General features: G+C 37.2%; 4 long non-coding RNA genes across 5 annotated transcripts; 3 read left to right on the forward strand and 1 right to left on the reverse strand.

The window, feature by feature from the left end:
• The first annotated feature begins 15,476 nt into the window (after positions 1-15,476).
• LOC126817148 (uncharacterized) lies at positions 15,477-106,252 on the forward strand. The gene is made up of 4 exons (XR_007678821.2): positions 15,477-15,843; positions 61,691-61,742; positions 104,733-104,763; positions 105,726-106,252. It is a non-coding gene; the product is annotated as an uncharacterized LOC126817148 (long non-coding RNA).
• LOC126817183 (uncharacterized) lies at positions 51,774-59,106 on the forward strand. The gene is made up of 4 exons (XR_007678837.2): positions 51,774-53,242; positions 55,975-56,107; positions 56,807-56,882; positions 57,683-59,106. It is a non-coding gene; the product is annotated as an uncharacterized LOC126817183 (long non-coding RNA).
• On the reverse strand, positions 72,039-78,061 carry LOC126817195 (uncharacterized). Of its 2 annotated transcripts, none has more exons than XR_008787820.1 (3): positions 77,877-78,061; positions 77,449-77,505; positions 72,039-72,295 (listed from the first exon to the last, which is right to left on the reverse strand). It is a non-coding gene; the product is annotated as an uncharacterized LOC126817195 (long non-coding RNA). The 2 variants fall into 2 exon arrangements; XR_007678857.2 differs by lacking the exon at positions 72,039-72,295 and adding an exon at positions 76,130-76,384 and having other exon boundaries at positions 77,877-78,040.
• On the forward strand, positions 72,362-76,118 carry LOC126817173 (uncharacterized). The gene is made up of 3 exons (XR_007678827.2): positions 72,362-72,463; positions 72,985-73,106; positions 73,747-76,118. It is a non-coding gene; the product is annotated as an uncharacterized LOC126817173 (long non-coding RNA).
• Positions 106,253-144,179: the final 37,927 nt, after the last annotated feature.

Consider the following 144,179-nt stretch of genomic DNA (forward strand, 5'->3'; position numbering starts at 1 on the left):
TGGGGTTAAGTGACGTGGTTAGTTTGTTTAAAGTTATGTTTTGGTCGCAAAGCTCCCAATCTAAAGGAGAGATAGTCTTGGTCAAAACCGTCTTAATAACTTTCAATGAAGCATCATCCTCATCAATAGAGTTTTCTTTAGAATTACAGTTCTGAATAAAACTTTGAACATTCGTAGACTGTTGCTCCAGTGTCTAAATAGGATGTGCCGTCTTCATCAATTATTTCTCTTATGCGGTTCTGGTTTTGTCTCTGTTTCTCAAGGTTTAAGAAATAACTTGCGCTCCTGCCGCTCCCTGTTGCGTGTTTCGTTTTGGATCTCAATATAGCACCTGTGCATTTCATGTTCTAATATTTCTAAATCGTGTTCTAATTTTAGAACAGTATCAATACTCACATTGGATGTGAAGGCCAAACGGGAATATTCTCTTTCAAATTTATTTATTTCTTCTTCTCTTTTTTTTACTTTGATAGAAACATCTGGGCAAAGGATTTCATTTTGTATTTCAAATTATCCCAGAACTGTAGAATTTCAGTGACGTACAGATTCTGGTCAATTTCAATAGTAATTAAAGATTTGGTATCATTACAAAAGTCAACAATGTCAAGATGTGTATTATTAAAAATATACAGACAAATCGAATGATAAGCACACTAGACTATGATCTGATATTTTAGTGTGCACAAACCAAGTATGGAGAATATGAGGAATGCTGTTGCGTGTTATCAAAACATTGTCGATACAGCTCATACGGTATTTACCGTTAACTATTTGTCTGCGCGTAAACTTGGTTTTATCGGGATATTTATGGCCAATTTCAATAGTAATTAAAGATTTGGTATCATTACAAAAGTCAACAATGTCAAGATGTGTATTATTTAAAATATACAGACAAATCGAATGATAAACACACTAGACTATGATCTGATATTTTAGTGTGCACAAACCAAGTATGGAGAATATGAGGAATGCTGTTGCGTGTTATCAAAACATTGTCGATACAGCTCATACGGTATTTACCGTTAACTATTTGTCTGCGCGTAAACTTGGTTTTATCGGGATATTTATGGCGATATATATCAAGATACTAAGTCGAGCGCTCGAGATAATATAACCGAAAACGTCTCAACCAATGTTTTAAGCTGTATAATTTGGTCCATAATTTGATGATAAACTAGCAGAATAAAGATATTCATTTGTTCGTTTCTACAGCCCATCCAAAGTTTCTACAGCGGATACCCCCACCCCACACACACACACTCCACCCCATGCTCATCACCACCACTAAATAATTCCCGTTATATACTCTTAAAAAAGTAGGGGATATTCAGAAACAATACAAAACTGCGGAAATGCACCGCTGTTTTTATTAGAGGTAACCAGTGTATGTTAATAATAGGCCAATTGCCTACACATGAACTTAAACAACAGTTCATATGGGCGGCTTATCTGATGGCCCCAATTCACTCGCAACAGTGGACTTTTTAGTTTTTTGTCTTAATAATGGGTAATTGCTCCACCAATCCTCAGACATTCAGCAATTCATCGTGGCATGCGCCTAATCAACCGTCCAATCACGATTTGGGGCAATCTGACCCACTCCCCTTGCAGTGCCACAGTCAATTCTTGCAGTGTTGTCGGTTGACGTTGACGTCGACGATCATGTTCCAGACATGCTCTATAGGGGAACGGTCAGGACTCATGGCTGGCCAAGGCATATGGACAATATGGTGACGCTGGGGGTAGTCATTCACGACACGAGCGCGGTGGGCACGGGCATTATCATCTTGAAAGATGAAACGTAATCCTGCTGGTTGAGCAAAGGGCAGAACTATCGGTGCCAGGATGTGGTCACGGTAGTACACACCAGTGACCCTTCCTTGAACAATATGCAAGTCCGTTCTGCCAGTCATGGTGATTCCTCTCCACACCATAACAGACCCACGTCCGAACCTGTCATGCTGTCTGACGTTAACGTTAGCATGGCGCTCATTTACATGCCTCGAAACGCAAGCACTCCTATCGGTCAGCTGAGAACACTACACGCGCCCATCGACGATTACCCATACCCATATACACAATTGACGCCTGATTACCATGTGCTGGTGAGTTAATGGAGGCACAACATTCGGTCGTCGCGCATGCAAATGGGCTGCATATAGCCGACTTCTAATCGTTTCCTGTGTATCTCGAATTCCTGTAACTTGTTACAAGTTTACAGAAAGCTGATTGGTCGTTTGTCCTCGATTTCGCAGGACCTGTGTACGAATGTATCGATCCTGGGCTTGTCTAGTGGCTCTAGGACAACCTGAACGAGGTCTATCGTCAGCATTGTCTGTGTATTGGTACCGGTTCCATAGTCTGCTGATCACAGTCTGTGACACATTAAGCATGTTGGCTACTGCTCGCTGTGTAGAACCCATTTGAAGCATGCCAATAGCACGTCCATCATGTTGAAGACGTCTCATTGCAAATTAAACGTAACACACTAAAGCTAAGATACGCTAAACAGTAAATCTTATGCGAGAACCGATAGGAAATCAAATATGTATCGGATAAACCAGCACTCTGCAGTTTTCATCAACCCTCCCTTAAAGAGTCAAATTTGACAATGAACCCCTCCAACGAGTATAGCGCTATTGCGTGTCGCAAGTGCAGTTCAGTGGTTCTGTTGGTCCGGTAAATTCTTCATCTGTGAACATACTCTCAAAGCATGTCAAGTGTCCATGACTATTCATCATATCACAACCTGCATATGTATATTAGCATTTCAATATCCCCTACTGTTTTTTAAAGAGTATACTACTATTTTGAAATTGCTGCTCAAGTAAATCAATAGTTTGTCCACGGACACCCGATTTATTAAAACGTGACATTATCGAAGCATCTCATCTAAGGTGACTCTCTCTCTATGTCACATTTGGCCCCGGGGCCATCTTCTACGTTTAAGCCTTTGATCAAGTAAACTATTACGAGGCTTATTTTAATAGAACACCAGGTACCACTATTCGAACACCAATGCCACCATGCTTATTCAATTTGACTTAAATTGAATGGATTGTATTTAGGATGGATAATGGACTTCAATAACGCACTGCAATCCATGATTGTTTCTTCTGAATGGAAAACATATTCTACTGGGGACTAAGGTGTAATGCTGGTAAATGGTTTGAGCTTGTTTGTTTTTTTTGTTGTTTTTTTTTAGTTCAAAGTACAAGTGCAAATGATCGATATGATTCACGAGACAGGAAAAAATGGCTTGAAATGTACCCATGGACCCCCAATATAACGGTAAGATTTTGTGAACTTAACTAGACTTTTTACATCGAGAAATGAAATGAAATGGGGTTGAACGTCCCACTTTTTTGTGCCAACTGGGCTAATGAAGTCGGAGGGGGTGGGGCAATGCCATACGTGGTGCTATTGACCGGACAGTGACATATTGCCTGCATTATTATCTATAATAAAAGCCACACACAAAGTAAGTGGCACAGTTGATTAAACCCAACATCCCCTGCCCTTTGATTGATTCCGAGGGCAATGTCGAAAAGGAATGTGTATGGTATGTGTGGTGGGTGTGGTTGTGTGTGGAGGTCGAGTTGAACATTAAAATATACTCTTCAAAAAAAAGTAGGGGATATTGAAATTCAAATACCTATGCCGGTGCAGAACTTATCACCCCAACAGAACCACTGAGCTGCACATGTGACACGCAATAGCGCCACACACGTGGGTGGGGTTCATTGTCAAATTTAACACTTCAAGGAAGGGTTGATGAAAACTGCCGCGTGCTGGTTTATCTATCCATGTTTGCTTTCCTATCGGTTCTTGCATAAGATTTACTGTTTAGTGTATCTTTGCATTAGTGTGTTACGTTTAATTTGATCGGGAAACGTGTTCGTCGACGTCAACGTGCTGAATGTATGAGGATTCGTGGAGCAATTACTCATTATTAAGACAAAAATCAAAAACGTCCATTTTCACTTTTGACGGTGTATCTCTGTGCGGGTGAAATGGGGCCGTCAGATAAGCCGCCCAGGTGAACTGTTTATGTTCATTTGTAGCCAATTGTCCTGAGATTAACATACACTGGTTACCTCTAATAAAAACAGAAGTGCATTTTTGCAGTTTTGTATTGTTTCTGAATATCCCCTCCTTTTTTAAGAGTATAGTTATCGTAACATGCAGTCGCCTGTTGATTGGTTCAATCCATTCCCGGATATAAAACGTTTTTGGGACAAACTAAAGGACAGGGAGTGTTCTCTAGAGTTGTCTGTTTAAATAACTTAATTTAACATCCGCTTCCACCGAAGTGATATCGCAGACTTGTGTACAGGCTCTACTGCTCAACGTATATGAATGGCTATTTCTTTGTGTGTTAATAACATCAATCGGATCCTTTTCTAGATGGTATAAATAAGTGCATTCCCTAAGCCTTAAAATGCATGTTTAAACACCAAGATTGAGAGCCTAACTTATCAGTAGCTCAGATATAATTATAACAATTTGGTCCGTCTTCATTAGTAAAGTTGGAGCAGAACAGTTGGACGTTAAACCCCATTTCATTTCATTTCATTTATACCAATTTGGTTTTTATATTAACCTTTATTTTTTTCTTATTTGTGGTAATAGAAACAATGTGATCTGTTTCTAGATTGTATAATTGTATTCCTAATTGGTAGATATAGGTTTTTGCAAAGTAGTTATCTAGAAGATTCAAGATAGCCGCCTAAATATATTTTTTTGGAATAACTGCCAATGAAAAATGGTAAGCTAAAGCATCGGGAGGCATCCGAAAAAGGGGTGCTTGTGTCCGGAGGATTAACATCAACTTGCTAAGCTACCTAACTTTTTCCATACGAATTTCAATAATGAGATATACAATATAAAATAACGAAAAAGAAAATTAACACAAATCTATTTCTAGTTGAACATAATAATTGAACGTAATTAATTATTAAATTTTAAAATACGTAGATTCGACAATATTATTATTATTATTATTATTATTATTATTACAGCATATTTATAGTGCACCCTTTCATATAACATGTTCAGGGGCACTTTACAAAGTGACAATGTAAATCACACATAAACAACAAGATTATGAGCATGTTAACGATTGTATACAGAGTCAGTTAAAAGCCTGATTAAATAAATGTGTTTTAAGTTGTTTTTTAAAAGAATATAGAGATGTACAACATCTTACACTAAATGGTAGATTATTCCATAAAACAGGTGCTTGATAACTAAAAGAGCGCTGACCATAAGACACTAGTTGAACAGTTTTGGGCTTTAAAAGTAGTTTATCTGACGTACGTAATGTTCGGCCAGGTGTATAAAGTTCTAAAAGATCTGAGAGGTAAACAGGAGTTAAATTATTTAAACATTTAAAAGTAAGTAATAAAATCTTAAAATCAATTCGATATTTAACAGGTAACCAGTGTAAATTATATAAAACAGGAGTTATGTGGTCACATTTCTTAGTTAAAGTAACAAGTCTAGCCGCAGTATTCTGTACGTTTTGTAATTTATCTATAAGGTAAACCAACTAAAAGTGAATTAAAGTTATCTAATCGAGAAGTGACCAGAAAATTAACAAGTGACTTAGTGGCCTCTACAGTTACACATTTACGTATTTTACCTATATTTCTAATATTAAAATAGCACAATTTACAAATATTATTTACTTGAGCTCCCATAAGCATAACACTATCAAAGATAGCGCCAATATTACGAGCAGAATAAGATGAAAATATATCACAATTACCAATTACAACAGGGGGGTTATCTTGTGCAGATTTACTTAATTGATGCCTTGAGCCTAATAACACATATTCGGTTTTATCATCATTCAATTTTAGAAAGTTCTTTGACATCCATTTTCTAATTTCACTAATACAGTTCTCAAGTTGCAATTTTGATAAATTGAAAGAAGATGGACAATAAGGTGTAAATGAAATATATAATTGAGTATCATCGGCATACAAATGAAAGCTGAGACCATATTTTCTGACAATATCTCCTAATGGTGACGTATAGAGGGCAAATAAAATCGGACCAAGAACAGAACCTTGGGGGACCCCAGATGACAAAACAGATTCAGACGACGATTTGCAATTAACTAAAATACACTGTTTTCTACCCACAAGATAGTTCTCTAAAGGATTTAATGCAGAGCCACAAATACCGAATTTAAATTGAAGTCTACGTAGAAGAATGGAAGGGTCCACCGTGTCGAAAGCAGCAGATAAATCTAATAAAATTAAAAATGTAAATTTTCTATTATCAATTTCCATTAAAATATCATTTGAAACCCGGGTTAAAGCTGTTTCGGTACTGTGAAATTGTTTATAAGCACTTTGAAATGGTTCATACAAACAGTTATCATCTAGATGGGCCTTTATCTGAGAAGCAATACATTTCTCCAATATTTTAGAAATAAAACTTAAGTTAGAGACTGGCCTGTAATTTTTAAAAACATTAGGATCCAGTGTAGACTTTTTAATTAAAGGGGTAACATAAGCTCGTTTGAAAACGTTGGGAATAGTAGCGGATGATATACAAGAATTAATAATATTGGTAAAAACTGGAATAACTTCGTCTAGACAGTCCTTAAGAACAGAAGTCGGAACAGGATCTAATGAACAAGATTTAGGAGCAGACGATTTAATTAGCTTTAAAACAAAAGATTCACTAACCAAGTTAAAATTTTCTAAATAAACAGAATTTTCTAACTTATCAAAATCATGAGCGTTAAAGTCAATAGTTTTATTTAAATCATCAAGTTCAGTTCGTATTTTCTGTATTTTTATTTGAAAGAAATCAGAGAATAAATTTGCAAGTTCAGTGTCATTATCATTGTCCGGGAGGATAGTACGCTCAGCATTATGGTCCAAAAGGGAATTCTCAACTTTATACATGTCTTTTTGTCTGTTTTCGCCATTTTCTATTTTATCAGAGTAAAATTTAATTTTAGCATCTTCAATTAATTTATTCACATTGTTTTTTAAAGATTTATAATTCTGTTTATGGACATGTAGATTTGTTTTCCGCCACAGATGTTCAGCCTTATTACGGTCCCTTTTGGCTTCTAAAATAGAATCATTAAACCACTGCGTATTGGGACGAATAGTAAATGTTTTCGTTTGAAGAGGAACAAACGAGTCCAAAATTTCAGCAAGCTTTGAGTGATATTGGGTTGCCTTCTCTTGTATATCTTGAATACGTTGAATGCCATTGAAATTCGAGTTCACTATTTCCGCTTTAAATTTATTTATGTCAAATGATTTAAACCTTCGATATGTTAAAGTCTTTCTTGTTGGTTGTGGTTTCTGGATCATAAGATTAAAAGTTGCCGGGAAATGATCAGATATTAATTTGTCCGAGACAGAGAGATTATCCAGTTTAATATCACGTGGATTAGTTATCACCAGATCGAGAATATGTCCACCGTTATGAGTAGAAGAAGAAACATGTTGTGTGAGAGATCTATTATTCAGCATATCACAAAAATCAACCGCGGTAGAGTCGTTGGAATCATCAACATGAAAATTAAAATCTCCCCAAATAATAGTGCAAAACTTAGTCATCATCAACTGGTCCAGAAATAATCCAAATTCTTCCATAAACTTTTGACACAATTTGCTATTGGGCGGGCGGTAAATTGTAATAATCCTAGTTTCCTTGAAAGAAAACTGTAGAGAACAATCCAAAATTTCAAAAGAATCAAAACGGTCATGACGGATTTTCTTACACTTAATAGATGACTTAAATATAAGTGCTACACCTCCTCCACGTGAACCGCGAGGGCAATGTTGTATAGAATATCCATCAGGTACTAAAGCTGCGATTGTCGATGAGTCCGAACAGTCATTATTCAGCCACGTTTCAGTTATTCCACAAATATCAATAGAATTTTCAAAAATATAATCAGATAAAATTGTTGTTTTATTTCTTACGGATCTGGCATTAATTAATCCAAACGAAGTTGTTAAAACTGACGCTTCATTTTCAACCGCCTTTCTAATTTGTGTAAGATTGTTGTTTATCTTCTGTTTTGTTCTAAAGTTTTTGATCTGTTTGTGATTTTTGATAGAGTTTGAGGTGAGCTGGATGAGATTGCTATGATTAATGTTAATATTCAGTGGATTAGTGTTTAGAGGTTCATATGGTCTTGTTGGTGGTGATAACTTTTAAATGTCTTTGATTTCTCCCAATTACTTCATTGTTGTCGTATATATAATCATTCAAAGCGACTGTTTTATTTTCGACGGGCCATGCATTAAGATACAATTGTGATTGATAGTAGGTAAGTTGATTCAGATAGCTCACTAGCCACAACAGATACAAATTATTATGAAACATTTTGATAAAATACTGCATTCAGAGTTACTATTTTAAACAAAAACACACGCAGGACAAATACACAGCTGCCTCCTAGGCGCTTACATAATGTTTTCAATCTAGGCTTCCTAAAATTAGGCCTAAATTTTAATGAAAAGGCGATAAATAAATGTTTCTTCGCAATAGTTACATTTAAACAGCAAACACTACTTCGCATAAAAATGTTCCACATGCACGACAATAGAACTGAAATCTGTCGCAAATTTATCAACAAATTATAACTTATCAAAAACTGTTATACAATTATTTGAAAGTAACGGCTTTACCACGCCTGGGCATTAATAATATATATTTGTATGTCCAAATCCACATTAATCCACAATAAATCACAGGCACGAAAAACACAGAGCACAACAAGGCACAGTCAACCACTATGGCATTTACAATAAAAGTTGCAGAGATCAAACTATTTGGCAATAAAGGTTGCTAACGGCAGGCCCATCGGGGCGGCCATTTTGAATTTTTGACAGTTGACAGCTGATCGACACAATGTAAACATTCTCCATGACAGATAGGTCAAAATACAAAAGCAATACATATATTTCACATCAAAATGGTCCTGGTGATCACGCACAAACATTAAATCAAAAAATCTATCACATCCATTATTGATAAATATATAATTATCGAAAAACACTCACAGTACCGTTTGAAGGTACCAGCGAACCCGCGCATGCGCATATATATATGAAAAACTATGGGGAGACCACAACTTTACTTATACATATGAACTTTTATAACCATATAGGCGGCAAATCACCATTATATTTCGCCATCTCTGTACCCACGATTTGCATGGCCATTGTTTTAAAAACAATTGTCTAGAATGGAAGAATAGGGTCTGAATTAAACATTTTAGGTAGGTTTTAGTAAATATCCATGATTTAGAGTCGGAAGGATAGTTAAGAGCTTGGTTGCGGTGATAAATACGGCGGATAGTTAAATGTCTTTAATATACTACTTCAAGTTTGTGTATCATTGATCAACTTCATACAAAATCTGCAGCAAAGGCATGGTCATTTGTTGCTGTGTGTATTGAAAAACGTTTAGTCCAACGGCAATTTGGAGAAAAGATGCAACTGGGCGAAGGGACCTGAACTAACATTGGGGTCAGTAGGGGAAATTAATGGTGACCTGCCTCCTACATCAAATGAGCAGATATTAGCCATACGGAGGCAGACCATCATTAAATTTCACCATCTCGGAACCCACAAATTGTAGTTCGTCTATTTATAACAATTCTCTCTGTGTCTCTTTTCTCCCCTTCTGCATGCCCATTTTGTTGAATTTTTGGTCCAGAATGGACGAAGAGGGTTGGAATTAAATTTTCTGGCAGGTTTTGGTAAATATTCATGATTTTGAGGCGGAAGGATAACGAGGTTATCAGGTTGGCAACTAGTTACATGTTTTAGTAAGCTTCTCCAAGTGTGTGTATCTCAAAATTTTGGTGGTCAACCTCATAAAAATTTTAGTGCAAAGACACGAAAATTTGGAGAAAAGTTGGAAGTGGGCAAAGAGGCCAGAATTAACATTGAAGTCAATGGGGAAATTAATGGTGGTCTGCCCCCATACACTTTACATGGGTTAAGTCCCTAATAACGATGGCGAAGCACGTTCGCAAACGGGTCTGTGGATGAACTCACCGCCTGCTATTTAGAGACCATTTAGAGCCATGAAAGTGTCAAAACCTTATAGAGCAGTCAAAAAAGAGCATATGGTAGTTCTGAGTTGATGGGTGGTACAGTTGTAAAAATATGGACTATTAAAGTTACCCTACTCACCCTGATTTGCATTATGGACGCAGTATTAAGTTTTGGCCTTTGTGCACTGGGGTATCTGCAATCAGCAAACCTCAAATTGACACATAGACCATCAGTCAGTGGTGAACTGGGTCACTTGCCATCAGAGGTTGACTATGACACAATATACCATCAGTAGTGGAATAAACCATCAGTAGACCATCAGTTGTGTACTGGCGCACACATAGACCATTAGTGGTGGACTGGGACACACAGGCCATCAGTAGTGGGCATGGAATACAGATCATCAGTGTTGGACTGGAACACACAGACCATCAGTAATTGACTATGACATAATAGACAATCAAAGGTGGACTGGTCCACACAGACCACCAGTGGCCCATTTGGCCACAAAGACTGGGTCACAGACAATCAGGGGCGGGCTGGGACTATGACATAATAGACAATCAAAGGTGGACTGGTCCACACAGACCACCAGTGGCCCATTTGGCCACAAAAACTGGGTCACAGACAATCAGGGGCGGACTGGGACTATGACATAATAGACAATCAAAGGTGGACTGGTCCACACAGACCACCAGTGGCCCATTTGGCCACAAAGACTGGGTCACAGACAATCAGGGGCGGGCTGGGACACACAGACCTTCAGTTGTGGACGTTGCCACAAAACATCAGTGATGAAATGGGCCACAGATGACCAGTGGCGGACTGGGACACACAGACTGGACCACAGACTATCATTGGTGGACTAGACCACAGGCCATCAGTTGTGGGCTGGAATGAAAAGACCATAAGTGGTTGACTGGGACACACAGGCCATCATTAGTGGACTATGACATAATAAACAATCAAAGGTGAACAGACGACCAGTGGCGGACTGGGACACAGACCAGCATGTCGTGGACTGGAACACAGACCATCAGTTGTGGACTGTAATGAAATGACCATCAGTGGTTGACTGGGACACATAGACCATCAGTAGTGGACAATGACATAATAAACAATCAAAGGTGAACTGGTCCTCACAGATCATCAGTGGCGGATTGGGACGCACAGGCCACCAGTGGTGGAATGGGCCACATACCATCAGTTGTTTACTAGTGCACACTTGCCATCAGCGGTGGATGGGGACACATACCATCGGTAGAGGACCACAGACCATCATTGGTGAACTGGGCTACAGATCATCATTGGTGAACTGGGCCACCTACCATCATTGGTGGATTTGGACACAAAGACCACCAATTGTGGACTGGGCAACACATACCATCATTGGTGGACTGGTACACAATAGACAATTCGTTGTTGGCTGTGGCACAATAAGCAATCCACCCCTTGTCCACACAGGCCATCATTGGTGGACTGGTCCCGACAGGCCATCCGTTGTGGATTGGACCACATACACTCAGTGGTGGGTTGAGCCACATACCATCAGTGGAATAGGCCACAGTTTGTGGTGGACTGGGTCATATACCATCAGTAGTTGACTGGGTCATTATACCATCAGTAGCTGGGCCACAAACCATCAGTGGTAGACTGGGACACGCATACCTTCAGTATTGGACTTGGTCACATACCTTCAGTAGTAGACTGGGCCACAGACCATAAGCGGTGGACTGGTCCACACAATACACCATCAGTAGTGGACCGTCATTGGTGGACAGGGCCACACACAGACCATCAGTTGTGGACTGGGACACGCAGACCATCATTGGTGGACTAGGCTACACTCCAGCAGTGGTGGAGTGGGACACACATAACATCTCCGGTGGACTGAGACACTCATAACATCTGTGGTGGACTGGGACCGCCTGTTGTGCACTGGGACACACATACCATCAGTGGTGGACTATCACACAATAGATATTCATTGGTGGACTAGTGATGGACTGATAGACACTGGTCCACACAGAACATCAGTGGCGGACCACGACACACGGACCTTTACTGGTGGACCATCGGTGGTGGACTATGGAACAAAAGGCCATCAGTGAAGAATTCCTCGCTTCCAGGCAAATTCAGAAAATTTGAGGTATAAGCTGATTGCATAAAATCCAGTGCACAAAGGCCAATTCAAATCAAACCAACGTTTGCATGTATTACATGGAATGCAGTGATCCCTTGTACAGTTTGTTCTGCGTGTAGGGCATGGTCTTTTACTAGGATGAGACTGAAACTTATTTGATGAACTTTTAGGTTGCTCCGACTTTCCTCTCCTTTGTTTTGTTACTTTCAAGCGTGGCATATCGACGGTCAGTTGAATACTTATAACCTGCATTGATATGTTTTATAACTACCCATGGCCCACCTAGAATTCCCCAATTTTTTATACTTGGCCTATCCTGGCCCATGACCCACCTACAGTGTTCCACAAGTATTATGCGGCACCTATTGTGATCCATGGCCAACCTAGAGTGTCCCAGTATGTTTATATATGGCCTAGCGTGACCCATTACCCACCTAGACCCATTGTCCACCATTTTCATACTTTACCTAGATCGAGTCCCCACAATTTTTTATACCTGGCTTAACCTGACCTGGTCTAGGTTTTTTTCGGGAATTAATGTTGGGGTTTTTTTTTTCGGTATTTATGGATTTTTTGGTATTGAGGGTTTTTCGGATTTTTCGGTAATTTGTCTCAAAAACGGTTTTTCTTCATTTTTCGGATTTTTTCTTAATTTTTCGAATCTTTTTGGATTTTTTCGTTATTCTTGAATTTTTTCGGATTTTTTCTTAATTTTTCGAATGTTTTAGAATTTTTTCGGTATATAGTACAGTCGAATCATAACGCCTCTGCTATTGAGGTAAGTGGGCAATTTTGGTGTCTACACCTAGTTTTTAGGGGCCAATCAATCCATTTCAACCGACCAGTAGATGGAAAACGCATGACGTCGTCATGACTGTACAGCGCAATGGACGCTTACGACTAGCCCCAGATCCATTAACTTAATCTGTTGTTTCAGGAGTGTATTGTGTCCTGTCCGTAGGTTTGTCTTGTGTAATTGTTTGTATGTGGTTTGGTCCCCCTGTATTAATAACCGACAATAGGGCTATACTATATACCGGAAAACACCGAAAAACACAGGAAACACCGGAAAACAACCGGAAAACACCATGTTATACTGAGTACCGGAAAACACCGGAAAAACACTAAATACCGGAAAACAGGTTTAAGAATTTGGGGGAGAGGTTAAGTCTCCGCATAAGCACTGACCTAGGATGATGAAAAATTAGTTCGTGATATTTCCTAGCTTTATTAAAAATACATACAATACATTAGATTTGTATACATAAGCGATTTCACTGTTTTTTTGGTGTTGGTGGCACTGGTGGTCTTCCTTGGATGGTGCTTCTGGTATTCTGGTATTTTTGTTTCTGAAGAAAAAAGAATAAATTTAAGGCTCTCGGGTGAGAGTCACATTAGTGTGTTTCTTACTACGGATTAGACTTTCTAAAAAATCGTGTTTGTTCCACATCACTGGGTTAGGGCTAGGGATTCTTTTATCTAGTTGATTTTATTTACTAACGGTTAGGGATAGAACTTAATATATGGTTTGCTTTGGGTTAGGGTGGTGACTGGTCTTATTTAATCTAATTTACTGTGCAATAGGATGTCGTTCAGATTTTTATTTTTAGAATATGCAATTATAAGTTTCTGTGTGAAGATTTTCGGATGATTTTCTTGGAGACCAGTACAGTGTTTTCTGATGATTTTGGATGCACTTGCTGTTGTTGCGTTAAATGGAACTACTAAAGAGTATTCAGTATAACATGGTCTTTTCTGGTAATATTCCGATGTTTTCCGGTAGTTTTCCGGTTGTTTTCAGGTGTTTTTCAGTGTTTTCCGGTATATAGTATAGCCCTTAATAACTAGGAACATGTTGAAAGTTACCAGGCCATCTATCGACTGCAGATATAATTGGTACAATTGTCTTATTCCTTTCATTTGTGCTTTCATTTGTGGTCAGCGTCCAGTTATAGGAAACATCCCAGCCAGACAAATCCCAATAGAATGACATAATTATTCTCGTAAATATGTAAGGTGGGAGTTTAGGTTAGTAAAGCAGTTCATGTCAATTTTATTTCATAAATTACGAAACTTACCTGACATATGAACATTAGGATTTCTATCTCGTTAATAATTATCTCGCCCGGAAGTAAAAATCATGCGCAAACCGGTCATCCTACTACATCCGGTTGGGCGCCATGATTCCACAGTTTTCTTTCTCGGCGACTAGAAAGAAGTCGTGGTTTTTTTTACGCTCGGGGCTTCTAGTGTAATTTTTGTTTATTATGGAAGAAGCAGGCTGCAGTACGCGGAGTACAGAAGGTGATGTTATATCACAGGGAGAAGATTTTTTAGACGAATCGGCACGAGAAAGTCGGGGTAGGTCTGATGAAAAAGGTAAACATTCTAGTAGTAGAAAAGGAAAGTCTAGATACGACTTGTTGGATGAGAAGTGGAACACAAAGTTCGCTTCTTTAGATGATAAATTTGATAGCCTTTTTGAGCTTATCAGAAATCAGGGTAGTACTGCAAATGGTGACAATAACTCTGATGTAATTAGACAGTCACAAAGACATGTCGATATCGGTAATCCAAGTCATTCTTCAGAAGAGGAAAATGACGAGGATTTGATATCTTTAGCGCCAGGCCAGGACGAAGTGTTGGGCTCTGGGTCAGATTTAGAAGACACAAAGTCTGATGAAGACAAGTTGCAAGACAAGACAAGGAAATGTCTATTTGATATTTTTGGCGAAGATGCCATTGCTAAGAAAACTGAAAAAAAGAAAGGGATTGAAATTGACAGTTCTCAGAAAGAGGTTTTGTTAGGTCATTGGCGTTGTGACAAACCAAACTCTATCACAGCTTTTGCTGAGGAAACAAAAGAAATGTTTCCTGTGGATGAAGATACAGAAAAGTTTCTTCAAGTTCCGTCACTAGACGATTTAATAGGAATATGTTTGATTAAAAAACATGGCAATAAAGCATCTTTTTCTAAAACAGGAAAAAGTTTATTTTCTCAACCTTATAAAATGTTGGAGAAAATTGCCTATAGAGGACAACAAGCGTCTTACATGGGAATCATCATTAATATGTACATGCAACAGAGTCTAGGTAGCTTGATAGAACTTTTTAATGACGATAAACCAAATATTGACAATGCTAAGAAGCATATTAGGGACATTTTTGCCATGTCCACAAAAAGTCTGGACCAAATTGGTCGAGCGGGAGCTTTTCACCACATTTTGAGAAGACAGTTATCTATGACAGATACCTCTCTTTTTCAGTTAGAAGATTCCAGAGACATTTCTGATTTACCGCTATCAGCGGAAGGGGTCTTGGGTGATAAGTTAGAAACTACACTAAAGTCAAGGAAAGAAAAAAATAAGACTTTAGAAGATTTATTACCTGATTTCCAAAAGTTTGATAAAAAGCGGAAATCAAATTTTAGTACAAACACAAATGCCAAAAGGAGCTGTTTGGAAAAAGATAAAGGATCCTCAAATAAGGATGATTTTCGGATCTCTAGAATTGCAAATAATAAAGGATTCAAGAAAAATTTTGACAAGACACAGACGCCAGAGAGTGAAAGGCAGTCAAAAACAGAAGGTTTCTATAAGAAGTCGCCATTTCCTGCTAGAGGAGGAAAGGCATTTAATAAAAGATGACAAGGTAAGAAATTTGGTTGTGTTTCCGGAGTTACCGGTAGGCGGCCGCCTGTCTCATTTTTTACCATAATGGAAGAAAATTACCATGGACAAATGGGTTTTATCAATAATAAAGAACGGGTACAGACTAGAATTTGTGAAAATACCACCCTTTTCAGGGATAAAAAAGACACATGTCAGTGTCAAACACACAGAGTTATTAGAAACCGAAATAAAAGTGCTTTTAGAAAAGGATGCAATAGAAATTGTACCCCAGAATCAAATACAAAACGTTTTTTTCAGTACGCTTTTTCTGGTGAAAAAGAAAAATGGGAAAATGAGACCAGTCATAAATTTAAAGCCGCTAAACCGATATCTCCGAAAACAACACTTCAAAATGGATACAATGTCAAAAGTTTTAAATCTTGTGAAACAAGGAGATTGGGCTTTTTCCCTGGATTTACAGGACGCGTATCTACACATACCAATTTTGCAAAGCCACAGAAAGTTTCTGAGGTTTGCTTTGGGGGAAACAGTTTATCAGTTCAAAGTTCTATGCTTTGGCCCAACAAGCTCACCACGAGTTTTCACAAAAATTGTGTCAGTGGTAGCAGAGTTTTTGAGAAAACAAAGCATAAGAATGTCAGTATACTTGGACGATTGGCTGTCAGTCAATCAGAGCAGATCAAAACTCCTGGAAGATCAAGAAAAAATTACCAATCTTCTTGTTCGACTAGGTTTCTTAATAAATTTAGAAAAGTCAAATCTAGTACCATCACAAAACATAACATTCTAGCGCCGTGAGAAAACTGTGGAATCATGGCGCCCAACCGGATGTAGTAGGATGACCGGTTTGCGCATGATTTTTACTTCCGGGCGAGATAATTATTAACGAGATAGAAATCCTAATGTTCATATGTCAGGTAAGTATAATTTATTCATAAAATTTGAACTTGTGTCCAAATTTTGAAATTTGAAGTGTTAATGACGTTGATCAGAGAAGTTATATTCACTTCTGTAATTATTAGATATATGGCATTCGATTGATTCCTATTGAATGGAAAACCACCCAAAAGGCGGTACTATAAACGTGATAAATGAAAGAAGATTTCAGACGCATCTCTCATTTCATAGAGATGATGTTAGTAACAGACTTGAAACATTAGACCAAAATGCATTTGTTAACGATTGTTTTTAGACGTTAAAGGAGCTAAATCTCTATTCTTTGGGACCTAACAAGGGTTTAACGTCCACTCGACACAAACTAGGTCATTTCGGGACTAATATATGGTTCAATTTTATTTCAATAATTCGCTTGCGTGTAGGGGTCTATAGCAGTGGAAGGAAACCGGAGGACCCTGAGAAAGCCAACGAGCTTGGAGCTTGTCATAAAACAACTACTTGACGTCTGTGACTTCTACAAAACAGTAGTTACCTCCCATTAATAGTAAATAGATTTCGGAATCTACATACCCGGCCCCTTTTAAATGTGGAACATTATGAGGAACATTTAAAATCTAGTAACAACATATTAAACATATAAATAAGTAATTCAATAAACTTTGATTAAATTTAAACTTGAAATGATTATTAAAATATTAATTTATCGTCACTTAAGAAAACACTGTCATCATTATGACAGTCATGATAGTCTATTAGTGTCTATGCTTAATTCACTTCAAATTAGATCAATGTCTTTACTTCACTGATTCCAACAACACACATTTAGTAATTGGTCTTGTAAATGTAGAAGATTTGGTCTTGACTTTTACTGATCGAATTAAACCATCTTTACCAGGCATCACTCCTATTATTCTCGCCAAAGGCCAGTGTGATCTTGGGGCTGATTCGTCGACTAACAAAATAATATCTCCGGCTTTAATGTTATCATCTGGATTCAGACATTTCTGGCTCTTTTGAAGTAGTGTCAAATATTCAGTTCCATCCCTTCCAGAAAACGTCAGCCATATATTGTACCTGTCGTCATCTTTTACGTACATACAGATCTTTCTGGACAAATATACCAGGTGGTAAGCCTGATCTTAAGAGTAGGATATGATTCGGTGAAAGTGCTTCTAAATCAGTAATGTCTTCGGACGTTGGCGCAATTGGTCTTCCATTGACAATACTTTCCACTTCACACATTAACGTAGAGAGTCCTTCGTCATCTAAAGTTTGTTGTGACATTAGTGCAGACAAAACCTTTCTTATGGGCCTTATACATCTTTCCCACACGCCTCCATGATGCGATGCTAATGGGGTGTTGAATATCCAGGTAACCTCGTGTTGTAGTAAAATATTGTGTATCTTAGTTTGGTTCCACTCGTTAATAGCTGATTTCAGCTCTTTAGATCCACCAACAAAGTTTGATCCATTGTCAGTCCTGATTTTTTTCTGGGGGTCCTCTTGTAGCTATAAAGCGCCTTAGGGCGTTGATAAATGAATCGGTATCCATGCTGTAAGTAATTTCAATATGGATAGCTCTTACTGTTAGACACGTAAAAATGCAACCATACCGCTTTAGTTGACTTTTTCCTCCCTTTACCATAATAAATGGGCCAAAATAGTCAATACCGACAAAGCTGAACCGTGGCTTACTTGCAGTTATTCTGTTTTGTGGTAAATCAGCTAATTTCTGTTGCATAGGTTGGGCTTGTCTTCGTCTGCAGTCGAAACATTTTGATGGTATACTTGGTACAGCTGAACTGGCTTTAACGATCCAGTAGCTTTCTCTAATCTTCGACAGGACATATAATCTACCAGAGTGACCGGACAGTTGATGGTAATGACGGATGATGAGGTCACTCACATGGTGATTTTTCGGCAGGATAATTGGATGTTTGATGTCCAATGCTAGTGTCTAATTTCTCAATCGTCCACCAACTCTTATTAACATATCATCTAATAGGACTGGATCTAATTTAACAAGACTACTAGACTTCTTTAATCTTTCTTCATAACGTAAACATTCTAACTCTTCTTTAAAACTTGATTGCTGTACTATACTTAGGATTTCTCTCTCAGCTTCTCGAATTTCATCTAATAACAGTGGTTGAACACAAGTCTTGGTCTTATTGTTACCGGGTCTTGGGTTATTTCTGTTAGTATATCTTAATAGATTCTTCTTGTAACGTAGAATATAGGCAATACATCTTCTTAATTTAACCCATGATGAGAATCTATTAAACATTTCATTGGCAGCATCCTGACTTCTCTCTATAACTTTACTTCAGGGTCCTTTCATCCAGACCATTTTTTAAATCGGGTTGTTCAGGCCATTGATCTTCGGGTAAGTGTAGGAAACCCGGCCCCGGTATCTATCGTTGGTCCTTTATGAATTCATTGGTCGTCAAGCCACGTGATCCATCATCAGCTGGATTTTACTTGAGTCAACATAGTACCAATCCGTAGGATCTGAGCCGTCCCTGATAGCAGCGATCCTATTCGCCACAAACGTGTGAAATCTCTTGGTTTCGTTGTTAACGTACTTTATCACAGCCGTACTATAGGTCCAGAAAACAGACTTCTCTATTGGTACATCAAGTTCTTGTCTCATCATCTTGTCCAACTTAATGGATACTGCAGCAGCTGTGAGTTCTAATCGGGGGATGGTTACCTTCTTTAATAGAGTCAAACATGGATCTTCTTTGAGTCGTTGATCATTCTTAGATAAGTAACAGAGCTATATCCGTTTTCTGAGGCATCAGACATGTGAAGGAGTTGATAGGAACTGACTTCACCGTAATCAGCAGGGGGCGAAACATCTTTTAATCTTAAACTTGGATAACATGGGCAGATCAACTAACCATTTGTTCCATCTTAGTTGAAATTCATCGGGAATCGGTGTATTCCAGTCATAGTTCAGTCTACACAGATCTTGTAAAATGCCTTTCGCTGGTAATATACAGGGTGCTACGAATCCTAATGGGTCGAACACTGAGCTAATTATGAACAGTATTCCTCTTCTTGTTGGTAGTTTTAGCTTAATGGATATATTGAAACCAAAGGAATCTGTATTGACATTCCAGCGTATTTCTAGAGTGCGCTCTACTTGGTTATTAGAATTGACGTCATCTTCAAAGACGTGATCCTCCATTAGCTAATGCTTGTCTTAAATCTTTGTTTATCACCTTGGCTTCTTCTATGGTCTTGGTTGAACGAAAAATTCGTCTACATAGAAATTACGTCTTATACATTCTTGAATATCTTGACTTGGGTTATCATCATTAGCGATTGAAGCAATGCAAAGTTACAGCAACTTGGCGAAGAAATGGCGCCAAATAAATGGACAGTCATTCGGTAGAAGTCAGGTTCAGATATTAAATCGTTGTTTGGCCACCATAGAAATCTCAATGCGTTGCGTTGATCTTCGGGTACTTTAACCTAGTGAAACATGGCTTGGATGTCTGCTACCAGGGCAATGTGATCTTGACGAAATCTTGACAATACTCCAAACAGGGTGTTGGTAAGATTGGGACCTTGAAGTAGACGGTTGTTGAGTGAGGTATCATGGTATTTGCTCGAACAGTCGAATACAATTCTAGTTTTGTTGATTTTCTGTTTGTTAAATACAGGATGGTGTGGTAAATACTAATTTGGAACAGCTGATCTTGGCATCTTATCTTCATCCACTTTCTCGGCATAACCATTCCGAAGCAGATCATCAATAAACTCCCCATATTTCTGAAATAAGTTTGGATCAGTTAATAATCTTCTCTTTAATAAACAAAATCGATGGTCTGCTAATGGCTTGTTGTTAGGTAAGTATGGGGGGAAATCTCTCCAGGGTAAGGCAATTTCGTTATGGTTATTTTGTTTCTTCACTGTCTGTTCCATAGTATTTAAGGTTTTCTTATCTTCCTGTGACATCTCCTTCTTAATATCTATTATGGATTCATTGAATTCTTTATAACAGAAATTTTTACATTGTTGACATAAGTCATTATCACACCTAATAAAGTTAGAGGTCACTCTTTGTTGTACAGCATATCTTCCAAGGGGTCCATTTATTGTCCACCCTAATTTAGTTCTAACAGCATACGGTCCTCCGTCCTCGCTTTCCCTGATTTCAGTAGGCTGCAAGGCTTCAATATTGTCATATCCAATGATTAATTCAACATCGGCATCAGTATCAAACAGATGAATACCATGAAGCTGTGGCCATCTATATCTTCTCTTGAGACCGGTATGTTAGGTCTGGTTAAGACATTGGGAAGTTCAATCATATACTATTCAAAAAAAGTAGGGGATATTTGATTTTTAAGTGTTATTAAAGTCACCTAATGAAACTGACGAAGAAACAAATGACAAAATGAAATGAAGTTCACATTCATCGATTTATTCCAAATGATCGTTAGACTAAGTAAGGCACAGACTGACCATTATAAGGGTAAAATGATACCCGGGGTCAAACAGCAAAGTTACCACAGCACCACAACCAAGTCAGTAACGGGTAAATCCTCCTCTGTTTGCCAAACAAGCATTGTTCCGACGTGGCATATTCCTAATGAGACGTCTAAGGTCATTTTGGTCCAGATTGTCCCATTCCTGTTGCAACGCAGCAGCAAGTTCTTGGACATTGGCAGGACGTTGTTGACGTTGACGTAACCTCTGTCCAAGCATGTCCCAGACATGCTCGATGGGGGAGAGGTCGGGACTCAGTGCTGGCCAAGGTAATGTGGTGATGTTCTGTTGTTGGAGGTAACCTGTAACGATCCTGGCCCTGTGACATCTTGCGTTGTCATCCTGGAAAATGAAACGGCGGCCATGACGTCGTGCGAACGGCACAACATGGACTGCCAAGATGTTGTCCCGGTAGTACTGGGCTGTAACACGCCCTGCAACAACATGTAAAGCCGTTCTTCCAGCAACAGTGATGCCTCCCCACACCATAACAGAACCACCCCCAAATCGATCATGTCTGATGACGTTAACGTCTTGGAAGCGCTCGTTTCGACGACGCCACACCCTCCTACGTCTGTCCAAAAAATCAACAGTGAACCTTGACTCATCTGAAAACATCACATTGCTCCAGCGTCGATTATCCCAGTGTTGACGATCCCTGCACCAACGACGTCTTGCCTGAATGTGATGATCTCTCAAACAAGGGATCACGCGAGGACGTCGGGCGCGAAGGTGACTCCTATGCAGTCGATTCCGAATCGTCTGGCCACTCACTCTCACACCAGTGTCTGTTTGAAGACGAGCGCTGATCTGATTTGCTGTGATGACACGATTTCTCAAGGCCAAGGTACGGATAAATCGATCCTGGGCTTGAGTTGTCGCCCTTGGTCGACCTGAGCGTGGTCTGTCCTGTACAGATTGTGTATCACGGTATCTGGACCATAGCCTGCTTATGACAAACTGAGAAACATTCATCGTCCGCGCCACAACCGCCTGTGTTGTGCCGATCTGTAGCATGCCAAGGGCACGTAACCTTTCATTTTGGGTAAGCCGACGCATATCAAAATTTGTTTTCTGGTCACTAAAACAATTAAACTGATGTTTCCACCCTGGAATTCAATGCCACAATGACTGTAACATTCAAAGTCAGAGTCGTGCAAATCTTGGGTTGGACCCCCATGATGATCCCAAGCATCACCTGCATTCTATGCGGTAGCTATTGGTGCGTTTGGGCGTCACATGTAACTGGAAATGTTTCTTCTGTTAGGTTCTATAGTGACTTTTTTCGTAGTCATTTGCATATTTTAGTATTATGCCCCCAAAATCAAATATCCCCTACTTTTTTTGAATAGTATATTCATACCATCTAGATCATATATCTCTAGGCTAGTTCTATAACTGTGTACTATATTGTCTTCTTTATCTATTGTTGTTAAAGATATAGTTGTCAAATCCCCTTCTTTATCTAATTTTCTCAATAATCTATTGGTACAGAAAGTTGTATTAGAACCATTATCCAATAGAGCAGTTGCTTTAATAAATTCTTCTTTTAATCCATTAGTCTTGATTTTAATTGGAACTATAGGAAGTCCAATTAATGATGTTCTATCCGGAGTTTGGGAGCAATAAGCAGATTTAACTCTGTTCATAATAGGCATTTTAATTTCTGTAAATTCTGTTTTTCTTGGGTCAGTGCCTCAATTCCTATTTTCAATTGGCGGTTTATGGAGCAAAGTATTATGTCTACCATTACAGTCACCACATCTATTCAGTGTTGTACAGTCTTTAGCTTGATGACCATGTTCGAGACAGTTAAAGCAGATTCCTTTACTCATAGCTATATTTCTTCTTTCTTCGGGGATAAGATTCTTAAAACTTGTACATGAGATTAGACTGTGTAGTTTAGAATTACAATAAATACAGATTGTAGATGGTTGTAGTGGTGGGCTTCGTTGATAATGAGGTTGCTGAGGGGGGTTATTGAAATTGGAATAAAATCTGGACCTTGCTGGTTTTCTGGTTGAATCTTGAAATTTCGGTTGATTCCTTGTTGTATCTTCTTGTTTTAAATTACGAAAGACTAGGTGTGTCGCTACTCTAGCTTCTCTTTCTACAAATTCTTCAATATCTTTTATTCGGATTTCTCTGTCTAGTTCTTCAGTAATTTTGTCGTGAACTGCTCTCCATCGTCTTCTAATCTCATAAAGGAGTCTCCAAATAATCTTCAAATAAACAATGTATCCGGATTTTCAACTTTGCTCATATACCCAATTTCTTGAAGGGTATTCATGCAAGAAGACAGATCTTGTGCAAACTTGTTTAAAGCTGGTCCATCTTCTGATCTTATGGTGGTCCTTGCGTTATTTTATTTACATGTATATTCCTAGATACCAGAGTTTAGATGGCATCATTTGTTCCTACACACTCTCCGAGTGTAGCTGATGTATAGAGTGTCTTACAGAATCTTCGAAAATATAACATGGTCCGACGAGACGGATGAGTGAGAGAAGTATAGTGTCGAGTGTATATTATCCAAGCCCCGCTTCGTATGTAAGGCGTCCGCATAAACTAACAATGTTACCTATTTTGAGTCTAAACATAATCTGAGCCGCTGCTACGGCAAAACAGCAATATATAGGTTAAATCCCGCTGGTAGCACGGGACTCCGTGGATAGGTGGAAGTAGTCCCGGTTATCCTGACGGACATCTGTATTATACAGGGCAAAATCACAACACACCTCCCCGTCTTAATTTGAGAGGATTGGTTCCTGGTTCTGAAAAAATATCCTACTCTTCACATTCACACTTTCAATCACACTAGTAACGGTATACAGGTACACCGTATCATTCACGCATCAATCAAGAACAAATCGGTTATAAATTCACCGAAAAAATCTACATCCACAGCTATTTAACGGTTTACAGCAAAGTCAACGTAGGCATCGACAGGTAAATATTCAACATCGTAATGTTGAAGGCATTTTTACTTTAAATTTGTTCCTTTATTTCGAAGGAAAGATTGAATCTTATTTCCTAAACTCGAAAAATAGCATTTTATTCTGGCCAGATATTCTCGTATTCGTAACAAAGGCCCTCTACAAATAGTATAATACATGCAGTTCATGTTGACCACAGTTGAACTCACACGTGGAATATTGAGACATTCAATATTATGTAACGGTAAACTGACTATGACATTCAGTCCCATGTTTAACGCAACATTTCCATAACTTATATTTTACTTTTTATTCGACCGTAACGGATCGAGATAAATAGATTCAACCATTTTACAGGAGGACCGATATGCTTTTAATAGGGTGACCCGAGCCGAAAAAAATCTCGAAAACTATTTACAGTTATGGCACTATATTTATATAAATAACAACCCTAGATGATCCTTTATTATAAACTGCCAAGAAACTGTACCTGCGTGCTATATTTCACAAGATATATCCATTCGACTGCATTGTAAAATACACTGCTTTTGTGCACCATCCGCGGACATATTTATTTTGGGTTTTCAATGTTGACGGAGTTATGTTCTCTTGGTTATTTCAAATTATTGATTTATTTTCCGATAAGAATGAACCATCACTATCATTCGGGACTATTCGTTTAATTCGTAATTTGCTATCTGATGAAATTGGCCCCATGCTTCGATTGAATTTAAGATTTTCGAGCATGCGCAACGCAGCTCAGTTTTGGATCGGCCATTCCCGTGTGCTTAATTTTGATGTGTGCAGTCCAATTTAAATTTAAGTTTTTGTAGATATATTAGACCAATCTATTTATATTTTCTGTATACCCATAGAAACATAGGTCTGTTTATATTGGTATTTATATGTGAATGTGCCTTTGTAAATTAATATTTGATATCCCATTTAAGAAATAATGTTCGGAAAGTATGTATATTGACGAAAAGTTTCATGGAGTAATTAGAGTATTAAATAAATAATGACAGACTATTTTAATCAATCTAAATGAAAAATATGCAATAGCTGATCAAGTTATGTACAGATGTGAGATGTACATTGACATTTTGTAGTTGGGTTTGAATAAGTGAATACAAACTAGAAGATACATAATTAAGAACAAATTCAAATTCGGGAGGACGTTCCTTCTTGTATGATAGCTTTTACACAAGAATAAATATGCTGATTATTTTAATATGTATTTCCTATAACTTTATAGGGACTGAAAGCGATCGATAACATTAACAAAAACACATCTCATCGTGACCAACGCCCTCTGAATCAACATGCCTGTATGTTAGATCAGGTGTACTCACTTTATCAAACAAAGCGTAACTCAAATCTTATCCAAAAACACGATCTGTTACGACATTTCACAAATCAATTTATAATAAATAATATATAGTCATTATTTACCAAACACAGATATGTAATTTAGAACTAATCTGTAATAAACATATATTCCAAATTGTTCCCCTTGGGACAAAATAAAAAGTTAAGTTTTACTTAGAGGATCTCAAGGGCAACTTTTCAAGCACGATATCAAAGCAGATGTACAGTAGTAGGCGTATTTTGTAACATAAATTGCTATCTGAAAATCAACCGATTGGTTTAAAGAAAACAGTTATTAAATAATGAATTGTTAAAATACTGTGAGAAGTGTCGGAATGTCGGTCTGCTGGGACGTCTGGATTGACAAATAAAATGGTTTTAGAAACGAAGAATGAAGAAATTGTATTTTTTTATAACCGCTAAAAAGGGGCATTGAAAGTTTCTTCCGGTTAGGTAGGATCAGCCAGGTCAATTAACTTTTGTAAATTTTCTTTTAAAACTGAAATCGAGTGTTCCTTACCGGCGACAGAAAAATAAAATATAGACTTATTGGAAACTTGCTGATTTAAAACATTCCTACGAAACCGGAGCTGTGCCTTCAGTGCCTCTTTTATTTGCCTATCTGTAAGTTGTAAAAGCCCATTTTCCATACCCTCTTTACTTTTCCAAAGACCCACCCCGATAATTTCTGTTGTTAGGCGCTCTTTTTTCCTAATCTCACGTTTCCCCTTTTGTACTAATTCATTCTTTTTTGCCAAAAGAACCGCTAGCTTTTTTTTTCGATTTCTTCCCGTCTTTGCCTAAATTTAAAAAGTTGATTTTTAGTTATCGTTTGAGCATCCATTAAGACCAAATTACGTTTATCAGGTGAAAGATTTTTTAGCCATTCATCAGATTTATTCATTTTACATAAAATGGACGCTTCGTTGCCAAAAATATTAGACGAGGGCGCGATTAATCTATCGAGATGACTGAACACGGTTTCCGGTAATTTGTTGTGAGGCATGGCAGAACTCGAACACGAAGGATTAAAGTCATCTCGATACTCAAGTAAAATTTTTGCAATGTACTTTCTAAACTCAGCAAAGAGTACTTCCAAAATATGGATCAGGGTTGAATTAAAAGTTAAATCAGAATCAAATTTCGTCAGGTTAGCAAGGACCGAATCATTTTCAATTTTAATTAGAGATTCAAATGGGTGTGATTTACCTTCAACAAAGTTTTCAATATTAGGGTTTTCCAAAAAATCATGTAATTCCTGATAAATAGTTTTCATGTCAAGTGCATTAAGGCCGCTTTCTAGTATGCGCCACAGTGGAGCTGTAATTAATTTATCTATCAAGCCCAAAGCCTGGCACTCAATATGAAATAACGGAATTTTAATATCCAAAAATATGCTTTGGGTCAATCTATTTTCTGTTCCAAAATCACCAAGAAAATTTGTTATATGCTTGGCCATATAATTTACAATTGCGACAATGTGGAAAATAATATTAAACCGGTTATCATGAAATGGCGTTAGCGGTAATTTTGAAATCCCAAGGGACTTACGATACAACTTAAAAGGCAAATAACAACCCGACTTTTCGTCCCCACCCTTTGTAAAGGCTTTACAGATGGTCCGAACCAATCGAACACACCCAGGTTCGTTTGGCAAAAATGAAGAAGCGGTTTTAAACGTTTGGGCCGAATACATTTTAAAATACATTTCCTCAAATTTCTTCAATTCAGACGCACTTTTATCGGCCAAACCATTTAATAGATGAAGACCGCAAAAGAAATGATTTATATTTAGGTGAATATTTCGCTCTGAATCTGATAAATCAGACCAGTTTTCTACTAATTTAGAACAAATATTGCCTCTGTACTGTGTAAATAAATTGTTAAAAAGCTTTTCGGTGCTGGCTCTGTCTGACATCGTATTTCTAATTTCGAAAATTACGGATTTACTAATGGGCCCAGCTATATCATCAAGATCTGCCAAAATTTCATTTAAAGTTGCAAGAGTAGTTTGCGCAGATTTATCAGCCATATTCCGAAGACCAATAATAATTGGCGTATGAGTCGAGTCAGCGGTTAGTGCATATGTACCGAATTAGGAGCCAAATTTTGTAGTGTCGTCCCTATATAAAGTGGTGTTTTTTGCTGACTTTAAGGTTTCCGAAACATGCTTTAAAGATACACCACGCGCGCACATGATATTCTTTAAACTCTAGTTCTTTTTGGGGCATGATTAGATTTCAGTCCCGCGACAGCCAAACATGCGGTTATAACCGCGTTGACGTTCCTTTCGGAAACGTTGAGGTTTTTTAGTTGCATGACCAAATTATGGCATTCTGGAGTGTATCTTTGATTTTTGACATACAAAATTACTTCTTCGCCACGAGGTTGGGACTTACAACCAGTTTTTTTATTTGCCAAAACTTTATTATTATTAGCCTTCGCGCGAATCAATTCTTTTGAGGTCTTCCTTAGTCGATTTTTTAAACGGAATTTTTTTTTTGTACGTATTGACCCTTCTTAATAAATTCTTATTTTTCCTATTTAATTTGGTCAAAGTCGCAGCATCGACAGATGTCTGTGTCTCTCTATTTATTAAATGTACCGTGCTGGTATCTGCCGATGGTGTCTTGTCCACTAACCCGGGGAAAAAAGGACTGTCGAGATAATCGTCATATAATTTTAAAGCGTTATTAGAATTATTTTTATTTTTACCCAGCTTTCTAGTCTTTGTCTTCAGTCTGGCCAGCCTACTTTAAATACCTTTGTTATCAAACGTCACGCAGTCGTCATGTAAAGCAGTAATTATAGACCGGTGCTCCGTATTGGTCGGAAATTTATTAATAATGCCTAGTACTAGCCTATTTGTAATTCTTGCGAAGGGAAGATTAGTTATTGTACTGAGATCTTAGTCATCGCCCAAACCAATGCTTGATAGTAATTCATCGTTGGACGTCATGCTTGCTAATTGAATGGGTTGACAACAAATTAAAACAAGTCAGTCGGTCAATTCCTAAACAAATTAAAAAGATTTGTTTCCCTTTAACCCTAAAAGCCAATAGTCTCGAACAGTAAATATAGTCAACCGAGACTATTGTGCGTTTCGATTAATTCCCGGTAGCAAATTTAAGATACGAAACAATTTGTTTATTTTCTAACTTGACACCAGTCGTCTTAGCGATTCCACGAAGATTTTAGGAACCTTTAAAAAATTAAAAGATAACTACGGCTTTTTTTCTTATCCCGTCTAAAACAAGTTCTACGGAGATGTGAAATCGCCGAAACTAAATGACAACACTCTGTAGATAAATAGCGAATTGAAAAATAAAAACGACAATAATTTTTAGAATTTTGAACGTAGTTTGCGATCAAATAATTTCTCAAGACAAACGCGTGATGAAATAAATTTTAACTTGTCTTTATCTACCATCTGATGTTGTGACAATACCACGTGCATGGCCATATATAGTGGATATTTGCTGCGATGAATTACTCGCACGTGCTCCCAGCGGACCCGGCGGTGTTTTGTCATCATTCAGAAATTCGTCGTTGGACAGTCAACAACTCTCCAGGTAAGACCGAATTTCTTAGCGGATAATTATTGTTGCATGGGTCACCCTACTTTTAATGCAAACTTGATTACATCGATGAGAGAAATCTCAATCACGGCATGTGATCGGGCAGACCGCTCAAACAATTGGTCGGAAATATTTAAATATCCAGACGTAAACTCAGTTAAATGATTGTGAGACAGTTAACGGTGAGACTAATATCTGCTTCAGGACAGCTAAATGACTATTTGTAACTTCTGATTCGTAACACGCATCAAAGACAGCGTCGATAATGCGCGAATTATCAATAAATAAATCTGTGTTCACTGTATTTACAGGAACACCGTGAAGGGTCAATAATAATTCATCTTTGATGAAATTGATACACAGTTTAATTAGTTCTACTATGAACAAATTCATTTCTTGAAATAACCGCGTATCCAAATTTACGGGTCCAGCCAAATCATACACAGGAACGTCGAACCATTTATCTATGGTAGATCTATTTAACTCCACACACACCCTAAATAGGTAACCCGTAGCCTGGTCCTCTGTGTGCGATTTTGGACCAAGTGAGCGCCGATGAAGGAAGGTCAAGGTCATTAAGATGTTCGTTTTACAAATAGCCCCCCCCCCCCCCAAAAAAAAAAAAATCCGATTTTTTTTCTCCAAAATTTTGTTGATGCCTATTATGTTTTGAATGTTTTAAAAGACGCAATCAGTCTACCTCCATCATTGACCATATTTAGGGTTTCACACTGCGTAGCTTGTGTGAAACACTATTGTTTTTGTTAAGATTATTAGGGTTTCACACTGCGTAGCTTGTGTGAAACACTATTGTTTTTGTTAAAATTATTCTTATTAGGGTTTCACACTGCGTAGCTTGTGTGAAACACTATTGTTTTTGTTAAGATTATTCTGATTATTATTTTTTTTTTTCCACTTGAGCATTCAGAAACTACTTGTCGGATCAATTCGATGTCTTCGGTTTTACTGGGAAAGTGGGTGTGACTTAGAGATTAAAGCTATTTCGAACGTTCTGCGACCATGCGAAATGTCCAAATCGCCAAAGTTGTCGTTTTTTTAAATATTGCAGTAATATTAACAATAATCGTCGGATTTTAACATTGGATACATTTTGACAGGGCACATAGCTACGTTAGTTTAGATTTTTGATTTTCGACGAATCTTCGGAGATATTAGGCGCCAAATTTTGAAAATTTAAATTTTGACAATTATTAATGAATAATTTTTTATTGCATTTTACCCAGGGTTAAGAGGTCGTCTGATTTGATCAAAAATGTGAACATTTTTTGTTTTGATAATTTTTCTTGGCTGCTATTGGCTAATTCAGTTTATCGGTTCTAGGTTAATTATTTATTGCCCGATTTTTATAAAACAAAGTTCATATGCTCCATGGTGCAAATTCTCAATTTTTTTATTACCGGTAAAGTTTTCTATCGGCACCGGATGTGACTCAATTTTGCTAAAAACTCCAATTTTGTCGAGTCGGAACGTCTTTTCACTAGCAAATGTTAATTTTTGCAAGTCTGATAGATCAAGATAAATGCCCCTACAAAAGGCGCATAAAATCTCGGACTCACTTGTATTTGCGCCATTTCGATTTAAAGGTGAAAAAAGGTGTAAAAATGAGCTATTTACAACCCATTCAGGCTTTTCATATTTCAAAATATTTCTTCACAACTTTCATAAACTTGTAGCATTAATCCATACGAAGAGAATCTATGTCAAAATTAGTTTGTAATATAAGTATTTGCCGAGAAATGGTCAATTTTGCATGGGTCACTTTTTACGCTATTTTTCCTGTAAAAGAGCCAATTATTATTGGATTTTCATAAAAATGACACCATTTGATGCGTAATGTCAATTTTGACTAGTTCAAACCAATTTAACATTTTCAATGTCACCAGAAATGGCGCCATTTGGATAAAAAATGTATTTATAGCCTTCAAAACAGATATTTTATTCAAATGAGTCTGATTTGTAATGTTTTCAAAATTATGATATTTGATTCCAATCAACTAATACAATCAACCCATACGATCACATAGATATCACAAAATGTTTTCTAACTTGTTCAGTTGCGGAGAAATAGGCGATTTTCAGCAAGTCACTTTTCAAGGTTTTTGGTCTATAAAAGTGTCAATTATTATTCGATTTTCATAAAAAATTCACTGTGTGATACCTAATGCCATTTACGACTTCATACAAGTAATTTAGTATTTTCATTATCACCGGAAGTACCGTCACTTTTAGCCTCTAAAACAAGTAATTGTTTGAAGTAAGCGATATTCATTATTGATGTAAAATTATGATATTTGATTCCTATGGACAAATAGTATCAATCAATACGATCATATTGATATCACAAAATTGTTTCTAACATCTTCCCTTGCCGAGAAATAACCAATTTTGTCAGGATCACTTTTTAAGATTTTTTGCATTTTAATTTCAGTGTATGGGTTCTGGGTTAATTATTTATTGCCTGATTTGTGTAAAAGAAAAGCCACCTGGTGCAAATTCTCAACTTACTTCTACATATAAAAGTTTCAGTCGGCACCGGAAGAGACGTAATTTTGCCCAAAACTTCAATTTTGACGTGTCGAAAGGTCTTTTAAAAAGCAAATATTAATGTTTACAAATCTAAGGGATCAAGATGAATGCTCATACTAAAGACGCCAAATATTTCTTTCTTTGTTTTTTTATTTTTTTTTTATTTCGGTTTTGCATTTGCATCATTTTGATTTATAGCTGAAAAAAGGTGTAAAAATGAGCTATTTAAAATGCATTCAGATTTTTCATATTTTAAAATATTTCTTGACAACTTTCCCGAACCTGTAGCATTAATCCATACGATGACAATTTATGTCAAAATTAGTTTGTAATATTAGCAGTTGCCGAGAAATAGGCAATTTTGCATGAGTCACTTTTCACGTCTTTTTGCCTGTAAAAGAGTTAATTGTAATCCGATTTTCTTTTTTTTCACCATATGATGCCTTATGCCATTTGTGACTGGGCGGATCCAATTTTACATTTTCAGTGTCACCAGAAATGGCGTCATATGGGCAAAAACTGTATTTATAGCCTTCAAAACAGATATTTTATTCAAATGAGTCTGATTTGTAATGTTTTTAAATTAATGACATTTGATTGCAATCAACATATAGAATGAACTATACTATTCAAAAAAAGTAGGGGATATTTGATTTTGGGGGCATAATACTAAAATATGCAAATGACTACGAAAAAAGTCACTATAGAACGTAACAGAAGAAACATTTCCAGTTACATGTGACGCCCAAACGCACCAATAGCTACCGCATGGAATGCAGGTGATGCTTGGGATCATCATGGGGGTCCAACCCAAGATTTGCACGACTCTGACTTTGAATGTTACAGTCATTGTGGCATTGAATTCCAGGGTGGAAACATCAGTTTAATTGTTTTAGTGACCAGAAAACAAATTTTGATATGCGTCGGCTTACCCAAAATGAAAGGTTACGTGCCCTTTGCATGCTACAGATCGGCACAACACAGGCGGTTGTGGCGCGGACGATGGATGTTTCTCAGTCTGTCATAAGCAGGCTATGGTCCAGATACCGTGATACACAATCTGTACAGGACAGACCACGCTCAGGTCGACCAAGGGCGACAACTCAAGCCCAAGATCGATTTATCCGTACCTTGGCCTTGAGAAATCGTGTCATCACAGCAAATCAGATCAGCGCTCGTCTTCAAACAGACACTGGTGTGAGAGTGAGTGGCCAGACGATTCGGAATCGACTGCATAGGGGTCACCTTCGCGCCCGACGTCCTCGCGTGATCCCTTGTTTGAGAGATCATCACATTCAGGCAAGACGTCGTTGGTGTAGGGATCGTCAACACTGGGATAATCGACGCTGGAGCAATGTGATGTTTTCAGATGAGTCAAGGTTCACTGTTGATTTTTTGGACAGACGTAGGAGTGTGTGGCGTCGTCGAAACGAGCGCTTCCAAGACGTTAACGTCATCAGACATGATCGATTTGGGGGTGGTTCTGTTATGGTGTGGGGAGGTATCACTGTTGCTGTAAGAACGGCTTTACATGTTGTTGCAGGGCGTGTTACAGGCCAGTACTACCGGGACAACATCTTGGCAGTCCATGTTGTGCCGTTCGCACGACGTCATGGCCGCCGTTTCATCTTCCAGGATGACAACGCAAGATGTCACAGCGCCAGGATCGTTACAGGTTACCTCCAACAACAGAACATCACCACATTACCTTGGCCAGCACTGAGTCCCGACCTCTCCCCCATCGAGCATGTCTGGGACATGCTTGGACAGAGGTTACGTCAACGTCAACAACGTCCTGCCAATGTCCAAGAACTTGCTGCTGCGTTGCAACAGGAATGGGACAATCTGGACCAAAATGACCTTAGACGTCTCATTAGGAGTATGCCACGTCGGATCAATGCTTGTTTGGCAAACAGAGGAGGATTTACCCGTTACTGACTTGGTTGTGATGCTGTGCTAACTTTGCTGTTTGACCCCGGGTATCATTTTACCCTTATAATGGTCAGTCTGTGCCTTACTTAGTCTAACGATTATTTGGAATAAATCGATGAATGTGAACTTCATTTCATTTTGTCATTTGTTTCTTCGTCAGTTTCATTAGGTGACTTTAATAACACTTAAAAATCAAATATCCCCTACTTTTTTTGAATAGTATAATACGATCATACAGATACCACAAAATGGTTCCTAACTTTTATAGTTGCAGAGAAATAGACGATTTTCTACAAGTCACTTTTCAAGGTTTTTGGTCTATAAAAGTGTCAAGTATTATTTGATTTTCATAAAATTTTCACGATGTGATGCCTGGTGCCATTTATTATTTCATGGAACTAATTTAACATTTTCATTATCACCGGAAGTAATGTCGTTTTGGCAAAAACTGTATTTTTATGTTTATTATTCGTTTAACATTATGATATTTGATTCCAATGGAGATATAGATTGGATCAATACGATCATATAGATGTCGAGAAATAACCAATTTTCTCAGGATCAATTTTTAAGACTTTCTTTTCACATTTTAAGTTCCCATTAGATGGTCAGCTAACTTAGTGGTAAGTTAGTAATAAATTTTGTCAGGATCACATTTTTGACATATCTAACGCATGGTATGTTTAAATGGAATTGATATTGCTGGATTTGGTTGATTCGGCGTCCATTTCATAACACGTGTGCAATGCTTACGTGGAAATCTGTTTAACGGTTTCATTGGTACCGAATGTGACATAAGTTCAAGGGTAACGAGGCACCGGAAGTGTCATAAGTTCAAGGGTAGCGTGGCACCAGTGAAACCCGTCATTACTGCATCGCAGTTCTAGTGATGATTGTTTTTACCAAAAAATCAATCATCCAACACGTTGGCCGTTTTATTTTCCACTTGAGTATATCTCAGAAAGTACTTGTCGGATCAATCCGATATCTTTGGTTTTGCAGGAAAGATGGCATGACTTAGCGATTAAATCTATTTCGAACATTCTGCGACAATGCGAAATGTGCGAAATCACCGAAGTTGTTTTTTTCTAAATATAGCCGTAATATTAACAATAATTGCCGGATTTTAACATTTGATACATTTTGACATAGCCAGAGACTAGGCACATAGCTACGGGTCTTTAGATTGTTGATTTTCGATGAATCTTCGAAGATATTAAGCGCCAAATTTTGAAAATTTAAATTTTTACAAAATCTTTTTTTATTAATGAATATTTCTTTAGGATAATTTATCCAGGGCTAAATGGTCATCTGATTTGAGCAAAAATGTGAACAATTTTTGTCTCAGTAATTTGCGTTAGCCGTCATTGGCTAATTCAGTTTTTCGGTCCTAGATTGATTATTTATTGTTCGATTTGTTTAAAACAAAGTTCATATCCTTCTTTTTCCAAAATATCATTTTTTTTGTTACGGATAGAGTTACCTGTCGGCATCGAAAGTGACATAATTTTAACAAAAACTATAATTTTGACAGTTCGGTACAACTTTTTGAAAGCAAATATTATTTTTTCAAAATTAGATATTAGCAAAAGGATGCGCCACGCAAATGTGCACAAAACATCGGACTCAGTTTTCTTAATTTCGATTTCGTTTTCGGGCTTTTTCGATTAAAAGGTGAAAAACGGTGTAAAATTAAGCTATTTACAACCCATTCAGCGTCTTCATATTATAAAATATTTCTTCGTAACTTTCATAAACTCGTAGCAATAATCCATACAAAGAGAATGTATGTGAAAATGAGTTTGTAATATGAGCGGTTGCCGAGAAATAGGCAATTTTTGCATGCGTCATGTTTTAAATTATTTTGCCTGTAAAAGAGTCAAGTATCATTCGATTTTCAATTTGTTTTTACCATTTGATGCCTTATGCCAATTTAGACTAGGTCATGCCAATTCAAATCAGTCTTCAAATCAGATATTTTATTCAAATGAGTCTGATCTGTAATGTTTTTAAAATTATGATATTTGATTCCAATCAACAAATAGAATGAACCCATACGATCATACAGATACCATAAAAACGTTTCTAACTTGTACGGTTGCAGAGAAATAGACGATTTTCTTTAAGTCACTTTTCAAGGTTTTTGGTCTATGAAAGTGTAAATTATTATTTAATTTTCATACAATTTTCACCATGTGATGCCTCATGCCATGATTTCATAGAACTTATTTAACATTTTTATTATCACCGGAAGTAATGTCATTTGGACAAAAACTGTATTTTGAGCTTTCAAAACAAATATTTTTTTGAAGTGAGTTATATTTATTATTGGTTTAGCATTATGATATTTGATTCCAATGGACATATAGATTGGATCAATATGATCATATAGATGTCCAAAAATGGCTTCTAGCATCTTCCCTTGTTGAAAAATAACCAATTTTGTCAGGATGAATTTTACAGATTTTTTTCCCATTTTAATTTCCCATTATAAAGTTAGCTAACTTATCGGTAATTAGTAACAAATTTTGTCAGGATCACTTTTTTGACATATGTAACACATGGTAACAAATGTATAGATGCAATTGATATTGCTAGATTTGATTGAATCTGCATCTATTTGTGCAATACTTATGTGGAAATCTGTTTAACGGTTTCATTGATACTGGAAGTGACATAAGTTCAAGGATAACGTGGCACCGGGAGTGACATAAGTTCAAGGGTAACGTGGCACCGGTGAAACCCGTCATTACTGCTTCGCAGTTCTAGTTATTAGGGTTTCACACTGCGTAGCTTGTGTGAAACACTATTGTTTTTGTTAAAATTATTCTTATTATTATTCTTATTATTATAAATTTTTTTCCAATTTGATTGTATCTCAGAAACTACTTGTCGGATTGATTCGATGTCTTCGGTTTTACTGGAAAAGTGGGTGTGACTTAGAGATTAAAGCTATTTCGAACGTTCTGCGACGATGCGAAATGTCCGAAATCGTCGAATTTGTCGATTTTTGAAATATTGCCGTAATATTAACAATAATCGTCGCATTTTAATATTGGATACATTTTGACATAGCCAGAGACAAGGCACGTAGCCATGGTTCTTTAGATTTTTGATTTTCCACAAATCGTCGGAGATATTAGGCGCCAAATTTTGAAAATTTAAATTTTTACAAAAAACTTTTTTATATATGAATATTTTAATGTGGTATTTTACCCAGGGTTAAAGAGTCATCTGATTTGACCAAAAATGGCACCACTTTTTGTCATCGTAATTTTCCTTGGCCGCCATTGGCTAATTCAGTTTTTTAGTCCTGGATTAATTATTTATTGCTCGATTTGTATAAAACAAAGTTCATATGCTCCGTGATCCAAAATGTCATTTTTTTTGTTACCGGTAAAGTTACCTTTCGGCAACGGAAGTGACGTAAATTTAGCAAAAACTACAATTTTGACAGTTCGGTACCACTTTTTGAAAGCAAATATTAATTTTTTCAAATCTGGTATGACTGAAAGTGTGTGCCCTGTAAAGGCGCAGAAAACATCGGGCTCAGTTTTTTTAATTTTGATTTCGTTTTCGGGTCATTTTGATTTAAAGGTGAAAAAAGGTGAAAAAATGAGCTATTTACAACCCATTCAGGCTTTTCATATTTTAAAATATTTCTTCGCAACTTTCATAAACTTGTAGCATTAATCCATACGAAGAGAATCTATCTCAAAATTTATTTGTAATATGAGCAGTTGCCGAGAAATGGTCAATTTTGCATGAGTCACTCTTTACGCTATTGTGTCTGTAAAAGAGTCAATTATTATTGGATTTTCATAAAAGTGACACCGTTTGATGCGTAATGTCAATTGTGACTAGTTTCACTCAATTCAACATATTCCATGTCACCGGAAATTACGAAATTTGAGCAAAAACTGTATCTATAGCCTTAGAAACAAATAATTTATTGAAATGAGTCGTATTTGTTGTTTGTTTAAAATTTTGATATTTGATTCTAATCAAGTAATAGAATGAACCCATACGATCATACAGATATCACAAAATGGTTTCTAACTTGTTCAATCTCGTGGGTTTTCTCCGGGTCCTCCGGTTTCCTCCCACTGCTAAAGACCCCTACGCGCAAGCGAATTATGTAAATAAAAGTAAACCATATGTTAGTCCCGAAATGACATAGTTTGTGTCGAGTGGACGTTAAACCCCATTTCTCTCTCTCTCTCTCTAACTTGTTCAGTTGCGGAGAAATAGGCAATTTTCAACGGTCACTTTTCAAGGTTTTTTGTCCACAAAAGTGTCGATTTTCATGAAATTTTCACTATGTGATACCTAATTCCATTTACGATTTCATACAAGTAATTTAAGATTTTCATTATCACCGGAAGTAACGTCATTTTGGCAAAAACTGTATTTTTAGCCTTCAAAACAGATATTTTATTCAAATGAGTCTGAGTTGTTATGTTTTTAAAATTATGATATTTGATTCCAATCCACAAATAGAATGAACCCATACGATCATACAGATACCGGAAAATGGTTTCTAACTTGTACGGTTGCAGAGAAATAGACGGTTTTCTACAAGTCACTTTTTAAGGTTTTCGATCTATAAAAGTGGCAATTATTATTCGATTTACATAAAAATTTTCACCATGTGATGCCTTATGCCATTTCTGATTTCATAAAACTAATTGAACATTTTCATTATCACCGGAAGTACTGTACACTTACATGTAACAAATGTATAAAATGAATTGATATTGTTGGATTTGGTTGATTCGGCGTCCATTTTATTTGATGTGTGCAATGATTAGGTGGAAACCTGTTTAATGATGTCATTGGTACCGGAAGTGAAATATGTTTAGGGTAACGTGGCACCGGTGAAACCCGTCATTACTGCATCGCAGTTCTAGTTCTTATTATTATTCTTATTATTATTATTTTTCATTTTCCAATTTGATTGTATCTCAGAAACTACTTGTCGGATTGATTCGATGTCTTCGGTTTGACTGGGAAAGTGGGTGTGACTTAGAGATTAGAGCTATTTCGAACGTTCTGCGACAATGCGAAATGTCCGAAATCGTCGAAGTTATTGTTTTTTGAAATATTGCCGTAATATTAACAATAATCGTTGGATTTTAACATTGGATACATTTTGACATAGCCAGTGACAAGGCACATAGATATGGTTCTTTAGATTTTTTTTATTTTCGACGAATCTTCGGAGATATTAGGCGCCACATTTTGAAAATTTAAATTTTTTACGAAAAACTTTTTTTATTAATGAATATTTTTATGTGGTATTTTACCCAGGGTTCAAGAGTCATCTGATTTGACCAAAAATGGCAACATTTTTTGTCACCGTATTTTTCCTTGGCCCCCATTGGCTAATTTAGTTTTTCAGTCCTGGATTAATTATTTATTGTTCGATTTGTATAAAACAACGTTCATATGCTCCGTGGTCCAAAATGTCATTTTTTTGTTACCGGTACATTTTCCTTTCGGCAACGGAAGTGACGTAAATTTAGCAAAAACTACAATTTTGACAGTTCGGTACCACTTTTTGAAAGCAAATATTATTTTTTTTCAAATCTGGTATGACTGAAAGTGTGTGCCCTGTAAAGGCGCAGAAAACATCGGGCTCAGTTTTTTAAATTTCGATTTTGTTTTTGGGTCATTTCGATTTAAATTTGAAAAAAGGTGAAAAATGAGCTATTCACAACCCATTCAGGCTTTTCATGTTTTAATATATTTCTTCGCAATTTTCATAAACTTGTAGCAATAATCCATACGAAGAGAATGTATGTGAAAATTATTTTGTAATATGAGCAGTTGCCGAGAAATGGGCGATTTTGCATGAGTCACTATTTACGCTAGTTTGCCTGTAAAAGAGTCAATCATTATTGGATTTTCATAACAGTGACACCATTTGATGCGTAATGTCAATTTTAACTAGGTCAAACCAATTTAACATTTTCAATATCACCGGAAATGACGTAATTTGGGCAAAAACTGTATTTATAGCCTTCGAAACAAATAATTTATTCAAATGAGTCGTATTTGTTATTTGTTTAAAATTTTGATATTTGATTCAAATCAACTAATAGAATGAACCCATACGATCATATAGATATGTCAAAATGGTTTCTACCTTTTTCAGTTGCGGAGGAATAGACGATTTTCAATAGGCAACTTTTCAAGGTTTTTGGTCCATAAAAGTGTCAATTATTATTCGATTTTCATAAAATTTTCACCATGTGATACCTAATGCCATTTACGATTTCATTCAAATAATTTAAGATTTTCATTATCACCGGAAGTAACGTCATTTTGGCAAAAACTGTATTTTTAGCCTTTAAAACGGATATTTTATTCAAATGATTTGTAATGTTATTAAAATTATGATATTTGATTCCAATGAACAAATAGATTGAACCCATACGATCATACAGATACCAAAAAATGGTTTCTAACTTGTACGGTTGCAGAGAAATAGACGATATTCTATAAGTCACTGTTCAAGGTTTTTGGTCTATGAAAGTGGAAATTATTATTCGATTTACATAAAATTTTCACCATGTGATGCCTTATGCCATTTCTGATTTCATAACATTTTCATTATCACCGGAAGTAATGTAATTTCGTCAGGATCACTTACACGTAACAAATGTATACAATGAATTGATATTGCTGGATTTTGTTGATTCTGTGTACATTTTATTTGATGTGTGCAATGCTTATATGGAAACCTGTTTAATGGTTTCATCGGTACCGGAAGTGACATATGTTCAAGGGTAACGGGGCACCGGTGAAACCCGTCATTACTGCGTCGCAGTTCTAGTTTATTTTGCATTTTAATTTTAGTTTTCAGTAAACTTCAGTAGATTTCAGTGTTTCGGTATTTCAGTAGATTAAACACTGCCCTCGGAGGGCCCCATTATATGCCGGTTGCGCCGGTCTCCTGATTCTTACCAGTAACGCTGGCATCAGGGTGGTACGAATTAGTGGAAGGCACGACTAGGCCAACTCCTCCCTAGGTAACAACAAATCGCATAAAGCAGCAAGTATCATCAAAAGCGAGTTAATAAATCTCTGAATAGTTCGAGTTAAAGTTCCAGGTTTAACCGCTATGTGTCCTATTCACCAAACGAAATGGATGCCACGCAATTCTCGGACAGGCTGTAATCTGAAAAGTGTCTATCCTTTCCAAGAGCTATCCATCTCGTTAGAAGGGCTAAAAATCTACTTGTTTCTGAGCTTACTTTCATTCCAGGGTCAAATATAATCACTTGAACCATAATAATATTCAACATATTCCATCATATTCCGAGGGCCGCACACAGAATTTTTTTCTGGATTACTTTTCGAGCTTTTTTCCCCAACTTGTTGACCAGTTTTCCTTGAGAAAACCCCAACTTTCGCCCAATTGTCCATGAGAAAACTACATATTCTATCTTACTACATTGACGGGAAGTGGTAAGCTGGACGTCTGTGAAAAGGGTTGATCCATAAATTTTCAAGGAAGCAATTGTTGTTTTTGTTTGTGAAATAGAGGACTCTAGCCGATGAGGCTACTTTCCCCCCGAGAACCTCAGGCAACCAATTTGTTTTATGTACTACTATCGTAATAAAACATTACTATATTAACCACTTCCTGGTGGCTGAAGACTTACACCGAATGCGTAATCGGAAAAAAATGTCCCCGAGAAAATGTTTTTTCCGACAATCGATATTCGAGATGTCTTCTGTTGCACAAATTATGCTACACTGTGTAAGAACTTTCATCCTTTAATCTGAAGATTGTAGATGGAAAAGTATCATTTCCACTATTTCAAAGTAAACCTGCATTTTCGTATATCATCCCGTAATTTGTGATTAATGACAATGACTTTGGAAATAATATGGGTTGAGGAATGGAAGATCTATGTTCGTCACGTGACTGGACAATTCCACCCCCCCGTCCCACCCTGACGATGATCCCTCCCGGAGCGGCGCGGCGCGCTCTCTAAAAAAAATCTCGGGCACAGAGGGATCATCGTCAGGGTGGGACGGGGATGGATTTGTCCAGTCACGTGACGAACATAGATCTTCCGTTCCGCAACTCATATTATTTCCACAGTCATTGTCATTAATCACAAATTACGGGATGATATACGAAAATGCAGGTTTACTTTGAAAAAGTGAAAATGATACTTTTCCATCTACAATCTTCAGATCAAAGGATGCAAGTTCTTACACAGTGCAGCATAATTTGTGCAACAGAAGACATCTCGAATATCGATTGTCGGAAAAAACATTTTCTCGGGGACATTTTTTTTCCGAATACGCATTCGGTGTAAGTCTTCAGCCACCAGGAAGTGGTTAACATAGTAATGTTTTATTACGATAGTAGTACATAAAATAAATTGGTTACCTGAGGTTCTCGGGGGGGGAAGTAGCCTCATCGGCTAGAGTCCTCTATTTCACAAACAAAAACAACAATTGCTTCCTTGAAAATTTATCGATCAACCCTTTTCACAGACGCCCAGCTTACCACTTCCCGTCAATGCAGTAAGATAGAATATGTAGTTTTCTCATGGACAATTGGGCGAAAGTTGGGGTTTTCTCAAGGAAAACTGGTCAACGAGTTGGGGAAAAAAGCTCGAAAAGTAATCAAGAAAAAAATTCTGTGTGCGGCCCTCGGAATATGATGGAATATGTTGAATATTATTATGGTTCAAGTGATTATATTTGACCCTGGAATGAAAGTAAGCTCAGAAACAAGTAGATTTTTAGCCCTTCCAACGAGATGGATAGCTCTTGGAAAGGATAGACACTTTTCAGATTACAGCCTGTCCGAGAATTGCGTGGCATCCATTTCGTTTGGTGATTAGGACACATAGCGGTTAAACCTGGAACTTCAACTCGAACTATTCAGAGATTTATTAACTCGCTTTTGATGAAACTTGCTGTTTTATGATGCGATTTTTTGTTACCTAGGGAGGATTTTGCCTAATCGTGCCTTCCGCTAATTCGTACAACCCTGATGCCAGCGTTACTAGTAAGAATCAGGAGACCGGCGCAACCGGCATAAAACGGGGCCCTCAGAGGGCTGTTTAATCTACTGAAATACTGAAACACTGAAATCTACTGAAATTTACTGAAAACTAAAATTAAAATACAAAATAAAATATGGTCAATGATGGAGGTAGACTGATTGCGTCTTTTAAATCATTCAAAACATAATAGGCATCAACAAAATTTTGGAGAAAAAAAATTGGAAATTTTTTTTTTTTTTTTTTGGGGGGGGGGGCTATTTGTAAAACGAAATTCGTAATGACCTTGACCTTCCTTCATCGGCGCTCACTTGGTCCAAAACCGCACACAGAGGACCAGGCTCCGGGTTACCTATTTAGGGTGTTTTCCGGTATATAGGATGTTTTCCGGTATTTAGTGTTTTTCCGGTGTTTTCCGGTATTCAGTATAAAATGGTGTTTTCCAGTTGTTTTCCGGTATTTTCCGGTTGTTTTCCGGTTGTTTTCCGGTATTTTCCGGTATATAGTATGGCCCTCTTTCTTCCGGTATTTGATACTTGTTGACTTTGAGCTTTAAAATTAAACTGACTTATAGAATCTGAACGATCACTGTGGATAGACGCCGATGTAAATCCGCAAGTTACGTCAATTTTCGCGGAATCGATTGAGTCGATTCTTGGAATGACACCGGTTGCAACGGTATCCAGGAACTTTTGATCACCCCCGGGGTGGTGATATTTGTCACATCACCGTATAAATCGGTGTTAGTGAAACCGTTCGATGCCTTGGCGGTTTCAAAACTGGCGATCATCCCGCGTCTATCCGACCCGTTGGTAGTCAAAGTGTTATCCTCGGACATCTCGACAGCTGAATCACTGGACAAACTTGGGACACAAGGCTTGTCTGCTTGATCGAATTCAAGTTTTAATTCGTCCATTGCAGAACATTCATGGACAAGGTCACATGTTAAATTCTTCGGAATAAACTTGAAGACTGGAGTTTCCGCATTAGGCAATTATTGCACCTGACCGATGAGTTCTTTCTGAGGAATTACAAATATCGGTTAACTGATTCAACTGATCATTTAATTTATCAATTTTATTGATGATGTCGGTACAAGTTTGCTCCATCCTGTCCTAGCGCTGCTCTATTTTGGACGAAGTAATTTTCTGTGATTTCTGTGATTATCATTACGCCTACAACTAATTCTTTGGACCGATGATTGATTGTCAAATGGGTTTGCGGCCCGAGACATTTCTGCACGACTGAAACATTTCTCAAGTTTTGTCATGAGTTCAAAGCATGTCAAATTACCATTCCGTGAAAGGACTATTCTATGAACATCGACCGCATATCCTTTTAAACAAAAGAACAACTGTTCCCTACACTCCTGGTCGGACCATGCCTGTGCTATGGCAAACCTGATCAATTTATTGGCAAAACTAGGCCAGTTGGAATAGCCATCAAAGAACAATGACTCTGGAATATTATAACACCGTTGGGATCGGTTGAATGGACTATTACCCGTATAAAACTGACGGGATATGGAATTGCCACCCGTGGACGACGGTGGAATATGTCACCCATCTAGCCATGATGATTTCATGTTTTTATCACCATCTCCTTACAAATAAGGGGAAACATCAAACATGGCGAGGTAATCGTAAACAAAGTGTCACTTCAATAAACATGTGTTGCATAAGAGCTGCACGTGCAACTCGCAGTCAATAAAGTTTCAATCTATCTAATGTAATCTATTCTATTAGTAGATGTATACAGATGAAAAGCAATATAATATTTTATCCTTCTCCCCTTGTTAAATATAAGTTGTTTTTACCATACTACCATTTGTAGTGTCGAGTGTATATTATCCAAGCCCCGCTTGGCATGTAAGGCGTCCGCATAAACTAACAATGTTACCTATTTTGAGTCTAAACATAATCTGAGCCGCTGCTACGTGGATCGGTGGAAGTAGTCCCGGTTATCTTGACGGACATCTGTATTATACAGGGCAAAATCACAACAGAAGTAATTAGTGTACCATTAATTTTTTTAGCGATATCAGTTCCAAAATGGCGTCCAAGGACAGAGAGAGAGAGAGAGAGAAATGGGGTTTAACGTCCACTCGACACAAACTAGGTCATTTCGGGAAGAACACATGGTTTAATTTCATTTCAATAATTCGCTTGCGCGTAGGGGTCTTTAGCAGTGAGAGGAAACCGGAGGCCCTGGAGAAAACCAAAACCTACGAGGTTGGACAGGCGACCCTACTCATTGCCACGTACAACCGGGGAGTCGAAACTGGCGATCATCCCGCGTCTATCCGACCCGTTGGTAGTCAAAGTGTTATCCTCGGACATCTCGACAGCTGAATCACTGGACAAACTTGGGACACAAGGCTTGTCTGCTTGATCGAATTCAAGTTTTAATTCGTCCATTGCAGAACATTCATGGACAAGGTCACATGTTAAATTCTTCGGAATAAACTTGAAGACTGGAGTTTCCGCATTAGGCAATTATTGCACCTGACCGATGAGTTCTTTCTGAGGAATTACAAATATCGGTTAACTGATTCAACTGATCATTTAATTTATCAATTTTATTGATGATGTCGGTACAAGTTTGCTCCATCCTGTCCTAGCGCTGCTCTATTTTGGACGAAGTAATTTTCTGTGATTTCTGTGATTATCATTACGCCTACAACTAATTCTTTGGACCGATGATTGATTGTCAAATGGGTTTGCGGCCCGAGACATTTCTGCACGACTGAAACATTTCTCAAGTTTTGTCATGAGTTCAAAGCATGTCAAATTACCATTCCGTGAAAGGACTATTCTATGAACATCGACCGCATATCCTTTTAAACAAAAGAACAACTGTTCCCTACACTCTTGGTCGGACCATGCCTGTGCTATGGCAAACCTGATAAATTTATTGGCAAAACTAGGCCAGTTGGAATAGCCATCAAAGAACAATGACTCTGGAATATTATAACACCGTTGGGATCGGTTGAATGGACTATTACCCGTATAAAACTGACGGGATATGGAATTGCCACCCGTGGACGACGGTGGAATATGTCACCCATCTAGCCATGATGATTTCATGTTTTTATCACCATCTCCTTACAAATAAGGGGAAACATCAAACATGGCGAGGTAATCGTAAACAAAGTGTCACTTCAATAAACATGTGTTGCATAAGAGCTGCACGTGCAACTCGCAGTCAATAAAGTTTCAATCTATCTAGTGTAATCTATTCTATTAGTAGATGTATACAGATGAAAAGCAATATAATATTTTATCCTTCTCCCCTTGTTAAATATAAGTTGTTTTTACCATACTACCATTTGTAGTGTCGAGTGTATATTATCCAAGCCCCGCTTGGCATGTAAGGCGTCCGCATAAACTAACAATGTTACCTATTTTGAGTCTAAACATAATCTGAGCCGCTGCTACGTGGATCGGTGGAAGTAGTCCCGGTTATCTTGACGGACATCTGTATTATACAGGGCAAAATCACAACAGAAGTAATTAGTGTACCATTAATTTTTTAGCGATATCAGTTCCAAAATGGCGTCCAAGGACAGAGAGAGAGAGAGAAATGGGGTTTAACGTCCACTCGACACAAACTAGGTCATTTCGGGAAGAACACATGGTTTAATTTCATTTCAATAATTCGCTTGCGCGTAGGGGTCTTTAGCAGTGAGAGGAAACCGGAGGCCCTGGAGAAAACCAAAACCTACGAGGTTGGACAGGCGACCCTACTCATTGCCACGTACAACCGGGGAGTCGAAACCACGCCAGTTGACTCAATGACAGACTTTATGGTACAGCGCGCACGCGCTAACCATTCAGCCACCCAACCCCCCGTCCAAGGACAGAGATGATCAAGAAGTGTAGTTTTCAGAGAGGTGGGCATAGAGCTTACTTACGAAAATGCACACAAACTGTGAAAGAAATTATTTCATGTGTTCGCCGTGGAGATTCCACAGAAATACACCGTTTAGGGGGCTACAAGCAAGTTTTAAAAGAAAAGAAAACTAAATTGGCAAGTTTGGATGCAGTTATCTTGGATGGATTAGAGATCGAGGAAGAGATTGTCAACGAAATCTGTTAAACAAGTGAATTTCAAGAGTTAATCGCCAGTAATATAGTAGATATAGATTTGGTCCTGGGAAATTTGAAAATCTCCAATGTCTTACCCCATGGATCCGATGGTTATGCCCCAACCAACGCTCGTCAAAATGGTGTTGCCTCCCATTCGTCAACAGATTCACACGACCTTGACTTGTCAAATCAAAGTAATAACGGTGATCGCGACAATACAGGACAGGTACACAGAGCAAAACTACCCAAACTAATCCTAGGCCAGTTTAATGGAGATCCTAAATCGTGGCAGTCTTTCTGGGAAAGTTTTAAGACAGCTGTTCATGAAAATACAGAAATTTCTAAAGTTGACAAGTTTAATTATTTACGAAGCCTGTTGAGTGGAACAGCCTTGAACTGTGTAGCCGGTAAGGCACTAACCGGTGATAATTATGATGAAGCTGTAAATATTTTGTCCGATCGTTTTGCCAATAAGCAGATAATAATTTCTAGTCATATAGATGCCCTCTTGAGTTTACCTACAGCCGCGAATAGTCATGATTTAAGAAAACTTAGAACTTTATATGATTCTATAGAAGTACACATTAGAAGCTTGAAGTCCTTGGGTATTAGTTCAGAAAGTTATGGCACAGTATTGATTCCTATAATTTTGAACAAGATTCCGGAAGATTTAAGATTAATTATTAGTAGAAAATCCAGTCAAGAAAAGTGGGGTATTGATGATTTATTGTCAACTTTTAAGAGTGAGTTAGAGGCCCGCAAGAGAATAGACTTAATGACAACCAAACCTGCTCCTGTCGTTGGTTCCAGTTTTAATAGTTTTAACAAGAAGTTTGAATTTAGGCCTAAATCAAAACCCAGTACCGCTTCAACCTTGTACTCCAGTAATTTACGAGATATTGTTCAATTGGCAGTAACTTGTAATGATGGCATGGAAGTTTATGTAAAAGCTTATTGTGTTCCTAATATTTGTAGTTCCGTTAGTGATCAATGTATTCCAATTGCAATAGATAAATATCCTCATTTACAGGGTCTAACACTTGCCAATCCATCCAGAACTCCTAATTTTCATGTAGATATACTTATAGGTGCAGATTATTATTGGAATTTCTTTAATGGAGACCTTAGGCGGGGGGAGCCTCCAAGTCCCGTTGCCCTTAATTCTAGATTAGGTTGGATAATATCAAGCCCATTGAATAATTGTAATTTCAATAATGGTTGTACTGTTAATCTATCATCCACACATGTATTGCATATTTCAGCTGAAAGCCATAGTACTAGTGATATTAATTTAGTTAAGAACGAATTATCAAAGTTTTGGGATTTTGAAACAATAGGTATAAGAAAAGATTAGTCCAGTGTTCTTTCAGATTTTATTGAAGATGTTCACTTTAATGAGTCATTTAAAAGGTATGAAGTAAAGCTTCCATTTAAGGATTATTCTCCTATTTTATCTGATGGTTATTTTGAATCTTCAAAGCGTTTAAGTTCCTTATTGTATAGATTAAAAAAGAAGCCCGATGTTTTACGAGAATACAATAGAATTATTAATGAGCAATTGAGTACAGGCATTATTAGCAATGTTCCTAACTGTCAAATATCTAATCCAGGTAATGTTCATTATTTAGCTCACAGAGAGGTCTTACGTCCTGATAAAGATACAACTAAGCTTAGAGTGGTATACGACGCCTCCGCCAAACCTTCTGGTGGTTTAAGTTTAAATGACTGTTTATTTTCAGGTCATTCATTGAATCCCCTTATTTTTGATATATTGTTAAGATTTCGATTGAATTCTATTGCAGTATTAGCTGATATAGAGAAAGCATTTCTGAATATTCTTATAGCCCCAGAGCATAGAGATTTCCTAAGATTTTTATGGGTAGATGATCCCTTTAAAGACGAACCTTTAGTTCAGATTTTTAGATTTAATCCTTTTATTTTGAATGCAACTATTAGACACCCCCTTAACCTTCATTTTCCTTATGATTTAGACTTTGTACATAGAACTCTGAGATCATTGTATGTAGTTGATTTTGCATCCGGTTTCTCTGATGTTCAGTCAGCTTTCGAAATGTGCAAACAAGTAAAGTTAGGTTTGCAGAGTGGGGGTTTTAATTTACGAAAATGGGTCAGTAATTCACCCGCTCTTTTGAAATTGTTATGTGAAAGTGATGTATTTCCTGAAATATAGTAATAGTGTTCACAACAATGTCCGTTGTATAAAAGAAGATCGTAGTTATAGTCTGTTTCTTCAAAATGCTAACTATGACAGTCTTAGTGTGTTAGGTCAAAAGTGGAACTGTCGTGCAGACACCTTTCAATTTGAATTTGAGAAAATCTTAAGTAGTGTAGAATCTAGTGTCAAAGATGATAGAGTTACGAAACGTGCTGTACTTAGTGTTACATCCCACTTCTGCCCGTTGCCACTGGCAACCTTTGATAAAACTGTCCTGTTTATTTTCAATACATGCTTAAAAGTATCCGTGTATCAGAAATATACAGAAAGAGTACTGTTCATTTCTGATACACCGATACTTTTATACTGTTTTAGATACCTATCAAGCAATAAGTAGCGGACGTTTAGTCCGATCCAGATCGCAACTGATAACGATGGTTCTATACAATGCACAAGGATAATGTACATGCAACAACTAGTCAAAATCATAGTAACAAAACAAACCGGGGGGAACTACATGGCAGTTCAAAAACATATACAATGACATTAAATTAACATAACAACATATTACAAAAATCAATTATTATACATATCAATTGGCATCTATTTCATAATTTGGTTTGATTTATATTAATATGCAAAATATATAAATTAGAATATCGAATAATTATTTTAATTAATTGTGATGATAGAAGGCGCAGTTCTCTTGCTGGACACTTCACAGGCATTGAAAATAAGCAGGGTGAACAAAAATGCCTAGAAAGTCATAAACTTTATTACAAATAAATTTCAACGGAAGAACCATCCGCCGATGCATACTTTCAACAGGAATGACCCACGGTTCGCATTTCCTTTACACTACATTTAATAATATCGCAGCCCTCTACGCCATAGACAAGTTGTTTTGACGATGTGGTCTAAACAAACACGTGATTGTTTTACGCTCAGAGTATCATAGCAAGACGCACGTGTAAATACTACTCAGGTCGTCTCTCCACTGCGAAATCATTCTACCATGAAATGTAACGTGAGGCTCAGAAAGGGATAAATGAAAGAGCAGAAAGTATTTGTCACTTTTCGGTTGAAACGACTCGATAATAAATACTATTTTTCACATTTTGCTTCACAATACTCGATAGAAATGTGATGTAAGTAACTTATTAGCACCTTTCCTCGGTGTATCGGTGAATATCAGGACAGTTTTGGTCGGGAGCCGCCTCGGCTGGGCCCCTCGACCAAAACTGTCCTGATATTCACCGATACACCTCGGAAAGTGTGCTAATAACTATTACTTACTGCGAAATTTTACGATCCTGTAGGTCTTATTGCTCCTATTGTATTATTATTTAAATTATGTTTCCAGACATTGTGTAAACAACATTTAGAATGGGATAACCCATTGGATGATTTATTTACTAATTATTGGTTAGAACTAGTACGTAGTTTAGGTGATGTTAATTCTGTTATTATTAAGCGCTGTATTTGTTCTGATTTATTCAGTGATGCTATTATAGAATTACATGTATTTAGCGATTCATCCGAACGAGCATACGGTTGTTGTGCGTATATCCGCTGTATTCATTCATCTGGTAAGATTCATTGTAACCTGATCGCGTCGAAATCCCGAGTAGTACTTACAATGAAAATGACAATACCACGTCTCGAACTGCTTGCCTGTTTAGTCTCCGTCAGATTAGCTAGTAGTATTCGTGAAGCTAGTAGTATTCGTGAAGCTTTAAGTGACAAGATAGACTTTAAAACTTTCTATTTGTCTGATTCTATAGTAGCTTTAAGTTGGATTAAGAATGTTTCCAAAGAATTCAAGCAATTCGTTCACAATCGAGTCACAGAATACGAAGTTTATCATCTACTGATGATTGGAGTTATATACCTTCATCGAACAATCCTAGTGATATTGTATCTCGCGGTTGTAAAGCTGTAGATCTAATAAACAATAAATTATGGTGGCACGGCCCAGCTTTCCTCACAGCTTTCTCATAGCCTTCAGTCGGGTCCATGTTTAGACATCATCTTAGATGATCTTGTAAATTGGAATTGGTATATTGCAATAAATAGTGTAATCTTGTGGAATCATCCTGTGTTTTCTTCTCAATTATGTTCTCGAAAGACCTAATGAAAGTGATATAGGTAAGTGGGTCGCCGTCGTAAACAGGTACCACTGTACTAGGTAAAGTTAAAGCCATGGCATTCTTCTGTTGATGATCTACAATTTCTTTCATAAATTTTGCTTGGGACTCCATCATCATTTTCATTGTTGATCTTTCATCTAAATTGAGGATATCTTCATTTCTTTTATTTGGTTCATCTTTATTTCTTTGTGATGGAGTGCCTTGTTCTTGATTGTTGATTTCAATTATCTCATCATTGTTTGAAGATTTTTCATGTTTTCTCTCCACACTTATCTCTTCCCCTTCTTGTAGTTTAGCTAATTCTTCTTCTAACTTTAATCTCTTTATCTTTAATTCTAATGATTTTATTCTTTTATCTTTGACAGTTGTGCTTGGCTCTTGTTGTCTCTTGTCTTCCATTGGAATCCCGATCGAGTAGCTCGATATTCGACATTCGCCAATATCAAAAAAACCAAGGAGAAGGTGTAGTTTTTATGTGAATCCAATGCACAGACATCCCCATTAATACATGTAATATCTTTAGTTCGTTTTAGAAACCTAAATTAATGTGTTTTGGAAACATACATTCATCTGTAGATATACATTCATCAAATCTGCTTTTCTGAGAACCAAGTTTGAATATCGAAAAACGAGTAGCTCGTTTTTTGACATTTGTCAATATCGAAGATCGAGCTACTTGTTTCTCGTTATTCACCAATATTGATAAGCCAGATACACTGAAAAAACACTTGTGTTGGATCTCAACACAAGTACTTGTGTTAAAACTAATCTACACAAGTTATGTGTTGTTTTGCATTGCATTAACACAAACTTGTGTCGATTTATAAAATCTTGTGTGTTTTTTCATATCATTAACACAAGTAATGTGTACCTTCCACGATTTGTTTTCTTTTTAAGAAAAAAACTCCATACAAAGTCTGAATTCGGGAGTCGTCAAGTTTTAAGAAAAGTAATAAAGGGCTTAATTTACATCTCGAAAATCACTGGAAGGGAGTGAGTACCAATTAATCAGACAATTGCCAGACAGACTTGAATGTTAATTGGTGTTAAGTTGTCTGTATAGTTAAAATGTCTGTCTTTTTTTATTGACCCAATAAACTGATAGACCAAATGAATATATAGTGTACATGTGATTTTCAGCACCCTGGTGTTTTCGAAAATTGATTCAATGTGCAATGAACAAAAAAAATGAGTAAAACTCTTAATAATGTAATTGGTTGATGTAATCGAAATTGGACAGTATTGGTTAACTGAAAAGTAACCAATCAAATTTAATTGATCATCCACGTGTATCTCATAATCGACTTATTGATATAATGGTTCTCCAAGTTATCTATACTTTTTGTCTGCGATATCACTTCGGTGGAAGCGGGCGTAAAATACAACTAACTAAGAAGAAGTATCTATACTTTAGTCATTGCGACAAATTCTTTCTTTGATATTATATCAGCGACATTCAGTTAGATGTAGTGACGTTAGCATCAACAGAGTGCTTTAGCCGTGATATTTTTAAAAAAAAAATTATAATGGTCACATAGAATACCAGACCGCAGGTTTGTAAATTTTTACAAAAAATAAAACCGTGTATTTAATTTAGCATGTATATATTGCTTCTATGTATATAATAATTCGTTTCGTTTAAAACAGTCAGATTTAGAACCACTGCCACTGACTGCACCGAAATTCTATTTATATAATGGCGCCACAAAGAAATTTTTTTTGATGTGTTCTAAAAGTGTTCCGCTAATTCAGCAATCTAATGAATCTGTCTTAATTTTTCTGAAATCGTGCTTAATTATTATTAGCTAATCGGCGCTACACCGTTGTTCAAATACTTATAATTGCAAGAAACCCCCGACTAGGACCAGCAGGTAAGAATCTGTCTTGATTTTATAGTAATGCCCGGTTGCAATTATTGGCCGCCATCTTTGATTTTTATAGACGTTCGGGCCAAAAAAAAAGGAGAAATGTATATCCAGACATGGACTATAGCTAGATACTAACTTTTGTGTTAGTTGTTTATTTGAAATGTAATCTTAATATTTCTGTAAAAGAAAAAAACAACAACAAACAAATCAGCCTTTTTTTTATATCAATGTCATCAATGTGTAGGCCTAATAATTAGACTTTCAATGATTCAGAAGTTTCTCTACAGTTTCGTTATTTTTTTTCCAGTCATTGATGTTAGCATATGTACTACACAAAGAAAAACAGGTAACAGAATTTCATTTCCTTTTAATATATTTTTTAAATAATGGCCAATAATTGTTATTGTATGTAACAGGAAAAGTATTTATCTCTGTAGAGAGAGGGCGAGTAAATGGGGTTTAAAATTCACTAAATTCACTTGACACAAACTATGCCATTCATTTCCTTGTATTAAATTGGTCGAATCAATGATGGGTTAGTTGTATTTTACGTCCGCTTCCACCGAGGTGATATCGCAGACAAGGTCGAATCAAGTAGGCCCATGCTTTATGTCCTAGAATCAAGTAGGACGGGTAGTCTTCTTCCGTTTCCGCCCTTTTCCTGAACACTGTCTCATTCTATTGCCATCTGTGTATGTTGTGTTATATTAATTCTGCATAAACCTAGAGTTGTTGTTAGTGTTTGTCGGATAGATCCTTTATACTTACTGGCGCTAGGTAATTTTGAGGCTAATATTGTTCAATTTTATTTGAATGATTTGCTTGCGCGTACCGTAGGAGTGTATTAGAAACAGTGTTCGCGCAGGTTCGAGAACGGCTGAAGAACATGAAAACACTTTCATGAGTCTCGAACATGAGAGAACGGTATCCATGGTAACAAGATGAATTAAATTTATACAATCTGTTACGATAACTTGTTTGGTATTGACTTCGCTATTAGGCATACTTATGATAAATTATGACTCCATTTTACTCCTTTTCAATTCTTTGGATGACGATTACATCACCTTTTGATACGACCACATGGAAATGTGGTCGCATATTGTCATCGCCCTCGTCCGTAGGTTGTCCGTCGTCTACAGACCTGATTATTTTGAAATTGATATGTTGTTTATTTTAATGAGATGAATCCTATTTAATTTCAATAATTTCCGTTAGTTTCTTCTGGAGTTATGGCCCTTGTTTCACTTTGTGAAATTCATTTGCATCTATTAAATTAGTAAAACGAAGACGTCTATTAAATTTCTGCGATTTCCGTGAATTATGTCTAGAGTTGTGGCCCTTGTTTCACTTTTTGGAACCTTGTGAACGCGCGGACAACAAAATTATCATCCGATTTGTATGCATTATTTAAATTAGTAAAACACAAAACAAAAAAATCTGTCAAATTTCAACAATTAAGGCCCTTGTTTCAGTTTGTAGAACCTTTGTAAACCCACAAACGACAAAAATTATAATCTTTTCTTGTAAATGCCCACATTACCTACAAAAGAATGAATATGCGACAATCCCTGTTGACTGAGCAAACGATTAAACTGCTGTGGGCATATGTTTCGTTGCCTGGCAACCTAACTTATTTGATGTTATACTGGCCACATACTACATCCAATTTTCGAACGGTATTAAACTTTTAAATTAATAAATGCACCCATGATGCTGTTTTCTCAGCAGTTATCGATGCGTCGACCATGTTTGTTCTCCCTCACACCAGCTATGAGGTAGTGTGGGATTTGAGAACGGGAACGTGTTCGTGAACGCATTCCAGACTGCTCAAGTCCGACAAGAACCCATTCTCCGTCCGTTCTCTGCACCGGAACACTGTTTCGAATACACCCTAGGGGTATTTAGCAAAGGGAGGAAACCGGAGGACCCGGAGAAAACCCACAAGGCTGGACAGGCGACCTTATTCCTAGTCACATTCAAGTGGGGAATCACATAATAATGGCCTATTTCAAATAAGATATTTGCATATAAAGAAAGTAGGCCTACAGCCTCTTTCAAATGTTATATTTGCATATAAAGAAAGTACAAACTTAAATCGTCAGTACTGGATAAACTAGCCAAAGGATTCGGCTGAATCAATTGGCGCTAAACTTCACCTAGTTTATCCACTGACATACGCCCGAATCAAACATGTTTAATATATTTGGTCGAATTGTATTTGAGTGGTGTGTCCTGCTGTCCGCTTCGCCGAAGCATTCGTCTGATTTTAGAATTCATTAGCCAATCACCACTCATTTATATCGAGTGGGTATCACAAACTAGCAGTCGAACTGTGACACGGGTGCTACAGCCAACAAATTCCAACTACCATACTATCGGCTTAAATGCACGCCAATTGGACCTCAGGTTTTGTGTTCCATTGAAACTACTAGAAATGAAATGGGGTTTAACGTCCTACTATTTTGCTCCGAACTGGGCTAATGAAGACAGGCATACACCACACAGTGTGCTATGAGGGAAATTTTGCCCGGACAGCGGCACTGCGGTGTATCGAATTCCAACTGTCAAGGGATCTTTTACGTGGACGCCAACGTGTACACGGGACCTCGTTTTTTCGTATCATCCGAATGACTAGACAACTGTCCTTGTCAGGCCCTCCATCCTGCATCACTGACAAGGGGGAACCACGCCGGAAAATCTGGGTGAACTTTCTCGGCCAATGCAGGGATCGAACACCCTACCTCCAGGCTAGCGAGCCAGCGTCTTACCCACTTAGCCACCATGACGACTAGACAGGGAATCCATGCTAAAAAATCCAAATGAGCTTTCTCGGTCAACACTGGGAGCAAACCTACAAACTCTCGGGTAGCAAGCCAGTGCCTTACACACTAAGCCACATGGCTCTCTTCTAATTACTGTGACAGTCCAGTCACATGACAAACAAGGGTTATTAAAACAGATTTTCACGGCTTCGGTAAGATCTTCGGGATTCAAATGGTTTTAGATATCACACAGTTTGTATATGGTAAGGTATCTTAAACAGTTAATTACATGTCACATATTTATATTTTTCAGTTTCCATATTAGATGCCATAGCAAATCAAAGATCATATAATAAAATAAGTCAAAAAACCCAAATATGGGAAAAAAAAGAGCTGAAGAAATGGTGATTTGAGCACCTATGATTTCTCATAGTTGTTTTTTGAGGGTGAGTGTTCAATTCTAATAGAAAAGATTGTTGTTGTGGTATTTTAGAATCTCACCATAATGTGTTTGGCACAATATAGCCCGGTTGGAGCTGATGTGACATAAACCTTAATTTCATTTTATTATTTGGAATTTAAAATTCAGTTTAGTATAGTAAAACTGTGAAGTACATGTATGTGCACAGACAGAATCTTACTTATGTCCAGATACATGTAGATATGACTATCTCATCTGTGGGGACCTACGGTGACCAAGTGGGTTAGACACTGGTTCGCATATTTTAAGGTCGCGGGTTTGCAGTAAGACAATGCAGAACGGAGGGCCTTACAAGGACAGCTGTCTAGTCGTTCAGATTGAACAAAAAAACGTGGTCCTGTGTACACATTGGCGTGCATGTAAAATAGCCCCTGGCAGTTAGAATTTGATACAAGAGTAGGCCTTAGGGTCACGGTACCCGGCAAAATTTCTCTCATAGCACACTGTATGGCATATGCCCAACCTCATTAGCCCAGTCGGAGCTGAACAGTAGGACGCCGAACCCCATTCCATTTCATTTTTTTCATTTTGTCTCATCTGTGACAAAGCAAACCAACACATTACAATACAATGTAATTAAATTAAAACTTTCATCTTTTAACTGTCGAGTCGATTTAAGTCAACTAATACATAGTATGTTTTTTTTCTCCGTTAACTACATCAGAAAGATCAAGACAGTTGAAAATGGCTATTCATATTATGGAAACTTTTTCTCACAGAGCTTGATAATCAGGTAAAATGTAAGTAACATACATATTTGTATTTTTAATCATCAACTAGTTCTATACACTTGCTTGGTAATCTAGTTATTCTTCTTGGGGCAATGCCTAGGACTCAGCTATTTCAAGTACTTGGCATGCTTGATTTTTGCCAATCACATCCATTACAGTAAATAGCAGTAAAAAAATGATGGACAATATTTTACTTTTCAAATAGATTTCAATAGATTTTAAAGGGTAATATCCAATTTGTTGTCAATGGAAATAAAATAAGAATGGGTCCAAAAATAATTAGACATTGCCAAGTAAATAGGTGCTGCCAATGATGTAGTAGGGAATCTGGATTTGCAGACAATACATGTATGAACCGGGTGAATAGTTGACCTATTATGAGACTTCAGTCCCAAATCTCAAGACTTTTTTCTGACTTGGCCTGACAATGACAGCTGTCTAGTCCTTCCGATGAGACGAATATTGGAATGCACGTAAAAGATCCCCTGGCAGTTGGAATTCGATATAAGAATAGATGATAGTGCCGCTGCCCGGGCAAAAATTCCCTCATAGTACACTGTGTGGCATATGCCCGTCATTATTAGCCCAGTATAGGAGCAGAACAGTAGGACGTTAAACCCCATTTCATTTCATTTTTCTGACTTTTAACCCATTTGATTTGAGCATAATAATCTGCCTGGGTCTTTAAGTGGACAAGACACAATAAGTGTTACGCAAAGTTGAAACCAAATAGAGACTCAGTCTCGATGTGGCAAAATAAATTGTTTATTTAAACATTGTATTCTTATTGCCTACTTTTTATTTTTTAGGCTGGAACACCCTTGAAAGAGTATTTGGTGTATGATAACAACAAGAGAACCCAAGCATCAATTTATTTTATACTTCTGGGAAAGAATGCATTTGACCCAATTTTTAAATATTTATTTTTTGTTATTAATGTTAAATTTTCTTCCAAAACACAATTAGGTTTTAATTCTCTTCAAATATGTATGTATAATATAGCAAGTAAACTGACATATAAATCACTTAGAATTTGGTCGGAAATCATAAAGTATTTAATAGGCATTACTAGAAACCAAATGTAGATCAAATACACCCAGAATTACAAAAAACCTTGACCTACATTAAGGTGACTTTCCCTTGCTTATGAAATGAAATACGTTTTAATATCCTGCTTTTCTGTGTTTTTAGAGTGATTCTACCCTACCCTTATATCAAATATTTCAACTGTCAAGGGTTCTTTAAAGGGTACCCAGGGGGGCCGAATGGTTAACACGCACACATTTGATCAGAAGGTCTGTCATTGATTCAAATAATTCAATTTTCAAGGGTTCTTCAAAGTGTACGCAGTTGGGTTGGTTTCAATTCTGGGGGGTGGGGGTGGATGGCCGATTGGTTAGCACGTGCATGCTGTATCATACGGCCTCCTGTCATTGAGTCAACTGGCATGGTTTCGAATCCCCGGTTGTAGACAAGGAGTAGGGTCGCCTGTCCAATCTTGTGGGTTTTCTCCGGGACCTCCGGTTTCCTCCCACTGCTAAAGACCCCTACGCGCTAGCGAATTATTGAAATAAAATTAAACCATATGTTAATCCCAAAATGATCTAGTTTGTGTCGAGTAGATGTTAAACCCCATTTCTCTCTGTCTCTCTCTCTTTTGATTCTGGGCTTGTACCCAATTATCCCTTGCCATATCCAACACTGAAAAGTGGGAACTATGCCGGAAAATCCAGTTGAAATTTCGCGGCCAACGCCTTATGCTCACTGAACCACTGTGGCTTATGACTTGTGATTGTATATAAATCTTTTGTACATATGATATTTTTTTATTTCAATCCTGTAATCTTGATGCTTTGCTTCTTTTATTTATAAAATATTCATTTTGTTTGGGTTTTTTTTAATGAGGAAAAGGCTCTACATCATTTTATTACTCCTGCAAAATAGAGCAATTTTCTTTTGTTAGTTTTCTGTGTATGCTAGTTATTTCTAGATGCCTCACAAATCACTTGTAGTGTGATTTTGTAGCATTTTTCAGTTTTTGAAATTGTTTCAATTTAGTGCATAATTAATCTTATTAGTGCTTAGTTTGGATGTTATTAAATTTAGATATATTTGAATTATATATTTTGGGGTATGGGGTAGGGATACTGTGTACATATCTTTATATTCTCAGTTCTTGTTTTGGGGTAAAGAACAATTTAAATAGCTATTTTATATTTTGTGATGGGTAAAGTGGGGGGGGGGGGGGGAGGGGTCATTATATATAACACAACATAATTTGTATTAGAATTGAAGTCTCTGTTTTTCTGTTAACATTTCAAATATCTATTTAGTTTTGATGTATTAATTTACTTTTTCCTATGATTTTATGAATAAATAATAATCTTACAAAAATTTTTTTTGTTTCCTTCTTTTATCAAACTTTACAGGTCTAACAGAGCAAAGAGAGGGGTCCTGCATAGAAAGGTTGCTATGCTGGATATAAATTGGGGAAAAATACAACACAAGTTTTTGATGATGGTTATACACAAGTTTGTATGAAACCACACAAGTTTCAGAAATTTCAACACAAGTTTCAGAAATTTCAACACAAGTTTCAGAAATTTCAACACAAGTTTCAACACAAGTATTGTGTAGATTTCACACAAGTTTCAACACAAGTTTTGTGTTGTTTGATACATTTTAACACAAGTTTTGTGTTGTTTGATACATTTTAACACAAGTTTTGTGTTGTTTCAACATTTAACACAAGTTTTGTGTTGTTTTAACACAAGTTTGTGTTGTTAAATAGAGACACCTAACTTGTGTTGAATTTAACACAAGTTTGTGTTCTTTCAACACAAGTTTTTTTTCAGTGTAAGAAAACGCTAAAAAGGTAAAAGTTTAGAAACAAACTGTCGCGTCTCGTGTTCTAATGATTCAAGCATGGTTAAATGGACAATAAACCCCCTCTAAATACGAATCAGGAAGTGTTTATCTCCTAAGTGAGTTCTTATATTGCGCACAAAGTTAAAGCTCTCCACAAGACGAAAAAATAATTTATGTTAGCAAGCAGTCGGAAAAAGATGAGACATTAAATCTGCTGCAATGAATTAGACATACGCTTAAACGGTTAAAATGAACAGTTTAGGAACAAATAGGTATTATTCAATTATATCCCTGCACAAAATATATATATTCAGGTTTATATTTGAAAGAAATGTTAAACTTGGTACGCTAACGAAATGGAAGTTTCGAAATTTCGTTTGAAAAAACGTATTTGTGTTCCACCCTTAGCAATGCATTCAAAATGAAGATATATTATTCCAGAAAGAAATAGTTCGTTATCGTTGCATATTGTTAAAAACTGCAATGCCTATGAATAGAATACATTATATAGAGTAACATCTGGTATATTACTATTTTGTGATGGGTATTTTGCAACTTTAATGCCATATTTGTCGGTTTTGTCGAAAATATCGACATTAAATTTATTGCTATATATTTACTCTTCAAAAAAAGTAGGGGATATTCAGAAACAATACAAAACTGCGGAAATGCACTGCTGTTTTCATTAGAGGTAACCAGTGTATGTTAATAACAGGCCAATTGCCTACACATGAACATAAACAGTTCGTATGGGCGGCTTATCTGGTGGCCCTATTTCACTCGCAAAGATATACAATGTCAAACGTGAAAATGGACGTTTTTGATTTTTGTCTTAATAATGAGTAATTCACCACTCCTCAGACATTCAACAATTCGTCACGGCATGCTCCTAATTAACCGTTCAATCACGATTTGAGGAAATCTGTGCAACTCCTGTTGCAGTGCCGCGACCAATTCTTGCAGTGTTCTCGATTGACGTTGACGTCGACGAACACGTCTCTCGATCATGTCCCAGACATGCTCAATAGAGGTAGCCATTTACGACACGAGCGCGGTGGGCACGGGCATTATCATCTTGAAAGATGAAACGTCGACCTGCACGTTGAGCAAAGGGCAGACCTATCGTTGCCAGGGTGTGGTCACGGTAGTATACACCAGTGACCCTTCCTTGAACCATATGCAAGTCCGTTCTGCCAGTCATGGTGATTCCTCCCCACACCATAACAAACCCACGCCCGAATCTGTCATGCTGTCTGACGTTAACGTTAGCATGACGCTCATTTACACGCCTCCAAACGCGAGCACGTCTATCGGTGGAATCCAGAGTAAATCTGGACTCATCTACGCTGCCTATACCATTGACGCCTGTTTGCCATGTACTTGCTAGTTAATGGAGGCACAACACGCGGTCGTCGCGCATTGTAGCCGATTTCTAATCGTTTGGGGTGTAACTCGAATTCCTGATTGGCCGTTTGTCCTCGTTTTCGCAAGACCTATGTACGAATGTATCGATCCTGGGCTTGGTGTAGTGACTCTAGGTTTATCATCAGCATTCTGTGTTTGTTGGTACCGGTTCCACAGTCTATTGATCACAGACCGTGACACATTGTTTAAAAAACTGGTTTTATAAACATAAAGTGGTTACGATATGAATTATCTTGTTACAGATTGTTTCCGTTGACCGTATTCCTACCCCCTGTACTGAAATAGTGTTTTAATCAAAATGTTTTTAAAAAGATAGAATCCAACAATTTAAAAATTGTTGGATTCTATCTTTTTGAAAACTTTTTGATGTATAATTATTTACATTTATCATTCCCAGGGTTATTGAATGCAAGGAGAAGTTATAAAAAACAGCAATGAAAATAGACTGTTGAAAACTAACTTTTTGTAATGGCCCGAGTAGCATTGTTATACATGATACAATACTTTATTCCAATTTATTACAGAAAGCACATTACAGTCGTATTAATACTGCAAGAAGTTTGGAAGATAGATGTGGTAAGTTCAGTTTATTTTTGTTTGACTTACGGCTAGCCCCCGGATCCATTCGCTTTATTTGAATTGTGCGTTTGTTTGTGATTTCTGCGTAATATACTCTTAAAAAAAGTAGGGGATATTAAAATGCAAATACATAAGCAGGTTTTCAGATGATAATTAGTCATGTACACTTGACATACTTTGAGTGTATGTTCACAGATAAAGAACGTATCGCCCCATCAGAACCACTGAGCTGCACATGCGACACGCAATAGCGCCAGACACCTGTTCATTGTCAAATTTGACACTTCAAGGAAGGGTTGATGAAAACTGCCGCTTGCTGGTTTATCCTATCAATGTTTGCTTTCCTATCGGTTTAGCGTATCTATGCTTTAGTGTGTTACGTTTAATTTGATCGGGAGACGTGTTCGTCAACGTCAACGTCAACCGACAACACTGTAAGAATTGGCCGCGGCACTGCAAGAGGAATTCCTCAGATTGCCCCAAATCGTGATTGGACGGTTAATTAGGAGCATGCCACGACGAATTGTTGAATGTCTGAAGATTGGTGAAATACTCATTATTAAGACAAAAATTAAAAACGTCAATTTTCACTTTTGACAGTATCTCTTTGCGAGTGAAATGGCGCCGTCAGATAAGCCGCCCATATGAACTGTTTATGTTCTTGTGTGGGCAATTGGCCTGTTATTAACATACACTGGTTACCTCTAAAAAAACAGCAATGCATTTCGGCATTTGTGTATTGTTTCTGAATACCCCCCTACTTCTTTTGAAGAGTATTCGTTTTGTCCGTATCTCTGATTTTGTGTGAATTATGTGTAGTACAGTCTCCCTGCACTTCCTAATATATAAATAGGAACGCTAAGCATACATCCTGATCAGAACATTGTGTATTGCCTTTCGTTCGTACACTATACAAAAAATGAAAGATCGGGTTTCCCGGAATATGTTTTCAAATTTTTCGTTGCTGGACGTCTTAAAACATTTATTAAGTTTTATCTGAGTCAAGACAAAATCTTGGAGTGGGTGGGGGTGGTCTACAAACTTCGTACATATTTCACTTTCTGTATAAAAAAAAACTGGGACTGTGAATCTAGAATAGAAGGTCAGGCCCCGAGTTCACAAAGCATTCTCAGATTTAAGTTAAGAATTTACTCAACTTTCAATCACTGTTTATGAGAAATATTTGTGATTCAGAAACGCAAAACTTTGCACATAGTTTCTAATTGGTGTATTTGATACATTTAAACAACAAAAGTTTTATAAAGGGCTATATTTTATAAGACAAACAATTTTGAGTAAATTCTTAACTTAAGTCTGAGAATGTTTTGAGAACTTAGGGCCTGGTGCATACAAAAATCGAACTCATCCAAGCAGGTCCACAAACTTAGTACATATTTGTGTGAAATAGCCTTATTTAACGTCCGCTTCCACCGGGGTGATATCGCAGACAATGACTTTGTACATATTTCACATTTCTCTTAAAAGGCAATGGGTATGCTCGATGCGCAGCAAAATTTAACTTATCCAAGATCCTTTGATACTTAACATTCATCTAAATCGGACAAATATTGTGACCTCAAAAGGGTTCCACATGGTATTACATGCTTTTACAATATTTGCGTGGCGATTGTGACGGGAAATTTCGGTCCGAATTTCATGAATCTAGGAAGTTACGGTCCGATATCCACCAATATTGGCAGGAATCGAGATTTTTGGGTTATAAACATATATATTAAGTTTCATCAAAATCAGATAAAAAAACCGTGACCTCTAGAAAATTCACAACCTTGGTAATTACATGCTTTTTACACTATTTGCGTAAAGGGGGCTGACATTTTGATGAAAAGTATCTATCCGATTTTCACGAAATTGTAACTGAACCGTAATTATTGTGTAACGGTAATATATTTAAAAGGGTTTTTTTACAATCTATTTAGGAACGCGATTTTTCCTACAATCAGGGGCCATAATCAAGGAAGTTACTGACCGATATGCGCCAATATCGACAGGAACCGAGATCGTTGGGATATAAATAGGTGTTTTAGGTTTCATCAAAATCGGATAAAAAATTTGATCTCAAGATGGTCCATGTAGTGAAAACTTGATTTGTCGAAAAATCAAGGGCAATAATCCATGAAGTTTCGGTCCGATACCAATATCGAAAGGAACCGAGATCTTCGGGATATAAACATACATTTAAAGATTGGTTAAAATCTGGGCGAAGTCATAACACGTCCACATGAATATATGGGCGTATAAAAGTTAGTATATACCATTATGAAGTTTAATAATTCGCATGAGCGTAGGGGTCTATAGCAGTGAGAGGAAGCCGGAGGATGATAGATTTGATACACACTGCTTATCATAAATTCTATATAAAGCTGCTTTATTTTTTTATGTATCAACAGTTCTTGAAAACACAACGACAGACAATGAAAATAAATTGATACGAAGTGATTATCGTTAATTCTATTTATAAACCTGTTAACTCATGAAAGCCGTGCTATAAATATAACATAATGTACTATCATAAATCATAATATTTATTATTTTTAACGCCAATTACATCAACATCGATTTCAATAGGCGGTACAACATAAAGTGAAAACAATAAAATATCACAGAGCATTGTGAAAAAAAAGAAAAGATGTAGGTATATAAAGAACATTTACGTTAAAAAAAAGTATATCCACAATTAAAATAATTAACTCAGAAAAGAGTCTAAGAACAAAAACAAAAATTTAGAATTGCTTAAATGACTCAAATATAATAATTAAAACTGATAATATGCTATACTAAAAAGATGAGTTTTTAGTAGGGATTTAAAAGATTCAAGTGATGGTGCATTACGGATGTTTAAAGGTGTGGCATTCCAAAGACGAGGAACGGCAATAGAAAATGCTCGCTTGCCATAAATAAAACTCCTGCTCGAATCTTGGCTCGAAAAGTTGTATTCCTGATGAGGATCTGGTGGTTCTAGTTGACTGGCGATAGGAGATAAGATCACATAAATACATAGGTGCTTGATTATGTAGAATTTTAAAAACGGTGACAAGTACTTTAAAATGGATTCGTTGTGCGATGGGTAACCAGTGTAGTGAGAAAAGAATGGGGGTGATGTGTGAAGATTCCTTAATGCAACAGACAAGGCGGGCAGCGGAGTTTTGAAAACATTGGGTACGCTTGATTAGATAGTCAGGTGCATTAAGAAGTAAGCTGTTACAATAGTCTAAACGAGAAGTTTATCAGTATTGGTGCGGTCTAAAATATTTCTAATTCGGCATATTCGATACAAAGCAAAACTTGCAGATTCACATACAGAAATAATATGTCATGATAATGAGCATACATTGTCAAGATTAAAACCAAGATTTCTAACACTATTTACAGTACAAATTCACTACCAATACGAACATTGTTTAAAATAGACTGATTACGAAATTTTGAATAAAAATGTATAACCTCTGTCATTCCGTCGTTAAGTCTGCCTGCTGCCATCCATGTCCTGATTTCATCTACACATTTTTCTATTGAATTAGTACACAGATCACCGGATTTACATGAAAAATAGACCTGAGCGTCATCAGCGTAAACCATGAAGTCAAGATCATGCTAATTTATAATGTGCTCAAGTGGTGTGCAGCACAGACTGAACAAATCCGGACCTAACACACTTCCTTGTGGGACGCCATATTTTAATATTGACGTTTCTGATGATGCAGGGGCTACTTTACAGCTGAATCCGTCTATTCAAACGTTGTAATAGAATGGAATGGTCGACCGTATCGAAAGCTACGGAAAGGTCAAGCATAACCAGAACGACTTCGTGATGATTGTCCAATGAGATTAAAATGTCATTAAAAACTTTTACCAGCGCAGTCTCAGTGGAATGGAATTTCCGCTATGCCGATTGGAACTTGCAGTACATGGAGTTATCGGATAGATAATTATCGACTTGATTAAAAACAACCCTTTCTACAGTATAAGTTCGCCAAGGAACGAAATATTTGACACATGTCTGTAATTTTTTAGTTCATTTGGAATAAATCCTGATTTCTTTAAGAGTGGTCTGAAAATCGCACACTTTTCCATCTATGGCAAGGTTTGGGGGAATTTGTGTGGAACTTTTCACCACAAGAGTTCCACAAGATATTGGGTTTCTGAAAATAAATACAGTCCACAAAACTTTCGACTTAAAATAATATTCATAGAGTGTTTTGGGTCTGTGGTGTTTTTCACCACAAGAGTTCCACAAGATATTGGACTTAGAAAAAATATTATTCTCAGGCCTCCCTATATGCCTGTGTGGTACCACATTCCACAAGATTTTCGATTTAGAAAAATTTTGATAGAGTGTTTGTGGTCTGTGGTGTTTTTCACCACAAGAGTTCCACAAGATATTGGTTTAGAAAAAAAATCATTTTCTTTTTATTTCGCTGGAACAATAATAGTTTATCCTATCATCTTGTAAGATGTGGGGGAAATATATTCTACAAAATATTAAACTTAAAAAAAAAATAATCTTAATTTCAAAATATTCTTCTCTAACCTCCCTATGTGCCCGTGTGGTACCACATTCCACAAGATTTTCGACTTAGTTTATTTCGAATTTATATTTTTAGATTGTTATTTCATTTCTTTCGCCCTGTCTCTAGCTCTAGCTCTATGTGGGATATCAGATTTAATCGCACCCCATTATCTTTAAGACGATGTCATACTGCAGTGTAATACGGAAACGGATATAAACTATTTTGAGATGAATATTTAATATACCTTTCTTTGATTTTGCTGGTCTGAATCTATGGCGCAAGTTTTTATATTTATCCTGTCTTGGCTGTAATTAACAGACCGAAATATTCCAAAAGTAATGTGGGGTGGGTTGTTTTTACCCTATCACAATATGTGCAATTTAAACAAATTGAGAGCAGCGAACTGCAAATTGCCGCTCCCAAAACCATTTGATAAGGTACGGAAAACAATTAATAAAATAATAGACTGCTTACATATTACAAACCTTAAAAACCCGGAATGTCAGACGGTGCTACACCCAGATAGATTTAACGAAATGTACCCAGACTTAACAAATAAAAATACTATGGCAGCAGAACAAACTTTCTCGGGGTTAAGTAGATTTAAAAAGATAGTGTGCGCGATGACAAAAACTCACCACTTGTTTTATTTACACAGACTGGTAAAACGCCGAAATAATTATGTAACCCAGTGTTACCGAAAAGGAAGATGTCCCTTATTACCCAAGAGACGTCACTGTCAATAGTGTCATTCTACTTAAATTGTCATTTTAAATCTAAATAATGTATATATGATATGTTTTGTTTTTAAATATTAGTTTACTAAGCGCATAACTTGAATTGTTGGATTCAAGTTGATTCTCACCAAAAAAAAGCACGCCCATATTATAAGCAATAAATTCCTTGATAAATGCATATTCCTTGTAACCAAATGCTGTGCAGATTCAATCTCGGTTCTAACTGTATGTGAATAGTTGAAACTGCTCTTAGTATTAATTTAATAACAAGTTCTAAGTCTAACTGCCATTCCAAAGAAAAAAAGACTCAAAACATATTTGGAATTTTTTTTTAACAATGCTATGGTAAATAAAACAAATTGTACCTAACCGATTGTTGCATCATTCAATCTCCTGTAATCTATACAGAACCCTAAACTATTGTCCCTTTTCCGTACAACCGGTGAGCACCATGGGCCATCTTCAGGTTCGACGACTCCTTTATCAGCCATACTTTGAATCTCTTGCTCAACTTCTTTTACATTGGACAATGGTATTCTTCTGGGATGTTGTCGAATTGGGTTGGAACACCCAGTGTTAATTTTATGCTCTGTTAGACTAGTTAGGTCCATGTCATTGGAATCTTTAAAAAAGCATTTTTATACTTAATTAATAATTCTCTGAATGCTGCACACTCTTGATTATTAAGATCAGAACGTGATTCACTGTACATAGTCTTTAGATGGTCTGGTGTATGAATGTTTTCGTAGCAAGCATCCACATATTTCTGTTTGTTTGTGCTGCTTAAGATTTCACTTAGGTGAGTAGATTACTACTAGTTTCATTTGAAAGTTTCAGATATTAGCCTTAAAATTTAACTAGATAAAGTCCTTATGACTCTGGCGAAGTACACCGCCTGCTATTTGGAGAGCAGTCAAAACAGACATACATGACCGTTTTTTCGTTGATAAGAGGCTCAGTTGTGGAAATATGGACTTTTAAGGTTACCCTACTCTCCCTACTCTGAATTAACAACGCAATATTCAGCCGTATTCATCAACATTCAAAATCAGCTTTGGCCTTAAATTATACGCACCTCGACTTTCATCCCTTGCCATACCCTCTGTTCTACACCATTGACATCCTGGTGAACTTTCTCGGCAATTGCAGCCCACCACTGAAGGCCTGTTTTCCCAGTGAACCACTGATGATCTATGTGTGCCAGTCGACCACTGATGGTCTGTGGTCCATTCCACCACTGTGGGTATGTGGGCCAGTCCACCACTGATGGTCTGTGTGACCCAATCCGCCACTAGTGGTCTGTGTAGACCAGTCCACCTTTGTTTGTCTATTATGTCAAATTTCACCACTGATGGTCTGTGTGTCACAGTCCACCACTGATGGTCTGTGTGTCACAGTCCACCACTGATGGTATGTGTTTCACAGTCCACCACTGATGATCTGTGTGGTCAAGTCCACCACTGATGATCCGGTGTGTCATATTCCACCAGTGATGGTCTTTGGCCCAGTCCTCTACCCAAGGTCTGTGCTTTCCAGTCTACCACTGGTGGTGTGTGTCCCAGTCCACTACGGGTGGTATGTGACCCAGTCCATCACTGATGGAATGTGGCCCAATCCACCATTGCTGATCTGTGTTTCACTGTCCAACATTGATGATATGTGGCCCAGTCTACCACTGATCGCCTGTGTGGACCAGTCTTTTGATGATTGCTTATTATGTCACAGTCTACCATTGATTCCCTATTGTGTCTCAGTCCACCATTGATGCTCTATGTCGCCCAATCCACAAATGATGGTCTCTGTGTCGGGTTCACCAATCATGGTCTGTGTGTTACAGACCACCATTGATGATCTGTGTGATCCGGTGTGTCATATTCCGCCACTGATGGTCTGAGGGACAGTCCACTACCGAAGGTCTGTGCTTTCCAGTCTACCACTAATGGGTTGTGTCCTAGTCCACTACTGATGGTGTGTGACCCAGTCCACCACTGATGGAATGTGGCCCAATCCACCATTGCTGATCTCTGTGTCACTGTCCACCAATGATGGTATGTGACCCAGTCCACCACCGATCGCCAGTGTGGACCAGTCTTCCGATGATTGCTTTTTATGTCACCATTGATTCGCTATTGTGTCCCAGTCCACTAATGATCCCTTAAACAGTTTTTCTGCATATAGGGCATGGTCTTTTACCAAGAGGAGACTGAAACTTATTTGCTGAATGAATAAGCTGCTCCGACGTTCCTCTCATTTTCTTTCTTACTTTAAAACGTGGCATATCGACGGTCGGTTGAAGACTGAACACCAAAACTAAAAGAAATTAAACGAAGACTGCTTGCAACCTGCATTGGGATGTTTTATAACCAATTCTTAAAGAAAATGCAGTGCTGAATGGTGTAAATGGGAGAAATTTTCGTCTAAATAAAACCTAGAGTGGCCCACAATTTTTATAAGTGTCCTAGCCTGTCACATATCCACCTACAGTGCCCCACAAGTCTTAGCGGGACCTATTGTGATCCATGGCCAACCTAGTATTACACTATATTCATGTATGTCCTAGTGTAACCCTTTACCTGTAATGCTATATGATCTATATATTGTAGAGGTTGCCTAAGTTCTGTAAAAGATGCTCTGGTTAGCTAGTACCAGTGACAGCGAAAACAAGGATATGTCTGGTAGATTAAAATCAGACAATGACATCATAGTCTGCTAATCCAAATATGGCAACCCCGTGACTTAGAAACGTGGTTAGCCGCCCTCCTGGGTGCCCATATAAGTACACCTATGTTGAAATCCAGGGTAGCGTCTGTGCAGCTGACCAATCCGGTAAAGGAAGTACCTGGTCAATTTCCTGGGGCTCAATACATGACTCATAATTTAACGACACCGTAGTGTGACAGCAAACCTTTTTCGTGAAGTGACCAGGATATCGACCCTGATAATATGTAGCAAAGAATAGAGTATGCGTCACACGTTGGATGGCGGGGGCGGGGGGGGGGGGTTGTCGGGGTGCCTTTCCACATTTAACCAGCGACTCATAGTACTGCATAGTGCTACATATTTGTTTTGGAGCCGTAACACAGATTCTAAAACTTGTGGAAGAAATTTAGAAGAAAACAGCAATCAAAAGAAATCTATCTGGTGGACAGATTTGGTGGAAATCTTCATCAAATGGGTAAACTCATTTTTTTCTGAAAATTCAACATGTAAGTTTGTTTTAACAGACCATATTAATGTTGGTAGATAATACAAGATTAAAATTAAATAAGATAGATGTTTAAAATTCAACTGAATAATAATAAAATATATGCATTAATAAGTTTTGATGTACAGGTTTATAAACGAGGTAATATGACTAGCTAGGTATGTTGAAATTGTTAAACTGGATTTAAAGTGGGTCTAAGGGGAAGGTTGTGTCATGTAGTACATAATTATTTTCTCTATGATCATAATAAATAATCAGTTCATTGTTGTTACTAAAGTCGTGTCGTGATTCGTCTGCTAGCATTGTTACAGAATTTAGAGATTTGTTAATCAAGACGAGCGCGCGCTCGTACCCACGTGATTCTGGGGTTTCGGCAGAGGTATGGCACCAGCGGCATGGTAACATTTTGTTCCGAAGTTTCGTGCGTTAATTCTTTCATTTCATAGTTATATAGAAGTTCTTGCATTACTGTATACCTTGTGAATGTTCGGTAAGGCGTCCTACATTATCGTAGGTCATTTGTATCAGGAATATAGTAAGTAATTCGCGATAGAGTAGAAGATTCCAGTATCATTGCAGTTTCCTGTATCATTGCAGTTTCCAGAATAGTTTGACCCACGTGACATCGAAATGTGTGTTAAAGGAACATTTGTGTTATGAACTGATTCTTTAATATATAATTAATAATACTGTCTAATATTTAATTACAAGTACGTTATGTATGTTTTTGTATGATTCTCTTGCATTACCACGTTTGTGATTGTTGTACGCTGTTACACTGTAATAAATCATATTATTAATTGTTCATTGACGTTTTTTTTTTATAATTTCTGCTGATTGGGCGTATTTCATAAATAGGTTATTTCTGGCCTTGTTTTAAGTGACGTAACAGAAATTGGGGGCTTCAGTCCGGGATAATCCGTATATATTTATTATATTAGTTAAATTTCTTAAGTAAACGAAATTTATAATACACAAAGGGTTTGAATTTCAACATCAGTTAAAATAACTAGAACTAGATCTGCTACTGTCCCATGCAGATATGAAAGCTTTCATATTCATCGTCACGTGACATGGATTATATCAAGTATCTTAAACGAAAGAAGAACTAGAAAAAATAATTATCAAAATCGGTGAAGGCTAAACATAGTGAGAAACATTGCACCCGGGCAAAAAAATAATCTGAAAACTAAAGGGAAATAACTGAGACTTGGATTGCTGTAATCGGAATGACTTCCCGTTCCAGAAGTTTCAGAAAAAGTGACCAAACCGTTTAAAAACGAGACGGATGAGAAAATGAAATGAAAATGGCGGGAAAGAACTAAAACAAAGGGCAGGAAAATATCGAAAAAATAAATGAGATAACTTTGAACGGAACTAATATTTTTTGAATCAGATTGACCTCAGCTTTTCGAATATTAAGGTTAAATTGTCCTGCAAACAACATTGTTGGCACGTAAAAGGTCAAAGGCGAAATTCGAAATTTTGAAATTTTCAAACACCAAAAATTCGACTTTGATCCCGAGTTATCCTGAAATGTATTAATTTCAGAAATAAGAGACGCATTGAACATATTACGGCCTATTGTGTTTATTTTCACGTCCGTTCAAGTGGATTTTTCACTGTTCTTCATATTCAATTCCAAATGGAGACCATCAGTTGACGAAATCAAAATTCAGAAAATGTAACTCACATGTCTGTAAGTATAATATCGCGAAAGCCTCGGGGATTTTTCACGTTTCAAGATGGTGGCACTTCATATTTTGTTTACGCATCAGTAATTTCTTATCTAGTATGGAAAAAAATTTCCAGGGCAATCGGACCTATATTTTGTCGATTTTATTGAAAAATTTGATCCTTATTTTCTCAAAGGGGAGATAACTCAGAAAATGTCTAATGACTTCGTTGAAGTTGGACCAACCATAGAACTAGAATACTACCGGGAACGCCCACCGTGTGACGTCACTACCTTATGTGACGGCGGGCCTCTGACGCTGATATCGGGCACAGCTTACTTCCGGTTTCTGCTCGCACTAACAAAATGCCTGGCGCGAATTGTGTTTTGTTCGGATGTTCCGCCTGCAATAAAAGAAACCGGGGTTGATCATTCTATCGCTTACCCAAAAACAACATAGAGTGGAGAGAGAATCATTACGTATCATACAGTCTACCACATCAGACCCGATAAATGACAAGACCTTGACAATATGTTCAAGACACGTTGAGCCGGATTATTTCGTTGAAAAAGTAAGTGAAAACTCAAAAGAAATTAATTATGTAGATTCTAGTTGGCAGTCCACCCTGACAACCTACAATGAAGTTAAGTTAAACCCATACTAGCTGAATGTCTGTATTTTCATGTTTGCCCGTTAGATTTTACCCTTTCTCTCATCAAAGTTGTATGCATATAGGTTTGTTTACATTAGTCTACTTGCAATTTGTTATGAAATTGACGAATACTACACCCGATGAGTGTGTGACAGCATGACGATTCTCTCTCAACAATCTTCTTTTACTTTAATTTTATGAATTACTAATTATTATTTTTTTTTAAAGGTCAAAGTTTTAACTGAGCAGCTCCATAAAAAATAAAATTGTATATTTATTTATGACTGACCTTGACCTGTCAAATCCTTTTACTTTTAAATTCCGAAATAATCTTGTTCCCGGTATGAATAATCAACAAGCATGGAAAAAAAATTAATTATATCTGAACCTTTTGTTTTGTATGTAGGAACCTTTTTATTTTGATTTTATGAATATTTCAGATGTTTACAAAAATTCTGGGTCCACATATCGAAGATTAAAAGAAGGGTTAGGGAGACTATCAACCTTAATTCTTCTACAGAAAAGCGTAACAACAAAGAAATTGAATCCAAGGAAGTCACCGGTAACTTAAATTTCTGTTAACTTAATTATGAATATGAACATTCGATGTTTCCTTAGAAAAGATCAGTATATGAACATTTAATTCATCAATATTAAACAGACATTATGCAAGAGCTACATCTGTCAATTGCAGGTCTTTCTTTAGGCCTGGAATGTTATCTAAATTATTAATTAGACATTAATTAACTTATCCAGACCATAATCAACGCTCGATGGCATCGCTAGATTGTGATATATACTGAATTAGAGCCCAGTCTGCTACTTCTGATTAAATCAAAAAATGGTTAATCGAGACCATGTTTTTTTTTTTATCGTACCGACTATAGTAATGATGATCGAGGCTAGGCCCAAAATTTAATCATTAAATACTTGGTTCAGGGTGGATGAATTTAACTGAAATTTTCAGCAAATTCCCTTTACATTATCTATTTTTTAACTATTATAATGAGAACTGCTAGCTCTTTCTGTAATCTCCCATAATTTTATTTATAAATACTTGTATGAATATCCGATTCTTCTTTATATTTACTTTTGTAATTTTTTCGATTTTATTCAGAAACCGAGAAAATTATGAATACATGTATGAGAATCCAATTCTTCTTGTTTTAATTGAATTTTATGAATTTGTCTATTTTATTCAGAGTCCAAGGAAAACCGAGGAAACTCAATGTTTACATATGAACGAAGTAACCTTTCAGATGTTGCAGAAATCATTTTTATGTCAAATGTCTGCTTTGTGGCTATGTCAGTCTTCAAGTGATTATATCTATCTGTTTAAAACTGAAGATAAAAGTGTAACATACCATTTAACCATTGACAAGGACTTGAATTGTGAAGTACAATATAATAATTTTTGTTTCCTGTTCAAATTAAAGTTACATCTATAGATTTACTTATAAGAACTGTTGAGAATATGAAGATATGTGGGGGCATAACATCAAAACATTTACAGTCTTATTCTCAATGTCAGCCTACAACTGTAAGATATATCAGACAGATTGATCTTTTCATGAACACAAATAAGTCAACATATAAATTACGAAAGCTGTGTACTTGCTTCTGTATGTAATAGTTTTGTTGAGGACACTCAAAAAGAAATTTGTTTAAGTTGTCGACAGATTAACAGAGATTTACAGAGAAAGTAAATAGCAATAATAATAGTTTATTTCACATATATGGCTACATAGCACATTGCATATTCAGATTTTGATTGACAATATATAATTCAAAGAATCAATATTTACATACTTGTAAATGTAATTTACAATTCAAAAATAGCTTAGCAATAATATATAGTTGCCATATAAACGAGCAAAAAGTGATAGAATATAATCATGTGGTACGAATTTGATTAAAATGTAGATTTCACTCCATTTTGATTTATTTCTTCCAACTGACTCGACTCCACATAGATTTGAGGTCAAATGAGAAGTTATAGAGTTAAACTGTGATCAGTGATGTCAGGTATTTTATTTACAGCACTTTGCTGCAAGCATTTCACACAATGAAAGTAACAAAAACACAGATTATACAGATAATTTCATACAACAAAATAGAAAGTGTATAATTAAACTAAACATTTCCTGGCTCTATTGGAATTAATATCAATATTGGAAGTATAAAAATATAAATGTGATTGAATCTAGGATTAAATCTACAACTTAATCAGCAGTGTTCTACAGATTTTTTATTTCTTGTTATTACTGTATTGTAGTTAATAAGTAATGAAAAGAAAACAAGGCCCCAAGTTCACAAAGCATTCTCAGTCTTAAGTTAAGGTTTTACTCAAAATTGTTGTCTTATTTTAACTCAAATATAGCACTTTACTAACTATTGTTGTTTTAATGTAAATATATCAATAAGAAACTATGTGCACAGTTTTGTGTTTCTGGATCAAAGATATTTCTGAGAAACAGTGATTGAAAGTTGAGCAAATTCTTAAGTCTGGGAATGCTTTGTGAACTTGGGGCCAGGTTGATAATAGTAAACAAAATATATCGAGACGCAATGAAATAGCACCTCTGAGATGACGTGGCATAACTTTGCACCTTCCACAGTTGCACAAAACCTAGCTTTTTAAAAGCTGCATTATATACCCCACGTGTGTACCAGAAAAATCAACATACTGATTCTGTTGGGTTTAATTTTTTGGATTAAGAATTGTTCGGGGTGCGTTTACGCAATCTTCAAAACATTCTCACATGTTATCATCGTAATATGATGTTGTTACATCCTTAATTGCAAGATTAAAGCAAATCTTTAAAACAAAATTGAGCTGAAAAGTACTAAGTAGGGCGTTAAACCTGGATTCATTTCAAACAAGATTTACATTCATCCATTTATAAAAGTGATGTATTATTTTTATTGCATCTCAGTATAAAATATTAACAATGATAACAAAATTTATACAAATTTTATACAGGTGCACAACTTGTAATGTGTGAGCTTTATAAATGTATTAAATTATTCTTAAATATACATTATGTAAGATTTTGATAAAGAGCTAGCCATTCTTGCTATAATAGTTCGAAGATAAAAAATGTAAAATGACTAATTTGAAAATTTCATTCAAATTACTCTATTGCGAGCGAAGATATTAGCCTTTGAAGGCCTTTGAAGGTTTGACAAGACATGTGCAATAATTTCAACCATCGTACTGGTTGTTCGAAATAGTCTCACTCCTCCATTTTTAGCTTAAATCAAAATATGGCTGAACTGTTCTAATCTATTTAATATTGGAGAAATCTGATGCCATCGAGAGTTGATTAGGGCCTGGATAAGTTAATTAGTGTCTAATTAATAATTTAGAAAACATTTCAGGCCTAAAGAAAACCTGCAATAGGCAGATTTAGCTCTTGCATAATGTATGTTTAATCATTATTATCATAAGCTTATGGATTTTTTTGTGCATTTCTATTTGCCTTTAGTGTTTATCAATGGTCATTATCTGTTAAATTCACAAGTTTTATTTAACAAGCATCACTGTCATGTGAATAAAATATCTTTGAACAGAGCCTTGGATCATTCCAACCACATATTGTTGTTCTTGTTTTTTAAATTAGTTATCTTGAATAGTAATTTAACCATTTGTTCCAAATGATGATAAACTTATACTAGAAAATGCACAGGCAGATGAACAGTTTTGATGTATAATATTCCTTGTTGGGGTTAAACTCGATTGAGGTTCGGCAAACCCTTGAGATCATGTGAACATCAGATCATTTTTCATATAACCACTACTTGAACTTTCCCATTAAATTTAACTGGATTAGTTTGAATCTTAAAAAGAAAATAAATAACAATGAAAACCACGTAAATAAAAACCAAACAAAATCAATAGCTATGAATTAAAATTACCAGTGTAAATCTGTACACAACCAAAGACAGGGTTGGAGGTTATAATTTCCCTCACAATTTTATCTAATAACGAGCTTGATACCAAATTAATACAGTTCTTTAAAGGCTCAATACCACTCTTGTTGTAACTGAATAATATGTCCCAATCTTTATTCTGGTCAACAAATTTAACTATTTTAGAATATTTCAATTAATTGATGATACAAATTTCATCTTAACACACCTTATTTAAAAAATTCAACATAATGGTTTGAAACGTCTAACGTAAACCTTTTCAAATGAAACTTCGATTTAAAAATATTTTCGAACCCTCTGGACAAGTAAAATAGGATGTAATGGATAATTTACACAACAGGTGGGACACTTAAACATCTAGTACTTAGATAGAGATATTATTTATTTTCTGGAGCTTTCAAGCCAGCAAGAGTGTTATTGTCCCTTTAAAGTAAATATTATACAAAATAAAAGAAACTGTTCCAAAGCAATTTGGGATCACGTGGCTAAGTGGGTAAGACGCTAGCCTGGAGGTCGGGTGTTCGATCCCTGCATTGGCCGAGAAAGTTCATCCAGATTTTCCGGCGTGGTTCCCCCTTGTCAGTGATGCAGTACGGAGGGCCTGACAAGGACAGCTGTCTAATCCTTCGGATGATACGAAAACCCGAGGTCACCTGTATACATTGGAATGCACGTAAAAGATCCCTTGGCAGTTGGAATTCGATATAAGAATAGGTGATAGTGCCGCTGCCCGGGCAAAATTTCCCTTAAATCACACCTTATGGCGTATGCCCGTCTTCATTAGCCCAGCATAGGAGCAGAACAGTAGGACGTTAAACCCCATTTCATTTCATTTCCAAAGCAATTTGATCGTTTGAGAAGAAAAAAAATATATAGACATGGTTGAGACTGTAATGAGTTTCATAACTTGCCCATTTGCTACGAACACAATGTGACTATATGTATGTATGTTGTATATGTAGAAAACTTACGGATGCTACTGGAACGACAGGTTGAGATGTCTCAAACAAATCTTTAGCAAAGAAAAGCTGTAGTAAAGAATACACATTTTTTTTTTTATAAACAATATTTTTATTCAGGATGTCTGAATGGGATTGGGGAACAGGCTTAGCCTATGTAAAACCCCTTGTTATAAACAAGAAAAGGGCACTGGGAAACCAGCCAAAACTGGCACGGACGTGCCAAAGGCTAACAACAATATACACAAAACAATAAATAAAAAAAATAAAATGTGAATGTCATCATAATTTATTAATAATAATTTTATAATATGTAGTAGAAAATGATACACAAACGTGTGTTCGGATAATTTAATGTCCGAAAATAAATGGTTTATACTCCCGATGGTATGTTATATAACTAATTTAAAAAAAACTCATTAAAATTATGAATAACTTACATCTATTACACCGTCAAGTTCTTGAAATTCCAGGACGTCGTACGCTTCTGCCATGTTGACATACGGCCGGAAGTTACTTGTGCCTTATTGACTTCGCGCATGCGATGTACAACATAATTATGTCATCACCGTTATACGTCACCGAGTGGGCGTTCCCGTTAGTATTCTAGTTCTATGGACCAACCAGTTCTACTTACATTCTTAATTTTATGAAAATCGTACTAATATTCAAGAAGTTATCATGTTGATTTCACTTCCGGGATGAGTTGTCAATGACGTAATATTCGAATTTCGAAAATCGGAAATAGCAGATTTAAAGTAAATGTTTTAAGGTACTCAAAGAAAAAAGAATTAGTAAAATAGATCACAAAGTTACAGCTGTGTAAGTCAATTTCATCAGTAAATGCGTAAAACGTTTTGAAAATATATTGATTCCAAGGCCACCACCCATTCTTGGAAGGAGGCTAACCAGAAATGTATTAATTTCGGAAATAGGAAACGAATTCATTCATGAAACGCCGGCCGATTTCGATTATTTTCAAGCAGCTAATGTACATTTTTCACTCCTAAACAACTCCCATGTCTGTAAGTATAATATCGCACTTGCGGTTGTATCGATAGACTTCACATTTTGTGTACGCATCAGGAATTCCTCATCTAGTACAGACAAAAAAATTCAAGGCAATCTGACCTATATTTAGTCGATTTTATTTTAAAATTTGATCCTTAATTTCTCCAAGGGGAGATAAGTTAGGACATATCTAATGGTATCGTTGAGGTTGGGTCAATGAGATCTACATACATTCCAAATTTCATGAAAATCGTACTTCCGGGACGAAATGTCATTGACGTAATTTTCGAAATTCGAAAATCGAAAATAGCAAATTGAAGTAAATATTTCAAGGTACTCAAAGAAAAAAATTAGTAACATAGGTCACATAGCCACCGACTTATGGGTATGTAGGTCAATTTCTTCGTTCGTAAAATTCGATGATTTCGGATTCCTTAAACGTTTTGAAAATATATTTAATCGACAGCCGCACCCCTTTAATTTTTTTAGAAGGGGGGGGGGGTAGGTCAAAGTTTCAGGAAGATCCTATGGTTAGAGTCTGAGAAATCCGATTGGCAGAAAACACACAAAAAAAAAAAAATAATAATAATAACTAGATCTGCTACTGTCCCATGCAGATATGAAAGCTTTCATATTCATCGTCACTTGACATGGATTATATTAAGTATCTTAAAAGAGAAAAGAACAAGAAAAAATAATTATCAAAATCGGTGAAAAACTCGCAAAGTTACAAGTCTAAACATAATGAGAAACACTGCACCCGGGCAACTAAAGGGAAATAACTGAGACTTGGATTGCTGTAATCGGCGGGAGAGAACTAAGAAAAAAGGGCAGGAAAATATGGAAAAAATAAATGAGATAACTTTGAACGGAACAAATATTTTTTGAATCAGATTGAAATCAGCTGTTGGAATATTTAGGTTAAATTTGTAAATTTTGAAAATTAAAGACAGGTCTACTTACATTCATAATTTTATGAAAATCGTACTAATATTCAAGAAGTTATCATGTTGGATTTACTTCCGGGATGAGCTGTCAATGATTAATATTCGAATTTCGAAAATCGGAAATAGCAGATTTAAAGTAAATGTTTTAGGGTACTCAAAGAAAAAATAATTAGTAAAATAGATCACAAAGTTACAGCTGTGTAAGGCAATTTTTTCAATAGTAAATTTCGGTGATTTCGGATTCGTAAAACGTTTTGAAAATATATTAATTCCAGTGCCACCACCTATTCTTGGAAGGAAGCTAACCAGAAATGTATTAATTTCGGAAATAGGAGACGAATTCGCGAAACGTCGACCGATTCGATTATTTTCAAGCCGTTAATGGGAATTTTTCACTCCTAAACAACTTTCCTGAAATGTATTAATTTCAGAAATAGGAGACGCATTGAACATACTACGGCCTAATAATAATCTTAACAGAAACAATAAGCTTTCACAGAAACAATAAACTTTCATATGAATTGTGAACGCTTAATAATAATCTTAACAGAAACAATAAGCTACGGCCTAATAATAATCTTAACAGAAACAATAAGCTTTCATAGAAACAATAAACTTTCATATGAATTGTGAACGCTTAATAATAATCTTAACAGAAACAATAAGCTTTCATATTTCATATGAAAGCTTATTGTTTCTGTTAAGATTATTTCATATGAAAGTTTATTATTAAGCGTTCACAATTCATATGAAAGCTTATTGTTTCTGTGAAAGCTTATTGTTTCTGTTAAGATTATTTTTAAGCGTTCATAATTCATATGAAAGCTTATTGTTTCTGTTAAGATTATTAAGCTTTCATATTTCATATGAAAGCTTATTGTTTCTGTTATTATTATTATTTTTTTTTTTTTTTGTGTGTGTTTTCTGCAAATCGGATTTATCAGAATCTAACCATAGGATGTTTCTGAAATTTTGACCTACCCCCACAAAAATGGGTGGTAAGTATTGTTTAAATATATTTTCGAAACGTTTTAAGAATTCGAAATTACCGAATTTTACGAACGAAAAAACGAACAATGCATAGTCGTAACATTGTTATTTATTGACCTATTTTACTAATTATTTTTTCTTTGAGTAACAAAGGCAAGAAGTACATATTAGAGAATTAGAAATTCAAAATTAAATTAAGATAAAAGAAATTGAATTGGCAAATCAGTCACACTCCACACAGCAGGCATTCTTAAATCATTTTGATGCAGCAAAACATATCAGATTAGTCCCTAAATTTCAAGAAAAGGAAATGGATCAGTATTTTTTACGTTTTGAAAAGATAGCTGCTAGTTTAAAATGGCCAAAAGAAAATTGGACACTATTATTACAAAGTGTATTATTGGGTAAAGCTAGAGAAATATTTTCAGCTATGTCCCTTGAACAATTTTCTTAATGCGTATGCTTTAGTCCCAGGGGCATATAGACAGAAATTAAGAAACTTGATTAAAGAAATTATTGGAAACTTTAATAATTTTAGACAACTTATGTTACTAGAAGAATTTAAACATTGTATACATGTTGATATAACATTTTTAGGCGAACATAAAGTAAGCTACAATGGCTGATGACTATTCACTCACATATGATTTAATTTCTACTAAAAGTAGCCAAAGGCCAGAGAAATCTCCCCATGCCGCTACCTCTCATTATACCCCAAATAAAGTAATACAGAGTAGATCACCCTTTAATCCTCAAACTTATGATAAGGCCAAGTCAAATAGTGATAGCACGGTTAGGTCTAAGCCAGAGGCATATAAAGGGGTGGATCATCATAAAATACCTGTATGTTCTTATTGTGAGCGGACGTAAAACACAACTAACAACTAACTAACATAAAATACCTGTATGTTCTTATTGTGACAAAAATGGGATTATTATTTTAGTGTGCTAGATTCTTCAAAGGAAAGAAAGTACAAATATTAGTTTAAAATCCAGTGCTTGTGTTTCATTAAAAAGCCCTAAAACGCCAATTACATTAAACTTCCCTGAAAAGGTTGTTGATAATGCTGAGTCTGAACTTATTATTGAGGAGTTTAAGCCATTTGTTTCTGAAGGATTAGTGTCACTTGTAGGTGACGATGCCAATTTAAAAACTCTTAAGATAATACGTGATACAGGGGCTTCACAAAGTTTGATGTTAGAAAAAGTTTTACCCTTTTCATCAAAGTCTTCTGTAGATGCTAATGTTCTTATACAGGGTGTTGATTTAGGCTTTGTTAGTGTACCTCTTCATGATATTAACTTAAGTCAGATTTAGTTTCTGGGCGTGTTACTGCGGATATTCGACCTGCTCTTCCTGTTGACGGTATAGATTTATTATTAGGAATGGCTTAGTTGGTGATAAAGTTATTGTTAACCCGATTCTATCAAATAATGGGCCTGCTTGATTTGTCCGCCGATAGGTGGGCCGGTTTCTAAACGGCGTACGCCGGTCAGGTTACCGTATCGGCTGATAAACAATATGGCGTCGGATAATGTTATAATATTAAACCGGTTACATGACATGTTTTAATCAAAAAAAGTATTCTTGAAAGTATGACTTGAAAGTGCCCGCAAAATATGCAGAAAAACATTAGTACTAATATTACTGAGAAAAAATAAATGACATATGAACTTTTGGTCTTACGAAGCTCAAATTCAACTTCAAAACATTTGGTTTAATTTTAACGCTTTAAAATTAGTGTTTCATGGCATTTTATCTCGTTGACATGTTCACCATCTTGCGCCGGTGTTCGCCGCTGCCGCCAAAGCGGCGCATTCGGCGTAAGCCGCAGCCGAACTTTTGTCGACTTCCGGTGAAATCAAGTGACCTCGCGCAAAAACTGCCGAACTGTGGTCCGCCGGTATGCGCCGGTATTAACAAATCAAGCAGGGCCAATCCTTCTTTTGAAAAGCATGTTCACGATAATTAGGATTCTGATTTATTTACTTACCCTGCTTGTGCAGTTTACTAAGGCTGTGAGTAAGATGTCGAAAAGAAGTTTCTTAATGAGGACATGTCTATTAATGAAGAATCTTATGTGTTGGATGACACTTTTATGGCGAATATTCCTGATATTCAGTTTGATGCTTCAATTGATAAGGACCAACTTCCTATTTTACAAGAGGGATCACGTGGCTAAGTGGGTAAGACGCTGGCTCGCTAGCCTGGAGGTCGGGTGTTCGATCCCTGCAATGGCCGAGAAAGTTCATCCAGATTATCCGGCGTGGTTTCCCCTTGTCAGTGATGCAGGGCGGAGGGCCTGACAAGGACAGCTGTCTAGTCGTTCGGATGGGACGAAAAACCGAGGTCCCGTGTACACATTGGCGTGCACGTAAAAGATCCCTTGGCAGTTGGAATTCGATATAAGAGTAGGCCGTAGCGCCGCTACCCGGGCAAAATTTCCCTCATAGCACACTGTATGGTGTATGCCCGTCTTCATTAGCCCATGTTAGGAGCAGAACAGTAGGACGTTAAACCCCATTTCATTTAATTTCATTTCCTTTTTTACAAGACAGTACCTCATTAAGCTCTAATAGTCTTGAGGGTTTAGGTGCAGAATCTTTAAGTCGTTCTAAATTAATTATTGAACAAGGAAATGACCCTGATCTTGTCAATTGTTATGGATAATGTCCCTATTTGTTTTTATAAAAATTATAATTTTTTGATGACTAAATGGAGACCGCCGGATTCGAAAGTTAGTGATGACTGGAAAGTTGTTCATCAGAATATTGTGCCAAAATTATATCGTCAATAGGTTATAAGTTTAGCCCATGGCTGGTCATTTGGAAGTTAACAAGTTACCAAAGGATTTTGAACCATTTTTATTGGCCGAATCTGAAAGAGGGTGTTGTTGAATTTTGCAAGTCATGTCACACCTGTCAGGTTGTTGGAAAGCCTAATCAGAAAATTCCTATCGCACCGCTGTATCCCATCCTAGCATTTGAAGTAACTTTTAGTAGGGTAATTACCGATTGTGTGGGACCACTTCCTAAAACAATAACTGGCAATGAATACCTATTAATAATTATGTGTGCCTCCACTCGTTTTCCAGAGGCAATTCCTCTAAGAAATATTAAAACGCCAAATATAGTGAAAGCTTTATTCAAATTTTTCACATTAGTTGGTTTACCTAAATCTAAACAGTCAGATCAAAATTTTCAAATTAGTTGGTTTACCTAAATCTATACAGTCTAATTTTATGTCTAATTTGTTTCAACAAGTCATGCACCTGTTAGATATTATTCAATATAAATCCAGTGTCCACCAAACTTTAAAAAATATGATTCGGACATATTGTTTAGGACACAAAAGAGATTGGGACGAAGGCGTTCGTCTTCTTTTATTTTCCGCTTGAGAAGCTATTCAGGTGTACCTTGGATTCAGTCAATTTGAATTAGTATTTGGTCACTCAGTGCGGGAACCGCTTACATTTCTTAAAGATAAATGGTTAGGTGATGATACTAATATCAATTTGTTAGATTATATTGTTAGTTTTAAAGAAAGACTTAAAAGAGGATGTGAAATTGCCAAATAAAATCTTAAAAATAGCCAGGCCAAAATCAAATACTGGTATGACAAGAAAGCCAAGAATCGTACTTTTAAATCTGGTGACAAGGTGCTTGCCTTTTTACCTTACAGGCCCGATAGAGTGATTTAGATTATGTTATTAAAACACCTGGTCGTTGAAAACAAAACCAGTTATGTCATATATTGAAAGAGAAACTTCAAACATAAGTAGACCTGCTGTTCAGTCAAATAATGAACAAGGGGTTATAGAACCTATACAATGGGATGTTAAATTAAAGAATTCTGTTATACTTTCAAATTTAGATACTAAACTTAATCATTTAAGTGATGTTGAAAAAGATGAGTTAAAGTCTTTAATACAGAGATACATTTATATACTGATGTTCCCAGTAAAACTGAGGCTATATATCATGATGTTGACGTGGATGGGGCTGTACCTGTTAAATGGGATGTTAAATTAAAGAATTCTGTTATACTTTCAAATTTAGATACTAAACTTAATCATTTAAGTGATGTTGAAAAATATGAGTTAAAGTCTTTAATACAGAGATACATTTATTTACTGATGTTCCCAGTAAAACGGAGGCTATATATCATGATGTTGACATGGATGGGGCTGTACCTGTTAAAAAAACACCCATACCGTTTAAATCCTCTTAAATTGGAACATTTGAGAAATGAAGTCAAGTATATGTTGGAAAATGACATTATTGAACCCAGTTACAGTGACTGGAGTTCACCATGCATATTAGTTTTTGTTTCAATAACTGATTCACGTCCTATCCCTAGAATAGATGATTGTATTGATAAGATAGGTGATGCACAATTTGTTAGTATAAATTTGATTTTTTAAAGGGATATTGGCAGGTTCCATTAATCGAAAGGACTAAAAAGGGTATCAGCTTTTGTAACACCAGATGGTCTTTTCCAGTATAAAGTACAAATGCCGTTTGCTATGAAAAACGCATTGCCTACCTTTAAAAGATTAGTTGATGGCATTATTGCCGATTTACAAAATTATGAGGTGTATATTGACGACATTATTACCTATAGTGATACATGGGAACAGCACATGAATCATTTAAATGCTTTATTTAAGAAATTATCTGATGCTAAATTAATTGTAAATCCTATTAAAAGTGATTTTTATCATGCTACTGTAGAATACTTAGGCCATATTGTAGGCAAAATTTGAAGCTATTGTGGATTTTACTTAGCCGAATAATAAGAAAGAAATGATGAGATTTTTAGGTATGCTAAATTTATTTGGTCTGATCAATGTGCGAAGGCGTTTGATAAACGCCATACTAATTACATCTCCAATTCTTATTACACCAGATTTTACTAAACAATTTAAACTTTCGGTAGATGCAAGTGATATAGGTGCAGGTTTAGTTTTGTCTCAGAATGATGTAAATGACATTGACCATCCTATATGTTATTTTTCAAATTGAAACTGTATTTACTGCAACAACTTTTAACAAATGTACATAACAATTGACAAAATCTAGATATCAAGCATCTGTGGATAATTCCATGAAAGAATTCACTACAAATGCACAAAACCAAAACGTCAGAGAACCATGAAACAAAGCAAGGGTCAGCTGAAGTCAATATCGGGTATGTCCACCCTGAGCTCTTACACACGCCTGAAGTCGCCTTGGAATGGACTGGCACAGATGTCTCACTACACGCTTTGGGATTGTTTGCCAATGATTTTGGAGTGCCTGTAACAGTTCGTGGTGGCACGGCTTGAGGTGTTCGATCAGGTTCATGTAGGGAGACATAGCGGGCCTATCTATAACCAAGACATGATGATTGTTCAGAAAGTCTCTTGTCAACCTGGCAGTGTGGGATCGGGCGTTGTCATGCTGGAAAACCATCCGTCGACGGATGCCATGTTGAGCCAGCAATGGAAGCAACACCGGACGAAGGATGGCGTCAACATATGTTGAGCGTTGAGATTGCCTTGACCACCACCAACTGGGACCGGAAGTTGACGTTGATAGCGGCCCAAACCATGACGCCACCTCCCTCGAAACGATCCCTTTCCAGCACGCAGTTCATGTCGACGTCGGTAGATACGTTAACGTCCATTAGGGAAACTGAGTTTGAATCGGGATTCATTCGAGAAGATGACATTTCGCCACGGTGTGTTGTGCAGATACCCCTGATTTGCGGCCAATTGCTGTCTGGCAAGTCGATGACGATGCAAAAGGATTTGGCCTTGGTAAGGTCGACAGCAGCGTTACCCAAGAGCAGCCAGGCGCCCTCGGACTGTTTGAGGGCTGGTCTGACGTTGCCGTGTTCCAACAGTTCCCATGGCAGTAGTAGAAGAACACTGGAACCTGTAAATGGACGTTTTTGATTTTTGTCTGAATAATGAGTAATTGCTCCACCAATCCTTAGACATTTAGCAATTCGTCGTGGCATGCTCCTAATCAACTAGGAAAACCTTTTGAAATCATAAAAGAACCCCTGCCTCAATTTTACTCGCCCCATTTCACTCGCAAAGAAATACACTGTCAAAAGTGTAAATGGACGTTTTTGATTTTGTCTTAATAATGAGTAATTGCTCCACCAATCCTTAGACATTTAGCAATTCGTCGTGGCATGCTCCTAATGAACCATCCAATCACGATTTGGGGCAACCTGAAACACTCCTCTGGCAGTGTTGTCGCTTGAAGTTGACGTCGACGAACACGTCTCCCGATCATGTCCAAGACATGCTCTTTAGGGGAAGGGTCGGGACTCATGACTGGCCAAGGTATACGGACAATATGCTGACGCTGGAGGTAGTCATTCACGACACGAGCGCGGTGGGCACGGGCATTATCATCTTGAAAGATGAAACGTCGACCTCCACATTGAGCAAAGGGCAGAGAACTATCGCTGCCAGGATGTGGTCACGGTAGTACACACCAGTGACCCTTCCTTGAAAATATGCAAGCCCGTTCTGCCAGTCATGGTGATTCCTCCTCACACCATAACAGACCCACGCCCGAATCTGTCATGCTGTCTGACGTTAACGTTAGCATGACGCTCATTTACACGCCTCAAAACGCGAACATGCCTATCGGTGAAATCCAGAGTAAATCTGGACTCATCTGAGAACAATAGAGAGGTTCCGCAACCAGTACGAACTACTACGGTTCGTCATTTTTCTACGAAGATTTCTGGAAAAGTTCGGGGTTAAAAAAACGAGGGACGAAATCGTAATTTTCTCGCTGATTTGTGGATGAAATTTCTAATTTTATGGTATTATAGAAAGCCTGGACATTTACGGTTCAGTATATGGTTGATAAGCTTCAAAGGGATCGGCAATTGTTTTGATTTTGGACAAATTTTCGGGCTGTGAAATTTTTTTTTTTTTTTTTTTTTGACACTCGCCAACGAGATCGAATAATCTCGAATTTGATAAGAACACATTCCAATGGACTTCTTGGAGACTAAAATTTAAATTAATTTGATATTTTTTTACGAAGTACGAAGCCCTTATCGTAGTTCGTACTGGTTGCGGAACCTGTCAAGTACGAAGTACGAAGCCGTGTTCGTACTTCGTGGTTCGTACTTCGCACTGGTTGCGGAACCTCTCTATTACACGCACCCATCGACGATTACCTCAATTCCTACGCTGCCTACACCATTGACGCCAGTTTGCCATTAAGCATGTTGGCTACTGCTCGCTGTGTAGAAACTATTTGAAGCATGCCAATAGCACGTAGACGTTCATCATGTTGAAGGTTGAAGACGTCTTATTGCAAATTAAACGTAACCCACTAAAGCAAAGATACGCTAAACTGTAAATCTTATGCAAGAACCGACAGAAAAGCAAACATGGATAGGATAAACCAGCCCGCAGGAGTTTTCAACAACACTTGCTTGAAGTGTCAAATTTGACAATGAACCCCTCCCACGTGTATGGCGCTATTTCGTGATGTTCGGTGGTTCTGTTGGGGCAATAAGTTCTTAAGCTGTGAACATACTCTCAAAGCATGTCAAGTGTCCATGACTATTTATTATATCACAACCTGCATAGGTATTTGCATTTTATAATAAACAGCAAAAAAAACCAAAAAAAAAAACGTCAGTACGATTTTAAAATCAGAGAGTCAATTTAATCAAATCATTCTAGAAACGACTTACTACATGGATCAAAGCAATTTTTTGTGAACAGTATGTTGATACATTAGTGACTAATTCATCACAATTCCAAGACATTACGAGAAGGTTTACAGTCTGTACACAGTCTATAGACCCTATTTGGTGTGTCCACCGCGAGGTTCAATAACAGCAGCGCAGCGTTTGTACATGGAGTGGAACCAGACGATTAATGAATGCCATTGGCACCTGGAACCACACTCTCGGGAAAAGCCTGGCGCAATCCATCGGCTGTGTTTGGTCTCAGTACGACGTAATTAAGTCTCCTCTGAAAGGCTGGCCAGTGCATAACGTTGGCACCGTTCTGTTGTAGAAAGTCCCGAGTAACTCTGGTGGTGTGGGCACGGGCGTTGTTATGCTGGAAAACGTTGTTTCGATGACGTGCGAAATGTGGTATGACGTGGGGTCTGAGAGCTTGATCAATGTAGCGCCCTGCTGTGATGCCGCCTCCTCTCCCTGGACCAAGAGTTTGGAACACCACAGGACCCACTCTCTAGTTCAGGCCGATTCCACCCCAAACCATTATGCTTGGTCAGAATAACTCTGACCACGTCGACGCCATATTCCCCCACCCCATTGATTCGTATCGAAGATGCAGCAGTCTGCAAGACGTTCCTCAAGACGTCTCCACACACGTTGACGGCCATCAGCGTGATAAAGATGAAAGCGACTCTCATCACTGAAGAGCACACTTTGCCAGTCTACTGTTCTCCATGTCCGGTGCCCTTGAGCCCATATCAAACGTCGCTGACGGGGATGATCCCTGAGGATAGGTCCAACATAAGGTCGTCGTGCACGGAGTCCTACTTCTCTTAGACGACGTCTTACGGTGTTGGCACTTACTGGTCCTTGTCTTCCGACGACTGCTGCACCTGTTCGAGTCGCTGGACAGAATCTGTCACGCAGATGAGTGACCCGGATGTAGCGGTCTTGAGCCTGGGTTGTAACGCGTTGTGGACCAGGACGTTGACGGTCACGTGTTGATCCAGTAACTCGAACACGTTCCACCAACCTTACAATAGTGGACTGATGACAATTGAAGTGTCTGGCAATAGCACGTGTAGACATGGCAGCCCTGGACATTCCCATTGCTTCATTCCGTTGATTTTCAGTAAGTCTCGGCATCTCTAGCTCGATTCCTTCACACAGATTGACGTTTCACATTAAGTTGAAAACATGCTTTTAAAGGGGTCACACACAATGCTGCACGTGAATATTGGGTTTTTCATGTACATCTCGTGCAATTTTTTTTTGTGCACACGGGCCGATATTTTTTTCGTTTGGGAGCATTGTGTGAAACAATAGTTCATAGTATTGCATAATATTATACTTACATCCCACTTCTACTCGTTGCCACTGGCAACCTTTGATAAAACTGTCCCGTTTATTTGCAATACATGCATAAAAAGTATCCGTGTATCAAAAATGTACAGAAAGATTACTGTTCATTTCTGATACACGGATACTTTTATACCGTTTTAGATACCTATCAAGCAATAAGTAGCGGACGTTTAGTCCAACCCAGATCGCAATTGATAACGATGGCTCGATACAATGTACATGAAACAACTAGTCAAAAATCATAGTAACAAAACAAAATGGGGGGAACTACATGGCAGTTCAAAAACATATACAATGACATTAAATTAACATAACAACATATTACAAAAATCAATTATTATACATATTAATTGGCATCTATTTCATAATTTGGTTTGATTTATATTAATATGCAAAATATATAAATTAGAATATTGAATAATTATTTTAATTAATTGTGATGATAGAAGGCGCAGTTCTCTTGCTGGACACTTCACAGGCATTGAAAATAAGCAGGATGAAAAAAAAACGCCCAAAAAAGTCATAAACTTTATTACAAATAAATTTCAACGGAAGAACCATCCGCCGATGCATACTTTCACCAGGAATGACCCATGTTTCGTATTTCCTTTACACTACATTTAATAATATCGCAGTCCTCTACGCCATAGACAAGTTGTTTTGACGATGTGGTCTAAACAAACACGTGATTGTTTTACGCTCAGAGTATCATAGTAAATACTACTCAGGTCGTCTCTCCACTGCGAAATCATTCTACCATGAAATGTAACGTGAGGCTTAGAAAGGGATAAATAATGAAAGAGCAGAAAGTATTTGTCACTTTTCGGTTGAAACGACTCGATAATAAATACTATTTTTCACATTTTCCTTCACAATACTCGATAGAAATGTGATGTAAGTAACTTATTAGCACCTTTCCTCGGTGTATCGGTGAATATCAGGACAGTTTTGGTCGGGAGCCGCCTCGGCTCCGCCTCGGCTGGGCCCCTCGACCAAAACTGTCCTGATATTCACCGATACACCTCGGAAAGTGTGCTAATAATTACTACATACAAAACCACCTAGTAATAAAATATTTTGGGAAAAAATGATGCTTATTCCATGGCGCTCAGTATGCTATTTTGAATACAAAATGAGGAGAAAGAGGATAACCCAAGTGTGTATACGCCAAGTCTGTATTGTATGAATACGCTGCTCCAATTAATCGGTTAACTACATTCTGTAAATCGCATCCAGTATGTATCTGGAACGTGCTGTGGTGACTGGTCGCTTCGTGTGCTAGTCGCCGAAATCGATCCCACTGCTGACGAGAAATAGCATCACTAATTTTAATGTCAAGTCCACATATAAGTTTTGCTCGAAAAATAATATTATGTTTTAGAAACACAAACAAAAGGTGGGCCCCTCGACCAAAACTGTCCTGATATTCACCGATACACCTCGGAAAGTGTGCTAATAATTACTACATACAAAACCACCTAGTAATAAAATATTTTGGGAAAAAATGATGCTTATTCCATGGCGCTCAGTATGCTATTTTGAATACAAAATGAGGAGAAAGAGGATAACCCAAGTGTGTATACGCCAAGTCTGTATTGTATGAATACGCTGCTCCAATTAATCGGTTAACTACATTCTGTAAATCGCATCCAGTATGTATCTGGGAACGTGCTGTGGTGACTGGTCGCTTCGTGTGCTAGTCGCCGAAATCGATCCCACTGCTGACGAGAAATAGCATCACTAATTTTAATGTCAAGTCCACATATATGTTTTGCTCGAAAAATAATATTATGTTTTAGAAACACAAACAAAAGGTGGGCCCCTCGACCAAAACTGTCCTGATATTCACCGATACACCTCGGAAAGTGTGCTAATAATTACTACATACAAAACCACCTAGTAATAAAATATTTTGGGAAAAAAATGATGCTTTTTCCATGGCGCTCAGTATGCTATTTTGAATACAAAATGAGGAGAAAGAGGATAACCCAAGTGTGTATACGCCAAGTCTGTATTGTATGAATACGCTGCTCCAATTAATCGGTTAACTACATTCTGTAAATCGCATCCAGTATGTATCTGGGAACGTGCTGTGGTGACTGGTCGCTTCGGGTGCTAGTCGCCGAAATCGATCCCACTGCTGACGAGAAATAGCATCACTAATTTTAATGTTAAGTCCACATATATGTTTTGCTCGAAAAATAATATAATGTTTTAGAAACACAAACAAAAGGTGGCGAAGAACTGACATAACTCTTTTTGATTTCGATGTGCATGTATTTAAAATACTAACCAAAGCTAAGTTATCAATGTGAAGCAGTAATGACCACAGGAATCAACTCTAAAAAAGTAACATCAGCTAAAATAGGTGACTTTTTCCACATATCAGGCCAAGCAAAATACACCCATTGACCGGCAAAATGAGCCCCAAAGCCTAACAAAGCACCCCCAGCACTATCTGTGTACAAATCTAATGTTTCATTGGAAAAACACCCTTTCTCCGAAATAATATTAAACCATTAAAATTTTCTAAAAAATTAAGCCACATTGACATGTCCTCCCGTAAGCTTATATTAATCCTGATATGATGGTGTTTTTCCATAATGCCACACATAGAATCATATATTCGTCGCAAAAATGCCCTGCCAGGTCTGACAGCCCTACACACAAAGTTTAGGGAACCAGTCAATGTCTGCAAATCAAGCAATGTGATCAATTTTACAAAAATCCACACTCTTAATTTCAAGACCAAGGAATGTCAGCCGGGTAAACGGGCCAACAGTCTTTTTCCTAGCAACAGGAAAACCAATTTCATTACAAAGATCAGTAGAAACAGACATCAACACGCTACAATCAACAGAATTACTTGCCCCTATAAAAATAAAATCATCCAAATAATTTAATGAACTGCAACCAGGGTTATATTCTATAATCCAATGTAAAAATGTTGATGTTTATCTATAACATTATCAACCGAAGTATAATTGACTACATAAATCAGGGTGAATAAAACTATTTATGCTCTTTGTTCTGGGATAAGATAAATGCGGAGTCCTACTTCTCTTAGACGACGTCTTACGGTGTTGTCACTTACAAGTCCTTGTCTTCCGACGACTGCTGCACCTGTTCGAGTCGCTGGGCGGAATCTGTCACGAAGTAGCGGTCTCGAGCCTGGGTTGTAACGCGTTGTGGACCAGGACGTTGACGGCCACGTGTTGATCCAGTAACTCGAACACGTTCCACCAACCTTACAATAGTGGACTGATGACTATTGAAGTGTCTGGCAATAGCACGTGTAGACATGCCAGCCCTGGACATTCCCATGGCTTCATTCCGTTGATTTTCAGTAAGTCTCGGCATCTCTAGCTCGATTCCTTCACACGTCCAACAACAAATTACGACAGATTGACTGCACATTAAGTTGAAAACATGCTTTTAAAGGGCTCACTCACAATGCTGCACGTGAATATTGGGTTTTCATGTGCATCTCGTGCAATTTTTTTTTTTTGCACACGTGCCGATATTTTTTGCGTTTGGGAGCATTGTGTGAAACAATAGTTCATAGTATTGCATAATATTATACATACAAACCACCTAGTAATAAAATATTTGGGAAAAAAAGTGATGCGTTTTCCACGGCGCTCAGACATGGAGAAGAGTAGACTGGCAAAGTGTGCTCTTCAGTGATGAGAGTCGCTTTCATCTTTATCACGCTGATGGCCGTCAACGTGTGTGGAGACGTCTTGGGGAACGTCTTGCAGACTGCTGCGTCTTCGAAACGAATCGATGGTGTGGGTGTGGGGAGGCGTCACATTTCATCACCGGACCGCCTTACACATTTGCAGGGGTAGCGTTAATGCTGTAGCCTACCGTGATGATGTCTTGCAATCAATTGTTGTTCCGATGTTTCGAGCGCACCCACAACTTCAGCACTTCAAACAGGATAATGCACGTCCGCATACCGCCCGTTTTAGTATGAACTACCTGGCTGCTAACAATATCAATGTCTTGGACTGGCCAGCCATGTCTCCGGACATGGCACCGATAGAACATGTCTGGGATGAGATTGGACGCCGTCTGTATCGGAGACCACAGGTGCACACCATTGCTGCTTTAGTAAGTAAGTAGTAAGAAGCCTTTAATTTCATAAAATTGTAAAGTCACGTGGATCACGTGACTTTTGAGCATATAAAGATGAAAAACCTGAAAAAACACGTGCAAACACCAACTCGTGAGGTCAATCGATGCAAGTTTGCCTAAACTGAACACGCACACGTAACTTAAACTGGAAAAACAAATTAAAATTGTTATTTTCATCCTTGTTGGAAAATGCCGTGCCTTTCAAATGTAGAACGTCTACGTGCTATAGGTAGGCTCTAGGCTGGTCAGTCTGTGGTCACTGTTGCAAGAGCCTTTAATTGTTCACGCCAGACAATAATTAATCTTAGTATGAGAGGGCTTCAAACTGGGACTATTGCCGACCGACCAAGGGCGGGAGCGCCACGTGTGACGTCACTCCTGGAAGATCAAGCAATACGATTACGTCATCTTAAAAATAGATTTGTCACTGCAACCTCCACAAGTAGAGGGATGCTTGGTGGAAGGGTAACTGCACAAATTGTTCGAAATCGCTTGCAGACTGCTGGTCTTCGAGCTCGGAGGCCCTTTAATGGACCAATATTGACACCTCTTCATCGCCGTAACCGACTTGTGTGGGCCACAAGACACATAAGATTTACTCAAAGACAATGGAATTCCGTTTTCTTTAGTGACGAATCTCGATTCACTTTGAGATTTACGATGGCAGGGTCCGAGTGTACCGCAGACGAGGTGAACGTTACGCTCAAGTATGCGTCAGAGAAGTTGACCGATTTGGTGGCGGCAGCGTCATGGTTTGGGGTTCTTTTTTTGCACATGGACGTTCTCCTCTTGTTGTTGTCCAAGGGAACTTAAATGCTGTCCAGTACAGGGATCAGATTTTGCAACCTGTTCTTCTTCCGTTTATGCAGAGACATGGGCCTGGACTAACGTTTCAACAAGACAATGCTCGACCCCATACAGCAATTGCTACCCAGAATTTTTTAAGAAATGCCGGTGTCCAAGTCCTGGATTGGCCGTCGTTTAGCCCCGACCTTAATCCTATTGAACACATCTGGGACGAACTGGGTCGACGTGTTCGTCAGCAAGTGAATCCACCACTGACGTTGCAGGACCTTCAACATGCTCTTGCTGAGCAGTGGCGACGTCTTCCTCGGGTAGTGTTTACTAATGTTCTGAGATCCATGAGAACATGTTTTGTGGCAGTGCGAGACGCTAGAGGAGGCCACGGCCGTTACTAAACACTTTATTCCGAAAGTCTGTGAATTTCATTTTGGGGGGTACTGTGACATCACGAACGTTATCAATGTCAAGGACTTTCGGCGAGACGTATTCTTGCTTTCTGTTGACGTCAAATCTAGTTCCAAAAATCCCGAGTGTCAAGTTTTTAATTTGGCTGAGTATATATTCATAATAAACAACAATATTATGGACATGTTAACGATTGTATACAGTCAGTTAAAAGCCTGATTAAATAAATGAGTTTTAAGTTGTTTTTTAAAAGAATATAGAGATGTACAACATCTTAAACTAAATGGTAGATTATTAAAAGGGCGCTGACCATAACAGACTAGTTGAACAGTTTTGGGCTTTAAAAGTAAATTATCTGATGTACGTACGGCCAGGTGTATAAAGTTCTAAAAAAATCTGAGGTAAACATGAGATAAATTATTTAAACATTTAAAAGTAAGTAATAAAATCTTAAAACCAATTCGATATTTAACGGGTAACCAGTGTAAATTATATAAAACAGGAGTTATGTGGTCACATTTCTTAGTTAAAGTAACAAGTCTAGCTGCAGTATTCTGTACTTTTTGTAATTTATCTATAAGCTTGAAAGGTAAACCAATTAAAATCGAGAAGTGACCAGAGAATAAACAAGTGACTTAGTAGCCTCTACAGTTACAAATTTACGTATTTTATCTATATTTCTGATATTAAAATAGCACAATTTACAAATATATTATTTACTTGAGCTCCGATAAGCATAAAACTATCAAAGATTGCGCCGATATTACAATCAGAATAAGATGGAAATCAGGGTATAATCATGTGCATATTTACTAAGAGAAACACAACACAAACACAAAATCACTATATTAGTATCAAAACAAACAAAAAAATCTAGTTATGTATTTTCACTTTTTACTTTTCGCCTTTGCAGCAAATTCACTCTAACTTTTTTTCTCTTTGCATTTTCAACTATCAGAATTTCTCCATTGTAATTTCCAACACCACAATTTCTCCAATCGAACAGACAGAGGGCGTGGTTCCGGGTACAGTCGAAGTTGACGTCATTATTTATCGTCTCGGCTAAAATTACTACTCCATTGGGTTATTCATAACTCTTAAGAATTGTCCGATTTGATTTAATAATTTTTGGAGAAATGAAATAAAATGAAATGTGGTTTAACGTAATTTTTGGAGAAATAAAAAATGAAATAAATTCGTTGTCATGTCGAACAGCTTTTTGTTTAATATGTTATATCATCGGCTCATTGTCTTAATAGACCGGACAGCACATGGATGTGAGCAAATTCCTGGCGTTATATCTGAAATAAGTGAAACTACAAAAGAGGTGCCTTAATCGATTAAGAAATGCTTTAGTTATTGGACGATGTAATAAATTGCACAAAAGACAATTAGGGCATGGTAGAGAGTATCATCATTCGTCAGGAAAAGTTGATCCGCAACAGTTATTTACTCCACAAGAACAGTTACAATATTTCGTTGATAATGATCTGTAATTTTTAGAAAATTAAAATATTAAAAAATAAAATATCCCCGAAAAGAGGTATGAATTATTGTTTCACTGGGTTGGTTACCAGAATATTTGAATTTACCTTTTCAATCGATCATGTTAAGGTACGGTAGTTGTGGTCGCAACACATTATGCAGCAGAGTCTACCTGTCCACTGTCAATATTAAAATCTAATGGATTTTGTAGTTGTTATAAAACCGGACAATAAAGACAAAAATTATTTGTTCTTTTCACATTAACTGGGAGTTAGATAATGCGAAACTAGAAACAAAAGTAATTCAAATACAACTAGAAACAAAAGTTGTATTAATTAAAATACAAGGCGGGCCTATTTAGGCCTATATACCTCTCCGACAAGACAAGACTAAAGAGTTAAAAAAAAAAAGCCAAAAAAACTATACTCAGCCAAATTAAAAACTTGACACTCGGGATTTTTGGGACTAGATTTTTAATATTTGGTTTAAGGCAACTATTTTAGTGTTATGTTGTGCATAGACGACCTTGACATCAACAGAAAGCAAGAATACGTCTCGCCGAAAGTCCTTGACATTGATAACGTTCGTGATGTCACAGTACACCCCAAAATGAAATTCACAGACTTGGAGAACAATCGGAATAAAGTGTTTAGTAACAGTTGTGGCGTCCTCTAGCGTCTCGTACTGCCACACAACGTCTTCTCATGGATCTCAGAACATTAGTAAAACACTACCCGAGGAAGACGTCGCGACTGCTCAGCAAGAGCATGTTGAAGGTCCTGCAACGTCAGTGGTGGATTCACTTGCTGACGAACACGTCGACCCAGTTCGTCCCAGATGTGTTCAATAGGATTAAGGTCGGGGCTAAGCGACGGCCAATCCAGGACTTGGACACCGGCATTTCTGGGTAGCAATTGTTGTATGGGGTCGAGCATTGTCTTGTTGTTGTTGAAACGTCAGTCCAGGCCCATGTCTCTGCATAAACGGAAGAAGAACAGGTTGCAAAATCTGATCCCTGTACTGGACAGCATTTAAGTTCCCTTGGACAACAACAAGAGGAGAACGTCCATGTGCACAAAAAGAACCCCAAACCATGACGCTGCCGCCACCAAATCGGTCAACTTCTCTGACGCATACTTGAGCGTAACGTTCACCTCGTCTGCGGTACACTCGGGCCCTGCCATCGGCAAATCTCAAAGTGAATCGAGATTCGTCACTAAAGACAACCGAATTCCACTGTCTTTGAGTAAATCTTAAGTGGCCTGTGTCCCACACAAGTCGGTTACGGCGATGAAGAGGTGTCAATATTGGTCCATTATAGGGCCTCCGAGCTCGAAGACCAGCAGTCTGCAAGCGATTTCGAACAGTTTGTGCAGTTACCCTTCCACCAAACATCTCTCTACTTGTGGAGGTTGCAGTGACAAATCTGTTTCTAAGATGACGTAATCGTATTGCTTGATCTTCCTGGAGTGACGTCACCCGTGGCGCTCCCGCCCTTGGGCGGTCGGCAATAGTTCCAGTTCGAAGCACTCTCATTCTAAGATTAATTATTGTCTGGCGTGAACAGTTAAAAGCTCTTGCAACAGTGACCACAGACTGACCAGCATAGAGCGACGTTCTACATTTGAAAGGCGCGGCATTTTCTAGCAAAGATGAAAATAACAATTTTAATTTGTTTTTCCATTTCAAGTTCCGTGTGCGTGTTCAGTTTAAGGAAACTTGCATCGATTGACCTCACGAGTTTGTGTTTGCACGTGTTTTTCAGGTTTTTCATCTTTATATGCTCAAAAGTCACGTGATCCACGTGACTTTACAATTTTATGAAAATAAAGGCTTCTTACTACTTACTATCGTTAGAAACACTTTAAAATTTATTTGACTTACCAGAAGAAAACAAATTTGTTGAAATTCATCAGTGTCAAGTTTTTAATTTGGCTGAGTATAGTATAAAGACCAAGTACGCATTCAAACTATTAAAGAAAATAGTGACCCTAAACACCCTCAGCAAATTTCAACGATCACGGGAAGTACAAAGTGTACAAAAGTGCATAAGCAATTAAAGGCTCAATACCACTCTTGTTGTAACTGAATAGTATGTCATAATCTTTATTCTGGTCAACAAATTGTACTATACTGAGTGCCATGGAAAACGCATCACTTAGTTTTTCGTATAACAAAATGATCCTGTAAACATATCTATAGTATAAAGACCAAGTACGCATTCAAACTATTAAAGAAAATAGTGACCCTAAACACCCTCAGCAAATTTCAACGATCACGGGAAGTACAAAGTGTACAAAAGTGCATAAGCAATTAAAGGCTCAATACCACTCTTGTTGTAACTGAATAGTATGTCATAATCTTTATTCTGGTCAACAAATTGTACTATACTGAGTGCCATGGAAAACGCATCACTTAGTTTTTCGTATAACAAAATGATCCTGTAAACATATCTTATTTATTTTGCTTCTTATTGTGAACAATATTCAAATGGGAACACATCAATAACAACACATTTCTACACTTATGGATGTTTAATCTGTAAATCAACGGTACAAAGTCAGAGGGGTCAAAACCAAAAGTACGACACAGATGTCAGTAGCGCGTGTGTCCTCCACGGGCTCTTACCCATGCTGTGCAGCGACGTCGCATGAAATTTACCAATGTTTGAAAGAAGGCCTGGGGCAAACTGTTCCATTCTTGGACAAGAGCAGTGTCTAAAGCAGCAATGGTGTGCATCTGTGGTCTCCGACACAGACGGCGTCCAATCTCATCCCAGACATATTCTATCGGTGCCATGTCCGGAGACATGGATTCCTACTTCTCTTAGACGACGTCTTACGGTGTTGGCACTTACTGGTCCTTGTCTTCCGACGACTGCTGCACCTGTTCGAGTCGCTGGGCGAAATCTGTCACGCAGATGAGTGACCCGGATGTAGCGGTCTTGAGCCTGGGTTGTAACGCCTTGTGGACCATTACGTTGACGGTCACGTGTTGATCCAGTAACTCGAACACGTTCCACCAACCTTACAATAGTGGACTGATGACAATTGAGGTGTCTGGCAATAGCACGTGTAGACATGCCAGCCCTGGACATTCCCATGGCTTCATTCCGTTGATTTTCAGTAAGTCTCGGCATCTCTAGCTTGATTCCTTCACACGTCCAACAACAAATTACGACAGATTGACGTTTCACAGTTCATGTACTGCACATTAAGTTGAAAACATGCTTTTAAAGGGCTCACACACAATGCTGCACGTGAATATTGGGTTTTTCATGTGCATCTGACAGATTGACGTTTCACAGTTCATGTACTGCACATTAAGTTGAAAACATGCTTTTAAAGGGCTCACACACAATGCTGCACGTGAATATTGGGTTTTTCATGTGCACACGCGCCGATATTTTTTGCGTTTTGGAGCATTGTGTGAAACAATAGTTCATAGTCGTCTAAAAGCAGCAGGACTCCGTGCACGAAGACCTTATGTTGGAGCTATCCTCAGGGATCATAACCGTCAGACATGGAGAAGAGTAGACTGGCAAAGTGTGCTCTTCAGTGATGATAGTCGCTTTCATCTTTATCACGCTGATGGCCGTCAACGTGTGTGGAGACGTCTTGGGGAACGTCTTGCAGACTGCTGCGTCTTCGAAACGAATCGATGGGGTGGGAGGAGTGTAATGGTGTGCTGAGGCTTCACATTTGATCACCGGACCGCCCTACACATTTGCAGGGGTTGCGTTAATGCTGTAGCCTACCGTGATGATGTCTTGCAACCAATTGTTGTTCCGATGTTTCGAGCGCACCCACAACTTCAACACTACCAACAGGATAATGCACGTCCGCATACCACCCGTTTTAGTATGGACTACCTGGCTGCTAATAACATCAATGTCTTGGACTGGCCAGCCATGTCTCCGGACATGGCACCGATAGAACATGTCTGGGATGAGATTGGACGCCGCCTGTATCGGAGACCACAGATGCACACCATTGCTGCTTTAGAAGCTGCTCTTGTCCAAAAATGGAACAATTTGCCCCAGGCCTTCTTTCAAACATTGGTTAATTCCATGCCACGTCGCTGCACACATGTGTGTCGTACTTTTGCTTTTGACCCCTCTGACACTTTGTACCGTTGATTACAGATTAAACATCCATAAGTGTACAAATGTGTTGTTATTGATGTGCTCCCATTTGAATATTGTTCACAATACGAAGCAAAATAAATAAGGTATGTTTACAGGATCATTTGTTATATTTGTTTTCCATGGCGCTCAGTATATTATTCGGTTTTATCATCATTTAATTTTAGAAAGTTCTTTGACATCCATTTTCTAAGAGGGGTTCATTGTCAAATTTGACACTTCAAGGAGGGGTTGATGAAAACTGCCGCTTGCTGGTTTATCCTATCCATGTTTGCTGTCCTATCGGTTCCTACATAAGATTTGCTGTTTAGCGTATCTTTGCTTTAGTGTGTTCCGTTTAATTTGATCGGGAGACGTGTTCGTCGACGTTAACGTCAACCGACAACACTGCAAAAATTGGCCGTGGCACTGCAAGAGGAGTGGTTCAGATTGCCTAAATCGTGATTGGACGGTTGATTATGAGCATGCCACGACAAATTGCTGAATGTCTGAGGATAAAACAGCAGTGCATTTTCGCAGTTTTGTATTGTCTTGAATATCCCCTACTTTTTTTCAGGAGTATTTAATTGAGTATCATCGGCATACAAATGAAATCTGAGAACATATTTTCTGACAATATCACCTAATGGTGAAGTATAAAGGGTAAATTAAATCGGACCAAGTACAGAACCTTGAGGAACCCCCGATGACAAAACATATTCAAACGAAGATTTACAATTAACTAAAATACATACACTGTTTTCTACCCACAACAAAGCTTTCTAAAAGATTTAATGCAGAGCCACACATACCGAATTTAAAATGAAGTCTACGTAAAAGGATAATATGATCCACCTTGTGTCGAAAGCAGCAGATAAATCTAATAAAATTAAAAATGTACATTTTCTATTATCAATTTCCATTAAAGTATCATTTGAAACCCGGGTTAAAGCTGTACTGTGAAATTGTTTATAAGCACTTTGAAATGGTCATACAAATAGTTATCATCTAGATGGATGGGTCTTTATCTGAGAAGCAATACATTTCTCCAGTGTTTTAGAAATAAAACTTAAGTAAGAGACAGGTCTGTAATTTTTATAAACTTTAGGATCAAGTGTAGACTTTTTAATTAAAGGGGTAACATAAGATTGTTTGAAAACGTTGGGAATAGTAGAGAATGATATACAAGAATTAATAATATTAGTAAAAACTGGAATAATCCTTAAGAACAGGAGTCGGAACAGGATCTAATGAACAAGATTTAGGAGCAGACGATTTAATTAGCTTTAAAACAAAAGATTCACTAACCAAGTAAACATTTTCTAAATAAACAGAATTTTCAAAGTCATGAGCGTATTTTCTGTATTTTTATTTGAAAGAAATCAGAGAATAAATTCGCAAGTTCAGTGTCATTATCATTGTCCTGGAGAATAGTTTACAGAGCATTATGATCTAAAAGGGAATTCACAAATTTATACAGGTCTTTTTGTCTGTTTTCAATTTTTTTGTTCTATCAGAGTAAAATTTAATTTTAGCGTCTTCAATTAATTTATTCACATTGATTTTTGAAGATTTATAAATCTGTTTATGGATATGTTTATTTGTTTTCCGCCACAGATGTTAAGCCTTATCACGGTCCCTTTTGGCTTCTAAACCACTGCGTTTTGGGACGAATAGTAAATGTTTTCGTTTTAAGAGGCACAAGTGAGTCCAAAGTTTCGGCAAGTTTAGATTGATATTGGGTTGCCTCCTCTTGTATATTTTGAATACGTTGAATGTCATAAAAATCTGAGTTGAGTATTTCCGCTTTAAGTTTGTTAGTCAAGTGATTTAAACCTTCGATATTGTTACAGTCTTTCTTGTTGGTTGTGGTTTCTGAATCTTAAGATTAAAACCTGCCTGAAAATGATTAGATATTAATTTGTCCGAGACATAGAGGTTATCCAGTTTAATATAACACGGATTAGTTATCACCAGTTCGAGAATATATGTCCACCGTATTGAGTCGAAGAAGAAACATGTTGTGTCAGAGATCTATTATTCAACATTTCCCAAACATAAACCGCGGTAGAGTCGTTGGAATCATCAACCTGAAAATTAAAATCCCCCGAAATAATAATAATCAATTGGTCCAAAAATAATTCGAATTCTTTCATAAACTTTTGACACAATTTGCTATTGGGCTGGCGGTAAATTGTAATAATCCTAGTTTTACTTGAAAGAAAACTGTAGAGAACAATCCAAATTTCCAAAGAATCAAAACGTTCATGACGAATTCTTTCTAAAGAATCAAAACGTTCATGACGGATTCTATCCAAAGAATCAAAACGTTCATGACGGATTTTCTTACATTTAATAGATAACTTAAATATACTGAGCGCCATGGAAAACGCATCACTTAGTTTTTCGTATAACAGAATGATCCTGTAAACATATCTTATTTATTTTGCTTCTTATTGTGAACAATATTCAAATGGGAACACATCAATAACAACACATTTGTACACTTATAGATGTTTAATCTGTAATCAACAGTAATCGTTTCGAAGACGCAGCAGTCTGCAAGACGTTCCCCAAGACGTCTCCACACACGTTGACGGCCATCAGCGTGATAAAGATCAAAACGACTCTCATCACTGAAGAGCACACTTTGCCAGTCTACTCTTCTCCATGTCTGGTGTCCTTGAGCCCATATCAAACGCCGCTGACGGTGATGATCCCTGAGGAAAGCCCATATCAAACGCCGCTGACGGTGAGGATAGCTCCAACATAAGGTCGTCGTGCACGGAGTCCTACTTCTCTTAGACGACGTCTTACGGTGTTGGCACTTACTGGTCCTTGTCTTCCGATGACTGCTGCACCTGTTCGAGTCGCTGGGCGGAATCTGTCACGCAGATGAGTGACCCGGATGTATCGGTCTTGAGCCTGGGTTGTAACGCGTTGTGGACCAGGACGTTGACGGTCACGTGTTGATCCAGTAACTCGAACACGTTCCACCAACCTTACAATAGTGGACTGATGACAATTGCAGTGTCTGGCAATAGCACGTGTAGACATGCCAGCTCTGGACATTCCCATGGCTTCATTTCGTTGATTTTCAGTAAGTCTCGGCATCTCTAGCTCGATTCCTTCACACGTCCAACAACAAATTACGACAGATTGACGTTTCACAGTTCATGTACTGCACATTAAGTTGAAAACATGCCTTTAAAGGGCTCACACACAATGCTGCACGTGAATATTGGGTTTTTCATGTGCATCTCGTGCAATTTTTTTTTTTTGCACACGGGCCGATATTTTTTGCGTTTGGGAGCATTGTGTGAAACAATAGTTCATAGTATTGCATAATATTATACATACAAAACCGCCTAGTAATAAAATATTTGGGAAAAAAAGTGATGCGTTTTCCATGGCGCTCAGTATATAAGCCCTACACTTCTTCTACGTGAACCTCTAGCGCAATGTTGTATAGAATATCCATCAGGTACTAATGCTGCGATTCTCGATGAATCCGAACAGTCATTATTCAGCCATGGTTCAGTTATTCCACAAATATCAATTGAATTTTCAACAATATAATCAGATAAAATAGTTGTTTCATTCCTTACCTTTCTAATTTGTTATAAGATTGTTGCATATTTCTGTTTTGTTCTAAGGTTTTTCTTATCTGTTTGTGATTTTTGATAGTGTTTGAGGTGAGCTGGATGAGATTGCTATGATTAATATTCAGTGGATAGTGTCTAGAGGTTCATATGGTTTGTTGGTGGTGATAACTTTTAAATATCTTTGATTTCTCTCAATTACTGCATTAATATCAATATCTATCGATATAGACTGGAATAACCAGACGCTAGAGATTACCATTCGAGTGAGATTTCTGGCGTATTTCGCCAAACATAACTGATTTGAAATTAAAGTTAAAACAGAAACGAATTTATTTGCATTCATATTACATTATTATATGCCGTGCTACCCATTTGTTTCACTTTCTAGGTTCCAAATATTAGCGATTTAGCTCCTTTAACCATCAATCATTCCCTTGGTGGTTCGAATCTCATTTTTAGAATAATGGATAATGATGTTTTGTTAAGATCATTTCATTGAGCACGTCGATAATCCAATTGAAGCTCGTGAACAACTGTGGTCTGGTTAGTATGAAAAGAAAAAAAAAGTGTTAGTTTTTTTTATCTACTACTGTTAATTACCTCCAAAATAGCTGAATTACGGGTAAATTTCATGGGTTATTGTTTCCTTTGCTCAGTTTTTGTCAAGACTTTATTATTACAAAAGTCTTATTAGATTTCTACTTTTATTTTAGATGGAGGAGCATTAAGATTACAGAATCATGGGTAAGTTTTATTGTAAAAAAAATAGCTATGGAATTATTACCAACTTCCACTACCTCGTATCTGGGCCATTCTGCGAAAAGTGTGGTTAGTACTTGCAAACAGTAAAAGGAGCTGTAAATCAAGTCTTCCTTATACTCTTCAAAAAAAGTAAGGGATATTCAGAAACAATACAAAACTGCGGAAATGCACTGCTGTGTTTATTAGAGGTAAGCAGTGTATGTTAATAACAGGCCAATTGCCTACACATGAACATAAACAGTTCATATGTGCGGCTTATCTGACGGCTCCATTTCACTCGCAAAGAGATACACTGTCAATAGTGAAAATGGACGTTTTTGATTTTTGTCATAATAATGAGTCAGACATTCAGCAATCCGTCGTGGCATGTTCCTAATCAACCGTCCAATCACGATTTGGGGCAATCTGACACACTCCTCTTGCAGTGCCACGGCCAATTCTTGCAGTGTTGTCGTTTGACGTTGACGTCGACGAACACGTCTCCCGATCACATCAAACGTAACACACCTAAGTAAAGATACGCTAAACAGTAAATCTTCTGCAAGAACCGATAGGAAAGCAAACACGCGGCAGTTTTCTCCAACCCTTCCTTGAAGTGTCAAATTTGACAATGAACCCCTCCCCATATATGGCGCTATTGCGTGTCGCATGTGCAGCTCAGTGGTCGTTGGGGCGATACGTTCTTCATCTGTGAACATACTATCCATGACTATTTATCATATCGCAACCTGCATAGGTATTTGCATTTCAATATCCCCTACTTTTTTTGACGAGTATAAATGTTCTCGATCAACATCATAATACAATTTGAAACAATTCCTGTTATGCTGTGGGACTGTAGTTTAAAACCGAATAAAATTTATCAAACTTTAGTTGCCCAACCCTATCCTACCGCTTCAATATAAATTTTGATCATACTGTATTTTTTAAAAAAAATTTTCCAGGTCGCTATCCAGGGAAACGTTGCAAGATGATACATGGTTACGACCTAGCACAGCCAATATATAACGCCATGTCATATATATCAGTATATACACACTAGTGATTGTATACTATAGACCTTTCCTTTACTAAAAGCTGAATGTCTGTTATAACACTAAATTATTTCTTGTTTTTTTTTCCTATTTGTATTTTTAATTTTCAACTCAATTTTTAAATTTTCAAGAATTAACTTTAGATTTGTATTTTGAATTTCCATTTTTTTAAGTTCATTTTCAATTTAGTTCCTATTTTAATAATTAAGTTCCTATTTTAATAATTAAGTCCCTATTTTAACAATTAAGTATTAAGTTCCTATTTTAATAATTAAGTCCCTATTTTAACAATTAAGTTCCTATTTTCAAAATTAGTTTATAATTTTAAAATTTAATTTATAATTGTAAAATTTAATTTATAATTGATTTTAATAATTAAGTTCCTATTTTAATAATTAAGTCCCTCTTTTAACAATTAAGTTCCTATTTTGAAAATTAGTTTATCGGTTTAAAATTTAATTTATAATTGTAAAATTTAATTTATAATTGTAAAATTTAATTTATAATTGTAAAATTTAATTTTTATTGTAAAAATTTAATTTATAATTGTAAAATTTAATTTATAACTTTATAAATAAATTCTATGGTATCAGCTATATGATGGTTTTGCCGATGATACGCAATTGCATAACACATTAATTATCTGTGGGAATCAAAGGATCTGCGCTGGATTGGTTGAAGTCCTTATCTAACTGACAGAAGCCAATATGTCCATATTCATAGCAGCAACTCCATCTAAACCACTGTCCATTGGAGTCGCACAGGGATCGGTACTAGGTACACTTCGCCTCTTACTGTATGTACTTCCACTTGATAAAATTATTAATAAATATGGTATCAGCTATATCATGGTTTTGCTGATGATACGCAATTGCATAACACATTAATTCCTTCAGACTAGATGTCAACACATGGTGCCTTAAATAAGCTAGAATCCTGTATCAGTGATATTCGGGCGTCGATGAATCAAAACAAATTAAAGCTGAACGATGAGAAGACAAAATCCCTGATGATTATTACCAAGATCAACACTGAACAGTTTCAACTTTTCACCAAAGCTAAACATCGGCGATACCGAAATTTCACCATCATTTAAATCAAGAAATCTAGGTTTCATCTGGACAATGTCTCTCATCTCACAGGTTAACAATAGTATGTGTAAAATTTACATGAGATTAAAACCAATATCCAGAATCAGGAGGTATCTCACTAAAGATTCATCAGCATTGAATAGCATTGGTCATATCTCAGTTGGACTATGGAAATGGACTCCTGGCTGGCATTCCAAATTTCCCAATCAACGGTCTTCAAGTTGGATACAATATACACGGCGCCATGGAAAACGCATCACTTAGTGTTTCGTATAACAAAATGATCCTGTAAACATATCTTATTTATTTTGCTTCTTATTGTGAACAATATTCAAATGGGAACACATCAATAACAACACATTTCTACACTTATGGATGTTTAATCTGTAATCAACGGTACAAAGTCAGAGGGGTCAAAACCAAAAGTACGACACAGATGTCAGTAGCGCGTGTGTCCTCCACGGGCTCTTACGCACGCTGTGCAGCGACGTCGCATAGAATTTACCATTGTTTGAAAGAAGGCCTGGGGCAAATTGTTCCATTCTTGGACAAGAGCAGCTTCTAAAGCAGCAATGGTGTGCATCTGTGGTGTTCGTTACCGCTTGGAAATATCGTGTTTCCCACTAGGAAATAGTAAATACCACACTTGTCGTGTTCGTGTGCACAAGTGGGAAAATCAACATGGCTGTCATTATCCCTTCAAGGATTCTTAAAACCTTTAACCAACATTTGTAAAATTTAAATCGCTAAAAGGAATATCAGTCCAAAGACATTTCAGTTCGGTTCAGTATTTACAAAGATATGATAAATTGAAAATTTATTATCGTTCGGCATCTAATGTAAACGACATAAACAAGCCAGTATAACCCTTAAATATTGGTCAATATTTTGATGGGCCTCTTTTAAATCCAATTAAATTCAAGCTAGAAAATATCTACATATTCCGTTGGTCTATTTTGGTTTAGTTTTTTTAATTAAATGTTAAATAATCAATCTAAGAACAATTTATCGTACATTAAGCCGTGAAAAATTAGATAAAGTCTATTGTCGATTAGCGGCACGGTAAATTAGCTTAACATATGCCTACAGGTAATATCTACGGTATGCAGACATTTTAAATTTCAAAGAAACGTAGTACGTTAATCCCGAAAAGACCTAGTTTGTGCCCAATGGGCGTTAAACCACAGTTACTGAAACTGTTGATATAGACCGTACCGCCCTAAAACCTGAACTGCCGTACGGTACAACAACAAGTTAGTACAAAATGGAAAGCCGGGTATTTTTCGCGTTTTCTGTTTAATGTGTTTCTTGTCGTTGTTCAGAAAATGTATCCCGATATGTAAAATTCTATAAATAACGTATTCAGATCGATATGCACATCCACAACAAACATATAACTACAAAAATAGTAATTTACCGTTCAAAACTTTCAACTTTGTAATTTTGGCTGCCATCTTGTTACGTCATATGTCGTGACCTCGATATCATTTTAGCTACTCCAGTTCTCCAGTAGACATAACGACTTCCGATCCAGTTTTCGTAGTTACGAACGCTATTTACCAATTCGTTTGTCGTATTTTCCATAAAACCGAGGAGTAACGAATACAGCATTAGCAGCCAGGTAGTCCATACTAAAACGGGCGGTATGCGGACGTGCATTATCCTGTTGGAAGTGCTGAAGTTGTGGGTGCGCTCGAAACATCGGAACAACAATTGGTTGCAAGACATTATCACGGTAGGCTACAGCATTAACGCGACCCCTGCAAATGTGTAGGGCTGTCCGGTGATGAAATGTGAAGCCTCCCCACACCATTACACTTCCCCCACCCCATTGATTCGTTTCGAAAACGCAGCAGTCTGCAAGACGTTCCCCAAGACGTCTCCACACACGTTGACGGCCATCAGCGTGATAAAGATGAAAGCGACTCTCATCACTGAAGAGCACACTTTGCCAGTCTACTCTTCTCCATGTCTGGTGCCCTTGAGCCCTGACGGTGATGATCCCTGGGGATAGCTCCAACATAAGGTCGTCATGCACGGAGTCCTACTTCTCTTAGCCGACGTCTTACGGCGGAATCTGTCACGCAGATGAGTGACCCGGATGTAGCGGTCTTGAGCCTGGGTTGTAACGCGTTGTGGACCAGGACGTTGACGGCCCCGTGTTGATCCAGTAACTCGAACACGTTCCACCAACCTTACAATAGTGGACTGATGACAATTGAAGTGTCTGGCAATAGCACGTGTAGACATGCCAGCTCTGGACATTCCCATGGCTTCATTTCGTTGATTTTCAATAAGACTCGGCATCTCTAGCTCGAGTCCTTCACACGTCCAACAACAAATTACGACAGATTGACGTTTCACAGTTCATGTACTGCACATTAAGTTGAAAACATGCTTTTAAAGGGCTCACACACAATGCTGCACGTGAATATTGGGGTTTTCATGTGCATCTCGTGCAATTTTTTTTTTTTTTTTTTGCACACGGGCCGATATTTTTTGCGTTTGGGAGCATGGTTCATAGTATTGCATAATATTATATACTATTCAAAAAAAGTAGGGGATATTTGATTTTTAAGTGTTATTAAAGTCACCTAATGAAACTGACGAAGAAACAAATGACAAAATGAAATGAAGTTCACATTCATCGATTTATTCCAAATGATCGTTAGACTAAGTAAGGCACAGACTGACCATTATAAGGGTAAAATGATACCCGGGGTCAAACAGCAAAGTTACCACAGCATCACAACCAAGTCAGTAACGGGTAAATCCTCCTCTGTTTGCCAAACAAGCATTGATCCGGCGTGGCATACTCCTAATGAGACGTCTAAGGTCATTTTGGTCCAGATTGTCCCATTCCTGTTGCAACGCAGCAGCAAGTTCTTGGACATTGGCAGGACGTTGTTGACGTTGACGTAACCTCTGTCCAAGCATGTCCCAGACATGCTCGATGGGGGAGAGGTCGGGACTCAGTGCTGGCCAAGGTAATGTGGTGATGTTCTGTTGTTGGAGGTAACCTGTAACGATCCTGGCCCTGTGACATCTTGCGTTGTCATCCTGGAAGATGAAACGGCGGCCATGACGTCGTGCGAACGGCACAACATGGACTGCCAAGATGTTGTCCCGGTAGTACTGGCCTGTAACACGCCCTGCAACAACATGTAAAGCCGTTCTTCCAGCAACAGTGATGCCTCCCCACACCATAACAGAACCACCCCCAAATCGATCATGTCTGATGACGTTAACGTCTTGGAAGCGCTCGTTTCGACGACGCCACACCCTCCTACGTCTGTCCAAAAAATCAACAGTGAATCTTGACTCATCTGAAAACATCACATTGCTCCAGCGTCGATTATCCCAGTGTTGACGATCCCTACACCAACGACGTCTTGCCTGAATGTGATGATCTCTCAAACAAGGGATCACGCGAGGACGTCGGGCGCGAAGGTGACCCCTATGCAGTCGATTCCGAATCGTCTGGCCACTCACTCTCACACCAGTGTCTGTTTGAAGACGAGCGCTGATCTGATATGCTGTGATGACACGATTTCTCAAGGCCAAGGTACGGATAAATCGATCCTGGGCTTGAGTTGTCGCCCTTGGTCGACCTGAGCGTGGTCTGTCCTGTACAGATTGTGTATCACGGTATCATAGCCTGCTTATGACAGACTGAGAAACATTCATCGTCCGCGCCACAACCGCCTGTGTTGTGCCGATCTGTAGCATGCCAAGGGCACGTAACCTTTCATTTTGGGTAAGCCGACGCATATCAAAATTTGTTTTCTGGTCACTAAAACAATTAAACTGATGTTTCCACCCTGGAATTCAATGCCACAATGACTGTAACATTCAAAGTCAGAGTCGTGCAAATCTTGGGTTGGACCCCCATGATGATCCCAAGCATCACCTGCATTCCATGCGGTAGCTATTGGTGCGTTTGGGCGTCACATGTAACTGGAAATGTTTCTTCTGTTAGGTTCTATAGTGACTTTTTTCGTAGTCATTTGCATATTTTAGTATTATGCCCCCAAAATCAAATATCCCCTACTTTTTTTGAATAGTAAAACCACCTAGTATTTGGGGAAAAAAGGTGATGCGTTTTCCATGTCGCTCAGTGTGCTGGACTAATTGGCAAGTCATCTTCTAGAGGTCATGTAACATCAACTCTTAAAAGTCTTCAATGACTGCCTGTGAAAGCCCGAATCAAATGTGTATAAAGCTTTGTTTTCGGATACTGTTCCCTCTTACATGAAACAATTATTCACATTCTACAAACAGGAAAGACCAAATCTTCGTTCGTCTAGAGATACTACCTTATTATCTGTGTCTGCTTCCCTCTAAATGGTGCCCGTATGTGGAATATCCTACCAAGAATACTACTGAGCGCAATGGAAAACGCATTCTTTTTTTTTCCCAAATATTTTATTACTAGGTGGATTTGAAATGAAGCCATACCTAGTAATAAAATATTTGGGGAAAAAAAGTGCTGCGTTTTCCATGGCGCTCAGTATATTATACATACAAAACCACCTAGTAATAAAATATACTGAGCGCATCACTTTTTTTCCCAAAATATTTGGGAAAAAAGTGATGCATTTTCCATGGCGCTCAGTATCTTTACAATGATTTGCTTGCGCGTAGGGGCAGTAGGAAGAATCTGGAGGACCCAGAGAAAAACCAAGAGATTTGGACAGACGACCACCTCTTTGTCAATTACAAGCAGGGAATCAAAACCACGCCACATGACAGACCTTATGATCCAACGAGCATGCTTTAATAATTCGGTCACTCACCCCCCCCCCCCTCCCCCGACTATAAAAAAAGGCAAGATCTAAATACAGTTACTTACGATTATGTAAGATTTAGTGCAATACCTAGACTATTATCAATGTGAATATGAACCTGTGGTCCTTAAAATTTGTGAAACATTCATATCGGAAGTGATTTTTTGACTTTTATCATTATCTAAAGGACATACTGTGACTAAGAGCTCACTACCAGTACAAATAAAAGAAACTAGGAGTAAGCTATCAACTAGGAGAAATGATTCTATCACTTCTAGCCAGGGATCTCCACTTCAAAATAAAACCACAAAATAAGCGGTCGGGCGAAAAATCAATGTCAAAGAACAATGACGAGTCATCATTAAATCCACCAGCCTTTCACCAGGTCAATGAACATGCTGTACAAACGGCAGTTGCTCTGCTGGTGGATATTTTATGACCCCGAGGTAACCTGAAACCCAGTAGCTTTATAGTTTCATGATAAGTACTAATAACCAAAATATACGGCTGGGAGGCAGTTTCAGGGTAAAAAAACTGCCACGATACCCGCAAGGGCACGGGGAATATCGGTGATATATCCCAAGATACTAGTAATGGTATGGGAGATATTTTTCGTTCAGGTGCCTGTAATGTTTTAAAGTCCTCGGATGCTTCATTAATCTCAACCCAACAGTGTTCTGTCGAACTATCTGATATTTTGCATTTTTCACCACATCAATCTAACTGTTATATTTCTAAATGTATGTCTAATAATTGTAAAACCTGCCCTATTTTGAATAGCAATACCCATTTTACTAGTTCTTTAATTAATAAAACATATTTTACACGTGGGTTTGAGAAACTAAACTGTAAAACCTCCAATATTATCTACGGTATAGAATGTACACTCTGCGGACTGATTTATGTTGGCGAAACTAAAGGACCTTTACACTTACGCATTAATGGTCATCGTCACAACATTAATAAGGGTAGTAACCAGATTCTCTATAGACATTTTAACCAACCGGACCACTCTATATTATCAATGAGAGTGTCCATATTAGAGAAAATTTACCACCATACTAACAGCCCTACTTTGAGTACTCCCTTTCGCAGAGACCGAGAGGAATATTGGATACGAACATTAGGTATTGCCACCCCTTATGGATGCAATGACAATGTAGCTAGTATTGGGAATTTATCAAGCCCTGCGTGTAGCGATGTTAATGTCATGACGTTATTCCCAAAGTTTCGTCGTCGAAAACGCAGTCATGGACATCGTCGCTACACACCACCTAAGCTCAGCACTATATCACTAGATGCCCTTTTGGAAATTATTCAAGAACCATTAGGGCCACACCATATCCGTACTAAATTATATTCTATTCCACTTACTATTTTGAAATTACTTAAATCTGAATGTTTGGATTCAAATTGTACTGATCCTGCATCCACTGAATACAGGGTTGTATCCATTGTTCTTGACATTGCCCACCGTCGTTTGGACATTGCGACTGAGCCTGATGCGTCGCACACCACCAACAGTTCATTTCTAAAACTGAAATTTGCTAATAAAGGCATTGATGCTATCGGGTTAAGCCAAATATTACACCATAAGCATGTCACAGCACACATCCCTCCTTACTTCAAAACTGTTACTGTTCCTAGGATTTCTTATACTTATACTAAACCCATTGCATCCAAAATATTTAATTACAGAAACGCATTATTCGACATCAATGCAAAAGACTTATATAATAACCCTCTACCATGTTCTTGCTCTACGTCGTCCTTCCTTTACCCACCAGTTGGACATGTGGTCACTGGTGATTTGAACATAGTCCAGAATAATAAGCTACGTGAAATTTTGTCCAAAGGACCCAAATACCGGGAACCGCAACCATTTTCATGGGATCAAAATTTCAAACTTATTATGGATGCCGTAGAGGACTACGCTAGATCATGGGCCAAGGGGGAAGATGTTATCTCAGATACTCTCTCTGATTGGACTAAGTCTATCAGTCGTTTACTTAAAAGAAGAATATACATGCGACGTTTGTCAGTTGACACTAGGCCTAAGTCTATTTTCAATGATGTTAGCCTTGTTGAAAATCTCAATGCTGACAAGGCGTCCAATAACATAGTTTTTATATGTAAACGACATTATTTTGACTGTCTGTTCAAAGAACTTAATTTCGGGAAACCAATCGACAGTGCTACATATAAACGATCCACTCTTAGTAAGGATGAAATTATATCCAATCACAAATCAGTACTCACTTCATTTGGTACTCCGTGTGGAGATACCTATACAGATTTGCCCTTGTTATATTGGATACCTAAACTACATAAAAATCCCTACAAACAACGTTTTATAGCAGGTTCATCCCGTTGTTCCACAAAACCACTTTCAAAAGTATTGACATCTATACTAACGGCTGTTAAAGAGGGTATTCAAAAATACTGTGACAAAATATACTCTCGTAGTGGTATAAACCAAATGTGGATATTGAAAAATTCCAAAGAATTACTTGATGGTTTGCAATCTAGATCCCTTGCTTCAGTCTCATCTATTCAAACGTTTGACTTTTCTACTTTGTACACTAAAATTCCCCATAGTAAATTAAAAGCCCGGTTGAAAGACATTATTCACAGTGTCTTTTCGTCTAAATCAGGTACTGCTAGATATCAATATTTAGTTGTAAATTACAATTCCACATATTTTGTTAAGAATCACAGTGATTCCAAAAGCAAATTCACGGCCATCAAGATAATTCAGATGTTGGATTTTTTAATTGATAACATCTTTGTTGAATTTGGAGGGGAAATATATCAGCAAGTGGTTGGCATCCCCATGGGCACCAACTGTGTACCTTTGCTTGCTGTTCTGTTTCTCTATTCGTACGAAGCCGATTACATACAGACGCTCGTAAAAACTAATAAACGATCAGTCAGACTTTTTAATTTCACTTATCGATATATCGATGACGTTTTATCACTTAATAATCCTAAATTTAGTGATTATGTAGAATTCATATATCCTGATGAGCTCGAAATTAAAAACACCACTGACAGTGACAATTACGCTTCCTACTTGGATCTGCGTCTCGATTTTGACCATTGCCATAAACTGAGTGTTAAATTGTACGATAAACGTGATGACTTTGACTTTCCGATTGTTAACTTTCCATTTATTAGTAGTAACATTCCAATATCACCAGCTTATGGAGTGTTTGTATCTCAGCTAATTCGTTACGCGAGAGCTTGTTCCTTTTATTCTGATTTTTTAAGTAGATCGAGGCATTTGTCATCTAAGCTTCAACTACAAGGATACTTGCGCACTAAACTTATTAAAACCTTTAAACAGTTTTATGGCCGTCATATTGATTTGATTGGTAAATATAACGTGTCTCTCTCGGCTATTATTCTAGATATATTTAATTGACACGTATACTATTACTATCTCCCTGATAATGTCTGTCTACTACATCGTTAACACATTTCATCGCGTGCATTTTGCATACCGATAGTTCATTGGCCAATCACGCTATTTTACCGACATTTCGCCTAATAGTTTGGATGCAGCTATGGCGGGTGTGGCGCCAGGCAGGGTAAGCTTACCCTTCCGGACACCTGTTACCACTGTTTGTCGTGTATTTTGTACATGAGGAGCAGTCCATTTGCTGATTACACTATTTAGCTCGAATACACTTGGTCCTCCTTCCCACGTTACAGGTAATGACACCACTCCAAAATCTGTGAAACCAAGGGGAATGATCCTTAGATTTTTGGAGAAGGGATGAGAGACAATAAGTCATTTCAAGTAGACGAAAATTGGCCAAATCTGGTGTTTCTATTGCCGAAGATATGACCGTGGAGAACATCAAACTATTAGAGAAACTTCAAAATCACCTACTAAAATCATCATAGTTCTCAAATGGGAAGATTAAAGCACAGGGACAAAATAACAATGTTTGTAGAGTGGAGTTAGTTCCTGAATTTAGATGACTAACTAATTAGGAAATTAATTGATCAGAAGTGTTGAATATTTGGTTTAAAATATATAGAAAACAATAAAAAAAAAAGCAGCGACTTAACACCTCTATCAGGTGATCATTTCTATAGAAAGGTTTTGCTGGAATATAATGTGAATAAACAACTTACCTTATTCATTTACCTACCACAGTACCCCTGTCAATTGATCATATCTATAGCAAGGTGATTGCTGGATTATATGGTGAAATATTTAATGAATTAACAACTTAACTTGCATAAATTTACCTTAAATAAAATATCCCCTCCCCTCTCTAATAGAAAATCTTACGTTTATGTGATGGAATATGAAATCACTGTTATATCTACCATATTTCTCATGAAAATTGATCAATTTTGCAAAAATACCTATTTGGGCATGTGATGAAAGTAAACGGAAATATACTCTTCAAAAAAAGAAACGCACAGACTATTTTTTATCATTTTTTTTACTTGTTTTTAATGTCATTATGTAAGGATAAAAGAAATTCATTATTGAGACTACGGTGCTCTCTAACGTCATAAAAACAGTTTTTGTATCCGAATTACGTCATAAATTGGTCGGCTGCTTTGTTTATGAATGACATCAAAGAACTGTACTAGATTATATACGATCTATGATGGCATTAACTTCCCGGCAAATGGTCGATTTAAATGCATTTGGCATGTTCCCTATACATGTACACGTATAAAATGTGCCACAAGCTAAAAAAAAACGCAAGCACACGCAAACAGACTTAAAGATACATTATGGGAGATTTTTATAGAGAGTTGGCCATTCTTGCTATAACATTTCAAAAGTAGATGATGAAAGAAGAATATATTGAAAAATTCAGTCAAATTACTTTATTCTGAACATAGTTATCATCGTTGTAATATTTGCCTAGAAATGGTAGCGAAATGTGTCTTCACCTTCGCCGATCGTTTGATTGACAGGCGTTAACTCCACCTACATATCTCGATTATCAAGTAAAGTTTTCAATGGCATACGGAAACGCTTTACAGCGGCCTCGCTAAGTACACTCTATCTTTTAGGCTCGATCTAACTGACGTATTTTCATCAGGTTACCCCTTATTTGATTTAATCAATTAGTGAAATCCTATTTAAATCCGAGCTGTAGCCGAGCCATCCGTGGGTCTACAGAGTTGATTTTGGTCTTGTTGTTTAAATAAAGATCTAATTTATAATTTCTATAACATCTGAAGCCTAAATTAAGACTTGCAATAATCAGATTTAGCTCTTGCATAATGCATGTTTAATAAATGTCTTATTAGTATCCCGTGTGTTTGTGTTGTTTACTAATTGGCAAATAAATAAAATGGTTTCGGGGTCGACGCAATATTTCCTTTAGCCTTCTTCCCGAGAATATGTTTCTAAAGGATATTCCCCGTCTTTCAATTGTCTCTTTGGTATCAAAACATGTAGGAAATGACGTCGAATATCTTTAGACTCTATGGTCAGATAACTCCAACACTTTCTGAGATAAAAATCACGGAAAAAGACGCGGACAGTGGATAATCCGAGAATTTAATTAGAATTCGATATTTGTAATAAATAGTCAGCGATTAAAGACAACATCGTCTTGTGTATGCAATGAATTCACCTCCGACCTCGCAAGGGTTGCTATAGGTACCGAGGGAGGGAAGTCACGTGACACAAACATGACCTCTTTTTGTCGATTTTTATAGCAGGGTAATTGCTTGTCAATTAATATGTTTTGAGAAGGATTTGAAGCAAAATTATTATAAATTAATTAGTTTGAATATGTTTTTAGTCCAAATATATCATCCAATCTCCCAGTTTGTACGCGGAAATGTATCTTTAAAGTTGGTAAGCAAGCCCTATACCTTGCTTAGAACTTGTGCTTAAGTTTTTTCTTGGAACACATAAGAACGTGATTGTGCTTACCATGAAGACTACTTTCTGTAAGATTCAGGTAAAAATCAAGACTTTCTTTAGTGACCACCTTCAAATTCTCTAATTTTTCAAAATATTGTACCATTTAGTACTACAATCACAATTCTAAAAAAAAAATCATTATTTTTGTCGGTTGCCGAGATATGAGAGCTTGACAATTGACCCAAATTTTCAAAAACAGCTTTTGGAGAACTTTAACTGAAAAATTACAACAAAGTACATGGTTACCCATAGGTTATTTGGGTGGTTCTTGTTAACTGCTATGAGTAGAGATGAAAAATAGTGGAAAACCTGTGGGATACCCTTGGCTTACCAAAGTGTCGTGGCTCGAAAGTTCACGAAAATGAATTTTCGAGCTTTTTTCAATGGTCATTTTCTCCATAATTTTCTTTTGTGATATTGTAAGACTACCTACATAATGTCTCTAAAATACAAAAACATTCATGGGACAATAAAGGCTTTTTGATATATTTCAATTCAAAAATAACTTTTGTGTCGATTTTAACACTCTTTGTAGCCCCGTAATGGCTGATGCCCCGCGTTTATAAAAAAAAAAAAAACACTACAATTAAACCTAAAACATAAAAATATTATTTTTTAAGGAGAAACCTATGGGATATTGAGCTACTCCTTTAAAAAACTAATCTTTTGTAACATGTTTTTACCAAAAAAACTTTACTTTGACCTTGAACTTGACCCTGTGGCCCATGTGACCTTAAGATGAACTTTTATTAAAAAATTTAGCCCTACACAATATCAAAAATTGAAGGTATAATTTTAATTATTCGTCTGTAATATCAAGGACATTTCAATAGGAGAAACTTACTTGATTGACCTACTTAGTTAATAATTAATATTTTATTATAACAGCAGTGGACGCTTATAAGGCTAGTCTCCGGATCCACTCAGTTGATTTCATATTTATACTTTTGCTATTTATTTCTTGCAATGTCTGTGGGTTTGTCTAGTGGATTTCTGTTTGTGAGTGGTATGATCCTCCTACATTTACTATAAGGTAAAATGGGGTGATTTTGACTTTGACATGCTTGTTGTTTTAATGTCAATTTGGAAAATTGTCAGCTCTAATATTAGTAGTCATATTATGATTGTATGGCATGATGACCCATTACCTATGGAAGAATAACGTTGCCAATATTATTTCAATGTTACGAGTGCAAAATGCAAATGTCAGCAGTTCAACATACCTATTTTAGTTTTACAATTTTCAATTTCTATTGCTCCACAATACCAGTGTCATCGTGTTAAAATACAGAATACACTATTCAATAATTCAAAATACGGTATAATAGTTATTTTGCACATAACACTTCTCGATTCTGCATTTTGCATTATAGACAAATGCCTTCTTACTGAATCTCATTCGCACACGGAAAAAAGTCTGGACAAGGACAGAAATTAATAATGTATGCGATCAATCTACATGGTCAAGGTACATAAGTGGGGTTCAAGATCAAACAGGCATACAATAAGTCACCCATACTCCTCGCAGTGTTTTCTTTGATTAGAGCTAATCCCACTTAACACTGCTGTAATGGAAGCAAATTTCTGTTCCAAATTATGACTGGTCAATAGTCCGATTAACAACCAATAGCTAACTGCGTTACAATATCATTACGCTTTAAACAGAGCTCCAAATTGGACCAAATATGTTTACATAACATTACGTCATGACTCACGATTTTATTATGCTCAATTTACCAGCGTATCACAGAATATCGCAGAAAAACTAATTGCGTGACAAACGAGGCTATCAACACAGATACAATGTAAAAAATATTGTTTGGAGACGAACAATATTTTCACCATTTTTAATACCTTAAATCACTGCCGAAAGTTTTAGAGAAGACCAAGATTAAATGTTCCCAGTATAGCTAATCCGCCCCTTCTATAAGCCCTGTATTTTTACTTCATAGCACCTACCCAACCCCTTCACATCAACTTTAATCTTTTTTTCAAGCTACATGTATGTAAATATAAATGCGCCAGAAAATTATTTACATACATGCTTTTTAGTGAAAAGGAACACAATATATTTACCCCGCAGGTATTTAACCCACCACCCGCCTTCGACTTTGAGCATTTATTTTTCTCCTTGTCAGTGATGCAGGACGGAGGGTCTGACAAGTCTTACTGTTCTGCTCCAATGGGCTAATGAAGACGGACATACACGCCATACAGTGTTTTATGAGAGAAATTTTGCCTGGGCACCAGCGCTATAGCCTACTCTTATATTGAATTCCAACGGATCAATGTGTACACAGGACCTCCGTTTTTTTTTTATCTCATCTGAATGACTAGACAGCTGCCCTTATTACATGGCAAGTCAGCTTATTGTATGGTGACTTATTGTATGCCAGTCTTATCTTGGTCTCCATCTACTGACCTTGACCTTAAATTATTAATTTCCGTCTTAATCCAGACTTTTTTCTGTATTCAAATGAGATTCCATATATGACATTTGTCTATAATGCAGAATGCAGAACAACAATTATACCGTATTTTGTATTATTGAAAAGTGTATTCTGAATTTTAACACTGTGACATTGGTATTGTGGAGCAAAGGAAATTGCAATCTGCAAAACAAAAATACGCATTTTGGAGCGGTTACATTGAAATAATATTGGCAACGTTCTTCTTCCATAGGTAATGTATCATCATGCCATACGTTAGCGTGCGCGCGCTGTATCATAAAGTCTGTCATTGAGTCGACTGGCGTGGTTTCGAATCGCCGGTTGTACGTGGCAAGGAGTAGGGTCGCCTGTCCAACCTCGTGGGTTTTCTCCGGGGCCTCCGGTTTCCTCCCACTGCTAAAGACCCCTACGCGCAAGCGAATTATGTAAATAAAATTAAACCACATGTTAGTCCCGAAATGACCTAGTTTGTGTCAAGTGGACGTTAATCCCCATTTCTCTCTCTCCCGGTAAGATCACAACACCAATGTTGATTACAATTGACAAATAATTCGTGTTTTCAATGTAGAAGGTTTTGGATGATATTGAGTTAGAGACTTAGCTACTTTAAATCGAAGTTTGTCTCCATTTTGAATATGACGTCAAACTTTCAAGCTGCCTGGATTAGGGGGTTCGGTTCTTGACGCCGTATCTTGTCACATTGTTTGCCCAACGTGAGTGTCGGAGTGCTTCTTCTCTCCGACGAAAAACCGAGCTCCCGTGTACATATTGGCGCGCACGTAAAAGATCCCTTAGCAGTTGGAATTCGATATAAGAGTAGACCGTAGCGCCGCTGTCCGGGCAAAATTTCCCTCATAGCACACTGTATGGCCTATGTCCGTCTTCATTAGCCCAGTTTAGGAGCAGAACAGTAGGACGTTAAACCCCATTTCATTTCATTTCATTTCTTCTCGCCGAAAAAACTCATAGCGACAACCTGGCCTTGGGTATAGCTACGTCTCAAGGGCCACCCATCGAAAGGCGGTGTAGCTTAATCAGTAACTTCTACCATTACACTAACGAATGTGTAAATATGTATATAGAATAGAAAAGAACAAATGAAATGAAATGGCGTTTAACGTCCTACTGTTCTGCTCCTAACCTGGGCTAATGAAGACGGGCATACGCCATACAGTGTATATATAGTATTGCCGAATGAAAACTAAAAATTAAATCAAAAGCAAAAATAAAAATCATTTTTAAAAGTAATTTGAAATGTAAAACAAAAGTAAAAGTAAAAAGCAAAAGAAAAATATTTGTCGGCCTATCGCTATCATTCAACTTTTTTTTCACGCAAAAGTAAAATAAAAATATTTTGTCGGCCTATCGCTATCATTCAACGTCCTTGACCCCAATCGGTAACCGTCGGCTATTTCCGACCACTTCGACTCGACGGTTTGTTCTCCCGCGGTACAAATAAAACTGAATCAGAACAGTATTTTCTTATGGATTCCGAAAAGTATAAAGATCTGCGAACACAATATAATATATATATATTCAACCGTAAACATTACTAATCATTAATAATCTCTTCAATCCATCAAGCATCATTGTCCCGATCAGTGTTGCAGAATTTGTGATTTATATGTCTACATAATATTAATTATATTACCCGTATCTATTTTAAGCGGGCATGTTGTTTTTTTGTCCTGTTTTTATTTTCTATATTATGTATACTGTATGTATGGTTTGTATGACCTTTGTATGACCGTAATGACCTTGACCTTCCTTCATCGGCGCTCACTTGGTCCAAAACCGCACACAGAGGACCAGGCTCCGGGTTACCTATTTAGGGTGTTTTCTGGTATTTAGGATGTTTTCCGGTATTTAGTGTTTTTCCGGTGTTTTCCGGTATTCAGTATAAAATTGTGTTTTCCAGTTGTTTTCCGGTGTTTTCCGGTTGTTTTCCGGTTGTTTTCCGGTGTTTTCCGGTATATAGTATGGCCCGTTTTGATTTAACTTTTGCTTTTGGTTGAACTTTTACTTTTAATTTACTTTTGATTTTGATTTTGCTTTTCATTTTCATTTCATTTTATTTAGGTTTTTAAAGAAATTTTGTTAAATCCTGAATGATAACGATAGGCCACCATAGAGGTGTCAATATTGGTCCATTATAGGGCCTTCGAGCTCGAAGACCAGCAGCCGGCAAGCGATTTCGAACAGTTTGTGCAGTTACCCTTCCACCAAACATCTCTCTGCTTGTGGAGGTTGCAGTGACAAATCTGTTTCTAAGATGACGTAATCGTATTGCTTGATCTTCCTGGAGTGACGTCACACATGGCGCTCCCGCCCTTGGGCGGTCGGCAATAGTTCCAGTTTGAAGCACTCTCATTCTAAGATTAATTATTGTCTGGCGTGAACAATTAAAGGCTCTTGCAACAGTGACCACAGACTGACCAGCATATAGCCTACCTATAGCACGTTCTATATTTGAAAGGCGCGGTATTTTCTAACAAAGATGAAAATAACAATTTTAATTTGTTTTTCCAGTTCAAGTTACGTGTGCGTGTTCAGTTTAAGCAAACTTGCATCGATTGACCTCACGAGTTTGTGTTTGCACGTGTTTTTCAGGTTTTTCATCTTTATTCAAAAGTCACGTGATCCACGTGACTTTACAATTTTATGAAATTAAAGGCTTCTTACTACTTACTATCCTTAGAAACACTTTAAAATTTATTTGACTTACCGGGAAAAAAAAATTGTTGAAATTCATCAGTGTCAAGTTTTTAATTTGGCTGAGTATATGTTGTCTTATATTGTTCGTTCTCTTTTTAGAGTTATTTTCCTAAAAGTCCACGTCGCCACTATGGGGTATAAGTTCATTTTACCATAATGTTGTTATTAGGGTTTCACACTGCGTAGCTTGTGTGAAACACTATTGTTTTTGTTAAAATTATTCTTCTTATTATTCTTATTATTATTATTATTTTTTTTTTTCCAATTTGATTGTATCTCAGAAACTACTTGTCGGATTGATTCGATGTCTTCGGTTTTACTGGAAAAGTGGGTGTGACTTAGAGATTAAAGCTATTTCGAACGTTCTGCGACAATGCGAAATGTCCGAAATCGTCGAATTTGTCGATTTTTGAAATATTGCCGTAATATTAACAATAATCGTCGGATTTTAACATTGGATACATTTTGACATAGCCAGAGACAAGGCACATAGCCACGGTTCTTTAGATTTTTGATTTTCCACGAATCGTCGGAGATATTAGGCGCCAAATTTTGAAAATTTAAATTTTTACAAAAAACTTTTTTATTTATGAATATTTTAATGTGGTATTTTACCCAGGGTTAAAGAGTCATCTGATTTGACCAAAAATGGCACCATTTTTTGTCATCGTAAATTTCCTTGACCCCCATTGGCTAATTCAGTTTTTTAGTCCTGGATTAATTATTTATTGCTCGATTTGTATAAAACAAAGTTCATATGCTACCGGTAAAGTTACATTTCGGCAACGGAAGTGACGTAAATTTAGCAAAAACTACAATTTTGACAGTTCGGTACCACTTTTTGAAAGCAAATATTATTTTTTTCAAATCTGGTATGACTGAAAGTGTGTGCCCTGTAAAGGCGCAGAAAACATCGGGCTCAGTTTTTTTAATTTCGATTTCGTTTTCGGGTCATTTTGATTTAAAGGTGAAAAAAGGTGAAAAAATGAGCTATTTACAACCCATTCAGGCTTTTCATATTTTAAAATATTTCTTCGCAACTTTCATAAACTTGTAGCATTAATCCATACGAAGAGAATCTATCTCAAAATTAGTTTGTAATATGAGCAGTTGCCGAGAAATGGTCAATTTTGCATGAGTCACTCTTTACGCTATTGTGTCTGAAAAGAGTCAATTATTATTGGATTTTCATAAAAGTGACACCATTTGATGCATAATGTCAATTGTGACTAGTTCAACACAATTTAACATTTTCCATGGCACCGGAAATGACGAAATTTGGGTAAAAACTGTATTTATAGCCTTAGAAACAAATAATTTATTGAAATGAGTCGTATTTGTTGTTTGTTTAATATTTTGATATTTGATTCTAATCAACTAATAGAATGAACCCATACGATCATATAGGTATCACAAAATGGTTTCTAACTTGTTCAGTTGTAGAGAAATAGGTAATTTTCAACAGGTCACTTTTCAAGGTTTTTTGTCCATAAAAGTGTCAATTATTATTCGATTTTCATGAAATTTTCACTATGTGATACCTAATGCCATTTACGATTTCATACAAGTAATTTAAGATTTTCATTATCACCGGAAGTAACGTCATTTTGGCAAAAACTGTATTTTTAGCTTTCAAAACAGATATTTTATTCAAATGAGTCTGAGTTGTTATGTTTTTAAAATTATGATATTTGATTCCATACGATCATACAGATTCCAGAAAATGGTTTCTAACTTGTATGGTTGCAGAGGAATTGACGGTTTTCTACAAGTCACTTTTTAAGGTTTTTGGTCTATAAAAGTGGCAATTATTATTCGATTTACATAAAATTTTCACCATGTGATGCCTTATGCCATTTCTGATTTCATAAAACTAATTGAATATTTTCATTATCACCGGAAGTACTGTACACTTACATGTAACAAATATATAAAATGAATTGATATTGCTGGATTTGGTTGATTCGGCGTCCATTTTATTTGATGTGTGCAATGATGAGGTGGAAACCTGTTTAATGGTTTCATTGGTACCGGAAGTGACATATGTTTAGGTTAATGTGGCAGTTCTAGTTATCTTTGTTTTAATTCATATCTTATATCTTGCTAAGATCCAATAAAGGAAGTGCAGGAGGACCGCACCGCACACAATAATCAACACGGAATTCATAAGACAAACATGTGGACAGGACACGTATGTTGTTCGATCCCTTTTGAAGTCATCTTTTTTAAAGCTTTGGTCGTCACCGTCAAAGATTGTCCCTTAAAATCTAATATTGGCATTTAACCATTTATTTAGTTATACTACTCGATTAAAAAGTCAAATTTACCGACCGGACAGTCGCCCTTTAAAAAGTAATGTTCGAATACTTATTCAACAAGTAAATATTTGTTTCACACTGGTTATAGTTGTTGTGGTTTTATTTAAATGTGAACCATTAATTATTTTCTTAACGAACTATCAAAATACACAAAGGCGCATGTTTAGACTGACTGCTTAGTACATTTATATAACATTAAATGTACAATTTAAGTAACTTTACTTCCACTAATACATCCTAAAATATGCTGACAGAGAAAGAATTCTTGTCCATAGTCAACGATTATCTTCCTTAATATAGATTATCGAATAAATTCATATCCTTTTTTAACAGAATTGTGTTTTAACCTACAGCTTTAGTATTGGTAATGTTTTAAATGTTAAGATGTATCTTATTGAAAATTCATAACGATGAGTTTTCTAACTTACTTCCGGCTATGGTTCAACTCGTAAATGCAGGAAGACCACACCACACAATATGAAAACCATATAGGACACGTTCATTGTGAAGGTTATCGATTAACTTATTTGTTATCATCTAGATTTGATATTCATTCTAGAAAGTTTACATTTAAACTTTGCTATAGCCTTACCGCTACACCAGTGTTCACGCTGTATAAATGTATTTATCTTATGTTCATATGTATAAATGTTACTATTTTGAAGTAATTGTAGTTATTTTACATATCATCTACATTTATTATTTTTCTATGAGTGTTTTGATATCTATTTATAGTTGTCTTCTATTAAATATTAGCTCATTTAAAGTGAGGATCATACTTTATATTTTAAACTCAAACACTGTGTATAATTTAAATATCCTACATTATGTTAAACAAATTTATACGTATTTGCTACATGACAACTCAAAAACCGAAAAATATTATTATGAAATTCATATTCTAAAGTTTCTGGAATATTTTATTACGCTTGGTGCTTTAATATCATTATACGACCTTCTCTTGACTCAAGGTATTCACCCTAATCCAGGTCCATTTAACCTTCAGAATAATGATAATTTGTCTATTTGTCAACCTAATATTAGAAGCGTGCGGCACAAATTAGATTTTTTAGAAAGTTTTCTATCTGATCTCACAGAAACACATCTAGATAATAGCGTCCATGACAGTGAAGTACAATTCGATGATGCCTATAGAATTTTTAGAAATGATCGGACTAATCATGGGGGTGGGGTTATTATTTATATACACAATGACATTTTATGCGAACGCTTATACTCTTTAGAGTTTCATTCTGATATCATTTGGTTAAAACTTACTATAAATTCTGATATTATGTTAATTTGCCTTACTTATAGATCAATTGAACCCCCTGTTAATGACTGGACCTTATTAGACGAATCAATTGAAAAAGCTTTCGATATATCTTTAAATATCATATTGTTAGGTGATCTTAATTCCAATTATTTTAACCCGCGTCAATATGTTCACACACTCTGTGCTATGCATAATCTTAATAATACTATTACAAAACCTACCAGGATATCTGAAATTTCAAGTACATTATTAGATCCTATAATTATCTCTAATGGTATTAATTATATTACGGCAGATACTCTGGAAGTTCCTATCAATATTTCGGATCACTTTGCTACTTTTATTCATCTAGATATTCATATCTATCATCATACAAGTTTTCAACGTAAAATATATTTATATAAACGCGCAAATTTTCGCCAGTTGAATCAGGATATATCTAATATTGATTGGGACAATGTATGGAATGTAGATGATACTATAGATAAAATAACCGACAAGTTTACATCAAAACTAGACGAATTGATAGAACAATATATCCCTTCAAAAATAATTACTGTAAGAAGTAAAGACAAACCTTGGTTTACTCCCGAGATTAAAAACATATACGTATAAGAGATAGGCTTAGGAAAAAAGCATTAAAATCTAAACGAACAGACCATCTATCTGCCTACAAAAAACATAGAAATAAAGTTAATAACATGAAACACTATGCCAAAAAAGAATATTACAGATCAATTAATGAAAATATAAAAAAAATTGAAGACAAACTCCCAGAGAGACTATTGGAATACCCTCAAAAGTTTTATCAAACAATCTCACCGAAGTAATATACCATCTCTTCAGTCTCCATCAAATGTTAGTATTACAGATTCTAAAGATAAAGCAGATATACTTAATACTTATTTTAGTTCTATTTCTACTATAAATGATATGGTACAACTTCCAGAATTTCCGCCTCGATGTAATAATACATGTCCGCCAATCAGTATAACCACAAACATAATAAAATCTCTTATTAAAAAATTGAACACTTCGTAAGCAAACGAACCTGGTAATATTAATAATCTATTTTTAAAATCAACTTGGCAAAGTATATGTCTCCCACTTAGTAAGATATTTAATTTGATAGTAATTAAGCGTGCGTTTCCGAGCAATTGGAAATTAGCTCAAGTAATTCCTCTGCACAAAAAAGGTAACCGAACAGAACTAAAAAATTATAGGCCAATTTCTCTGCTTAACAGTGTTTCAAAACTATTCGAACGAATTATCTATCAACATATTTTAGACTTTTTATTAAATAATAATTTAATATATAAATTTCAATCAGGATTTCTACCTGGCTTTTCCACATCACACCAACTTATTGAGATGTATAATCATATATGTACCGCGTTAGACAACAAACAAATTACAGCAATACTATTTTGTGATATTTCGAAAGCCTTTGACAAAGTCTCACAGAACGGTTTACTGCATAAAATGTCTAATTATGGAATAAAAGGTGAATTACTTGAGCTAGTTTCCAATTACATAACAAATAGAAAACAACAAGTCATTCTTGAAAACTGTCAATTGTGTATTAGATTTCCCAATGCCGGGGTCCCACAAGGTTCTGTACTTGGTCCGCTACTTTTTCTTATCTATATAAATGAGATATATGAAGGTCTAATAAGCACGTCTAGATTATTTGCAGGCGACACATCTCTTATTTCAACTGATATATCTATCAACAACATTGAAACAAGATCCAGATATCTTGTATACATGGTCAAAGAAATGGTTGATTAATTTTAATCCTGAAAAAACATCCTTACTTATATTTACAAACAAAAGCATCTACTACCCATTAAATATTAAATTTCATAAAACTTTTCTAGTTAATTCATATTCTCATAAACATTTAGGGGCAGCAAGAATTGTCACCGGATGCACAATTTACACACCGAGGTCAGCTTTATATTTCGAAACTGGGTGGCCCAAACTATCAGATCGCAGAAAAATCCGCAGACTGTGTTTACTCTGGAAAATAATAAATGGCCATTGTCCCTCATACTTATCGGAATTAGTTCCTCCTTTCAATAATATACCATATAATCTAAGAAAGCAAGATAATATACCGATTCCTTTTTGTAGACTAAGTCTTAAAAAACAATCCTAGTTTTAGGAAAAAAGGATTGTTTTTAAAGACTTAGTCTACAAATAAAAAGAATGCAAATTCATATCTCAATTTTAAAAAATATATTTCAATTAAATTTCCTACACCTCATTATAGAAACACTGGCATACGTAAAATAACAATTCTTCATAACCGACTCCGTCATTCATCTAGTAGCCTTAATAATGACCTTTTTCAATCTAACATTATTGACACTCCTCTATGTCCTTGTAAAGTGTCAGTGGAAAATATATACCATTACTTTTTTAAATGTCCTATTTATACCGCTCAAAGAGACTCTTCCCTCTGACGAATTATTAAATATCTTACTAAATGGGAGCCCTGTTTTACCCAACATTTTAAACAAGAAAATATTTCTTGCCGTTCAACGTTATATTTCCAGCACAAAACGTTTTAATAGTAAAATATAAACTTGGTGTTAATTCTTATTGATTAATGTACATCCTCACAACCACACACTCATATTTATCACTTTATTTAGATAAACACACATTTATGATTAGAGTTTATATTAGATGCTTAATTTAGTAAAATGATAATGATCTTATCCATATCAAAACAATAAATAATTGATAGATAATTATAAATATGTGTATTATTGTATATAGCTGTATTTAGTGTATGTTAAATGTTTGTTATGCCATCATATACTAAGCCAAATTAAAAACTTGACACTCAGGATTTTTTGGACTAGATTTTTAATATTTGGTTTAAGGCAACTATTTTAGTGTTATGTTGTGCACAGACGACCTTGAGATCAACAGAAAGTAAGAGTACGTGTCGCCGAAAGTCCTTGACATTGATAACGTTCGTGATGTCACAGTACCCCCCAAAATGAAATTCACAGACTTGGAGAACAATCGGAATAAAGTGTTTAGTAACGGTTGTGGCCTCCTCTAGCGTCTCGTACTGCCACACAACGTCTTCTCATGGATCTCAGAACATTAGTAACCACCACCCGAGGAAGACGTCGCCACTGCTCAGCATGTTGAAGGTCCTGCAACGTCAGTGGTGGATTCACTTGCTGACGAACACGTCGACCCAGTTCGTCCCAGATGTGTTCAATAGGATTAAGGTCGGGGCTTAAGCGACGGCCAATCCAGGACTTGGACACTGGCATTTCTTAAAAAATTCGGGGTAGCAATTGCTGTATGGGGTCGAGCATTGTCTTGTTGAAATGTTAGTCCAGGCCCATGTCTCTGAATAAACGGAAGAAGAACTGGTTGCAAAATCTGATCCCTGTACTGGACAGCATTTAAGTTCCCTTGGACAACAACAAGAGGAAAACGTCCATGTGCACAAAAAGAACCCCAAACCATGACGCTGCCGCCACCAAATTACTTGAGCGTAACGTTCACCTCGTCTGCGGTACACTCGGACCCTGCCAAGTCGGTTACGGCGATGAAGAGGTGTCAATATTGGTGCATTATAGGGCCCCGAGCTCGAAGACCAGCAGCCTGCAAGCGATTTTGAACAGTTTGTGCAGTTACCCTTCCACCAAATATCTCTCTACTTGTGGAGGTTGCAATGACAAATCTGTTTCTAAGATGACGTAATCGTATTGCTTGATCTTCCTGGAGTGACGTCACACGTGGCGCTCCCGCCCTTCGGCGGTCGGCAATAGTTCCAGTTTGAAGCACTCTTATTCTAAGATTAATTATTGTCTGGCGTGAACAATTAAAGGCTCTTGCAGCAGTGACCACAGTCTGACCAGCATAGAGCCTACCTATAGCACTTAGACGTTCTACATTTGAAAGGCGCGGCATTTTCTAACAAAGATGAAAATAACAATTTTAATTTGTTTTTCCAGTTCAAGTTACGTGTGCGAGTTCAGTTTAAGCAAACTTGCATCGATTGACCTCACGAGTTTGTGTTTGCACGAGTTTCAGGTTTTTCATCTTTATATGCTCAAAAGTCACGGGATCCACGTGACTTTACAATTTTATGAAAAATTAAAGGCTTTTTACTACTAACTATCGTTAGAAACACTTTAAAATTTATTTGACTTACCAGAAAATTTTTTTTGTTGAAATTCATCAGTTTCAAGTTTTTAATTTGGCTGAGTATATATACTTGTCCGGTCCTCCATCCTGCACCACTGACAAGGGGAAACCACGTTGGAAAATCCCAATGAACTTATTTTTTCCTGAAGACAATTTTACTTTAGCTAATATAATTGCTTTCTGTACAAAGGAATTATTTCTTTGTTTTTGAATATGTTTCATGTCTAATGATAGAATTTACCTACCAAAGTGATTTTTACTTTTCAAATAAATGGACATAACACCTTTCCTTATCGGAATTGTCTTATGCTCGCACAATTTTTGGTCCACTTTTGCGACTCTTTAACCCACCGCTATTCGTCTTGGATACCTCCTCTTTGTACAGCAAGTACCTCTTCCCAATACTATCCATATGCGGCCCGGTTGTCTGCGGATTATCAAATAGCCTTACTGATCTGTGTTCCTGTCCCCATCTGAAAAATGTAAACCTGAAAAATTTATCAAATTATTGTATTTGAAGTTAGTTCTACTTGGAGATAGGGGCGCCTTCTCAACGTCGTGGAAAGACCCCTGCGCGTGCGCTAGGATAATGAAAATATCACCTACTGTTGAAGCGGACGTTAATCACTAAAAACAACAACAACAGTTACTTACGATTATGTAAGATTTAGAAAGAGCCTGCCGTTCTTGCTGAAATGAAAGATGACGGATGTGAGAGGACGCTTGAAAATTCGGTCTGAGTAAATTTTCATTTTATGCTCGTATGAAGGAACTGTGTGTCCTAATCTGACGGATTCATACGACGTATGTTTCTGTGCTATACCTAGACTATTGTCAATGTGAATATGAACCTATGGTCCTTAAAATCTGTGAAACATTCATATGGACATGCGACCCTACTCCTTGTCACGTACAACCGTGGATTCGAAACCACGCCAGTTGACTCAATGGCAGGCCTTATGATACAGAGCGCGCGTGCTAACCATTCGGCCATCCACCCCCCACCCCACCCCTTTAGCAGATCAGGGGGCTGCACAGGTAGCCGTCACCAGACACTTTAATGACCACCCATCGACCCTCAGGACAACACTTCCACTCCACTGTTGGAACACTCCAACGTCAGATCAGCCCTCTAACAGACTGCTCTTGGGTTACGCTGCCGTCGACTTTTTGCATCGTCATCGACTTGCCAGACAGCAATGGGCCGCAATTCAAGGTTATCTGCACAACACACCATGGCGAAATGTCATCTTCCGGATAAATCCCGATTCAACCTCAGTTTTCCTGATGGACGTCAACGCATCTACCGACGTCGATATGAACGCTTTGCTCGTAACAGCGTGCTCGAAAGGGATCGTTTCGAGGGAGGTGGCATCATGTTTTGGGTCGCTATCAACGTCAACTTCCGGTCCCGGTTGGTGGTGGTCCGAGGCAATCTCAACTCTCAACATTATGTTGACGCCATCCTTCGTTCGGGGGAGGTGGCGTCATGTTTTGGGCCGCTATCAACGTCAACTTCCGGTCCCAGTTGGTGGTGGTCCGAAGCAATCTCAACTCTTAACATTATGTTTGACGCTATCCTTCGTCCGGTGTTGTAAGAGCTCAGGGTGGACATACCCGATATAGACTTCAGCTGACCCCTGCTTTGTTTCATAGTTCTCTGACGTTTCGACTTTGTGCATTTGTAGTGAATTCTTTCATGCAATTATCCACAGATGCTTGTTATCTCGATTTTGTCAATTGTTATGTACATTTGGGTTGCAGTAAATAAACTTTGAATTTGGCATTGCGTTTTTAATGGCTTTGAGTACTAAGCAGTTGTAATTTTATTCTGAATAAAACTTGCCAAATGTTTTATTGTATATTTGTGATCACATCTCTAACTTTACATATAATTGATGGCAATGTGTTCTCCATGGATTTTCATGTAACTCATGCTGCACGTGCTGTTCACTGGGATTAGCCCTATAAAATGCACCCCAATACCGCGAATCACGACAGCTCAGATTAACCAGGCGCTTGGAAGACTCAACGCTGGCTATACTGCCCAAGCCGTCGCCAATCAGTTCCTGGTCAATGTTCGGACCATCTACGGTCTTCAGCAACGCTTTCGGGCCACCATCGCCGCGGATGATCGCCCCCGAACTGGTAGACCAAGGGTTACCACAAGGCGACAAGACCGCCATGTTGTGCAACAGCACGTGCAGAATCCCTTCACACAGGCATCTGAGACATTGGGAACACACGGAAGACCCAACAGTACCGATAGAATGCGCCGACGTCTCACCAGAGAGAACATCCTCACCCCTCGCCATGTACGTGAACGTCTACAGTTTGTCTAACAACACCAGAACTGGCGACACAGGTAAGGGAAAACTGATAAGGGTAATTAAAATGGATATGTTTAGTATTCGAAATGAAATGAACTGGGTTAAGGGAGACAGCGGCACTACGGCTCACAGTTATACCAAATTCTAACTTTACGTGCACCCCAATGTGTACACGGTACTTAGGTTTATTATCCAATCCAAACGACTCAACCTTGTTCCATCCATCCTGCATCACCGTGGCTCCCTTTTAGTAATCGAAATATGAATTTCTGTTGCTAATATCAAAGTCCCAATTAATTTTATGCCACCTCTTTTCTATTAAAATCCAAAATTATCATTAATTGTCTATTGTGCATAAACTTGCTATATCTGTATTATTAATTTACTTATATCCGCTTTTAATACCACACTTTCCTAAATTGTAGTGGGATATTGGTTTTCTTCGTATATGGGCGATTTTATTAATTACTAGCAGGATACCCGGCTTCGCTCGGGGGTCATAACTCCGAAACAGGAAGTGGTAGACTAACGCCACCTGGCCTATGTTACCCGCCGGTCCGAGCTACCCCTATACCCCAAATTTCAGATTCGGGGCAGACCTAGTGTAGCCGCCAACCCCGAACAGACCGGCTTCGCTCGGGGGTCATAACTCCGAAACCGGAAGTGGTAGACTAACGCCACCTGGCCTATGTTACTCCCCGGTCCGAGCTACCCCTATACCCCAAATTTCAGACTCGGGGCAGACCTATTGTAGCCGCCAACCCCGAACAGACAGACAGACAGACAGACCGACAGACAAACGACAGTCACAAATATACTCAGCCAAATTAAAAACTTGACACTGATGAATTTCAACAATTTTTTTTTCTGGTAAGTCAAATAAATTTTAAAGTCTTTCTAAGAAGCCTTTGTTAAGGTTTACTCGCGTCACTCGAGTCGACTCCATTGCCGAGTTTACCCGGGTGAAACATCCCGAACGGTCCGAGTAGTCACATGACATCAAAACAGTTACGACGTCAGTATGTGATCGAGAGACAGGCTTTTTTGCGTATAGGACGCCATTTTGTCACGTGACAAACCCTTTTACTCTCCGCTTAACGGGAAGTAAACGGGTTAGTCACGTGATGCGACTCGAGTCAGTCATGTGACCAACTCGATTCAAAACGCGAACGGTCTGGTGTCGACTCGAGTGACTCGGGTGAACAACGAAAACCTTACCTTTAATTTCATAAAATTGTAAAGTCACGTGGATCACGTGACTTTTGAGCATATAAAGATGAAAAACCTGAAAAACACGTGCAAACACAAACTCGTGAGGTCAATCGATGCAAGTTTGCTTAAACTGAACACGCACACGTAACTAGAACTGGAAAAACAAATTAAAATTGTTATTTTCATCTTTGCTAGAAAATACCGCGCCTTTCAAATGTAGAACATCTACGTGCTATAGGTAGGCTCTATGCTGGTCAGTCTGTGGTCACTGTTGCAAGAGCCTTTAATTGTTCACGCCAGACAATAATTAATCTTAGAATGAGAGTGCTTCAAACTGGAACTATTGCCGACCGCCCAAGGGCGGGAGCGCCACGTGTGACGTCACTCCAGGAAGATCAAGCAATACGATTACGTCATCTTAGAAACAGATTTGTCACTGCAACCTCCACAAGTAGAGAGATGTTTGGTGGAAGGGTAACTGCAAAAAATGTTCGAAATCGCTTGCAGGCTGCTGGTCTTCGAGCTTGGAGGCCCTATAATGGACCAATATCGACACCTCTTCATCGCCGTAACCGACTTGTGTGGGCCACAAGACACATAAGATTTACTCAAAGACATTGGAATTCGGTTGTCTTTAGTGACGAATCTCGATTCACTTTGAGATTTGCCGATGGCAGGGTCCGAGTGTACCGCAGACGAGGTGAACGTTGCGCTCAAGTATGCGTCAGAGAAGTTGGCCGATTTGGTGGCGGCAGCGTCATGGTTTGGGGTTCTTTTTGTGCACATGTACGTTCTCCTCTTGTTGTTGTCCAAGGGAACTTAAATGCTGTCCAGTACAGGGATCAGATTTTGCAACCTGTTCTTCTTCCGTTTATGCAGAGACATGGGCCTGGACTAACGTTTCAACAAGACAATGCTCGACCCCATACAGCAATTGCTACCCAGAATTTTTTAAGAAATGCCGGTGTCCAAGTCCTGGATTGACCATCGCTTAGCCCCGACCTTAATCCTATTGAACACATCTGGGACGAACTGGGTCGACGTGTTCGTCAGCAAGTGAATCTACCACTAACGTTGCAGGACCTTCAACATGCTCTTGCTGAGCAGTGGCGGGTAGTGTTTACTAATGTTCTGAGATCCATGAGAAGACGTTGTGAGGCAGTACGAGACGCTAGAGGAGGCCACAACCGTTACTAAACACTTTATTCCGATTGTTCTCCAAGTCTGTTAATTTCATTTTGGGGGATACTGTGACATCACGAACGTCAAGGACTTTCGGCGAGAGGTATTCTTGCTTTCTGTTGATGTCAAGGTCGTCTGTGTGCAACATAACACTAAAATAGTTGCCTTAAACCAAATATTAAAAATCTAGTCCCAAAAATCCCGAGGACACCCTGAAAAAAAAATCATAAAGATTATGTTAAATCAAAAGAAACGTTTGACTTTCCTACTTTGTATACTATTACGATGCTTTAATATTTCTATTGGTTCTTTCATGTATCCAGTACCAGGCTTGAAATTTATACACAGTTTTTAAGGTCATGAGACACAAAAGCCTATTGATTTTCAACAATTTCCGATCACTTTGAAAAATCTTATGGACGCTCCATAGGCTAAAGGTTATATCCGATTGACTTTAAATTTATACACAGTATTTAAGGCCACGAGACGGAGGATCATGTTGATTTCTGATCTTTACTATTAGAGTTATTGCCCTTGATCACTTTGAAAGCTAAAGTTTATATCCGATTGATTATAGATTTATACACAGTGTTTAGGGTCATGAGATGAGGAATCCTATTGATTTTCAACGATTTCCGATAATTACTGCCAGAATTATGGCCCTTGATCACTTTGAAAAATCTTGTGGACGCTCTAAAGGCTAAAATTGGTATCCGATTGACTTTAGATTTATACGCAATGTTTAAGGTAAAGAGATGAGGAAGCCTTTTGATTGCTCTAGAGACTAAAGTTAATATCTGATTGACTTTAATTTTATACACAGTGTTTAAGGTTATTGATTTACAGCGATAACCGATAATTTGTTTGATCACTTTAAAAAATCTTGTGACGTTGGTATCCGATTGACTTTAGATTTATATACACTGTTTAGGGTCATGAGATGGGGAAGCCTATTGATTTCCAACGATTTCCGATAATTACTGCCAGAGGTATGGCCCTTGATAACTTGAAAAATCTTGTGGATGCTTTAAAGTTAATATCCCATTGACTTGAAGTTTATACACAGTGTTTAGCTTCATGAGAGGAGGGGCCTATTGATTGTCAATGCTTTCCGATAATTACTTCCAGAATTATGGCCCTTGATACTAAATGTTTTGTATAGTAAACGTTCGTAGAGGGCAGAACTAGAAACCAAACAAATTCTACTGATTTCTGATAATTACTTAATGTTTTCCAGGGTTAATGGGTTGTTACTCGTACTCAGATTTTAGAGTCGTAAATGTTTTCATTACTGACCAAAGAAAAAAAGTATGTGGAAACCCTTGTTGACTGACCGGACGACTTAGCTGCTGTGGGTTCCCTTTTGTGCTAAGAAGTTGATTTGCTCCGTTCTTTGCAATTCCTTTTGTTAAAAGGTTCTTTGACACTTCTAAAAAGTATTTATATTTTGTAGTTTATTCATTTTGACTAAATTCGCATAATTATTTATGTTTTATATTATAGCGAATATTGAATATTTCAAAAATCTTTTTTAACAGAATTTACAGCCCAAATGTTGTGGGGTAGCATACAACTATACCAACTATGAATTATATTTTATTATTAAATTGTTAAATTTGCTAATTTCTACCATTTCAAACAATAATCATCATTATAGACCTAGCAAGTCAATAATAATTGCATATATATATTTTTTGTATTTGTATTTTGTAACACGATCAATAATATAAGGAGATGGGTTGATTAAAAGCTTTTAGCTTGTCCTTTAATCTTTACATATATGACAATATAATAACAAAGAGAGAGAGAGAAATGGGGTTTAACGTCCACTCGACACAAACTAGGTCATTTCGGGACTAACATATGGGTTAATTTTATTTCAATAATTCGCTTGCGCGTAAGGGTCTTTAGCAGTGGGAGGAAACCGGAGGACCCGGAGAAAACCCACGAGGTTGGTCAGGCGACCCTACTCCTTGTCACGTACAACCGGAGATTCGAAACCACGCCAGTTGACTCAATGACAGGCTTTATTATACAGCAAGCACGTGCTAACCATTCGGCCATCCACACCCCCCCCCCCCAATATAATAACATGTTCTTAAAATGAAACTTATCTAAATACAACATTAGTTAAATTTAAAGATTTAGATGTCTTGAAATATGTAGGCATACATAAAGATGGCCGCTGGGTGGCGGTTTATATATAAAATAGGTCATAGGGTTTGTTCGTTTGTTTATATCCGAATTTAAAAGTTTTACGCTTGTCTTTTTATAGAAGTTGTAAAACCAGACAAAATAAAAAGTTTTCAATTTTATTGGAGATATGGTCTCCTATAATAATATGGGTGAATTGGAATTTGCTATCAAATTCAATCCAAAATACATTTATTTACATTAACAAGGCTATCACTTTGTGTAAAGAATCGAAATCGAGTTTGACCCAGTTAGGCCTACTTCACGATCCATCGAGTCGACATATCGTCCCCGATAAAAGACATTTGAAAATTAAAATTTTTCTATTTGATTATTCTTATAATATTAAGTAGTTATACAGTTCTAATATAAAATCTAGTAGAGCGCACAGAAACAGATTACATGATAGATTCCATTATCAGAAATACGTATAGGCGGCTTCTGTGTTGGGAAATAATAAAAGCAAATGGAATTGTGGTATAGCAAAGATGGCAGCAAAATGGCGAGAATTGGATAATTGTCGGATATTTGGGACAACATACTATTTATTTCACATAAAAACGAAATGGTGCCCTGATTTAAAGTTAGTAGAAGCATATATGAAAGTAAGTGCCTTTTTACATACGAACATCCGTCTACATATAATTTGTAGATCTACAAATTCAGCGAATACATGGCCGGTTACAATTTTACACAAAATGACAAAAACCGTAAAACGGTCAAAACAAGTCACAAGATTAGATGGCCTGTTATTTTCTGAATGTAAAACTTTGTATCTGCACGATTTTTACACAATCAAAACTACTTTAATTGAAAATAATCCGGTTTCAAAATCACGGTAGCTGGTAACAAAAAATTCGGGAACCAAACATTTTTCACTTCAGTTATCATTCCACGAACGTGCAATCAATGAATACAATTGTCGTCTATATACATGTACAGCCTATTTCAATTTTTAAAAAATCCTGCTTAAGCATTTCTATATAAATATAGACCTATAATATACAATGTATAGCCATAACAACTGCCTTTACATACATGATGGCCCCGCACTCCGCTGATGTGCAGAGCACAGTTTTTTCTTCTGGTTCTACATTCAAAGCACTTACACCATTTATGGCCTCACCACAGTCTAATCTTATAAACCTAAATGAGCAGACGTATTGTCTGAGAGCTTGACTTGGCCGATAATTCTCAACTTGACAGTGTTTCATTGCTTTTCGTCCTAGTCAAAAGTTCTATTCACATCTGAATAATTCTCATGTATACTATGAATATGTTCTTTATTCTAATATTTCTATCTCTCTGCAAAATCCTTTTTTTTACAGATCCTATATATAAGCACCATTGATGGCAGTAATGTGAAAGAAGTTACAACAAGATTTATGAAGACTTTGTTTACGGACATGGTAGCCAGGTGACACCAGCTTACTCCTTGTCATGTACAAAAGTGGGATCGAAGCCATGCCATTGGACTCAATGACGGTGGATGTTATGATCAAAAGTGCTTTCATCCACCCTACCCTGAAGATGGCAAAGGAATAAAGACTGTTTTCATATACTTTTAGTCAAATGAAGATATGCTATTTGTAATCTACATGGGTGTGGTGTTACTATGTAAAATTGCAATTAAATGACTTTAGGCCCCCCAACCCATTACAAAACCAACCCATTACAAAACCTGCTGACACTTAAATTGTTTTGTTCATCGAGATACTGTTCAGAATGCCCTAAGCCTACCCAATTCTTGAAAATGCCTTTGTTGTTATACATGTATATCAATATTCATGTCATTGTTCTTTGAATCTGCATTTACCGATCTGAATAGGCTGGTACAGTGAACGTTTATTAAAAACTGCCACACTTTTGACGCAAGATTGCTAAATGACATGAAATTCGAGACTACAGGTTTCGTGTAGATTTACCACTGCACATTCCGAAAAGCTATAATCCTCACAACTTTCGTTCTAATAATTAACGGTATGCAATTAGACAAAAACATGCGAACGTATATTTCAAACAGGTGGATAGGATCTGCTCGATTGGTATTTTAAAAAAGTTAAGTATATTTATTACAGACCTATTTCGTGCAATATTAAGATATGATTTTTTAAGTTTTCATTATGAGTTCTTTCCCTTGAACAAAATGGTCTCCCAACGACAGTTTTCTTAAAAATAATGGAACAATTAAAAAGTTCATTTGCCCCCGAAGAGAATATTTAAATCATAATCTAGCCTACCGACCCTACCCTATTTTCCCACAATAACAGAACCCCTTTTTTGGCCTTATCATAAACAAAAAGATATAAATTAAGATATAAATTTATTGAATCGGTTGATTATTCATTAAAGATACATTATGGGAGATTAGAAAAAGAGCTGACAGTTCTCGCTATAATAGTTAAAAACTAAATAATGTAAAGGTAATTTGTTGAAAATTTCAGTCAAATTAATCCACTATAAACTGAGATATTCGCTTTGGAAATTTCCGCCTAGCCTCGTTCATCACTACTAAGTAGTACGTTCAAAAGCATAGTCTCGATTATCCATTGTTTTGATTTAATTATCAATGAGTGTTAAGCAGCATATAGGATTCTAATCCAGTCGATATCGAAGGCTGGCCTTGACATCGAGAGTTGATTATGGTCTGGATAAGATAATTAATGTCTACTTAATGATTTAGATAAGATTTCAGACATAAAGAAAGACCTTCAATAGGCATATTTCGCTCTTGCATAATGCAAGTTTAAAAACCCAACTGCAACTGGTTAACCAATTTATTCACATTTGATAAAAAATTTCTATCAAAATATTTGTTGGACCACAGGAAGACTTGTTGATACATGTTTAAATTAATAGTATTATAGCTTTTAAGTTCCATGCTTGGCAGCGAGTGCTAATAACGTTTACAAAACTTTGAGCGGGAAATTTAAAGGCATTAACTTCCTGTGATATAATAACAAATGACAAGTGCTAAATGAAGTATTCATGTGGTCTTTGGTGAAAGAAAACAGAGTTGTGGCTAGTGAAATGAAATGAAACGAAACGAAACGAAATGGGGTTTAACGTCACTGTTTTGCTCTGAACTGGGCTAATGAAGATGGGCATACGCCATACAGTGTGCTATGAGGGAAATGTGTTGCAGAATTGGTTAAACACATTTCAAATATAATTGTTAACACCGATATTTGCAATGGTTGATCCATGACAAAAGATTTGAAATATTTTGAAGAGACACAAAAGGTTACCGTTCAACTCATTGATACACCAGTTTAAGCTGAAAGGTTGTTATATGATACTGTGAGAGGATATATGTCGGAAACAAGCTATTCATAAAAGGAATTGACTGTCACAAGATCGGCCAAAAAATATTTTAGGCCTACTGTTGATTCAGTATTGCCTTGGCCTATGTGAAATAAAATGAAATGAAATGGGGTTTAACGGCCTACTGTTCTGCTCCTAACCTGAGCTAATGAAGACCGGCATACGCCATACAGTGTGCTATGAGGAAAATTTTGCCCGGACAGCGGTGCTACGGCCTACTCTAATATCAAATTCGAACTTCAAGGGATCTTTTACGTGCATGCCAATGTGTACATGGGACCTCGTTTTTTGTCCCATTTGAATGACTAGACAGATGTCTTGTCAGGCCCTCCATCCCCAGGCAGTTTGAATTCGATATAAGAGTAGGCCTTAGCTCCGCTGCCTGGATAAAATTCCCTGATAGCACACTGTATAGCATATGTCCATGTCATTAGCCCCGTCGGAATAGGACATTTAACCCCATTTCATTGCCAAAGTTAACTCCTATTCCATCAATACCTTGAGCAAACGAGATAGAGGCTATAGGTTTTGGCCAAATTTGGTCAATATCCCAGTTTTCCTTTCTGATATGCATATCAACACTTTCATAGCGCTAATGTAGACCTTTTTCTTGAACATTTTCCCTTGTCAGTGATGCCGGACAGAGGACCTGAAAATTATCGTTAAAAAGATGAGCAAAATGATGGTAAACTGACTGACCATTTTTACGTAAATTCTACGTAAAATTAACATCATTTTGTTATGTGGGTTATGATCCAGAAAAAGTAAAATTATACATTAAAATATTTTCCACTAATTTTGAAAAGTAAATAAACACTGAAAATCACAAATTTGGACTAAAATCAAAAATTCCCCTCACAGATTTGGACTAAAATCAGAAATTCCCCTCATAAATTTGTTAAATATTTTTTAAATTTTACCATTTAACTTTTTTTATTATCAAATTGTCATCTATCACATTTTCTGATAATTTGGAGGTCATATCATCACATTTACGCCTCTCATCTACTGTCCCGTTGTTTACATACAGGAGGTAGACCACCATTAATTTCCCCATTGACTTCAATGTTAATTCTGGCCTCTTTGCCCACCTCCAAATTTTCCCCAAATTTTCCTTTTGCTGAATGATTTTCACAACAGACAGGGAACAAATGGTCATGTCTTTGCACTAAAGTTTTGAGATACACAAACTTGAAGAAGCATACAAAAAACATGTAACTAGTTGCCGTCCATATCACCGTAACCAACCGTATAAATAATATTCAAGAATATGCCATGTTGGTTTTTGACGTATACTACTCAAAAGAAGTTAAGGGTCAAACCCTTTTTGTCCCCCGCCTTTCGAAGAAAGCAGGGGACTATTAAAATGGGTTCGTCCGTCTGTCTGTCCGTCTGTCCGTCTGTCTGTCCGTCACACTTTTTGGGACACAATAACTCTCTTCCTAATTGAGCTAGAATGTTCAAACTTGGTGTATGTGTTTATTAGGTCAATGCCTTGATGGAGTTCGAAGATGAGCATTTTCCGCTTAGGGTAAGCAGAGATAAGCAATTTGATTGGTTGATGCTTTGGGACACGATAACTTTAGTTCTAATTAAGTGAGATTGATGAAACTTGGTGTATAGATTTATTATATGAATACCTTAACTAAGTTCGATAATGAACATTTTTTGCTGAGGGTAAGCAGAGTGATAAGCAATTTGATTGGTAGAAACTTTGGAACACAATAACTCTCCTTCTAATTGAGGTAGAATGTTCAAACTTGGCATAGGTGTCTATTAGGTGAATGTTTAAACTTGATGTATATGTAGATGTTCATTAGGTGAATGTCTTGACTGAGTTCAATAATTAACATTTCGAGCTGAAGCTAAGCAGAGCTAATCGATTTCATTTGTCGATGGTTTGGGACAAGATAATCTTGATTCTATCTGATAGAGAGTGATGAAACTTAGTGAAAAAAATAAATGTGCGATTAATTAATATGTGTCATCTATTTATTTTGCAATTTCGGCGGGAGACATCAGCCTCACTGTTGGCTTGTTTCTACCTGGTAATTGTCTATGCACATATCAGTTATATATATAAAATTATTGGCGGAAATCGTGTCAAAATTGGTTCACGATATCCTGACGACAAAACCTGTGCACAAGGCATATGTCATTTTCAAACAAAACGATTTTGACAGTCTCCTTAGAAACCATAAACTGAAGCTCAAAACAAGGCTCCACAAAACTGTTTGCATCGCCCAAACGCAGTAGGGTACGACTTTTTTGAGTTGATTATGTCCTTGCACGTGCACTATGCATTTTCCATGAACAGTTTTGGCATAAAAAAAAAACCTTCCATGACCGTGCTGCTTACAAAGAGGAATGTGGCACAGAGAATCGGTTGTAGCCAGAGTGTGATTGAGAGACTATGGCAGCGTTTCCAGGCAACCAATTCAATTCAGAATCGCCCACGGTCTGGTAGGCCAAGATCAACGTCAAGACCGACATGTCATTCAAATGGCCTTACGTCAGCGCGTTGTTACAGCGAGATGTCTGAGAGATGAACTGCGAAATGCAAGGGGTGTTCAGGTATCGGACCAGACCATAAGCGGTTCGACCACCTCTTCTTCAACGTCATAGGGCAGCACGTCATGACTGGTGCACACGTCATAGAGACTGGAGACGGCGACAACGGGGGCGGGTACTCTTCACTGATGAGTCCCGATTTGCATTACAGTTCAATGATGGCAGACTTCGCGTCTATAGGCGGCAAGGAGAAAGATTTGCTGATGTTAACGTCAGACAACGCCATCGCTTTGGAGGTGGTACGGTAATGATGTGGGCTGGAATTTCGGTACATCGTCGTCCAAGGAAATTTGACGTGTATCAGGTACAGAGACGAAATTTTACAGCCTTTTGTCATCGTCAAATTGGGGCAGGTTCTGTTCTTGAAGATTATAATGCTAGACCGCATAGAGCACGAGTTGTTAATGATTTTCTCACCCAAAATGGTATTGAACGAATGGATTGGCCTTGCATACTCTCCTGACTTGGCACCAATTGAGCATGCATTGGATGAGTTGGGCAGACGTTTAAGAGACAATCATAGGCAACCTGATAATCTTCAAGAATTGGTGCAATTCCTTCAGGCAGAGTGGCAGGCCATTCCCCAGATGTTTTTTTGACGTCTGATCGACAGCATGCCTCGTCGTTGTGTCGACTGCTTACGAGGACGTGGTGGTTTCACTCGTTATTAACAAAGTTATCGAATTTGAGATAGTTTTGTTGGACCTCATTATGCTCAAAATGGCGAATTTTCATCAGATCCTCAGAATAGTTGTGTATAAAAAGTGCATATGCATAACAGACTCAGCATTGAGACATATTGAACTCATTCTGACCAAAAGT

This window comes from Patella vulgata, chromosome 4 (genome assembly GCF_932274485.2).
Source record: "Patella vulgata chromosome 4, xgPatVulg1.2, whole genome shotgun sequence".
Classification (NCBI taxonomy): domain Eukaryota; kingdom Metazoa; phylum Mollusca; class Gastropoda; family Patellidae; genus Patella; species Patella vulgata.